This window comes from Molothrus ater, chromosome 2, assembly GCF_012460135.2.
Source record: "Molothrus ater isolate BHLD 08-10-18 breed brown headed cowbird chromosome 2, BPBGC_Mater_1.1, whole genome shotgun sequence".
NCBI classification, from domain to species: Eukaryota; Metazoa; Chordata; class Aves; order Passeriformes; family Icteridae; genus Molothrus; species Molothrus ater.
This window is the reverse complement of record NC_050479.2, coordinates 48,342,157-48,486,335: the sequence shown is the minus strand read 5'-3', so window position 1 is coordinate 48,486,335 and position 144,179 is coordinate 48,342,157. Positions and strand designations below refer to the sequence as shown.

Here is a 144,179-nt window from a genome sequence, read left to right as displayed (position 1 = left end):
ACCTTCTCTCAACAGTAAGCACAGCTTAGTTAGCTAAGGGTATAGCACCTTAGCCGTGATTGAATGTACATAACCTGTGCACCATGGGAAAGTGGAGGTGTCATAAATGCATTTGTAACTCTGTGATAATTTGCATTTCTGTTCATACCCTCAAAATTGTAGCAAGGTCAAGGTAAGAATATTAAATGCAGGGGAAAAAAAAAAAGCTTGAATTCTTCTATCTACTGCTGCTTCCTCTGAGGAAGATCAGTTGGTCTAGAGAGAATGGAATTGGAGAGTCCAGGTACTACATCAAGGCTGTGCAGAAGGACATGATGAGAAATTAGTGTTTAAGGTACCATATCTCTCATTATTGCTGTGATTCTCAGAGAATAAAGAATTTTATGCCAACAAAATATTTTTCCTAATTTTCAGACCATATAAAATTGATCTTAAGCATATTGTATAGACTTGAAAGGAGCTGCAAAATATTTTACAAAAAACCCAAGAAATCTGACTCTTCACACTACTGTATTTTTTAATTATTTTGTTGGGAAATGCAATGTAAAGTTGTACAATCTTGGTGACCAAATAATGCCAGTGTGATTTTCCTACCTGAAAAAACAAATTTGTAAAAAAGGTCTTATTTAATTATATCTATGTAATGTTACATTAAATCCTTGTTCTTGTTGCACTCTGGTGTCCAGCAGAATCATGAGAGGTAACTTTCACTATCCTTTGGTTTAGGTAGGAAAAACATCTTTTGTTTTGAAAAAATTTTTGTGTGATGAAAACTGATTCAGCTCTGTGAAGTGTTTACTTGTTTGAAAAAATGACCTGAGCCCTTCTCTCTTGTATAACTTATACCTTATATTTTCCTTTGAATTTTTATGCTTTTTCCTTTGTTTTCTCTTGAAAACATTCTCTTATTCTTTTATTACTCTTTTTTTTCAATCCAGGCAGAGAGTCTGTCTCCAGACAACTTTGTTTTTCCTTGTGCTTTTTGCCTCTTTATGCCTTAGCAAACTGTGAGCAGTCTCATTAGTAAGCCAAACCTTATGCTCCACAGTAGTTTACAATAAAAATTGCAGATGCAGTTTTCTATAGTCTCTCAGAAAATGCAGCCACATCTATGAAGCTATGAAGCGCTCTCTTTCAGAGGGTAATTTAAGTGAACAAATGGAGGGTAAATTTAGGCTGGTGAAAATAAACCACTTTTAATTTCTGGAAGCATGAAAGAAACTGCTCAGTTGTTATTCATTGCTGGTTTTATATTGTGAGCCTTGAAACACTTTACCATGACCTAAGGGCAAACAAAACAAGTTGGCTGATTCTTTTCCATCATGGAGTTAGAACAACAAAAAATTGTTTACTGTTTCTAGTAACAGTGCTAAAATTCATCGTCTCCTTTTTTGTTCAGTGTTATCATAAATGCCATTTGAAAAACCAAATTGCCTTCAGAGGATATATAAAGAAGGTTTATTATCTCTTACCTTATCTGATCTGGAAAATCTCAAAAATCTTGGGAACAAATGAACATCTGATCCAGAGTTATGATCACAGTGATCTTCTGAACACACACTCTGGTAAGACAAGTGCCATGCTGGTGATAAACACAGTGATTGCTGCAAGATTTAAGAGCACTGGATACACTTTCAGGTTATTTGGGAATCAAGTAGTATTCGAGTTTCCCGCACTGCACAGGATCAGCAGAAATGAAATATTAGAAGCACAGTCCTACAAACTTTATTCTCTAAAAAAATCCTAATCACAATAAATTTCTATACAGAGCAGGCAAGCTCATGCCCTAATGTGACTTGTTTACTTATGGAAATGTTATAATATCAGAGCCTCTTCAGCCACATATAAAATACAAATATGAAAGGACTAGAGGGGGTAAGGTACATAGATGTCCTTGCAGAGTGACCATATGTGCCCACAGAAAAAGCACAGCTGAGTGAAAAGCTTTGAGCAAACAGCTTTATCTCAGTTGGTAACTTTATCTTCTCAGTAATTGTGAGCTAGTTCATCTGTCCCCAACAGCTCAAAGAGAGCTGAAACAGGAGAAGTAAAAACTTTATTCTTTTTCCTATTTCTTGAAACACCAGAGGCCTTGACTTCACGTTGATCTAGTTATGTTCCAGAAAAAATAAAGTTAACAGTCACAACTTTAGCCCAGCTTTTCTCCGCCCACAGGAGGGCCAAGAGCCCAGATGGGCATCACATAGTCTTGGCAAAGACATTTATTAATGTGGGTAAGAACTGAATTGGGGAACACATCTGAGTTTAGATCCAAGATCTAAAATTAAATTCTTAGCCTCATTGCCTGCTCCCTGTAAAACAACTTTCTATTGTATTTTCTAGTAAATGGAGATTGCGCTGTGAAAATACAGATATGAGAAAAGACAGCATGGGAGAAATATAACATTTACTGGCTACCAGCTACTTTCCTTCAAATACAAAAGCCTCATAAAATAAAAGAGAGCTTCTCCTGCTAGGTTTTGTATGAGCTGGCATGTCCTTGTCTTACTGTGTATTTTATCTCATAGGAGACAAATGTTTAGATCTTTGCTGAAGTAAAAAGGCTGGATAGAGCTGAGCTCTGGGTCACTTTGATGTGCATTATTCTAGTTTAACACACTTATATTTGCAGGTAACAGAAAAACTAGTTGCAACAATAATATGTGCACAATCATTTGATCATTTCCTTCATGTTACTCCTCTTTCCACCATTTGTATGAGGGGGGTTCAAAATGACTAAAGCGGAATCAATTGTTATAAGAAAAAAGATTAGATTTACGTTCCTTCAAATCATTTATTACACACTGAAAATGCAAGGTCTAACATTTCATTAAGGTTAAAAGGCAAAGAGATTAAATCCTCAAATTCTATTACATTTCTTGTATTTTTTTTTCACTTGTGTAAAATTACTGCTAAACTAGATCCTCTTGAGACTCTTTTGAGAGTTGTTTCTGAGTACTTCTACTGAAATCAATCTAAAAATATTTAGCATTGTGTAAATCCTGTAATAGGCGCATGCATCTTTGTTAGTTCTTGCCAATATGAAAGAGATTTACAAAAATCCAATGTGTTTGGTGTAGTATATTCCTTACACTATTATGATGATTACTAAATTATTTTCAGATCACAAAATTAATCTATCCATCAAATAAAATTATATCAGTTTCAACAAATATTTATGATTGCAGCTGGATTTCTAAGGATACATTAAAAAGTATAATTGTTTAGAAAGCTGTGCATCTGTTTGTATGTGTCTATGTTCATATTTATATGTATATAAATATATTTAAAAACTGAAACTAAATTGCTTCCTTCCCCTCAAAAAAAGCTCTTTTTTTAGATATTTCAGAAATGGTTGCTTTAACACATTTCCAATGCATTTTCATTAATATTTTATTCCACCATCTTATGAACCCATTTCAAGTCACAAACAATAACAAGCACAGTTAGAATGCCGACAAATGTAGCCTCTTTCAGTGACTTCCAAATACATGGGGATTTAGTTCAATAAGGCAATGCACCTGAATGACAAAGGAACTCAAGTGAACCAAAGTGAAAAGCACAACAGCTGTAGGCTTCTGAGCAGGCAATGTGCCTGTGTATTCTGGCACTGGGCTGTGCTCCACCAAAAGCAACACTTTGCATTCAACTTTTCTTTCACAAAAGTAGGACGCTGAACTTTTCTTGATTGCATATTTTATTTGAGATTTAACAAGCATTAGTTCTAACTGGCCTGACCGTCTCTCTGACTCATTTTCACTCCTTACTATTTTATGGTGCATGCCTTTTCATCTCTTGCATCTTTTTCTCTTACCACTGCTACTCTCCAGCTAATTTGGGCTCCACATATGAGCCTAGTTCAAGTTCTTATTCAGGAATGTCAGGTATCTTTGGGTTCTAACAGAATATTCTATTATTTTTCAGAGATATTTTTTACTACAACACACAATGTACATGGCTTTGGCCAGTAATTAATTGGTGAAAATACCCTGACTTGCAATGCAAGAAAATTTAGGGGTTCTTTTGCAAACAAGTAGTCTTTTCATTTTAGTCCATAGTTTTAGTCAAAGTTGCAGGTCCTTATTAGATCTAACACAGCCATAAAAAATAAATATTTGAGTTATTTTGACTGAGTTTTCCCTTTTCAAATCTGCCACAGCATAAAAAAAACTCTAAAGCAAAGTATGCTTCAAAGTACATATGTATTAGCATGTAAGTGCATATCAAGGTTCATTCACAAGTATATATATTTATATATATATATATATATACACACACCAAAAAAAAGGGCGTTTTTCTTTCTTTTGCAATGTTAAAATTTAAATTTAAAAAGATAGCCTTTAATCCTGTTCTTTGGTGTGTCTCTGGACACACTGCCTAGAATGGGGTTCAGAGCAGCAGAGCTCATGATGACTGGCATGCCAAGGGAGGCCAATTAGACACAAGAGAAAAATACAGTCTCAAAATCGGAGTGTGTGATGACATACTGAAGATTCAGTGAGAGATTTCTGCTTGTGAAACTGAGCTCCAAACCCTGATCTCCTCTACACTGACAGGTCCTTTCTATGAAGATCCCAAAATTTGAGCAGTCACCCGAAACAGGATGACCAAAATTCTCCTATTTCTGAGGTCTTTAGTCCCGTAAATCACCTCCACTATCAGAAACATACTCTAGTAACAAGCCTGGAGTGGAGAAAGAGAGAAGCTGAAGTACATTTGTTGTTCAGAAATGTAATATTCATGGATCCAGAATGGAAGAGAAAAAGAAATTATGATGCAATATTTTTTGATTATAGCATCAATTCTTTGAGAGCCTGTGGAGGAGTTCAAACCTAAAAGAGAATGAATATGCTTCATCTCCAAGAAACTGGGCAACTCCAATGCTTTTTATTTATAATATTCTACAACAACTTCACAAGTGGACATCAATAAAATTAAAAGGTCATTGAACTGTTGACAATTGTTTTATTTCTGGTCTAGGCCAGTTACGAGGTACTCTGCATGAGGTACTTCAGTTTCAAAGATACTGAAGATCAAGAATCATGATTCTTGTCTAGAAATACAACTTGCAATATAATGTTGAAGATAGTATGGCAGAATGGAGCTGAACAGCTCTAGACTTATCCCCAGACTGAAAAATTCATTGAGGAGGATATATGCTAATTTCTTCAACAGCCACCTATTTCCCTTTAATCAATAGTTTATCAAATGCAGTCTAGTATTTAGAAATAAAGATGGGAATGGTACATGTGTGATATACTGCTTTATGGCAAAGGCCATAGACTTTGCTTTCCACATCCTGGCAGACAAAGTCTGGAGGAGTCTGGGCATCTAACCTGAAGTCAGTAGTTTTCAAAATGGGTAGAAGCTGCACTCAACCTATAGCATAAAACATGGAAAAAGGAAACTCCATCATTCTGTTTGTGCATTTCAAAGTTAGGACACATTTCTGTCTTGATTTGTGTGAGATGAGACAGGGCAGTGTGAGAGACTTTGGGAGGGGATCTTATCAGAAATGCTCTTGCAATCTGTAGGATTGTAACAATAAAAACCAGCAACTTTATGAATTGGAAATATTTTTGAAGGTAGGAGGGATTTGCATTCATGCTGACAGCTTCTGTATCAAGTTTAGCCCAGTGGGAATTGAAACCGCTGAGATATTAAACCTTGAAAAGAGGGATTTATAATGGAAAGGCTGACAGAACTTTAATTATAGCCAGTAGCACTTTAAGCATACTTAAATGTATTATGTTTTTATAAGGACATTATAAAAACCAAAGGGATAGAGGTCACAGATTAGATTGTGCTGGAGTAACCACTGGAACATCTAAGCCTTTAGGCCACTTTTGGCTCATGTTGACTGACTGGGAGATAAAAAGTCAAGTACCTAGGAATCTAGGCAATATTAGACAACAAAATCTCTTGGTTTTAAAATTATTTCCCTAACAATATTCATATTATATATATATACATATATATGTATGTATTCCCATTATTATATAATTGGTAGTCTTTTGCCTTATACAAATAGAAAAAACCAGGAAGATAAGGAAAAATAATCCTTTCCATATTCAGACATTTTTATGCCCAACCCACCTAGTACATTATAATCCTAGCAGGAATATACCATGCCACTAAGAATTTGCTACACTGTAAATTTGTGATTTGTTCATCCCCATGGCTCACATATTTTGGGGCTCTCATTGTTAAATATTGTACTATATTTAAGAAAACCCTGCCTATAAACATCTGCTATTTAAAGAAAAAAATCTAACATTAGAGAAAGAGGTGAGACACCCTGGTAAATGAACTTGATTGGTTTTGTATGGAGCAGCACTATCCCAAACATCTCAGCCACAGTAGTGCATTTAGGACACAGACCTAAAATCTAAAGCCAGCAAATTTTTTCCTGAAGAGGTCACAGTGATCAAAGTCTCATTAGAAATGATTAATTTCACATCTCAAATGACTGAGTTACCTTCTGGTCATGAAGGAACAAAAGACTGTAAAAATTAGTTTACATCAATCAGCAAATGTCAACAAATCCATGTTTCCCAAGTAAGCACCAACAAGGAGACTTGTAAATGAACATTTATATTATGTGTTGTATTAAAAAGGTTAAGATAATGTAATGCAAGTGATGATTGTTGATAGGTTCAGCTCTTCCACTTTAGCAAAGGATATCACAGGACAGCTGTTGACTGGGATCATGTAGTCTTTGAGAAATCAGTTTATGGGAAACTGATGTGAGACAGAAGAAGAATCTGTTTAGGCTTCACCCTGAGTATTCTGAAGTTCAAGGTTAAAAAATGTTTATCAATAATATCAAGATGTAGCATACCCAGCACAACACAAGAAGACTCATTATGAAGCACAGGTCTGCTCTTTCACAGTCTTGGCTTCTGTTTCCAGCCAGGACCAAACCAAGGGTAAGTGACTTCCTGGCTGCCTCATTTCTAAAACAAAGGGAAGATGACTGAGTAGTTCATAAAAAGGCTTAGTTATAAAAGTAGCATAGTTAACAAAAGGCATTTTACAAAAGGGAGGGTGTTCAAGCTGTTTGATACTCTAATCTCTGCTTATAAATATCTTCAATAAGTAAAATGCATATTGGAGAGGAGAATATGTTCCATTTTCTCACAGTGTCTATAATGTCTCTTTCTGGAGATACTTTACAGATAAATGTAACAGGAAAACATAAGCTGAATTTTGTTTTTCTAGAATTAAATGTATTTCTAAAAGTATTTCTAAAAATATTTCTCGAAATAAATGTTTAAAAAATTATACAGAATGAAATCTAGATCTGTTCACAAACATTTGTGAAAGCATGTAAGACAAAAAAATCCTCTGTAATCCAACGACCTTAAACCAAGACAAGCAAAATCACCATGTAAATCCTTGCTTAGACAAATGCAGATTAAGGATCTCCTGTGATCTAAATAAAAAATTTACCATTGTCCTTAGTAGTGACTGACAGTGTGAGCTATAGTTCATATCGTTAGTATTTGCTAGCCTGCAAGAGCTAAGCTGCTGCAAGGTCTCAAGCTCCACCTTGGTTCCCTTCCGAAAAAAGCCACGTCGCAGTCATTGTTCATAAGAAGAGTTTCGACTTCAAAAAAATAGCCACATAAAAATCAGTGCTTATAAATAAATAAAGTATTCCATGCTAAGCAGTTTTAATGACTCAGCTTCAAAAAGCAGGAATGTTAATTTGCAATACTGAGGTATTCATCAGTTCAGTTTGGACTTAGGTTGTGTCTACTGTTGTTTCTAACTGTTGTGTCTACTGTTGTTTCTAATTTAGAGATGCCAACTAGATAACATAAAAAGCATAGGAATAGTCTGGAAACAAGGGATCTAATCAACAATGCATCAAGGACCGATTCTTATCTCTTTATTTATTTGTTTATCCATTATTATTACCTTGGAATGGTTGTAAGACTAATTTTTCAACTCTCCTTATTGCCAGTTAAGTTTGAGTCTTTGGAATTTGTTTGCTGTTAGAAGCACAGAGAACAGAAAATGGATCTTTGATTTTGACTGCAACTCCCAACTACCATTTCCAACACTAACCAACCTCTCTCTTTCACTGAGCATTGCAGATCACTCCTGCTGTCTCTAGACCATACCAGGAAAACACATGCATAGATGTATTGCATTTTGTAAAAAGTGTGAGCTGAAACATGCAGGATTTTATGCAGGGCAGTGTTCAAAGACAGGGGAAATGCTAATTGTTTGTAAAAGACTGCAGAATGGAAGAAGGGGTGTATAGTCATGGACAGGCTCTACCAGTGGAACCAAAGATCGACAGGAACATTCCGCATACAAAAATCCCTAAAGGAGTATGTAGATGTTCCATTCCAGGTGTACCTATAGGAATCACAGAATTTAACCTTCACAGAGAAGGTGAAGTTGGCCCTATTGCTTAGGGTAGAAGCCAGTCACTGACCATATCTGCAGAAGCATGGCAGTGAAGAGATTTACTGCGTGCTCCTGCTGCACAGCTACAGCCAGTTCATATTCTCCAACCCCAATATCATCTGAAAACTGTGCTGCTTTTAAAATAGTGACAAATAGTCTCTCTCTTATCTTTTTTTTCTCTTAAAAATACCAATTAACTCACTTTGCAGATATCAAATAACTGTGGCCCACTGTCGTGCTGATGTAGATACAGGAAAAGCAGTAAGCATAATGTATAGACCATGCAGAGTGATTTATTGAACTGGTTGTTTGGTGAAAAACTAAGCAAGGGGCTGATCTGATTTATGGTTCTAATTTTGTTTGGTCACAGGTATTACTTGCCTTTTTTTGTAGTATGAAAAGATTACTATGAACGATAAACTTCAAAGAATCATTACCTCTGGCACTTGTAAGTGTGCTCAAATTGAGTACTTAATTACAAAATCTCAAATGCATGTTTTTTACAACTTTCACCTTATTAGGGAAGAGCTGTTAGAATATCTGCCTCATAGAAATGAGCACAATATTCTAAGGCAGCAAGCAAAAATACAAAATCAATTTTTTCTTTAAAAAATAATTAAAATTATTTGTTAAGCACTTTTTACGCTTGCAAAATGTGATGATTCTAGCATATAAAAAATGTGTATTCTGCTCATAACAAATAAAACTCATTGGGAGTTCACTTAAATAAGATAAATATTAATTTATTTTTCTGCAAAATTCAATTATATCAATTGGTGCCACCAAAATCTATTAAGATTTTTTGGTTTCAAAGCATTTATAATGCCAGTACTCTTAGGGAGGGACTGAGACAAAACCCACAATGCTATTATAAATGCAGATATTGAGATTCAATTACATGATTGACTGAAATTGCAAGGAAGAAGCAATAGATTTCATATTTCAGTTGTACTCATTTTGTATTTAAAATATGTTGGATATATCTGTGAGTATCCCATTAAGCAGCATTAGACCTGCTATACTAAGCTTCTTGCAGCAAATAGATCCTAAGAAAACTTCTGTCTCTGGGTAGTTAATTATTGCAGTACAAATATCAACTTAATTACTTATTTCTTTTTACTTTCAGTAATTTTGAATCACAATAAACAAGATTACCTGGTATGAGATTAATACTTTTCACCCACAGATTTAAAATATCTTTCTTTGCAATAAGTAGTCAAACACTGCAAGGCCACCCCTTTGTTTCTGGAATTGTTTGTATAAGTAGAGCAGCTAGACGGAAGGGAGCAAAGGTTTGTTCTCTGCCATAACTGATCCCACACCTATTGAAAGATTCCAGCTGCCCCCAGTGGACTTAAAGCCAGGCACAAAGTGGTCCTTGGAGAAACTTTGTGTTCCTCCCACAGATCACTGGGGAGCTCTGTCTGTCTTAAGCCAGTGGGATATTTCACTGATTTGCATCCTGATCAATTGCTCTACATGTAACAATAAATGCCACTCTTAAACAACAGTCTGCCATATGTAAGAAATGAGTAGGGATGTCAGCTGTCAAGGACCATTATCCTGGTGGAAAAAGAAGTTGCACTCTACTTTGTGAATTCAGCCTTGCCTGCGGGAAAATATTTTGCTTGTTTTTTCCTGTGCCAGCCTCATATAATTGACCAAAGAGTGTAAAGTAGAGGACCAGAAATTCAAGAAGGAGAGGTAATATGTGTATTAAAAGCAGATGAGAAGATAAGGAGAAGGGCATAAAATAAGAAGATAAGGGCGGGAGGCTGAAGGATTAAGCAGGAATAGAGCAAAAAACTTTACAAGTATTTATGAGAGTCTGGAACCAGCAAGCAGCTGGTTGGCATTAGGCCTAGAATATTGCAAGTATCAAATAATATTGAATGAATGGGCTTTGAATAAATGTGCTAGTCACCAATGCTGAGAAACCAGCTTTGGCATCATGCCCCATTCTTTCGGAAGGCTTGTAAAACATATGTTCACTACAGTGACCCCTTTTAAGTCAGAACTGCATGAGCAGCTGAAAAAATACTACTGCTTATGCCATAACTCATAGCAAGTGCAGAAGAAGAGCAAATAGATTGCCTCTGGAAATTCTGTGCCTATGAGAGAAATCAGGAAGCAAAGCTGCACCTTCAGTGATTTCCTGGTAAGAAGGCTAAAATTTTTAGGAAATTTATCGACTGAGAAGCAGAATTATCAATCTTGTCAACAAGTCAGCACATTGATTACACTGAAAATAAAGAAGTCCTTGAGCTACAGAAAAATGCTACTCTTTCTAGAAAGAAAAAGTGATGATGTTGCCTTCTAGACACTGCATTTCCAGTTTCCTGGGTTGGTGCATTTCAAAACAACTTTTAGCTGTTACTGAACTACAAGGACAGCAGCTTGCCTTCAAGCACAACCTCTGTGGCCTTTGATGCCACGCGCTACCTGTTGCTGGCCACCCTGCAGAGATCTAGTGTGGGAGGCTCACAGGCCCACCGCCTGCTTTCGTAAAGGAAATGGATCTTGTAGGCATCATATGTAGCAGGCCTGTTGCATGGCATTTGTGTTCTCTTTCAGATGTGCCACAGCAAAGTGAGGAACTGACTTATCACAGAAACACAGAATGAGTAAGGTTCAAAAGGACCACAGTGGGGCATTTGGTCCAACCTCTCTGCTCAAGGAGGGCCACCCTAGAGCACAAGTCACAGGACTGTGTTCAGAGGGTTCTTGAATAACCCTAACCACTCTAGGCAATGTTTTCCAGAGCAGGTTCAACTGCACCATAAAGTTCCTCCTCACATTCAGGTGGGATTTCCTGTGTTCCAGTTTCTCCCTGTTGCTTGTCCTATTGCTTGGCAGCACTGGGAAGAGCCTGGATCCGTTGTCTTAGCACCTTCCCTTCAGATACTTGCATAAATTGATGAGGTCCTCTCTCAGTCATCTCTTCTTGGGGCTGAACAGGCCCAGTTCCCTCAGCCTTTCCTCCTAAAAGAGACGCTCCCATCCCTTAATCAACTTTGTACCTTTATTGGAGCTCCATATCTGGCTCATACAGTCTCACAAAGTTACAATTTTAAAAGCTAATTACAAGTCCTGCAATAAATGATGTGTGTTATAGGTTTGTGTGATCATGCAGCAGATTAAATCAAGCGCAGCTTTTGATGTGCTATTGATCATCCTCCTCAGTGTTTTGTGGAAGATGAAAGTGTTCTGTACAGTTGATCGAAACAGTTGGGCCGGTCTTTTCATTTTCATAGAATCATAGACTCATTAAATTTGTAAAAGTCCTTTAAGATCATAGGATCTGACCATTAACCTAACACTGACAGGTCTGCCATGAAGCCGTGGTACATCCGCACACCTTTTGAAAATTTCCAGGGATTGTGATTTCACCACTTCTCTGCACAGCTTGTTCCAGTGCTTGACCACCATTTCAGTGAAGAATTTCTTCCTAATATTCAGTCTAAATGCCCTCTGGTGCAAGATGGGGTCAGTTCTTCTTGTCCTATACCTTGTTACCCAGGAGAAAAGACCAGTCCTCACCTCACTATAGCCTCTTTTCAGGTAGTAAAGAGCAATAAGGTCTCCCCTGAGCCTCCTTTTCTCCAGGATAAGCAATCCCAGCTCCCTCAGCCACTCATCATAAGACCTCCTGTCATAAGACTTGTGCTCTGTTTTTACTTGCAAAACCCAGGAAAGATGTTCACAAACTCCATTGGTTTAAAATTTATGGTGTCTGGGATGCCCTTGGAGAAGACACCACTCATTTTAGCCATCAGGAGAGGAAGCAGTGAGTGGGAAGGCAAACAACAAAAAGACAAAGGTTGAAGGGAATCAAAAAGCCAAAGCAAAAGGATGGTAGATAGGATCATAAGAGGCAAGGTAGATTGAGGACATACAGAAAAGTTCCACAACCCTTTCTGAAAAGATGATGCGCTGGAACTGAAAAGGAAACTGAAGGATGCAGCAAACTTTGCTGATAAAAACAAAACTCATTATAGTTCTTGCTCATGGCATCAGCAATTCTGTCCCTGATGTTGTATCAACTAACATTCTCCTTTTACATCCATCCTCATTAAAATGGAAACTAGTTTCCCATTTTTCAAGGCAGGGCACTAGGATAAATGGTGACTATCTCAGCTGGTATTTTACTCATGTGCTGTAAGTTACCTTGGCCAAAAAATCCCTTACCTAATAATTGTGCCTAGCTTTTTTCCACTGAACAGTAGCATACTGTTTGACTTAAAGGATTGCTCTCTGGAAACTTGTGAGCAAGTAGGCTATGTTTAGAGCTAGTGTCCTTCCCCTTTAGAAGTCCTCTGTGGAGCTTGAATGCTAAAGGCTTCTTTAACATGATGCACATTTTCTCATTTTTAAAAATTTAAATATGCAATTTACAATTCTGTTTTTATGTTCCAATATATATCATAAAATTAATTATTCCACAATCCTTTTTGAATTCTTCTAGTTTGCATATCAAGTGTTTCTCCTACTGGAAAAAAAAATCCTTGAATTTTGTTCCAATAAAAACAAAGGAATCCTTAATATTGACTGCTCATACCTTTGCACATTTCAAAGTAGCACCTTCCTTTGCAGTGCCTGAACAGCCTTCCTTTAGGATTTTGCTTTTTAAAATGTTAATGACTTCCTCCTCCTAGGAGATGACTGTTTCTGGGCAAGTTTGTCAATCAGCATTATATTTGTATAGATACAGTATTAAACATTATACATTTACATGGCAAATACAAGCCATATCAATCAGTCAGTCTAGAGACTTCTCAGCAATCTGTGTCTGTACTTTTCATGGCCCAAGGGAATAATATGAAAGAGATCTGAGAATATTCATTCAAATGCAAATCTGAATTCCACATCACCCTTTCTCATGACCCATTTGTTTTTGCTTTCCTTGAACGTTAAAGCACTCAAGCAAATACATGTGAAATTGTATCCACCAAAGACCAGGCAGACATGTCTGACCCAATCCAGCAGTGACCATAATCCCATTTCAAGCAGGGATCTGGCCCAGATCGTCTCCCAACCACCACTTTTATGGTTGCATGATTCTGTGGTTCTGCAGCTGATTTCCACACAAGAAAGTATGCAAATCCACATCCACAAAACCCAGCACTGATCTCTGTGTTACATTCCAGTCAATGATCAAAGCCAACAGCAGGGGAATATGCATAGCTAAATTTCTCAGAACATCACACTTAGTTTGACCACTAGCAAGTCACTCTGAGCTGACAAGCTACCTACACAAGCTGTCCCATCAGAACAATATTTTTCCATTATTTTGGCAATTGAAGAAGTTGCCATGTTTGAGAGAAAAGCAATACAAATTCTTGCATTTTAAGAGGTAAATATGTCACTGAGTAGCTATTTATTTTTGTACTATGTTCATTACTAGGGGAAAAAATTGACAAAAGAGTACCTTTTCACAGAAAACAAACAGTATGTATTTGATAAAATACTGACAAGTCTAGGATTGTGCTACAAGGACTTTTACTGGAATAGAAGGGCAATCTTTCTAGGCTTTCCCAAAATTTTGAGACCAAACTTATTTAATTTTATAATGTCTGAGTTAGGCAAAAGATTTACTTGCATTAGGAAGACATTTGCTGGTGACATGAAGTTGCATCACACATCAATAAAAAGAAATGTTGAAATATTTTCTAGAAATGGGTAAATTATTCTGGACATTTTAATAAAGGAAATTGATTAAAAATTAATTTTACAAAGTGCAAAGTGATGCACTGAGAGGTGAAGAGGAACTGCTCTAAGACTTATAAATTTGGTAGCTAGAAATGGCAGAAGTGAGACACCTGTATGTAGCAACTGCCCACATTGTGACTATATCACTCTATTGCCTACCAATATCAAGTGTACTATTTCAAATTAACCTCAGTTTACTTTTTAATGAAGTTTTAGAGTTTCATTTCACATGAAAAAGGAATGACTGTTTGAGATTAGGTAAGCAGCCAAAAGAATAATTTAGAAACTGCAAATATTAATAACAAATCAGTTTCTTCTGACAATAGAGGTATTTACCATAAAATACAATATTACCACAGAAAAATGAATAAAATAAATTTTTAAATTGAATAAATCAAATATGCACTGTATTGGAAAAATTTTAATATAGATCTCTAGTTTTAATTTCCCTCAAGAAGATGATCTCATCCTCCTAAAGAAACACTATGCCAAATCTGTGGACAAAAATACAGGCAGGAGATGATATTCATATTCTAGACTAGGAGTTTGTGATGTGCCAGCTCTCCCTTGCATAGACGAGTTCTAAAGTCACACAATACTGAAATACTTACTTTTTCTTAACATACATTTTGGTCTTGATGGGAAGTCATCTGTTGGAAAATACACAGAAAGAAAAGGACCTGAAGGCAGAAGTTTGATATTTGTTGTGAATACTTTCCCCAGAATATTTCACTTTCTCACGTTTTCCATCTGGCAATAAATATTCACTAACTTTCCCAGAATTAGGAAAATTTTGAATGGCTGGGTTTGGAGCAAAGCAGGATGTGACAGAACAAATGACAAAATGTATTATCCTTGTTTCCACAGTGTGCTGCACTGTCTGTGACCATTGCCTAACACAGGTCTCAGTTCATTCCAGCCTCTCACATGTCTACTTTCAGGTGAACTGAATGTCTCTCTGGGCTCCACTGGCTCTATTGTGTCAAGGTGGGATTGAGCACCTTCATTTACTCTGTACCACGTGTGATCTCTATACCACGTGTACTAGCTGACAGAACAGGTGTCCTGGAGGCCAGGTAGGTGCTCAGGATGTCCAAAAATGGCACAATATTTAGGTCATCTATTTCCACTGACTTTAGTGCAATATAAATAACAAGCTTACACAATATACACAGATGTGTATATTTATGTTTATATATTGAAGGGCCTGGATGCTCACTAGCAGCTGGAGCAGACAAGGTACATGTCTGGAGCTCATCTTTCAGACATGTTTCAATCTGAAAAGAGATCTAATTCATGCACAATCATTTCTGTGATTACATTTTCATTTTTTGTGATGGAAACAGAAGTATAGAAAGCAGGGGGCTGCAGCAAGCTTTGATTTGGTAGGATGCTCCTACTAAAATGCTACTCATGTTATGTATCTCAAGCTCCAAAAAATATCTACTTGCAGCAGCCAAAGGCTTTCTGTCTTCTAATTTGTCCCTTCCCTCCAGAGGTAAAAAAGGGTGAAAATTAAAAGAAAGATCTTGTTCTTACTATGTTGAATTAATAAAAATGAGGGTTTTCGCTAAAAGAATGCATTGTCAGTGCAACTTTATTTTTCTAGGGGGAAAAACATATCTTAAACCAGTTTTAGCTATTTGCTATATTGCCCTTCTCTGCAGCACTGGAACTGAATTGTTCCCGGTAGCACAGCCCTGAACTTCCATAGGGCAATAGTCCAATCCTCTCTGATAAATGCTCTTCTCCACTGTGGTATATAGCTAAATTCTCCCTGCTCTTAATTAGCTGCACATATCTCATTAATGAGCTTTAAATCAAAGCCAGTCAGAAAGTGGCTACTATCTCCACTTGCAGGAGGGAATATTTCCTCCCTGTTACCCTTAGAGAATCACTAAACAATCAGCAAAGGAGATTTCAGAATAATGTGTCTCCTTGTCCCCTAAAGCTATGCAAATGATCTTTTTTTATAACACTTTTCAATCTAATTGACACTTGTAATAAAATTCTGCCTGTACTGATCAATCTTACCTTAGAGTCATCCCACACCATCTCTTTAAGTAGTGCCCTTCAATTAAAACTTCCACAAGGCTGTGAAGACTGTAATAATCCACTTGTAGGGAGAGGGAGTTACTTGTTGCTCTAAGGATTTCATTATAGAGGTTTAAGACTACACATTTTAGGGCAATGGCTTTGTGAAGGGAGCTTTGTGAGCTTATGAATTCCACATGTTGTTTAATTATGTCCAGGAGTCCATTGCGAGACCTCAATGAAAACCATCCCATGGTTTCAAAAGAATACAGATCTTTTCCTGTTGTCTGTAAGGCAGCTTCAGCTGTATTTATTTGGAGCATTCTGCACTACAGATCAAAATAACAACAGAAACCACACACCGTCAAGAAGTGAAATACTATTTTAAGCAAATAATTCCAATCACATCATTCTAGATTGATCACTTGAAGATGCCAATTAATTATCCCCTGCAAGATGAATCACCACCAGTCACATATATTTTCAAGAAAACCAGTGAAGTCCTCTATAGAGCATTACAAAGCTCTTCATATAGCCAAAATAAAATTTGCAAGGGAGATAAACAATTTGTTTTTAGCAAAAAGCTACAGCAGTTCTCCAGAGCTGTGGCACAGCTGTCTGTATCATAGAGCATTTTGTATATCAAATAAGAAGCCCTACACACTGCCAGCCTTGATCTATGCAGTCTCTTCCCACCGGGAAACTAGGGCAGGTAAAGTTTTTGCCACTTTTGCTGGTACTGAGGGCAGAATGGAAGAAAAATGAACACTGTTGTTCACCTTATATTTAAGATAGTCTTAAAATTTTTTACATATTGTTGGAAAAGGTTGTTGTGCATGCTCACTTATGCCTGCAGTTGGGAAGAGGGAAACTTCAGTTTACAGGAGGGTTTGATTCATTCAGTGTAATTAGATTCTGTGAAAATGAGTGAAATAGTACTGTGATCTCAAAAAGCATAACCAGTGCTATGGTTCACTTTTTATTCCTGTCCAGGGGACTTTTTCAGCCCTTCTCTCTGCATACCAGGACTATACCTCACTCACCAAGCTGCATAAAACTGCAGGACAAGATGAATGTCACCTTAAAAGGATGCATCTTCATTCTTCATTCTGATTCTGATGTGCAGAATGGCATATGGGATTTACAAAGGTAGGTGAGAAGAGCAAAAACAGAGAGACTATAGCTTGATAAGCAAGCAAATTCCTCAAAGAGCACTGTGCTGGCCACTGCTTCTAGATTCAAAACCTGAAGCAGGAAAAACAAGCCTATTTTCTGTGAATGAACTTTATGTGGAGGAAGGAACCTTTTCTCTCTGCATCTCCATCAACTTTCTGCATCCCAGCAGGTGAGGATGCCTCTGTGAGAAGCATCCAGATTGGTCTTTGATCTGCTCATGCCTGAAAGTAACATCCAGGCTGTTCCAGACTCAATCTCCTGACACTGAGTCCCTCTTGCAGAGGTGCTTTACATCCCTCTGTGGCTGATGCAAAGGAGTAGAGTTCTGGCTTTCTGCCCCTTAACTAGTTTTCAGAAACATTAGCTCCCTCTTTTAACCCTGTAAGCTACCTAGACTTTTCATTCAGAAGGTCTTAATCAGTACAAAGACCAAAAATCCACTCTTGATGTCTGTAATGCAATGCATATGTTTCTACATAGGCCACTGAAGATGTCCCTATGCCTCCAACCCAAGGAGTTGTTGGATTTTTTTTAAAACCTTGGCACTAATTAGGCATAACTAGCCTAATTGACAGGAGTAGTCAACAAATTAGAATTATCACAGCTTACTGCTATTTTATGGGTGATGAAAGGCAGTAGAAAATGAAGCCCCAAGTCTGCACATTTCCACAGACCCCAACTTTCAGTGAGCCTGATGTATTTCAAACAAAAGCTGACTATGAGAGTAAACTGCTCTCCTTAGAAGCTCCTGTTCTTCAATTCCTAATGAGAAGACAGAGCAATCAGGAAATTTCTGAGATGTTTAGTGACTGAATGTCCCAAAGAAGACACCAAACATTGCACTCATTTATTTCAGCCTAATTTTAGCTCAGAAGTAGCTGAGATGTTGCATCCTGAACAGTTCCTTGCCATTTTCACCACCTATATTAGTGACATTTCCTAAAACATCTCGTTGCTAGCTAACACCAGTTCAGGTCTCCTGGGGCTAGCAATAATTTAAAATATATTTATCTGCTTAAGAAGAGACAGATCAAAGAGCAGCTGGATTGGGGGTTGGGCTGGGGGGATTAAAGCAACAGCCAAAACTTGAGGGGATTCTTAGGTTTCAAAATAGAAAAGGTTGCTTTTATACTTTTTTGTTTTATATTAAACATTTTTCTAACATCTCCACAAATATGCTGATAGAACAAATGAATGCATTCTGTGTGAAAAAAAAAAAAATCTGTGACAGTTTGAAGGACAAAGGATTCTTCTGTTCTAAGAGCTCTCTGTGGACACTGCCCAGAAGTGATGGGAATTCCTAGACTCCAAGTGCATACCACTTACATTAATTATTGAAATAAACTTCATATCAGGTTCAGCATTTTAAAATTTATTTATTTGCACAGAAGAAGAAAGAAGTAGGATGCCTCCAATGCTTCTGCCATCTGCTCCTTTGAAAAGAAGACTTGTCTCCTTGTCTCTTGGCATAGATAATTTCTTATTTACAGAGCTGAAAAAGCAACTCCAAAAGCATGTGTTAAGCTGAGGCCTTTAGTATCTTAAAACAACATCTCTCAGTTTTATTTGCCATTTTAGAGTTCAGAAATCCTCATCATGTGTGTTCACTCTCGAAGAGCTGTGTCACAAACAAGATAAAGCTGACATTGAAAACTCATCCTCCTGGCTTCCCTTCTCTGCTCACCTAACACTCTGTCTAAGGCAGATGAGATCTCAAAGTATTTAAAACATAGTTATTAAATTAAATTAAAATCAAGTTAAAAGCTAAAAACCACTCTTTCTGATGTTCCAGATCCTCCCCATCCACCACACCAGGCTTTCATATTCCTTGTTTTTGCACAGTGTTCTTTAGTATGCACTTTCTATACAGTTCACCTCTGAAGAGTGGTTATGTGCCTGGGATTCAGGTGTCATTCCCACAAGTAGGAAACTGACTTATTCCATACTTACAGATTTTTCTGCCATGGTTAAATCAGATGCTGGCATCTTAATAGCCAAAAGGAATAAAGGTCCAAAAATATATTCTTTCCATAAGCTTGTACTCAAAACCATTTTGCAAGGAAGTATTGTGAGTTTTGCCATGTTCAGCCAGAAACCATTAGCAGTGAGCTACCATCCACCAAACCCTCAAAACCAGAATACTGAGGCAGCTGGCCTTTCCCTGAAGAGCTCATTGATTTTCCTCTAAAAACTCTAAGATATGAGAGATATGCCAATACCAGGAATATTTTCATGGCAGAGCTCATAGCAACCTTCCCAAAACCAAAAACAAAGAACGGAATTTGCATGATGGTGGTTTGGATGAGGTGGCAGGAATGCTGAGTACCCCCACCTGCAATACAAATTCCCAAAAGCTAGTCACTTACATGTCCTTTATACACATGCCAGCCTTTTTCCCTTTGTCCTTTGATTGCTAAAGTTCAGTCTTTCCAGGGTCTTCCATAATGCTTCTGTCCTCTCACTGATAGTTTGGGACTTACTGTACTGAAGACTATGATTGATTGTGTTCAGCCTTCATTTCAAAATCCCTTTTCATTCCCTTTCTTATCAAATTGACCATTCAAATCAATTTCCTTGCTCCCTGCTAAAAGCCCACATGGTTTTAGAGAGGTATCAGTGAAGCAGGACATTCCCCCTTCTGCAACTGAATCTATATTGCTCGTTCTGCCTGGTTTTGCTCTCTGCTGTCACTATGTGATTAGCAGTTTGCCTCAACACTTCCAGCACCTGGCAATATCTTAGGTCTGTTCAAAATACTACTTCTCACCTAAAACTGGCAGCAATGTTTGTGAATAACATGAATTGATTGTGAATCAACTTGGGAGTAACTGTGAACTAATTAGTACAGAGTATTTTAACATAAATTGGATGGATGAAAAAACCTATTCAATTAAACACCTGTTTGTTGAATGAGGTTTGTCCTACTTGATTAATGAGCCTGAAAAGTTAAATAACCACCCAGGTAAATGTTCTTTTATCTACTAAACTCTTCATCTCTGTCTATTGAGATTCAAAGCAGATGTAGAAATTCACACTTTTTAAGAAGTGATTTTGCATTAAACAGAGGAAATAGCTGTACATTAAATGTTTGGCAACACCTTTCTGGGGTCACTTTCATTTATAATTGAGTGATGGACACACAGCTAAGGAGGGAACGTTGTGGTCTGGACTCACCTGCTGATACGGACTGCACTGCTGGACTTCTTTTGGTGAAACTGAGGCAAAATCAGCCTGAGACTAAAGACTGAGAGGTCTTTCTTTGCTACTGAAAATTAAACTGCACACCTTCAAAATTGAAAAAAAGACTATTATAACCATGAAATGGAATTTGGATTAATACAGGCTTGAGTGCTTTACTCATTAAACTCTATGAAGAGTAGATTACTCCTGTGGGGGATAGCACATCCCTAATAAAGACATCCAGCTCTGATTTTTAAAACAGGCAGAAAGATGCTAGAAGAAAATTCTCTGTCTTGCTGCTGACCTCTGCTTGGAAAGTGATCTTTTAAAATCTAGAGTAATGGTACATTTAATCAGCAGAAGACAGATAAACAAAGTGGCTGGGGAGTTACTTGTGACAGGTATTCATGAACCAAAACAAAGGAAAAGACAACTGAAATCAAATATCTATTGTCAGCACAAGACCAATACCAATAAAAACAAACTGAACGTTTAGTTTGAAATCAATTCTGCTGAGCCAGAACTAACAATGGCTGCAGTGCAAGATTCCCTAAAACAATGAATTTTAAGACTGCATATATTTTGTTTGTTTGATTTTATTTCTGAGGAATCCAAAAGTTACGTAAAAGCCATGTGGTCATTGGTGATATTTTCTTTCCAAAACTAGCCTAAGAGATTCTGATTCTTGTTTCCCTGCAAAACACTATTCAAAACACTATTCACTATAAAAGATGCTGGATCAACAAAATATTTCTAGGATGTAGTAATAACATGTTCTAAAAAAATTCTGCCATGGTTATTGCAGTGGGACCTGACATGCTAGGGTAAAGTTATGACCACTGGTGACACGTTTCGCAGTGGAAAGAATTTAAAACTCTGAAAAATTTCTTTAAGCATTTAAAGATAAATGGATAAGAAGTCTGTGGGGAATCACTCTGAGGTAAAAATCATTGTGGACTTGACATGCTTGCTGAGCAGTTATTTCTTTGTAGGGGGATAGACTATAAGAAAATAAAGATAGTATAGAAAGTAATCTTCACCCCTAAGGAGTTGCAGCTGGGCCAATTATCAAAGATTAGGAACAGGCCTGACTTTAACAGGCCACAGCTGTAACCAATGAGAAGAAGAGTGCTATAAAAGTGTGGGGTGGCTGGTTGAGAAGGGAACAGGAGTCAGTTGGCTGCTTTGTGAAGAGGAAAGAGGTAGTACATGGAGGAACAGCCCATGAAAAAACACCAGGAAGGTATGAAACTTTTGTGATAAGGAGACAATACTATGGAACCCCCTGCAATAAGATGATGACATTTCTGATACCATATAATTTTGTTATAAACTAGTTTGGTAGTTTTTTAGCTTTAAAAATGTAATAGTCTTAGCTCTCTTTCCCTCTTTTGTTTCCAGCCCTGACTATTGTAAATTGAGAATATAAATTTTTTAACACTAGAAATTATTGGCATGTACAAAGGGCCATATCTTAATCTTACTCATACTAAAATCAGTTTACTTGTAGAGATGAAAGTGCATAAAAAATTTCAAGAGACTTCTAGAAACATCCAATTTTCTTAAATTTCCCCAGAAATTACGGCCTGGTCTAGAAATGTGCTAGCAAGACTTTGAACTTGAAGTTTCAGGAAAAAAATTGAGGATGATCTGTACCTCTTCTCAATGAAGTGGCACAAAAGTCCTCTTCAGTACTGCAACAGAGGCAAAGCAAATTACTTTGTCTTTCATTTAATCTAATTAAGAAGTAGCATGAGAAATGATCAATGACGTTGTGCTGGCAGTCCAAGTTTTTCAAGTAAGCAGATAAAACTGTAAAACAGGCATACAGATTGTAAGGGTTTTCCCACCAAAAACAAAAGTGTCTTTTGTTTCCTTCATGGCTTTTTAACTTTCAGACTTGGTTCTTCAAACTTTTCTTTCCAAGCATAGTCAGTCAATTAATTTTTAAACTTAATAATAATAAGAAAAAATAACCATCTTTTCTATGGGGACTCCTTAAAAAGAAATCCAGGCTTGCTACTAAATGGAGCAGTAGATTTGAATTCAGGTATTTTGCAAAATATAACATCATTTTAAAGTTTTCTCTTTGTTGGCTGGTCAGGACATCTCTTCTCTGTGGGGTGCCAAAGGTATTCAGTAAGTCATAAGATCAACCTTGACTCTTCCTCTCTGGGCTACTTTGGTTTGGAAAGCCTTTGCTATGCACAAAGAAAAACTGATTTTGCCCTTGGCTGGCTTTACAACCTTTTATAAGGTTGTAAAACCAAGTGCATGTGATACAGCTGAGCAGTATGAGTGATGGGAGAGGGGGCATGAAGATGCTAGATGTTGGCAGTTGTGAGGTTGGAAGCTCTGGGGTACAATCAAGGTTATGACACTCTCTCAGTGAGAAATGTTAGACAATGGATCCATCTGCTCTTTCATGAATCACCTGACTCAAGGAATGATGATTAGCTGCCTCAAAAGTATAACATAATGTGTAAGTGGTGTTTGAATAGTATTTTAATTGGGTTGTAAAGGCAACATTTTTCGAAAGAAATTTAATTTAGAATGCTAGACTGGGATTTCTGCTTAACTGGAGAAACAGGCCTTGGAAGGCTATCCTCAAATCAAAGAAGAATCAGCAGGTTGCCAGCACAGATGACATTTGGGTTGGCAGTCAATCCTGGTAAGGTCTCCTGCTTTTTACTGCACTTGGCAGTGACAGGTCCCAGAGCGTTTCATACGTGCTGCAAGAGGCAAAGCCCTTGGCGTGGGCTCCCTGGATGAACTGGGATCCCTGATTTGCATCTCAGTTGTCCTCACTCAGAGAAGCAGGACTTCAGAGATGCAGGAGTTCCATATCTAGTCCATGCAAGAATGCAACTGAAAGTTCCACAAAGAGAATTAACCTTTACTGCCCAAGTTAGATGTGTATTCATCTAGAAAGCCTCAAATCTCCTGCTTTTGGGGTGACAACAGCACTGTGCATCTTAGCAGCATCTGATGTACAGAACACAGAACCACAGAATAGTTTGGTTTTGGAGTGACCTTAAAGATCATCTAGATCAACTCCCTTGACATGGGCAGAAAGACCTTTACTAGACCAGGTAAGTCAGAGATCCATCCAGCCTGGCCTTTGAACACCTTGGGGGATGACGAATCCACAACTTCTCCAGAGAACCTGTGCCAGTGTCTCACCACCCTCACAGTAAAGAGTTTCCTCCTAATCTAAACCTACTTTTAATTTGAATCCATTGTCCTTTGTCCTGTCATTCTTGTAAAAAGTGTCTGTCTTCCTGTGGGCTCTCTTCAGTTACTGGAAGGCTGCAGTTATGTCTCCCTGAAGCCTTCTGTTTTCCAGGCTGAACAATCACAATTCTCTCAGTCTTATGATAAGTACTCCATCCCTCTAATCATCTTGATGGTCCTTCTCTGGACTTGGTCCAATGTGGAGGGATAGAATGTAAGAAAATAAAGATATGCAGAAGGTAGTCTCACACCTGAGAAGTTGCAGCTGCACTAATCACCAAAGATTAGGAACAGCCCTGCCCTTAATAGGCCACAGCTGTGTCCAATAAGATGAGTGCTACAAAAGAGTGGGTTAGCTGGGTAAGGAGAGAGTTGGAGTTTGTTGGCTGTGCTGTGAAGAAGGAGCCAGTGCTGTGAGGAGATGCCCATGAGAAATTACTGAGAAAGGTATGGAACTTTTACAATAAGATGGCAACACTCCAACCGGTCTGTGTCTTTCTTGTGCTGAAGACCCAGAGCTGGGCACACAAGGTGTAGCCAAGGTGATCACTTCTTCCCTGTAACAATGAGGAGAATCTTTCTACATCTGTCCCCTTGGTCTAACAGGGGTTTGATAACAGGCAGCACTATACTTCCTCTTATCAAATCCCTGTACAGTTAAAGCTCTACACTTCTCCCTTCTGGGAACCTACAGCCAACTCAAAGAAGATTACTTGAACTTCTCAGGCTGCAAGAACATGTCTTCTGTATAATGTCATTGATGATTTCCTTGTGTGATTGCATTTTTAACACAAAAATCTTATCATGCTTTCAGAGTTTGGGGGGGAAATTTCTGAACAAAGTCCTTCATTTCAAAGAGGCCAAACTTATTTTGGGGATGCACAGTTTAGGCTTTATGGAAACCATTAGCTTTTAATCTGTAGATCCTAGGGGAAAGGTGGGATTAGATGGTGGTGTAACAGACTTTTGCTGCATAGACTTCCAGAAGCTATAGAAAGAAGACTCTGGTTTGTCAGACCTTGCCAGAGGAGAACAACTGTGAAAAGTTGGCTGCTTGCAGACAACTCTACATTTTTGTCTGTATAAATCAATCATCTTCCTACAGACCATATTAAACAGATAATAAGATTCCTTTATATTATCACATTAGTCACTACACAGCATCTTCAATTGCACAAAATTTTACTAGGCAAATTAAACAGTACATATTAGCTTTAACTGCAGCAAACTCCCACTATGTGCTCCAAGCAGTTTTACATCTGGTAGTGTATGTATTGAAGGTACAACTTGGTGTTTGCAGTTACTAAAATGGTTTTCTTTACATCATAGAGAGACGGGTTTCTTTTTCTCTTAAAAAGACTGCAACCATGTAAAATTAAATACAGTGTTTCAGCAAACAATAAGTTTTATAGAAAGTGCCTTGTAGTGTTAGTTTAAGTGACAGGGATATACTTATTTTTCTTGATTTCTTTCCTAAAATTTTTAAGTATATGTTCATATGAAAACTGTAAGTTTTAATGTGGTGGGGTTTTATTTGCCATTACCACAACCTCACAGGCAGCACCACTGAATGCTTATCCTATACTGTTCACTGATCTAAATTCCACCTATGTATTTCTATATTCTCCATGCATGTCCTATTGAAAGGCATTGAAAAAATTCCATTAACCTTTTTTACTTACACAGTCTAAGGCTTCTGGAGTTTCTTTTGGGGTTGCCTGCAGAGAAATGTCTGCTTGTTACTGTGGGAGCTGTAGTTTTGTCATCATTCTTATGTGTGGCTTTCTGTCTCACATCTGTTGCTTTGTCATTAGGCTGACAGTAAGCTTTTCATAGCACCAATTGTTTTTGTGAGATTTTTAAGAGGATTTGTTAGATGTTGCCTTCACAACAGGTCCTGTTACAGACCTGAAGACTTCTGAGGCATAAATGTTGAGAAGCTGGTGAGTGACAAGGGGAGCTACTCAGGTATCAGAGGGTTGCTTTTCTAGCATGTTTCTCACAAGGACCCTCAGCCAAAATCCTGACATTGTCACCCACAAATTCTGCTAGAGGGTCAAAAGGCACAGGCTGCCCCTGCAGCACAGGGCAGAGTGAAGAAGTCCTTAAAGTACTTCACATTTTGCTGCTTGGAGTTGAACAAGGGCTTTCAGAGCCTTTTGTGGTGATAACAGACCTGTGTGGAGAGAGGGTGCCCTCTCTGGCACAATGCCTCAAGTTTGTTGAGGGTTTGGCTTCTTCTGCCTATCCAGCTGAGGACCCTGCATTTCCTCCAGCAGTAAGCTGAAAGCTATTACATATAGGTTAATTTTTAAAACATGAGCTGAGCAAAATCATCTCTGTGTGCTATCTTCCTGTTGCTCAGGAAGAGCATGTGATGGTGCCTTGTGTGAGAGTTGCAGTCCCTGTGATTGGAATTCACCACAGAAGTCCTCCTCTGACGTTTGGCTGTGCTAGAAGCATGCCAAGACCTGATGTGGCTTTGCCTTAATATCTCTGCTGGCTACCCTGGGCCTGAAAAGGCTGGATGCTTTTGCTGGTGTGAGAATTGAGGAAGAGCGCAAAGACTTTGGACCCTTTCACCCTTCACTTCAAACAAAAGGTGTGTTGAAAGAAAGAACTTGGGAAAGAACTCATGCTTGAGCTTGGGAAACCTCTCGTGCCTTGCTGCACTACTCATGTGAAGTTCCCAAAAAGGAAAGCGCCTTAGGAAAGTGCTTGATTCTATAAGCAGAGAAGCAAAAAGGCATTGTGTTCTTCCCAAGTGATCCTCTGCTCTGTGGAGATTATCACATTTATCTGAGAATAATACATCTCCTGTCACACCCAGTAGTGGGAAGACTCCCTGTCTGAGCCATGTGTGCTACAATTTCTTCGATGTCATCCAAAAACCACCATTATTAGTGGAAAGGAAGACAGAAGTGAAAGGATTCTGTAAATTTAGGAGGCACCAAACAGCTTTCACATACTTACAGGACTGGACGTTGCAACTGCCCTATACAGGAAAAGGTCATACTGAAACCCATGGCACAGCAATTTTCTGCAGACACTGAGGGATTTCTTTACAAATTTAAGTGAAGGGTGGGGAAGCAGTGCAGGCCTTTCTCTTTCAAGCGACCTATTTGGTGCTAGTAATTTAAATGATAAGCTTTGGGTGCAAACTCCAAGTGCCTGAAAGCCTCACTCAGCATGAAACAGTCCTTTAATCTCAGGACAAAGATGATCCTTTGGTTGCCTCCAGCCATTAATCAGAAGTTTGGAAATTTTGCTTCTTACGCATCTCTATCCCAAGAGCAAAATTAACTTACACCTCTTTCTCACAGAGATAAAACAGCAGAAAATGTAAAAGGCGAGTTGATGCTGTGCTAGGGGAATAAGGCAAAGGAAATGTTAAAAACTGATAGCTTATTCCCAAAGAAACAGTATGAGCTCAGCCAAGCAGAAAAATGTGCAAATACTACTCTTAATTCTCTTAATTCACTCAGACTATTTGTCGTTTATAATATTTTCTTTAGAGTCTGTGAAATCACAAACTCGGGGGGTAAACTGCTGCTATTCCTCTTGTTTAGTTGCTTGCCCGGGGAGAAGAATGGGAACATGGGCAGGGGGCTGTAATGAGCTAATTAAAAACTATCTGGAACCCTAAAAGTTAACATTGATGTACTAATCGTAGCATTTTCTTCTCATTTGTATATTTAATTTCCTTTTAAAGCTCATATATATGATAGGTAAATCTCAAAAATTTCTTCTAATTTCTTTTTCCCCATAATGTTGTTTTAATATTAATACCTTTATAATAAATTCAGTATAGAGAAATCTGTACACACGTGTATGTATAGGAGTTTGGAGGGCAATTTACTAAAATGATGAAGTGACATAGACTCTTTAAGTCTTATTGACTTTCGGGGAAGCTATATTTTAAGCTATTTTTTCCAAGGAAATTGATGGATAAAGGGTTTTTTTGGGAGGTAATGAAAGCTGTGCACATTAGAGCTAACAAATATACGGCCAGAAATTTAGGAATAAGTTACCTTAATTGTGGCTTTGTAAAACACCAACAAAAGATGTAGTTCAATAGACAGTATAGCGTGGTTGAGAATTTGACAAACAGGCTGTGATGTAAATAAACAGAAAAGTGATGCAGTCAGTAAATAAATTATCAAGTGAGAAGTTTTCATTTCAGTGGTTTTTAGGATGAAATATTTTGGCTTCTTAATTTGAATCTTTTTAGTGAAAAATCTTTTCAAGTCTACTTGTAAGGAAATGTCTTGGTTTTATTTTTCAACCTGAAGAAAAATAAGAGGTTTTAAGCTCTTTTTTTCCCCTCCCCACTTTGGCATACTAAAACCCTGTCATTCACACTTATTCCATTAATTTTGCTATGATTTTATTTTCTAAATTACTTCTCTATTTCCCAATATTTGTACATCCAATGTTGAAACTATAATCACTGCAGCAACATAGTTATTCCAAGTAATTATGTGAGTCTGTTTCCTCATGAAAAATGACCCCTCAGGCATGTAAAAGTTAACTGTGGACCCTTAAGTTTCATTATGTACTTCTTGTCTTACTGTCAATTTGGAGGTAAAATTAAGAGCTGAATCAGATCTCCTAAATCCTAACTACAATACCAAATTCCTTTCCATAAGCAAAATATTTGGTCACCCCTCTGAGTCTTAATCAAGTAGATATAAATATGGCCTGATAAGCTGAGACTATTTTTTAAATTATTGCTTCACTGCATTTGAAGATGAGTTTGACTCCTAAATCATGTAGGTATTTTGGCAAAATTGTCCAATTATTGCAAAACAATCCAACATATTTTTGTGGATAATTTTTAATGGAAGAAAGAAGTCCACAAAAAAAAGTGCTACAGTTCCAGATCATACTTTTAATGGAATTAGTTACATTAGAGTTCTGATGTTCTGTTTATTTCAGTGTTTTCAGTCCTCCACTGAGATATTAGAAGTTAAAAAAGAATCATCCTTTAGGGAATCCCCAAAGATTAATTAGTAAAAAGTTAAGGTTTTTTTCAAAATATTCTTCTGTCTTGTTTTGATTCCAGTTGTCATAGAGATCAACATGAGTTGAGCACCTTTTGCCCATACCTACTCAATGCAAGGTTTCAGCCTTAATAATTCTGGCTTGAGTTGTTTCTTTCCTTTATGTCTAGGTCTGGAAGACATCCATTCATGGACTTGGCAGAAGCCAGGTGGCTGTGCAGGGATAGGCATCTGCCAGGATGAGCCCTTTGTCACACAGGGTTTTCAGTGTCTTGGTTGCTTCAAGCTACCCGCATGCTTTGCTCAAGGCTTTCTGGGTGTTATTAAAAGAAAAATCTAGGCCTTTGTCACTGATCTGTCCTTCTCTGCATGTGTTACCTAATGTCTTACTGTTCTAATAGATGGAAAAAAATTCATTTTTCAGGGAAGCCTTTTATCCATCTGTTATCCAAGGACAATGGTTTTATCCATTAGGGGCCAAGACATAATCTGATATGCATTTTAGAACAAAGTGGAAAAGAATCTCATCCAAAATACCACTTTAAGCTTCTTGTCAGCAGACTTTTCCTGGTCACTTTTGACCAGTGGGTACAGGTACCCACTGGAAGCGGCTCAATGCAATATTAAACCCTAATATTCACAGTCTGTCTCTCAGGGACTAATACAATAAAAAGTAGATAGGAAAAGGTCTGAGACTTTATCTTGTCCACTGCATTGTTGCAGTACAGGATCAGCTCTGTTCACATCAATCCTGACCACTTTTTCTCTCATATGCTCTGCAATGAGAAATAATCCACAACAGATGCACACAGACTATCCCAGTGCTTCAAAATCCCTTTCTGGAAAATATATGAGAATAAAATTTACATTCTTGGGAATTCCTACCATGTCCCTACTTGAATTTCTGTTCTTTAGACTGAACAATCCCAATTATAGAAGTCAAAAAGCTCTCTAAATCTCCTTTAATTCTTGACACTCGCTGTACTTCTTGCCTTAGCCCACATCTGCCTTGCAATACAGTGCCTGGAAGGAGAAAAAGTTTACAGTAGAGGTGTTTTCAAGGCTGTTGAGACCAGAAGGATGTGCTGATGTGTCTTGAAAGCTGTGTTCCTATTGATATATCACATTGTGAGCTTTGTCTCTCTGAAAGATACTTTCAATCACATTTAGTTTGTGATCTATTACAAATCTTAGTTTCTCTGTAGTTTTTTAGATCTTATGCAGAATGTTGCTCGTATTCATCAAAATAATTCTGATTCCTTACTCATTCTTGAAAGGCTCTTTCTGCAGTAGAGTCACAGGCAAGGTCTCATATATCAGGATACAATTTTTCATGTCCCTTGACAAGTGCAACTGCAGCGTGAGGAGTCCATGCAGTCATGTTAAGCCTTCACAACGCTGTCTTCTTGCTGCTCTAACTGCTCCCTTTGATGCCTGGATTGTGAGGAGCTCAGCTTGATGGCACATCACTCTCTGCTTTCAAACATGTTTTCAAAGGGGCTGTTCCTGCTGTACCATCCTGAAGAGACACTCTTTAGAGCTGTTGCAAAGGCTCGTTGTAAGTGTGGTCACTGTGAGAAAAGCCGCACTGTTGCCTAATGTGAGTTGTGTTGTAAGGGAGTGCTGGATGAGCAAGGCTGCTGCTGAGCTTGTCTCTGTTCTCTCCACCTTCGATCTAAGAAACACCAACTAAACCTCACTGTTAATCTGGAAAATAGTGAACATACACTTCACCCTGCTTCAGAGAGCAATAAACAAGGAATGGCAGACTCTGCCTGTGCTGCGCTTCATGTCAGCTGGAACAGGGATGATGTAGGTTCGGGGAAGCAGCTGCAGCATAGAAAACATATTAGCTTCCCCATTGCTTTTCTTTCAGTTTCATCTCTGCATCATGGAGGTGAAAAGTGGCTTCTGGTAATGGCAGAGAAGAAAAAGGAAATAAATCCAGATAAATACAGATTTGGGGTTTGACACAGTTTTAAAAACTACAGTGCTGGACTTGCTTTAGGACAAGGTAAGAGAGAATTGCTTTTTGACTATTCCAGATAGTCAAAAAGTTGAGAAAATGTAAAGTTCAGTTAGAAAGTCAATGTTTCATTTCTGAACATTTTACAACTTTAAAGTTAAAATAAAAGTCAATTTTAGGGAGAAGATTGTTTCAAGTGCACGGAACTGAACATTTAAGCTTTTAGAGACCAAGGAGGATTCCTCTCAAATTAAATCATTTTTTGAAAATGAGGCACATTGCAAACAATTTTAGTACCTTAAAATTGTCCTTCATCTCCCTCACCCAAATTGCCCATCATAAAACTTCACTTGTATCTTACAAAGAAGATAGTAAGTATAAGGAGTTAAACACAATAAAAAGCAAAAAATCTTTAGCAAATGGAAAGAAGAGTGGTGTTTCAACTTTTACACCCCAAATAAGGCAGGATGTAGAGTCCTTTGGGAAAATGACTAATGTAGAAGGAGCAAAAGACTCTCTTTCCTGGAATAACAAAAATACACATATATTTTAATCTCTCTTCTTGCTTTCATAATGCAACTCTACATGCTTTTGACTCTGTGGTGCTGTCAGCAAAAATTAATTTTAAAAGTAGTACACATGAGTGACTTCAGCCTTTGCCTTAATTTAGTTTCTCACTAAGAGCCGAGATAAGACACAGGCGCACAGAAGCAGGATGGACGGCTGTACACTATATTGTAGGAGACGATAGTGCTAAATTAATCATGTTCTAGCTGGAATTTGCAATTCTTTCAGAGATGCTCAAGACAATATAAAAAATTTAGTGGTAACAGTGAAAGTAGGCAGGAGGTTGTGAGGCAGAAAGCTTCAGAGGGCACTTTAAATGTGAAAGATGCATTACAGTTTCTCACACATGAACAAGATAGCATGCCTCACTAAAAATATAATAAATATGGAGTGTATTCTGCCAGATGCAGCTGTGAAGGGAGTGCTCTCCCAGTCAGATGTACCGAGTGTGATTGACACCCCCCTAGCTTTGCTGTGATATGACTAAATATGAAAACGAACAGCCTCAGAATGATGTTTGCATTAGGAACAACATACATTCTGTTCCTCTCAGAAGCCCAGCAAATATATCAGAAGTTTTGGTACACATACTAGAGGAGTCAGTCTGTTCCTCAGTCAGGATTTCACTTTCCATTTGCTTTTCTGCTTCCCCCACTTCTTTTCTTTATTGTTGCATTGTCTCAATGCTTTCTCCTGCTACAAACGTCAGGGGAATGAAGGGAGACGTAAATTACTCCATTAGTGGCTCACTGCTGATCGTCTGCTGTAATTTGAATAAATCAGCACACGCCTGGCTGCAGCAGCAACAGGAGGAAGAGGCAGACGTGCAGGTTCCCCCTCCATCCTTGCCAGGCTTTTCAACTCAAACACAAGCCTGCACAGCTCACTACTACAACAAGAGCACTCACCTTGCAGAAAATAAAATGGAAAAGGAAAACTTCCCTTTAAGTTTGGGAATAAATAACCAGTGAATTTTCTTTTCCTTGCAAACCTATCCACTGCAGTCAGTGGATCACAATCAGGTGTTGAAAGCTGCTGTGGGAGTTTCCAGAGCAATCAAAAATGCTTCTGAGGAAGAAAAGGTTATGACCCACCTGATCAAAATTAGTGAACAAAGTTCCGTCCTTCCTACCTGAATGCATTAGTGATGGTTTTGAGCCAGGGTGTCTGGTGAGACTTCTGAATGGAATGAAGGACTTCTCTCTCTCTTTCACATTGTGGGTTCAGAGATGTGAGGGAAATGACAACTTTTCACCAGGGAAACCCTGCACATAACTTATAATTTTGATTCTAAAGTGAGCTGTGGTTATATAGGCAAATCTAAGAACTATGGGAAAAGCAGCCAAAAATATATGTGAGGGAAACTCCTAGAGAACTTTTCCTGAACATAGAGGATGAGTATACAGTTAATGCAAAGGAGCACTGTGAAATAGTGACAGTGTGAGTGAGACACACCATACAGTGTTAAGGAAGCAATTTCTGAAATCATTGCCTCATGTTTGGGAAATTACTGAATGTCCAGCAGCATCTTCCTATTTCTAGTTGCAAGACCTTCTTTTGTAATTAATTTTTTCTGAGAGATAACAAAATAAAAATTGTCACCTCACACTTTAGCTTGAGAGCCAGCGGCCTGGGAATCAAGCAGTGCCTTAAAGGATTCTTTTGGATCTCAAATATCATTAACAAGCCTGGAGTATATTGGCCAATCAAAAAGCACCTGTGACACTGCATTGCTGCACTCTGCCAAAAAAAGTAATACCTCTAGGCTCACTTTTCACTGTACTATTTTTTCTGCGAGACAATGTTCCAAAGTCAAGTACTCTTAGAAATAGGAGTCTGAAAACACACTAACTTTTTCACATTGACCACTTTTGGCTCTTTCTCTTTTCACCCACCTGCGCTATTTCCTGGGAAAAAACAACCTGAGAGTCCACAGGTGCCCTAAATGTGTCTTTAAATGCCAGTAGCCCTGTAAGCAGATCATTTAAAGAGCAGAAAGAGGGGAGAAAATGAAACTACTGGGCGAACAAGTTGAGTCTGTCTGACTGAGTTTAGTAAAATACTTCTATCTATGTTAACTACAAGGGAAGACAATATTTTATTGTGTTACTGCTCACGTCTCAAAGATTCATTTTTGAGTTACCTGAATCTGGTGATTGTAACCATTAGTAGAGTGGGTATTACTAACTGTTTCATTATAATTGGCTCATAATTTTTCAAATTCAATTTATGTATGAAATTTCATTTAACTAATGGAATTCATTTAATTATAGATTATGTGAGGCATATATGTTATTCTAAAAAATCGAATAATTTTTAACAAAGATTGATAAGATTCAAAAGATCTCACTGGATTCATTTTCATTATAGTGTTCACAAAGTAACTAATAAATCATGAAAATTCTTTCAAATTCTTTCTTTTCTTGGAGTATGCATACTGTTAAGTATTGCAAAGTCAATCTTATCTATAAGGTTTTTCCCATTCCAAAAGGGACCTATTTCTGTGGAAAAACAAGCATATTCTCAGCTTCTGACTCTTATTTGTGTCTCAGTAGTTTTCAACTCCTTTCCATGCTTAAAAATATTAATCTGTGTTGGAGTGTATTAGTATTGCTTTATAAGTTCTCAGTTTTTAATAGACAAAATGGATCTCAACCTGGCAAATTCATGATGTAGCCTGGGTGGTGGTAGTTTCTCAAAGCAAGTTTTACCATCTCATTTTAAATGTCCTGCACGTTATTATTTCCTAATTTCATACTATTGTTACTAAGGATATACACTGGGGAGGATTTTTCTGGGTTTGGAATTTTTTTTTATTTTGTAGATAGTTCACCTTGACACATGAACTGATCCCTTTGGTTTTCATGAACTGCAGAAGCAATTTTTTAAGCTGGATTCCTTAGGTCTCTCCTTGTGCAGTAAGAGAAGGTGTGATGGCAGCATGAACAAGCAGCTGCTGTTTATTACAGCTTTTACCTGGTTAGTGTAGACATATTAAAAGAAGGAAGCAAAGCTTTGTGCAAATTCTCATATAAAATGATGTTAAAAGGGTGAGGTGACCTCCAAAGCCAGGCAGTTATGACAGGTTGTTCTTGAAAATGCTCCATTTGAAAATAACTTTCAATATTGCTAATGCTTATAATGAACAGAGGAAAAGTTATCTTTATCCACTGGGGTGGCTTGGAAGGTAGAAGTCTTAGGTCTTACTGAGTAGACAATAATTTGGTGTTTTACTGTGATGGCTGATTTATGCGTGTGTATATGAGAGAGAGCTGTTTCATATTTTAAAATAATTGCAAAATAAAATATTCTGATGCAGGATCAAATCTTCTGAAGAGCCATTTAAAGTAAAATGTTCTAACTCATAAGTATTTCAATATTTCTTTGTAAGTTGCCAGATTTTTTCTTCACACAGCTAAATACCCTTTTATAGGTGGTTCCATTGTTTTCTAATCAATTCAGTATTTTGAGGTTCCTTGGAAATCAATCAGTAGTTGAATTCATTTCTTTAGATGAACAATCAAGTACCCCCTGGAGGTCCTTCTATAAATTAGGGCCTTCTTCCCACCATTAGGGTGAGAATATTTTAAATTAAATGCTGCAAAGCATGTACATGTCATCTAGGCTACAAAAGGGTATCAGTGTTGATGGATATTAGTGCATTTTCAGAAACAGAGAGTAAGCATTTCCATCAATTGCTCTTAATAGAATTTTGCTTACTGGGTGATACTAGCTCTCTTCTATGACTAGGATCCAAGTGGGGAAACAAATTCTTAGTGCTCTTTTCTTCTATGTGAAGCAATGCAAATCCATGACTGGTCACCACAAGTTAAATTATTTTAACTCTAGTAGAATATATGTTTGTATTTATAAAATACATTATTTGTTTGGGACAAGATCTTAGCTTCTCTGGTCTTGGAGTACACTGAGATAAATTGGCCATATTCCAGAAAGCTTTTATCTGCTAGCATGTGAAAATGACAAGCTCTCTTTTTTATCTTTATTAGGATTTTACATAATTCTAATTACAATATGGTTGCTAAGTGGAAGTAAAAAGTCGGAGTTTGTGTTGATCCACATTAAAACTGAGATTCTTTATCTTTTCTTGCATGAGAGAAACTGTAAGGGCTCAAACAGATCCACTACATTTTCTGTCCTCCCACTGAAACACCTTTCTGAGGAAACAATCCATATATATGTCCCTAAAAAACTATATTGAGCAAAAATTATGTTAACTCTTCAGTTTGACTGTTGCTCACATATTATATCAACTTACATTGCAAATTAAACTTTATATAATTTGGAATTAATGCCAAAATATCTTCAGACATAGGTGAATACATTTTAAGCCTTCAAAACCTGGACAAGGGTAAAAAAAGGCCCCAAATACCTTTCTTGCCAATTTCAGTATTGGTGATATGCAGGGTTTCTACTACTGGGTTGGACTGTGTAGATACTGGTAACAAAGTGGATGATGAAGAAGCCACTTGGTCCTTAAAGACACTAGCAGAGTTTTACTCAGAATGGGGAAAAGATTTCAGCTGGGGCTGGTGTAGTCAAATCTGTGAGAGTCTGAAAATTCTGTTTCCTCTCCATCACAAAGACAATAAACAGATCTTTGAAACTGTGTTGGACTGTGACATCTTCCTCTCAACAGCTTATATCTCAAACAACTAGTTAGAGATGAATCTCTAATGGTGGTTGTACAGTAAGAGTGATTTCTATTAAAGATATCTTCTTGTTACCACTCACTTGCTTTGGCATTTCAAAAAATTTCAGATTTTCTATAAGACTGGGGTTCCACCATCCATATTGTAATTATCACTTTGTCTTTGCAGAGATTACTATCCAGTAAAGATGGGTGACATGCTCAAGGGCACACTTTGTGGAAAATTTCTTTAGCTGAATACCTGAAAACATAAAGCAATGGAACAGCAAATAAGGAAATCACCCAGAGAGGATCACTAATCTAACAGTTATACATGCATACAGAAAATCTAACATGATAATGGCAAAGTTATTTTGGTGGCAGTTCTGCCTCTTTTACTCTTGCCCAGGACTCTTTCCAACTGTTTTTGGCAGATACTATTTGTGCTTGATTTTGGCTTAAAGAGTAAGTGGTTTTTTATTAAAGTGGAACAGCCATGTTGTCAAAGGGACATATGCCAGCCTGGGAGCAGAGTTTACTTGAGAAGAGTATTCAGCTGAGGCTGTAGAACTCCTCAAAGGATGCCTTGGTCCAGTGACAGTGACAGCAATCCTTCTGTCAGTTCCTGTTAGCCAATGGCAGAGAAACATTCCTCTTACTGTGAGTGGCAGAGGATAGAAACTGTACTTTTTAATTAGGAAATATCATACATGCAGACACAAGTCTGGGCAGGAGCTCTGTTCACAGCTGCTTCATTTATGATGCTGCCCCTCATTTTCCATTCTGTTTGTGTCTACTCTCTCGTCTTGAGTTGACCCTGATTTGAGGTATGGGGGAAGGTGAGGTTCTTTGTGGTGGCAAGAATAAAAATTTAAATTAAACTAAGCTTGAAGTTTAATTTAAGTTTTCCATTAAAGAATAGTGTAAGAACTCGATTTTATGTTGAATACAATAAAATACCTTGATTTTAGGAGCTTAGGAGAAAAACAAGGACATGAAAAGATACACTTGCAGAGAAAGAATCTGTACTTTTTTGTGGTAACCTATTGATTAGGGCATGCATCCAGAGTGTGAGAGATCTGGACACCAGCTCCTTCTTCCATTAATATTTAATAATTATACAGAAAAAAAGAAGCAGCTAAAGAGAAATTAAGAACCTGGCACGATTGCAGAGGCAAGACAGACCCTGGGGCAATGGGAGACTGACAGTCAAATATTGCCACACAGAAGAGTGAATTGAACCTAGGGCTCTTATACCCTGACAGGTCCTAAATGTCAGGTTACTGAGTAAAGGAGGGACATCTTTTCTGCTGACATATCCCACCAAAGTTTACCAACTCTCTTTCTTCACCCTTGTTTACTGCAAGCTAAAAGGTCAGGAGAATGGTTGAAGAATGAGACCTACACATCTGACAAAGAATTAATGAAAAATAATATACAAGGTTTACAACATTACCTCTGCCATTGCTCAGTACTGCTAGGGAGAGTTTTCAGAGGTGTGTAGACATATAACAAAAATAACACCATTGAGATTCAAATTAGTACTGTATGTTTCATGGAAAATTAGTTGAAAATAGTTGGAAAGATCTCAGCTAAATTTAATTAAATCTCTTTAAAAAACTCAATTAGACAGAATACAGGCAAAATAACTAAAAGCATTATTAATTTAGAATTTAGGAATGATAAGCATTCATCCAGTCTTCTGTATAAATATGTGTACCTGTATGTATATATTTCTATGTATTTTATGGCCCATATATGCTTTCAGCTATGGTTATTTTTCTTTTTCTGTTAAGTTTTTCACCAGTAGAAAATATTTTTAGTTTTAGAATGTCTTTCTCTTATATGCAGCATACTCTGTTCTGTATTATCAAGCAGGATTGTAATGAACAAAAAAATTAATGTACATATTTAGACTTAAAAACAGACGTGATCAATTGGTTTGAGTGTACCCACAGCAGTCCTCCTACTTGCTACCTCCCTAAACTATATTTGACTCCTTTGTCTCAGACACCGAGACTTCAAAACCCAACAGAAGCAAACTGCTCAGAACCTCACTCAGATCCTGAGGCAGAAATCACCTAGCCTTGACTTAATAGTAAGGTGCAGAGAAAGAAGTTCCCTTAAGTTAGGCAGCTGTTCCCAGCCTGTTGGAGGAGTTGGGTGCACTGTTTCCTCAGTGGAAAGCAGTGGGTGTATTGCAAGGTCTCAAAAAGAAGATTATGCCCAAATCTGGGTAAATTTAAGGTTCTTTCCTTTGGGATCCTTTGAAAACATCTCCACTGACATTACTGAGAAATGAAGCTGCTGTGGCTGTAGGATTAAGCTGCTCACACTATGGTTTCAGGAAAAGTTAAGTGTCTATGTTAAGCAGATTCTTTTTAATGCTTTGTCTCTACAGCTTCTGCAGGTAGAGTCTAGGATACAAATATACACAGTTTTACCACATAATTACTTTTGATTTTGCGGACTGACAGCTGGAGTCAAAGCTGTCTGCATTTTGCTATCACAATACTTTTAGAGGAGACTATAAATATGCATGAAGATGGCATGAAAATTATCTTCTTTAGGTCAAACATTCATCCAAATTACTTGATTTTGAGATTTTTTTTCTCAGAAATCCACCACACTTTTTGTTTATACAACTAAGGATGTTTATGCAAAAGAAAATATATGTTTTGTGTATTTAAATTTTAGGTATGAGCTGCCATTCTTTATGGGACTTTGCAACAGTGCTTCTACAAACTGGCAGCCTCCCCTACCTCCTCAATGAGTAGACATTTAAAGAAAGCTTGGGCAAACAGCAATAAAAGTGAAATTCTTCAGGAAGTACTGCTTTACATGCAGAAAACCAATACACATTAAGGGGTTTCTGATAGCTGTAGTTTGGATTTTGCCCAAACATTGGCCAAGAGGAAGTGCACTGGAAAGCATCCCAAAATTTGGGAGCATGGAGTACAGGATGTAACTCTTTCAGAAATACCTTCTGTATTTGGAACTACAGCTCAGAGGAGGGAATGCCTCTCTTATGCTGGTTGAACTCCTAATTTACAAATCTGTACAAATTTGGATCCTGCAAATACTTGTGCTCTTGCCTGCTTGATTTTAAGCACCAGCAGCGCAGCTGAAATCAGGCTACCAGCACGCCTGGGGCTCAGGTGACAGAAGTCTTCTGCAGAGCTGGGCACACTTGCTGGCTGTGCCTTTTAAGTGAGCCAGTATATAATGGTGGTGTCAAGGGGGAGGACGTGGGGCACTGGCAGCAGCAAAGGCTGCAAGTAATAAAAAGTGCTTTTCTAATTGGCTGCAATAATGTTTAAATTTTCTAATAAATAACATCCACACACGTCACAAATAAGCCCTAGGTGAATGTTCCAATGGAGGTATTTATTTGGAGCACTGAACAGATAACATTTACAGAGTTATACTGCACAGCAGGGAAATCACTCTACATGGAGTGACAGGGCAATGGCCTTATAGCAGTCCCCTTCACAGCAAAGCACTTAGGCACGTGAGGATCGATTTCAGTGTCGCAGCTCAAGCTTAGTATTATGGATGTCTATGGCTGAATTGGGTTGTGGAGAGGAGCAGAAACCAAGCAACCTTTAGGAAAATATTTATAGGATCCAGGTGGGGTGTGATAAGCCCAAGTTCAAGAGAAAGAGGAAGACTGATTCCTTTCTTCCTTAATTTTATGCCCTTGCATTACAAGTATAACTGTCCAAATAACTGAGTTTATTTTTTAATGCGTTAACAATTGCATTCTACAGAAGAGAAAATGTGCTTTGTCAGGAGAAATATACTCACAACAATTAATTCATTTTTTAATTAAGAGATGTTATACTATTTTGCACCTTAAGCCATGCAGCTGCTAGTGTTTACTGCATCTCCCAGTGTACGTGTGTTTGGCCCTTCCATCAAAATGTTCTCCTTTGAGTATTTCTTTTTTTCCTGTTCTGAGCTGGGGTGCATGAGGGAACAAGATGAAACCTGACTAATATTGTTTGGTAATATGGTTGTTTGCAGTTTATTTGTTCTCTGGTGGATTTTATTATAGCTGCTGAATTTTTACTCATTAGTTTAATGGTGGTTATTTTGCAGATTTCTTTTATTCTGTATTTTTTATTGAAACCTTATTCACAATACCATAGTGATTTGACTATGCTCTTCATGATGCAAAATTTAATTAGATACTAACTAAGTAAGTGGTCCATTAAAATATTATTCAGATTGTTCAGGGAAATATTTTGGTAAACATTTTCTTTGGAAGTTGACTTTTTGGTAAGGGAAATGGAAACAGACAAATGAATGCTGCTGTTTATTTTGTCTCTCAGCATGCAAAGGGTGAGATATGTGCATCTGAATTACATCTCCATTTGCAGTGGGAAAAAGGACCTTGCCATTAGAGGAATCATAGCAGCCATTTATTATGCAGTTCAGGTCTAGACCACCTATACTGCAGTCCATCAAAAAGTATTTTAGGGGAAAGATGCTCATAATGAAGCAGGGAGCTCCACTGTTTGAATGATGATGATGATGATGCACTGCAGTTGCCAAAGCCACATAATACGCATTGCTGGAAAATGTCCCATAAAAAATTTGAGCTGGAAATAAAGATATACATTGTGTGTATTTAAGTATGGCTCCGTTTCACTAACAAGAGAGGCTTTAATTATACATGGGTTTTCACAAACAAGTTAGTTCAGAGAGTGTTCAATTCACAAAGGTCTCTTTCTCTATACTCTGGGCTCTCTGTTCTAAGCAGTTTTGCAGCTATTGAAACAGCTGCACAATTTTTGATTTGGTCATGGATGCTTTTAATGTGCACATAAAATGGAGAGGAGAGGGAGGGAACATTTCTTTGCCAGCTCTATGCAGAAGAGTGAGCCAGCTTGGTATCTGAAGAATATTGAAGGGGTCTGTGCTGACCTAATGGAGCCAAAAATCAGACCTCCCTATGTCACACGCACAGCTTTGATGTCAAGCAGTTTGCCAAGTGGCAGTACATCCTTCGATGGCAAAAGAGAGGGAGAGAGACTTGTTAAATAGGGAGGTGAATGGGAAAAGGTCAACTGATGGAAGGTGAGGACAGCATGTGAAGTAAAGGAATTGGTAGAAATGTCAGAAATACAAGCGTAGAAAATTTCTCTCTCTAGACAGTGTGCTGAAACATTTCAGACAGAGATCTGTGGTCAGCACTGTCCCTCACCCCCCAAATAAACTATTTATTTCAGTACCATGAATCTCCTTTCTGCTCTCAAGGACTCCCTAGTCTGAAGCACCAGCTGCTTTCTGCTGAGATGTGGCCACAGAAAAATACAGTCAATGTTGTGGTGCTCATGCAAATGCACAGTGTGGGAATATTGCTACAGAGCAGGCAGTGCTTCAGATAAAACCAATGCTACAGATAAAGGGGAACCAAAGTAGAAGGCAGAGCTACAGCATAGAACTCCACCAGGAACTAATATTCTTTGATGCTACCGTTTGGCAAATGAATAACCCTGTCCCTTAAGAAGTCCATCTGGGGTTGAACTGGGATAAGGGACAGGGTCTTAGGGGAATATAGAAGGAGTGATCCCTTCAGCATTGCTAATGGGATCTTTTTGTCCTATGTTAAAGGATGTGTTACTAGCTCTAAAAGGAAGCCAAACCCAAGTGCCATTCAGGGTTCTGGATGGAAAAGATGGCCAGGTTCAGGAAAGACAAAATTGTCTTAAGATACTTTATAGCAGGGACTTGCTTCTCAAAGAAGTTATCAATTGGTTTTCTTGTCATTCTAAAACCAGCAGAGTAGATGATATCTCATTTTTTAAGAATTTACATCTACAGGCTCAACTCCTGTGAGAATTACCTGTAGTGTCAGTACTTGCATTGCAGCCTTTCAGTCCTCTGGGGAAGGAATAGAACTCCTGCAGATTTCTATAACCACTTTCTACAACACTTGTAAAACAATAGCAACTTATCAAATACCATCAAAATTGGGTAACATATTTGTAAACTATTATCATGAAGAGTGCAGATAGCTATGCATGCATACCTATCTGACAATGTCAACATACATAAATGATAGAGCACAATCCTGTGAGTTTCATATCCTTGGGAAACCAGATGAATTATAGTATTTCATTCCAAAGAAAATAATTATGTTTGTTGTTTGGAAAGCCTGAGAGTTCTAGCTGTTTGAAAAGTAACAATAATGTTGTAATAAATGAAGAATTTTGGAAATTAACTAGATATTTTAATATATTCAGACTTTCTTTTTCCCCAAAGTATTTGCAAGACTACCTTAGTATTGCCAACTTTGTATTCTCAGCCCATTCCAAAACTCCAGTGTAAAAATTAAATGTAAATCTGAAAAAAAACACACACCCCAAACCATCCCTACTGAAAAAAAAAGAAAAAAAAAGAAAAGGAACCTTATCTATGGATGCAGGTTTCTAGACAATATTTTCTCTCTCCCATTCCAGTCTATGGCACTTAGAGTCTCTGGGAGATCAGGATACCTTTCTGTCAGAGAGGTGGAACAGATGATGCAGCCTTCCAATGTCCTCTCAATTAGATGGACAAGGCAGCATCATTTCTGGAGAAAGGATTTTCCCCATTTCCCTTCCCTGAAGTGAGCGTGGAGACAAACAGCATCTGTGGGAATTTGTGCCTGATAGCTGTGGGAGCTGCTGAAACTGTTACTCAGATCCTAGAACGCATTCCTCCTGTGAGAGCTAGATTGGACAGAGAAAGACAAAAAAGTATTGCAGGAGATGGGGGTGGAATAGGTGACTATGAAGCCCCTGTTATACATGTCAGGGTCATTTCCTCCCTCCCTGTCTCCTCCATGGAAGCATGTTTAGTCAAGTGTCACTTTCACTTGCAAAGAGAGAGCATCCGTTTTCTCTGTTTTTTCTCTGTTTTAGGTTTCAGCAGTCCTTGGGTTGTGTTGTTTTTAAATGTTTATATTTCATTCGCAAAGCTTAATTGGGAGTTTTTCCTATCTTATTGAACCTATGGATAGGAAAGTTGAAAGATGCTAGCAAATTGACACTAAAGAAGTAATTTTTAAATTACCAGAAATTGTCTTTTAAGAATCAGCAGTCAAGGACCATGATGCATGGATAATGATATTGTGTTTTCATTTCACTCATCATAACAGTGTCAGAGATAAGGGACATCTGACCTCACCTCACTCTCTTTTGATGGAGTTAAAGTAGGTAATATCAATCCTTTTATGCTTTTAAGAGAAACTGAGTAATTGATGACACTAGAGACGGCGTCTATGTGTTTTGGACAGGTCTATCCCAGCACAGATCTTTGTAAAGCATGTGTGATGCTGAGGTGACACACTGGAGATTCCTGCTCATGGTTCATCAATGGCTCAGACAAAATTGTGGGATCCCAATTCCTTCCTTCTCCTTTCTTCTTTCCTCTTCTTTGCTGCCTAGCAAAATTCCTTGTTGAAGACACTTTATCCACTGTTTCTGGTATCTAATGCTGCAGATGGGCATTACTCTGTCAAACTTTCATTCACTAAACTGTATAACAAAAGTGTCTTTCCTTTGAGCTATGGCTCAAAGCAAAGAAGTTCAAGAAAGGATGTAGCAGTAATGATCAAATGAGAAATTGTGGAAAACTCAAGGATGTTTCAATTAGAACTGGGCTCCTTTCTTAATAGAGGGTCAGGTACCTTTCAGAAAAAAAAAAAAATCCAAATCCATAATGTGTGACTTGGCTTGTATCTATCCCAGTACACTTCACCAGTGAAACACTGGCTGTATGCTAACATGTTGTCTTCAGAGTCTTGGGGAGATGGTTTCTACCACAGGTTGGCTCAAGACTCTTCCACAGATGCCACAGCTACACAGACTATGTTGGTCCCTGCTGAGTCTGCCTGGCTCATCCTACCTGAGTAGCTTGGGATGTTATCATAAAATACGCTCCCAGTGAAGTCAGTATGAGTTACAGTAACTTCCAAGTAATTTTGCTGCTTCTACTGTTTCAGTACTTCCCAGTAACACCTCTTCCAAACATTCCTGTGAAAGGAAAGAAAGAAGCATGAATTCATTTGCAAAGTCACTGTGCTTCACAGCCAGTTTATTTCTACATACTTTTGATCTCAAGAGGTGGAGACATGGGAAACTTTTTTCTTACATCAATAGGTCAGTACTTTTGTGTGGAGTCAGGGAAAGTCGACACTGGCATGTAACCATTTTGGGTTGTGGAGCTTTGCAAGCACACACTTGTGGTGTGCCCGTGGATCTCCTTTAAAACAGTGCCACTCAGTGATAGGGATGCAGCATGGCGAGGGAGAGGAACCCAGACTCCATGAAAGGGCAGACATCTGCCATAAACCAGCTCTTTATTTTCACTCTGCTGGGGGCGGGAGCACAGGGATTTGTTTTGGTTTCAGCTGGATTTGGTTTGGTTTTTAACACAGATAGTTTGGAAATAACTTTTTGCTTCCAGTCATCAGAGTTTATAAGGTTATTACTGGTTGAAGTCAACATGCCTCTAAGGTTAGAGCCTTTCACTTGTATATTTACACATCCTCTTCAACGTTTCAGACATCTCTCTCTCATGTTTTGCCTGCAGCCTATTTTGTGTTTAAAGTTGGACCTGAGATGTAGCTTGTTGAATCTGATCTAATAAAATGAAAATTAGCCTCAGAACTAGGGCACAAGAACTGGGCTCCTAAATTTCTCTTGATTGTATCAAGTCCCAAGATACATTCTCTAAATTTTACATTTGTGAGCTTTCCAAGAGCATGAATATCCCTTGTAGGAGGCACCGCTAGTGATAAGGTTTCCCTTGCATAATATTCCCTGACTGTAGGTTTTATTTTCATTACAAAAATTTAGAACTCCAATTCAATATTACTGATGAGACGGGTAGAATATATTGTCTCTGTCATGAATTTGACATACTCTACATTAAAACTGTTCCTTCAGGGCCTGTGTCCCCATTTTTCATGTGGGAAAGCTTTCTTATTGTTGCTGTAATCAATAGAACAAACTATTGTCATCTGTCATGTATGTTTATTATGAGAAAAACTTATTTTATGACATGGCTGAAACTCTCTGATTTCCCCATAAGTGGCCTGATAGGCTTCTGGACCTTGCTTTACTGCCTTAATTTCCATTCTAAATATAGGCTTAGACTGTCTAATTGTCTCTTATGACAGAAAAATTATATTATCACTTAGAAGAAGATTAATATGGAAAGTTATCTAAACTAATACTACAAGTTACATTTATGTTGTCTCGCTAGTGAATATAATGAAATTAACGATCAAGTTTTTGGGTAAGTTCTATCTTTTTTAATAGTTTTAGAAATGATAGTAGTTAAAAGATCTCTTCTACTGGTGATTGCTTTGTACTTTCCCACCATTTGCAGTAATAATTGCAAAAGCAAGTGATGGAATGTGAGGTTTTAACCCATATTTTATGGGTCACAAATGGGCTCTAAACCCACTGCAGTCTTGCAATTTCATCTAGAGATAATTATTAGATAATGCCAGCAGTAAATTATTTGCTGCTCATATACTTCCTAATAGTCACTACCCACAGGTAATTATTTCACCATTTTAAAGAGAGAGTACATTTGAAACGATTAGCTATCACTTTTAGGAGCTGTACACACAATGAGCCAGCCATTGTCTCAGCATTGCAATCCAGAAGAATCCTTACCTGCATGGCATTGCTTCCTCATCCATGATGAACTCATTGCAATTGCTCTGGGTTCACACAGGTGTAAGAGAGGCCAGAATTTTTGTCCTAAATGCCTCTATGTCTCCATCAAACACCTGTGAGGCTTTTGGTTCATAAAACCTGTTTTGGTGCAGCTGACTTCTTCAGTCAGACTGATTCTCTTAATTAATATGGTAAGAACTCCCACAAGATTAAATTTCTGTCTTAGGTAGAACTCAAAGGTTGAAAGACAGGTCATGAAGCCATTTTGATGCCATAAGTATAAAGAGTTTAAACACCCTACTTTTTGGAAGATATTGTAAAAATAAGGAGGATTGTCAACTTCCCTTTTTAGAAAAACTTAACTCACCTGGTGATGGCTGGTGTTAATAATTTTAATGGAGGATAACCAACCATGTCATCTCCGGTAACTTACATGCAGAGTAGACTGCACTTTACTTCTAATCAAATCCATATTCTATTTGCTTTTCCACTCCAGAGACCTCAAATCCACCTTTTCACTTTCAAATTATAGTCAATACAGGCAACTCAAATTGTTTCCACACTACCACAGATCTGTCTGCCACACACAGAGCTGTTCTTTTATGGTCAAGTAATTTAAATGGCATATTTAACTGTAAATTAAATTAATCCAAAACACTCTATTTACCTCCATGAAAGCAAGACTGGAAAGAAAAATACCAGGACAGCAATTTCACTGTTTATGTGTTGTGCTGAAAGCTATTTATGAAGTTGTTTTTGTCTCTGACAAAAGCATTTAGAAGTAAACAATATAATTTCAAGGGTGGCCTTGACTGAAGCATTCAATATCTCTTTGAGCAAAGGTCTTCTGCGGAATATTTTACAATTTCTTACCACATTTAGTAATGTCATCCAAAGGAGGGCTACAGAGGTGGTGAAAGGCCTAGAGGGGAAGCCATATGAGGAGTTGCTGAGGTTACTTGATCTGTTCAGCCAGGAGAAAATGAGACTCAGGGGAGACCTCATTGAAGTTACAACTTCCTTGGGAGGAGAAGAGGGGGAGCAGGCACTGATCTCCTCTCTGTGGCGAGCAGTGACAGGACACAAAGGAATGGCCTGAAGTTGTGTCAGGAGAGGTTTAGGCTGGCTATCAGGAAAAGACTCTTTACCCAGAGTGGTTGGGTTCTAGAACAGCTTCACAGGAAAGTGGTCAGAGCATGAACCTGACAGAGTTCCAGAAGTGTTTGGACAATGTTTTCAGGCACATGGTGTGATTCTTGGGGTGGTCATTTGGAGGGCTGGGAGCTGGACTTAGTGATCCTTATAGATACCTTTTTACTCAGGATGTCCTATGATTCTATGATCCAGACATCTCTTCTAAGCAAAATTCCTTTCTGTAGATACATCCTACAGTATGATGCCTCTTATATTTTTGTGTTAGGATCTGGAATCCCTCAAAAATAAAATAAAAAATCCTCTAAAAAGTCTGTGGCATGTGTAAATCATAAAAAAAACCCACAAAAAAACCCAAAAAACAAACAACCTCAACCCAATGAAACAACACTTGTTTCAATTCTGATTACCAGTAACATTGCCTGAGTCACATTAATAAAACTATACTAATTTCTCAAAACTGATGCTTAAGGGGTTCCCCTCTGCTGAAACCACCAAAGCCACTTCTCTGTTAAGTGGTTTTGGGAGTGTACTTACTTTCCATTGCTGGAGACACGAAACAAGTCCCAAATCCAGAGAACTCTGTATCAGTATCACCTCTTTGGTTTTGAATTCTCCCTTATTCAAGAAGATTCACTGCTCAATCAGATACCCCTTACTAAAACAGCTGCTGGAGATGGAGGGGACTTGTCAGAGCACCGCCTGGAAGCTCACAAGGCACCCTGGCATGGTATCTGTGTTAGCATCTCTTTTATGAGTTCTTGAGTCATCCCAAATTTTTAAAAGACTTGTCATTGTTTCTCAAGTAGATTAAAGCATCATTACATTTCAGGCTACCAATGCTGCCTTGTTCATGAGTTAGGGGATGTTAAACACCACTAAAAATTGATAACAAATCAAATCACTGCCTAATTTACAAAATACAGTCAACTGACACCACATTAAAAGGCTGATCAGCCTTCAAAATTATTGCAGTGTGTTTATTTTTTAGATCATTTTTAGTCTTTGAAATGTCAAACATAGTGATCTCTCTGAGCTGCAGTTGTGGATGAACATACACAGCACTGTCATGCACTTGGAGAAGAGTTGAAAGCAATTGCACATGGATTCACTACAGAATTTATACCTGTTCTGCATAAAATTCATAAAGAACAATGTAACCAACCAGCCCCAGTTCTGCTACTTAACTGGTTTAACTTTTGAGAAGAATACACACTTTTTAGCTAACATTCATTCAGGTGTGCAGTAAAGCCAGGGTCATCGTACCTGCCCCCTCCTGACCCTTTTGTTGCTGAAACTTTTGAGCATACAGCCCATATCTCACATTTAGAATCATAGAATCATAAAAAGTTTTGAGTTGGAAGGGGCTCTAAAGGTCATCTAGTTCAATTCCCTTGACATAGGCAGGGACACCTTCCACTAGACCAGACTGCTCCAAGCCTCATCCAACCTAGCTTTGAACACCTCCAGGGATGGGGTATCCACAGCTTCTCTGGAAAACTAGTTTTAGTATCTCACCACCCTCACAGTAAAGAATTTCTTCCCAATATCTAATCTAAACCTGCTCTCTTTCACTTTCCATTCCCTCTTGTTCTGACACTTACATGCCCGTGTGAAAAGACCCTCTCGGGCCTTCTTGTAAGTCACATTCAGGTACTGGAATGTGCTCCATCTCTCCCTGGAGACTTCTCTTCTCCAGACTGAAAAACCCCAAGTCTCTCAGCCTGTCTTCATAGGTGAAGTGCTCCAGCCCTGTGATCAACTTAGCAGCTTTTTCTGGACTCATTTCAGCAGGTCAATCTTTTTGTTACATTTCTAATACAGCTCTGAAACTTCGTATGGTAATACATTTTTAAAGCAGGGGCCTAAACTGAGTTTCCTAGAGCCACATTTGAGTCCCCTAAAAGAGCTGAGCTTCTGCAGCCAGAGAACCTTACAAATGAGACAAGTATGCTCACCAGTTCTGTGTACACAAGTGCTGGGAAACTAATGAACTCTGGAAAAAGGCAGCCCAGCATATGGGCTCTGTAGAAACTGTTACTTCTAAATGGAATTTTTGAATGACTGATTGTTACTGGTTTTCTTGCCTCGGCTTAGGCTGTACAGAATCCATGGTTCAGAGTTGCAAGAAGGAAGCAAGCTTGTTATACATGAAGCAGTGGGTGTTTGTGTTTTGTGTGCTCAGTTCTGAGAATCCTTTTCTTGCTACAGCTGCCCCAGCCAAACTTGCTTCCTTCCTGCAATGCTGTCAGGAGCAATATCAGGAGCAATAGACATACAAAATGTTTAATGCTGTTAAACTAGAAAAAGGAGATTTTCCTGAGTTATGGAAATAGAAGAGGCACTCACACAGAAGCTTCCTCATAGCTCAGTTGAAAGTCAATCAACCATGTGACACAGTTCTATTGGAAACTAAGCTTCATTAGTTCTGGTACTTATGGTACTACTTGTTTTTAATTAAATTACTAAATAAGGGATTACGTGCAGAGACTGCACTGATACTGTAATTGCTTCCAGTGATGAAATTCAAATTTCAAGCCATAAGCTTCTGTATACAAATGGATTCTTTATCTAGCCAGAATGTAGAGCTGCAGCCAGTTACAAATAAGGCAATATCTTTATTCACTGCAAAAGGGCTGTTCAGGCATTAGTGCTATGATTATTGTGTGACCTTTTCAAATAAACATGCATTTAAGCATGCACTCATATCAATGCATGAGTAATAGCGAAACTAGAGCTAAACTTGTATAGTAATAACAGCCATCAGTTTTCTTCAGTTATTATTTCAGTACAAGACATAAGTATCTATTTTAAAAAATTCAGAGTTTGCAAACCTAGTAAGGAGTGGCATGAGCATATCTATTCTGACCTCTATATTAACATGAGCTGTAGAATTTCAGTCAGTAGTTTCTGCATTATGTATAGTAATTTATGGTTGAATTAGAGCACAGCACTTAGGAAAGAGTTGCAGAAAGAGGATGTATCCTGCTCTTTTATGTTCTCAATGCAAAACAGGCAGTGAGGCAGGTTGTTCCAAAGCTGCAGGCTCAGGAGCTGAAAATGTGCAAGAGAGAAGCAGGGACGCAGACATTCACTGGACAGAGAACTGGCTCAGCCTTGTTCTTAAGAAGACATCAAATCTTAATTTAAGAATGCCATAAAACAGTGAATTATTGTCTAAATTATCCTTGTTAAAATTTACTACAATAGTTTGAAGGACTTTCTGTTTATGTAGAATATGTTAAATCACCACCTCATCTTTTTTTAAAAACTAAAGTAAGAACTACTTACATATGTCTATTAGGATATATTCTTCAGTTTTATGTTTATTTTGGCAGTATATTATATATATACTTTATATGTATTATTATAATATTTATTATTATATATGCATATATATTATACACATATATACATATTTTATATATGGATGATACTGAAGATGAAGAAGAACCTGCCTCCAAATTTTGACAATTACATTTCTTCTGCAACAGAGAATAAAAAATAATGAAATACCACTAATATTGGAGGAAGAGTATAGATCAAGAAGGCATCTATTCCATTACACCTCAGTAAAGGGAAAAATATATTAATAACTTTCTGATTGCAACTACATTTTAAGATGGTTTTAAGAGAATTCTTGATCCTTTGTCCCCTTTTCTTTTTTTTGGGAAGGACACCATTTTTACCTGCAAGTCATGTCTCTATCTCTGCCTGCTTCCTTAAAAATATCTGTTCAAATTCCTTAAGTATATGGCTCATCAAGGTACTAGTCTGTGCTAGGTTATGTAATAAAAATCTCATCTGTACAGGCACAAAGGTGCACAAATGAGCAATGGTAAGCAGGGGTAACCAAACTAAAGCCCTGCATAGCAACCTCCAGCCCCATCACAGAAGAGATGTCAGCCCCAGGGATGAAGACCATCACAACCAGTCAAGGGAAGCAGATCTCCAGAACACCTTTTGGACTGAGGGACATCACTTCCTAGGGACATGGCGTGTCTTATGGGATGCAAAGGAAGAGTGGTTTGGGATTTCTCAGGACCTGCTGTGGGATAGTCAGGGTAGGAACTAGCTTGTGAGTAGGCAGAGTGGCCCAGGAGCCAGGGGGTATCTAAGGATAAGACCATGGGAAAAGCTAGAAGCACTACAAGAGTCCTATCCAACTGCTGGACAGATCTTGTAGGTTGGCTGAGAGTGTGGGTGTACATGAGACACCTGGAGAAAACAGGATCCAGGGGCAATTTACTGGCATGTCCAAGCCCAGCTACTGGAGATACACATCTGTAATTTTCCCACAAGCAAGCCTTCATCTTGATCAGACAGAAAACAGGATGAAGTCACAAATGCCATTTGTATTTATGTGTGTCTGCCTGTGTTGATCTGTGTGGTAGGACAGATATGTTTATTTATACACATGTATTGTACACACACATTTGTGCACCTGCCTACTGGGAATACATTGCAGCCTCATCACTGATCAGAGCTGGGCTCCTGAAGCTGTGTCTCTTTGGGAACCTCAGATCTGGCAACCTCTATGAACCTCTACTGACATTTTTACATGTGTTTTACAAATATTGAAGACTTCTGGACTAACTTTGATTTAAAGATACTACACACACAGAAGCATACCAGCAACTATTGTTTTGTTCATGTTGAAAGGCTCCTTTTCATTTATCCCTTTACTAATGCATGCCCTTCTGCCATAACTATGTATTTTACTTCGAAAAGGCATCTGTCAACTTACTCTTTAAGAATAGAAGAACTTATTTCTCGATGTTGGTAAAGCTGATCCAAGTTCAGAGTTATCTTCTGCCAGATAGGTAAGAAATTCTGCTGTCACTGCTGGTGTCTGTCTCTTTGCAGCACAGTGGTGGCACTGCACGTGGAAGGAAAGCTGTTGAAATCAGCTGCGTACTACATACACAGATCCCACCTATTTTATTATTCATATTAAGCTCAGTTCATTTTAATTTTATGTGAGAGTTTTGATTCAGGTATAAAGCAATTTTTTATTATATAATATGTTTTATTGTTATTCTTCTACCTTACACCCTGAAAGGTCCCAGAGGCCTCCATTTCTACCATTTGACTATTTGCAGTGTTTCAAAGTAACCATGGGGTGCCTGTCCTTTTTAGCATCTAATTACACTTTGTAAGGGCTTGATTACCAAAATGCATTAAACAATAATTAGATAAGGATAATTTACATCCAAACAATAAAGTTGAAAAGAACAATATAACTGGTAATTGGCCTTGACCAAGGTAAATAATGTCCTCTTTTTTTATTTACATTTGGTTTTCCCCATAAACTGCCTACTGGGTTGTACAGAAGTAAGAGGCTAGCAAAAATCTGAATCCCCATCCATCAGTATTAATCTCACACTTTACTGAGGCCCCATCCATTTATCTTTCCGACACAAATTAGAAATTCAAGAGTTTTAACAAATGAGCCTGCAAATGTAAACTTATTAGGCCATATATTTTTACTACACACTGTGCAGTGCCCTCCACAAAGCTGTCCCTTCAGAGAGTGTTTTCCTATTTTGTGTTATTGATGGCAGCTAACTAATCACATTTTTAATGTTGTCTTTGGGGAGGGCTGTTTGAGTGAATGTGCAAACTAAACTACCCAGAATAAATCTACCTTATTAAATGCTTGAAATTATGTGTCTTTTACGATAAAGAAACTCTCGAGCATTGTTACATTTGCTAACCTTCTTTTTTGTAGAAATCAAAAGACTGGGATTAATTAAAATAATACATCAAAACAGGGGTTTGTACAGAATGTGTCTGCGTGTGAGAAAGGCCAAGAAAAATTGGTTAATTGGTCTCTTCATCCCTTCTCTCTTTCCCTCCATTGAAATATATTTTAAAATTGCTTTTAAACTAACCTTTGTTAGCTAAATGATGTCATTATTTATGCTTTTGGAGAATTTACTAGTGAACAGATCAAAATGCAAACCTTGAGACACAGCCTTTCTGCAGTTGTCACAAGAGTTTTTCAAAGCTCCTGCATAGCAAGGAGACTCCCTGAACAAAGCATTTCAGATGTTACTAAATCTGGTTATTTTACTAATATTTTACTGATTATTTTACTGCATTTCTGGAGGTTTCTGTTAAGTGATACATTTAGTAATCTATCTAGTTTTCTAAGGCATACTTGTTTGCATGCCTTTAAATTTGTATAATTTTAGAGAAGACTGGGAGAGGAACGGTCTGATCTGAATGGCACAGGCTTTTCTAGAAGATAATGTTTAAAATCCTTTAATACACACAGATAAATATCCTTGACCAATGGCATTCAAGCTGTTTTATCTCGTCATTCTTAACATTTAACAAAAAGATATAATTACTTTGAGAGCCTTTACTACTTTGCTAAAAGATTGGTTAAATAATTTTAACCAATGACCAGTAGGAATGCTAATTGCTCTTTCATTACTCTCTTCCAGCAGCAAATACAAGTCTGCTTGATATCTGGATTCTTAACTTTAAAAATAAGGCCTATGTCTGATTCAAAGATTTGAGAAATGAAGCTGGTTTGGTTTGTTGAGGACTTCTAGAACTGCTCAGTGTAGTACATTTCATTACTGACTCCTACAGAAAAGGCAGAGAACATTTTCTAACTTTTCACGTAGATAGGAAATGAAACTGAGAGCTAACAATAGTTTTACAAAGCAAGGCAGAGAATTTAATTCAGTTTTCTTTACATATATAACAGTCCAGTGCCTACTTCTGCCCTACTCACCATTTAAAATCAGATTTCATTTGTAACAGACATTTTATAGAAGGGGTTCCATAAAAATTAAAATTATACACCACAGTTCTTGATATCAATCCAAAGAGAAAAGATCTTCAACACAAGACAAGAGAAGCCTTGTGAAAGCTATACAGATTTAGGCTTAGTTATCTCTATTTTTGTTAAAATACTCCTGTTGGTGCAATGGACCAGTTGGAAATTATTTTTCTTTTCTTAATGTTGGCCCTCAGATTCTACAGTACTTGGCAATTAATAAATTATTTAGATTCCTTATATCAACTTTGTTTTTACATTAATATATGGTTTTGCAGTTGATGTCACAAGCAGTTTGCTTATTGGGTGAGGTGACATTTTTAGCAAATTCCTTGAAATTTTGTATGATTTTTTTTTGTTATTAATATGTACCAACAGAGAACCCTGTAGATAACACTACAGTAGGAAAATTATCCAGCAGAATTTCAGAGCAATGAATATTCTGCCATATCAATACAATATATGTCCTATAAATAGCACTCTAATGGATATGAAGTTACAAATACTGTTATGTTGTCGAAACCCTATGGCTTGTGCTATAGAGGAGGTCAGGCAAGATGATCATAATGGTCCCATTTGGCCTTACGATCTATGAATTTCCAAGAGTTATAGGTCTAGTTTAAGTGCACCCTCAGCATGAGTTGCCTTATTATTTAGCAGAAAGGGGGAAAAAGTAACCTTGTTCGTGCTTATTCTGTAATGCAGTAGGTCAACACACATTTTACCCATAGGGTAAATAAGTTTACTTTTTTATATAAAAATAACAGGCAATTTAATATATGTCTTTCCTTGTATGTGCCCCAGACCACAGAGATGTGTAACCTGCTAATCATGTCTGTCTGTGCTTATTCTTTTGCATTTAGCTATGGTCAAGAGCTGAGCTCAGGGGAAGGAGATCATCCTTGTATAATAAAATATATACAGAAAGATGGACCAGTTGTCTCTCTTACATGCTGATGAAGTTACTTGCAATCTAAAGCAAAACAAAAAGCAAGTTAATGGAAGTCTGTTTATTCTAACATCCAACCTAAGAGACTGAGCCAAGGAGAAACCTTTATTTACCCAAGCAGACCTGGGAAAATGAGAAAATACCCATGAATTACACAAAGGTACTTAGAGAAGCAGGGAAGACTGTTTTTAATCAAGTATCAATAGATATCTAGCAGAAGGATAAATGACAAGTGCACATTTTATTACAGCTGAGGGAATATGGCAAAACATCTTTCACTAGTACTTGTTCAAAATTTTAAACACATTTATTTCCCTCACTCTTTCACATTTCTCTCACTTGCCTAGCAAAACATTTTATGGATAAGGATATTGATGGATATAGAACTTAAAGAAAATCTGTAAATTAGTTTCTGAAATGATAAATCAGACATATACACCAAGAACCAAGTTCGAAGACCTGCATACTACCATTTACTTAGGAGACAGATTAACATAATGAAGGAAGTTCAGAACCTAATTTCCCTTTTCAGAAACTGCCTTTAAGCCCTACTGTCATAGATATTTTGACTGTAAAACTCACCCTCAGAGGTGATATTTTGTTTTCTGGCTGTTTCATTTGCTCCCTTCCATTCTCTGTTTCTCACACTACTTCAGAATAAATATAATAAAACACATAACTAAGTTCAGAGAAAGGCAGAGGACGTAAAACAAGGGATGAGGATTATTTTTTTTAATGAACACAAAAATTCCAGGATTTAGCAATAAAATTTCCATGCCTCAAGAAGTTCCATCGGAAACAAAGCAAGACATATTTTGTGTTATTTTCTGGTTAAAAACTGAGAAAGGAATCTTATCCCTATGCATAGTTTTTTATACTTAATTCAGTTCTACCAGGTTTAACATATCTATGGGATTTTCAGATCAAGTCATTGCATGGTAAGATGAGATAACAGTTTAGCAATAAACCTTAGCCCTGCTGCTGAGGAATAGGGGAACAAAATTTTTTATTCTTCTCTTTATATGAAGAAAATTTACTTTAAAAACACAACCTATTCCCTTGAGTAGATAAATTTTCTTCTGCCTCTTTGGTCGCAAAGATATCTCATGATATTTCAGCTATTGGAATGTATTTTGTAAATGGGAGGAAGCTGGGAGGGAATATTAGGCTCACTCTGGAATATCTTGTTGAAGGTTACTCAGAGTAACTTAAAAGATGCAACAACATTCTGGAAATTTGCCAGCGATCTTTTTGTTCTGGACCAGGAGCTGCTACTTCATTGATTTTCAGAATCAAACCTGTTGGCAGCATAGCTGCAGTTTTTCAAGTACAGAATGAAGTTTTTTGTTAATTAACTTAAATTAATTGCTTGAATTTTTGCTGTTTCTGAGTTAGATGCTGTGGGTTTGATATGCTAATAAATAGCCTCTTCCAAACATCTGTATCCCTCTTTTCCAAAAATTTTAATTTGCAAATATGATTTATGCATTTAGTGTAACTCATTGGCAAACGAGAAAAAGGGCAGGAAAGGAGGTCAACTGTAAAAAGCTGTTAACAAGGAAGGGGATAAAGTAGAATGATGTGGAGGAAGGATGAGAAAAGGAAACTGATAGTATTCCAGTGATCACACGCCAAATGTAGGAGCACAGAGTACAGCACAAGTAATTTCTGCAGGTACATTTTTAATTACAATAGAATTCAGTCTCAAAAATGAGGAGAGGGACAGTGTTCTCCAACACACTGATTTGTGAATGCTACAATCTGATATTGCTGCAGTTAAATACACCGAGCCTTGCCAAAGGTCTTTAAGAGTTCAGTCCATTTAGCCTTGTGAAATGAAGGCTGTGACAATGTGACAGCTTTGGATGAACATATCAAGGAAGTAAACATCAGGAAGGGAGAAAAGCCATTTAAAACAAACAACACCTAACTACAGATAACCTGGATGAAAGTCAGTTTAGGTACAAACTCACCAGAGAAACAGTTGGGAATATCTTACAGTTTTAAGATATATCCTTGATCAGTTATAGATTACATCCTACTACTACAACTGTTTTCAGTGAAATTCACTTGACATGAAAGACACTATAGGGACTCCTACCCTTTCACAGTCACAATAAAATGAAAATAAAAAGGATTTTAAGCAAAATAATTTGAATTTTATTTTCTTCAACAGTATTTCAGCCATAGCTGCTGATAAATATTTTTTTCAATTGAAAACAATTATTTTGATATTTTAGAACTTTTAGAAAAAGATAGATTTTTGTTATACATCTAAATACCAGTTTTTCTTACTAAGTTGTTTTTAGAAGCCTTCAATGGTCCTGATAGATTTATATTCACTATGCCCATGTTATCATCCACCTTCTTAAATGATGACAGTTATGGGCATTCAGAGTACAACCAACCAATGACAGTACCAAAGGGATGGATGATTTGGTTTTGTAGATGATTCTGGTTTTTTAATGGAGAATTGTTTGGCTCTCCCCTCACAAAAAAGCAACATGATATTCAACTGTTTTAATTGGTGATCTCTTGGTATAAATCATAAGAAGCGCTTACAGCTAAATAAAGAGAAAGTATTCTGAATTAGAAATACAACAGCAGTTGTAAGTACATTTGGAAAGCAAAGTCAAACCCCAGAATTTTGAAAAATCATAATAATTTGAACAATACTTCATCCATGATCTTTCAATGGGAGTTCAAAAATGAGTCTTAATTTCAAATGAATACAGAACCTCTGTAATAAGCTGCCATAAAGTACCCAGAAATAAGATTGTGGGGTTTTTTACTATTTCAATTTCAGGAGAAAATATTAGCTTTCATTTTGAAATAATATATGTCCCTCCTCTATACAATCAAAAGAAAAGACATTTTCCAGGTTTACAGAACGACAAGATAAAAACGGCAAAATGCAAAGGCATATACCAGTAATAGACTGCAAAATCAATTTAAGAAGTGCAACTGCAGTTGTCTTTCCCAGGTTTTTAATTATGTGTTTGTTTGCCATGGTGGCCTAATTTAGTCAAGGAGATGAGCCAACATTAAAAGCTGGTAGGAGAGGTAAGTAATCCCCAGGGTGGGCTGCTTGTGTAGAGAGTTTAAAAGCTACATGTACAGAAGCAGAAGCCAAGGCAAATTTGAGAAGGGGGTCCACATGATAAACAGTGAAAAGCCAGCAAATCAAATTTTTCACAATTAGTTGAACAACAACTGTGACAGGTTCAGCGCTTAGCATTTTCATTTGTGTGCTCAAATTTGGTTATCCGTCCTCTTTTATGCAAATGTGATGTGACAGGAGAAGCTGGGAGCACTCAAGCAGGCCGATCACTCACAACAGGAGCTGGGTCTGTACAGCTGAGAGGTCTGGATTAAATGGACTGAACGCTGATGGATAAATGACATAACCTAGGCTGAAAGCCTCATGAAGTGATTTAGAACTTCCACAGGATGATGCCCAGAATATAAATTGCATTTTATTCTCAAATGTAAAAATAGAGGAGATAAAAACATCAGCTTCTGCTAGTAAATAACCATACTTATAATCTAGCTAAATCCAACATGCTTGTTGCCTACCACAATAAGGAACTTGGGAAAACTCTAATAGGTATCTCTAATAATTGCTTATACACCAACCTTGTAACTCTACAACTCACAGTGATGTTTTTGTGCTTGCATGGGAGACTTGGAAAGCTGATTAGGCAATTAAATAATTCAATCTACTTTGACAGATGGGAGCATGGCTGATGAAATACATGCATAGACACAGAAAATATTTTTACAATGTACTTGCAAGTAATTTGGCAGCAGAAATTATCAGGTCAGAGAATTCCATCCTACTGCAGAAGGTATAATACTTAAGGTGATGTATTGTGCCAAAAGCATACTTACACATGAAGGGCTAAAGGAAGAATTATCTGTGTAGAGCTCCCCCTCTGCCAGTATATAGGAAACTGAAATTCTAGAGGAAGGTGTGCCAGAAAAGTATTGCAGCTTGCCCCTTTGACTACACCACTGCATTATTATTAGGTTAATTTTCAAGGCTGTTGGTAATACTCAGAGATTGTTCAAGAGACCTTCAAACCTTACTAATGACAGGAAAGTTTGAATAAAATCACCTACATGAATTTCAGCTTGAAGATTATTATTAATTTTCTTTAATAAGGTTTTTTCTAATTTTGTATCTCACAAGACCGCCATTTTATACCTTCCATTAAATCCAGTAGTTATGGTCTACAAAATTTTAATTGTTAATTGCATTTGTCCATTAGCTAAAGTACTAGGATTTTTATTTTTTTTAGTACCCATTCCCTGTTTCAGTTAGTGACATTTATCTCTGGAGAGGATGGATTCCTTGAAGAACATTGTTAAAAATTGTCACTGCTTTTGAAAATAACAGATTTTCCTTAAGGCTCCTTCATCTACCAGTGGAAACAAATCATATTACCTACTGTTAGACTAAGCCTTGCAACTCAATCACACATCTGAATCTTGACATATTTAGTGAAACAAATAGGTCCAGCATACATCATAGGCACCAGGAACCCTGTTGTGGGATCCACATCTATTATGTTATTAGGCCATAGCACCTCAGAGACCCAGATTAGCTATCCCAAGTCAGACCTTTTCTAGCAGAGAACATGGATATGGTTGTCCTGTTTTGAAACCTAATAGTGTGTGTGAGACTTGTTCCATGCCAGTTGGCCTCAGTGTCAGAGAATGGTCCCAGCCATGTTTAATTTACTAGTATTTATGTAGACCAGGAGGCTGAGTACCAGCATTCCGACAGGGAACAAGACACTGAAATAACCTATGTCTCTAGTGAGTTCTACTAAAAGCAAAAGCTATGAAAACATACTGAAATGTGATAGTGCTGGATATGCAGCAACTAAACCACAGCATTATTCCATGACATGAAATTATTTGGAAGCCACCACAGTCTACCACCTTGCAAGATCTTTAGGCAAGCTACTATAGGCAGAAGTTGGTGTTGCAAGTACATTCATGGGCTTTTCTCACCATTCATGTGGTTGTTGGGGTGGAAGAAAAATTCAGAAAGTCCCACATCAATCTAAAATACCATTTAAAATTCATGCAGAGATTCCTAATACATTGTTCCCATAACCACTAACCAATACTAAACAGAGTGGTTAGAGAAGACTATTCATTCTTTGTTCAGACATTTGGAGGAAAACAAACAAAATACTGAGTTCTTCAAAAGCCAATGTGTACTTTTGCAAGTAATAGTATATATACAGTATTTGGGGATATTTTAGAGATTTGAATGTGGATCCATGGAGATAAAAGCAGATAATTACTTTTCACTGTGGTTTTGGACTCCGATTATGACTGAAAATTACAGTCTACCTTTCCTTTCACATAAATATTTTAATTTTGAATGGTTTTGATTATCTGATTTTAGAAAGCAGACTTCACAGCACACACAACCTCTCTCAGATAAGACAGTACTCTAGGGATGGCTCCTAACAGTTTTAAGGTTCAGAACAGTTACAAAGCAGTTCAGAGAAAGATGGTCATGACAAGACCATTTGTTCTTTGTGCAACTGGAGAGATATCTGAAAGGAGTTAGGTACTGAAATTCTTTGCACTGCAAGAGTGTCCACTTTGAAGGCTGAATTGACAAGTTTCTGTTAATGTAACCACAAGAGCTTAGACCAGTACCTTTCATCTTACTCTGCAGCCAGGATAATGAAAGAGGATTCCCTTGTTCCATGACAATAACTCAACATCGTACCATTTGTTCACTCAGCCAACAAGTTAAACAGCTTAACAAACAGGAAAGTTCCATTAACTGACTTGTTGATGTTATCCTACCTAACTTGGATGAACAGGTTTGAACACACAAACACCCATTGACTGGATAAGTAGTCTTTCAAAAGAGTAACTGACTGTTGACACAACATACTCCACAGGGACTCATAACAAGGAACACTAAATTCTGCAATCACTCTGCCATGCAGAGGTAATCACTAAAGTGAGGCTTCTCTTTACTTCTAGGAATCTTGGATGATACTCTAAAGTGCCAAATGAAAGCTTCTTTGAAAGTACTAGTCAGAATCAGTATTTCCTGGCTCTATTGTCCGGATTTAGCAGTATTTGCCAAATCTTTCATAGCATGGCTTGTCTGCAACAAACTAGGCTACCCACAGGTCTGGCAGAGAGCGGGTAGATTACAGGAAAGGAAACCTGCAGTAAACAATTCTTTGGCCAAGAACTTGAAACCTCAGCTTCCATCTGCCTCAGCACTGTGGGAAATCACAAAATTAGAGGGTTTTAAGAAAGCTGCAAAACACAGGCCCCAAAGACATCAGAACTGCAATTAGAGCTAAGCAGCAGCCATGAGATAGGTCAGCAAAAAAATTATTTTAACTGTAGAAAAGCAAGGACAAATAGAACAATGATCTGTGTATTAACGCTTGTCTAGAATAGCTCTCTAAGCTACAGAAAAGTTTATCTAGCAAGATATTAGGAAGGTTAAAGTTTAATAATGGAGCTCTGTGCGTTGTGTTTTAAGGCTTACAAGTAGGTATTGTATTCGAAATAAGCAAGCATTGTTTAACCAAAGGTACGTGTGCTTATGGTGATTGGCTAGAACTACTGTCAATATGCTTTTGCTTTGTGTGATTGGTTAAGAAACTTATAAAGTAAGTTGTAGCATTAAGTTCTTTGTCTGCTGCCTAGAATGTGAGCTGCTGGCATCTTGCCATTGTCATAATCATGTAATGAGACTGATGCTGAAAAATAAAACAGCTCAAGGCATGTTCCACAGCAGTCCCATCCCGTTTGTGGTCTGTAAATAGCCCCCCTGCTGGCGATAAGCACCTCCTTCTAGAATGTTAATACTGGTAGTTTATTTCATCAACACCCAACAAACTTAAACAAAGCCAGCCTTTCTACCATCTAACCTAATTTCAAGTCCTACAGTGCATGGTACAGGCCTACAATTAGTTTTCTTCTCACCTTCTAGGTTCCCTGACTAAGGTCCCCTAATTGCTGTCAGAATTGCCTTTGTTCCCTCCCAATCACTTAGCTTTTCTACACAGATCCATTCGAGAAAATGATCTCTTCCTGCTCCAACCTAGCCTCAAGGCTGCTCCACCCAGCTGGCAAAGCTGAGTTCTAGGAAGTGCAAGTGCAAGCACATTGGTTCTGCTGCACTATGGTGAGTAGAGGAGGAAACACTGCTGCTGCTGGATTAGCACTAACATAGAGCCACACAGCCTTTTACACAAAGCTACCATACTCACAATAGCTAAATGAAGGTCCTAAAAATCAGACAAAAATCAAGGTTTCTCACATCTCTTTTGGAGGTGATCGTTGACTGATCTGAGACTGCCTTCCCCACATCAGAATCACTGAAGGATGTGCCAAAAGGAGTCAGAGCTCCTACAAAAAAGTCCCAGTTTGTAAGGCTATGAAGAACCAAATGGGTCCAGAGAGTCAGCTCAATTGCAGGGCTATGCAGCTTTCAATTTAGTGGGTCACGGCTGATGCACAGCATGTTCTGTGCTTGTCCTGAGTCCTGTGCAAAGTTCAAGTCTTCTGTTCTCAACTGCTCTTCTGATCTTCTGTGGAAGCACTTCAGCTTCCACATTCTGCTCACTAGAGGTTTTATTAAATGTTTTGTTCTGGCTCCTGTAAAGCAGGGGAAGAGAAGAGACAAACCAAGAGTTGAAGCCAAACACACACAACCAAGAAGAGCACAGTGGTGTGGGTTTTTCCAGTGAATGTAGCATGGCTTGAAACAGAATCATGGGATGAAGAGGTCTACTGACATCACCTCCTCACTCCTGTCCTAGCACCCCCCACCAGTAACATCTTTTCAGTCATTAGATAGACTTGGAAGGTAATTCATTTGTACTGTCCCATTTTAAATTGCTACATTATCACTTAAGTAACCTGCTGTGTCAAGCACAGAGCACGGGCAGGAGAGATCAGCCATGGTCCTCTCTGATCCTGGCGCAGAACAAGACTATTTATGAGAACATTTTTCACAACTTAGTCCTGGCCATCAAAAAGTTAATACTGCTTTACATAGAAAATTAATTCTTGAAAAACACTACAAAGTTCAACAGTGGGCAGAAATTATTTCACAGAAAGATTCAAATGCTAAAAACTAGCTCAGTATTTGTTAATTCAGGGTGACTCCAGAGAGTAATTCATAAGCTTCTAAATTAATATTTTTAAGGAGGTCATAAAATGTGAACTTTAGTAACTGCTACAGCCAATCAAGGTGCCATCAATCTTGCCTTAGACTACTAACACACTAGTAATTACCTACTCAAATTACTTTAAAAGTTTAACAAAAGCTTATCTACAGATAGTATTGTAGCATGATATACTGCCATCTTAAAAATGGTAGTGTACTGAATTCTCCTGGTTAATCTTATATTATTTCAGATTCAAATTTCTGTAACCTACTCTCCATTTATTCTGTGTTTTCCTGGTAAACTGTCTTCAAAAAATTCAATATATGGTAGAGTTGCAGAGAAGAGCCAGTAAAGAGCAAAGATCTCAGGTCTTTGCTCAGAGACTCAAAGACCTCAGTCCTTTTTAGTAGAGAAAGGATTACAGATAACAAGGATCGAAAAGAAATAGTACTTACTTTAAATTCACTTGAAAGGATGTTTGGAGACAGCTCAACACAGAAACTGAAGAAATAAATATATTTTAAATTATTTGAATATTCTAGTTATTAGAACATAAATTTAGTGAAGACATGCAAATAATATTGTGAGAATTCACCAGTACAAAACTGCATGTACAGAGAGAAATAACCTATTGAAACTTAACAAGATCTAATATGACTTACATTCCTTATTTTTCATTATATATTGACAGGAAAAAGTGCTCTATATCATTCTGTTGTACTGCCAACATCCTTACATTACTTCTAATAGAAAACTTATTTTGTAATTCAGGTCAGGCACCAAGTCTGCTGACCAGCACTTTGCTTATTCCACCATAAAGGCTACAGCTATTGCTTTTTGCTCTTTAATCTCACATTTTCAGAAACAGAATACTCCCACAGATAAATTTGGCTACATCACATTAATACATCTAAATACACAATACACAGGATGTTGCTTCTGGGAACAAAGAATTCCAAATCCTAAACAATAAAAGTTTTCTAAGGTAAATTATTATCACAGAGAAAGCAGATAGAAAAATATAATTTAAAACCGTATTAAAAATACTCTTTGATTTTCTATTTAATGGGTAGAAAGATCACACAGGGGATGTATGATTTTAAACATTACCTAATATCTCTCTCAGAGCAGCAGTGGATAAATGTTAATAATCTATCAGATCAGAAAGCAAAGAAATATTCATAATAAATAAAACCAAGTAATTTTTACAACCGGAATTCCTCTTCTCACAATCACTTCTGGTAAGTAAGGTTTCCTTCTTTAGGTGATTCAAAAACACTGACTCCTTGGAAGTCTTGCAGCATTTTGTGATGTTAATCCACAGGTGCTGATACAGCGGCCCCTTTCAAGAAAAAAGGAGAGAATATAATAATCTCCACATAGCTGATTTTGTGAGTTAGGAGGACTGTAAAAAAATCTGTGGTGCCTCAGCATTTTTGACATTGCACTAATGACTGAAAGGGAATAGAAAACAACACAGAATGAGTTACATACATGTCCTGCATGGTGTTGGCCTATATAAGATTTGTGTGCATGGGCATTGCACTCTGAGCTCCAAGTGCTCCACTGCACACTCAGTGTTCCAATGCATGGACTACCAGCAGCTTCCTGGTGCACCTAGGCAAGACTGCAGGAGACAGTGAATGGGTGTAGAAGGATCAGCAAGTATTCCACATCATAGCTGAAAACTTGTTTTGTGTAATTACAGTGCACCAGTTGGAGGAGCTACAGTAGTAATTATTTGATGTATTTGAGTCTACCATAAAGCAAATATAACTGGCTACAGGGGTGGAGTTTATTCAAACTATGTTAGGCTGGTGATTTCTTTTGTAGTTTGTATGAAAACTCAATGTTGTGTGCCATTTCTGTCCACCTCCACTTTCCAGCAATAAGTTTTAGCTTTCCCTATGCCAGAGCACAAACACATGTTTAAAAGATTAATTCTTACAAAAAGGTTTGACAAACAGGATGAAGCTACTCAAAGTTTTCTATAAGTTGAAGTGTAGTCTATCAAACCTAATTCAATTCCCAGAGCAGAAAAGGCAACAGATACATGCCTTTTGCAACACAGAAACATTCTTCTGCTTTATTCAGATTTAAACACCTGGAGTCATGTTTTATCATTGGTACCTAAATCCAGAGAGATACTTTGTTTCAGTTCACACACATAGGATTTCTGCTGACATAGTAGAGATGTATACAGGTTTTTGCAAGAAATGCAAATATTAGCATGAGAACTGAAACTGGAAAAATATCACTGAAGTGTTAAAATGGGAGCACTTCCCAGCTTTTGTTTCACTTGTGTAGCCATAGTGCCCTCTAGCAGCTGAAAGAGAAAATACAAGGCTTTACCTCGAGAAAAAAATCCAAAAAAAACAAAAAACCCACACACGAAATCAGAAGTGATTTTGATTTTTGATTTTTTTGGGTTTTTATCTTTTTGGGTTTTTTTTAAGCAGAAAAAGGACAGTTTGCAAATGAGAGGAAGAACATTGCTTCATGTAAAACCAGGTACTTTAATGGAAAGGACACTTATCTTGGCTTCTATATAGCAGAGCTCTGCAGAACTCAGAAGCTCTATAAAAACGAAGCTCTATAAAAATGAAGGGTTTTACCCTAAAGGCATTTCTGTGCCTCAGTAGATCTCAGCTACACTATACAAGCACTAGCAACATGCAACTGACTTTAGCAAAAGGATATAGATTCTTACCTGCATAGATCAACACACATTTTTGTGAAGTCTTTTTTTCTCTTTGGCTCAAATATCTTTATTACACAAAATTTTGTGCAAGACAAAGAATAAATTATGACCTTTAAAAGCTAAGAAACTTTTGTCATTTCCCTAGAGAGCAAATTATTGCTTAGAGAAGAGTTCATAGGTCTTGGAGCTGGGACATATCCTGTCTGGCTGTAGACTATCACAAAAACATTTTTGAGAAGCTAGTGTTTCTGTTCCTTTTAAACTAGGTTTAAGAAACAGAAGCCATTCTTCAGCAACTAGGAAAAGAACATCTGCACTGTTGAAGTTTTCAGGCCTGTAAACAACATTTCTGATTTCTAGTAATCTTCTGAGCTTGTCAGATTACTTTCTCCTGGGAGAGAAAGTACTTTTCTCCCTTTTCTTTGCAGATAAAGAGTGTACATTAGATGGTATCAGAAGATCTGACTTTTTAAAGAAAATTTTTACCCATCAAATTACTACCAAAAAATTTATGTACATCTGCAACACAGAAAAAATAAAATCGTGTAAAAGAGTAAAAAGGCTATTCTACCCTCTCTGTTTCCCAGAGGTCAAAATTAAACAAATAGGTCTACTGTAGATGTTTTTCAGAAAAATGAATTTTGAAGAGTATATGTCTCAAACTTTTTTCTTTTATTTGCTGATAAGAAAATACTAAAACCCAGTTCATCAACTAGACCAGACAGATTTGCTAAATGTGGTATTCCAGTCTTTGGCAGAGAGAGGTGAGAAACTGAATTAATCTGTTCTGCTAACAAAGCAAGAATAATATTGGAATTCAAGAATTAAAACTATAATATCAAAATTACTACACTATACCACAGGGTCAGATGAGATGATTTTCAAAGACATCAAGTGGTCTCAGGATTGATTACAAGCTTACTGCAAGAAGAAGAAAAAGATGTTAATCTTCACTCAAACCAAGAACAAAGAACAATCATTAAGTTTTAGCATTAACACATATAGAAGGATTTTAAAAATAATTATGTTAGGAAAAATAGATTGTATGGGTGGTATAGGTGGTATGTTCTTGAAATCCTTCTCATTAGAGTTCCTACTAGATCTCAACAGAATTCAAATAAAGATTGAAATCACAGAAGTCTATTTTTGTTGTATTTTTGATGTCCTCAGAGTAAAAACTATGCGGAGGCATATTTAAATAAAAAAAACTTATAAGACTGCAGTATTTAGAAACCTGTGTAACAAGCACACTAGTGCATTTAAAAAGGTTTACATTGACCTCTTTACAGAGTCCACAAAAACTAAAGGTTCATCTTCCCCAAGGATAAGTTTACAGCTATATTGGCTCATTAGAGAAAGATGAAGCTTTCTTCTTTTATCTTGATCAAGAACTTTTACTTTGTCTGACTTAACAAGTTCATTTGAAAGTAATCAAGTGCTGTAACACCAATACAGTAAGATACAGCTCCAGTCAGAACACTGTGATGAATAATAAAATTTTTTTCAAATTTCATTTGTTTTCCCAGAAACGCCTCAAATTTCTGTAATTTGTTCCGGTTGCTCTAAATTTAAATTTTTTCATTGTAACTTACTGTCTTTGTTGTAATAAAAGATAAGTAATACAGGATTAAATCTGACTATTTCTTCATTAGTTGCAACATAAAATTAAAAACAAATTTGAATTAGTCAATGAGGTGTTTCATTGAAGGTCTCTACCCCTTTATATTACTTCGTGTGTTTGTACAACTGTAGTGTATGACTGGTCTTAAGAGAAGGAAAAATATGAACAGTTCTGGCCATAAACATTGTTTCAAAGATTTATTCTTGTTAATCTACTGTTTTGTAGAGATTGTAATATAGTCTGAATTACTGATTCTCTTTACTTCAAATGTTTTGTAGTTCAACCAAATCTAGTTTTAAACAAAATTGCCACTGAACTGCATGTCAGCTCACATCTTACTCCAAGTCCTTTAGCATCCAAGTGGAAAATAACATACCTTCTTAAATGTTACCTTTTATTCCATGGAAATTTTGAAAAGCTGTATTGAGGAAAACCAAGCCAGCAGGATGTTTGGTTTGTTGACTGAAACAAGGATGCTGCTCCAGGTGACAAAAGATTTCACTGTAAGCTATGTTAATAAGGATCTGACTGAACTTAAGTGACAAGCATTGGCTAAGGTAGCAGCAAAAAGATGGAGAGAAGAGCAGGAAGACAGAGCAAGCCAACAAGAAATCAAATGGAGAAAATAATTTGACAATGACAGAAATCTGTATAGAATCAATTCAGACTGTAACTGGGACACTGTTTTCTTATACTGAATGACACACAGCCACAGATTGGTTTTTGACTGGAGTTGGTTTTAAAATGAGAATAAACCAAGCCATTCTGATCTAGGTGTTTTTCAACCATTCAGAATGTCACAAGGTAACAACAGGGAACAAAATACACACCAGTAGAAAGTTTGCAGAAGGAAGGTGATAAAAAGAATTTTAAAAGGTTTCCTCCTTTGCAGGGTGCAAAGTTTCAATGAAATGAATCTTGGATGGATATGCATTACCAGGTTGAATTCAAAACAAGCAGGCAAACTTGGAACCCAAGTTTTCGAATTATATAATACAGCAATTTCAGATGATTTGTAAGAAGCACACTGTATAATAAATACACTTATAGCTGGCGGTAGCTTGTGTTGAGTGACTGTAGTGAAAAGGGAGGTTTGAACAGCAAAGCATGCCACACAAACACTTTATGGAGCGTGGACAGTGTTTTACAGTGCTGTCCCTGTTCTGTAAGACAACACACAAAAAAATCTCCACATCGTGGATTGTCAATTTGGCAATCAACAAATATACTAAATTAATTAAATAAGTAGGAAAACTTGCACTTAATTCAGTGAATTAGAACAGCTCATTGAGCACTGGATAAAAAGGTTCTTAAAATATTTTATTTTGCCTGAAATTCAGTGTAAAAGGAAATCAATATCCCAAATACAATTCCTTATGGCAAAATTTAGAACTTAGTGTAACAAGCACGGCAGTCAATTGTGACATTTCAATGTGAAACTAGGACTGTACAAAAATTTAAGTGCATGTTTTTTGCAACAAGATATGCATACACATCAGGACAGAGGGGAAAATCAAACAAAAAGCTCAAAAAAAAAACAAAACAAAACAGGATCCAGTTCTTGAAATCCCTTCAAATAACTGAAAAGCACAAACAAAAATTCTACAGCTGGAGCTCTTCTCTCTAGAATGCTACTACTTCTACTTTCCTCCATTCCTACTTTGGAATTGAAAAAAAAACAAAACAGGGACATGACTTATACCCGTTCTCCCCCTCTTTCCAGCAAAAGACAAAAACATGGACTAAAGAAAACACTTAACTGAAGTACTACCACAAAATCACAGAATATTCCAAGTTGGAAGGGATTCACAAGTATCATCGAGTCCAACACTTAAGTGAATGGTGGTACAGGCTCATATCCATCTATTTGATAAGTAAGACAGTGGTTTTATGATGCACTCGTTAATGAATTAATGGGGGGAAAATACTAAATCAAAACAACACCGCACCCACTCCCTTCAGAAAAAAACAAAACCCAAGAATTTAATACTTAACATGGGTTTTCTTTTGAAACCAGTCCAGTAAAATGCCACTAAGTAGAAATAAAACCAAGTCCTTCTGAGAAGTCCTTCACTGCAAAAGAGCAGGCAGTTTCCCTTCCTAAGAAGCAATTTCAGGCCTCATATACCAGAAAGACCAGCTAGAAAAAGCCAATGAAGACTTTCTGTAGAGTACACTAACATTTCACCTATTTTTGAATGGTGAATATGTGCTATAGTGTGAACACAGGATTTTCCAAGTGTTTCATTTGAAATGAAAAAAAGTAATCATAAAAACACAAGAATATAAAAAAATGCATTAGTTGTGTACTCAAATGTTTAGACTATTACCTACTAAGTAATTCTCCTCACATATTTTTTCTAAATTATATTTCAGTACTGCATGTAATTTTTGTGGCATCAAACTTTCTTCTAGAGTTGCCCAGAGCAAGATATATAAAAAAAATTCCTTATTGTTGAGAGTATTATTCTATTTAAGGTTTGACTTGCATCACTTCAAATTCAGAACATCCAGAAGTTTTTATGAAGAGTACACCATGTGTTAATGTAGATAAAACACGATTGAGATTGGTTTCATATATTCAGTATTATTTTAGTTTAAGTGATAGTGATTCAAGCTCCTTTTGTGAACATGGGGGTGGGGGTTGCCATCTGGAATGGTCTTTTCTCTTTTTTTTCTTTTTTTTTTTTTTTTTTTTTCATCATGAAGGACCATTGCCTTAGCTTTTTTGGTTATTGCTTTTTTTTTTTCTTTTTCTTTTTTTTTTAAGACCATTCCATTTCTTTATTTTTTTAACATCTTAAAGTCATAAGGACTTATATGCAAAGCAGTCATACACTTTATCATTAAAACCCATAGGTAAAATACGTACACAAATCCAACAAAAGGCTAGTACATAGTAAAGCCTAAGCATACTACTATGCAATATTATGAATACATAACTTTAGAGACTTCAGTTTAGTACTGTTATCTATTCATTTCTGAAAACATTCACAAAGATTTTAAATGCAAATTTTCATTCCGTATCTGGAATAGAACAAAAATTATCTATGTTATAACAACTTTTGGTCATTTGTGTTTGACCAATTCAGTAAATTACAAAGAACCCAAAGAATTCTGTAACTTTCTGTAGAACTATGTAATAAAAACATTGCATATGTTCCTAGTATGATGTCTTTAGCAATCATTTACTGAAATGTAACTCAAACATCAATCTCTCAAAATGTATAACCGACCAGCTGCTTTTTAATCTATATCTGAATCCAACTTCATCACAAAACCCCTTTTAATACAAAGATGCAGAAGTACATTAGGTAATACTAATGCAACACAGGTGCAGCTCTAGCATTGTCGTTGATCAGTTGAATCATCTTCTCCATGAACGAGATTCATTCTCCTCTTCCTCTTCATCATCATCTTGAAGCAGTGAGTCATCCACCAAAGATTCTTCCTGAAACTTCAAGAGAAAAATGTGATAATCTTAACATTATATCAAAAAACGTTAAAAATCAAAAGGCAAAATACAAATCTCTGGCACTTGCAGAGTGCTTTAATACAGAAGAAAATTTGGTTGTGAATAGGTAAACATTAATGCTTTCAATAAAGTACACTGGATATATATGTCTTATATAGATATATTACTAAATGGCAAATGAAACTTTTTTTCAATAGACTTCCAAATCACCATGCCACATGAACCTCATCCTTAAACAGCTCTTCTGATTCTTCAGCATATCATTCATGCCCAAGCTGCTATATTCCCATGAAACTTAATATGCTATACTGAAAACTAATGTTTTTTTGCATGTTCACAGTATCTACATCTGTTTTCATCCTAGAGCTTAAATCCACATGTTCCACAATATCAAAAAGGCTGAATCTGGGATTTTTTGACTTTGACAGCTTAATCAAGATTGAAATCAATATAAAAATTTAAACTAGGCAGGGAGACAGGTATTTAGAGAAATTCAGACAAACTGTATTAGTATATTCTCAATTCTGTTCTGTAACATAGTAACTTGACAGAATTCAAAGCCATTGAATGTAAGTTGATTTAATTTCTATCTACATATAGACACAGAGGTGCATATAAACTAACCTATCTTGGAAATTTTTTGATGATCCCCCCTAACACAGCACTCTGCTATTGCTAAAGAAAGGAATAAAACACAAGGCTGTTTTTCCCTAGCAAAACTGCCCAGCTGTTAGATAGCTGCTGCGTTCTTATTTATTCTTTGTGTCTAAGGAATGGTAGGTTTTTTGCTACAGTATTTCCAAATTCAGCAAGAGGTGTGAAGGTTGATTTGCAAAATTATGAAGTCTTCTGAGAGAGAAACTACTATCTTCATTACTCTTGCATATGGAAAACACTGTTTCAAAAGGAGCTCTGTTGACATCTTACCTGTCTATCAATGTATGCCTGCATAGTCTGACCCTGACTAAAACACAGAAGCTTTCTGAGGACTTAAGATTCTTTCCTGGTATTCTCTGATGTTCAGTGAGCTAAAATACAACACAGTCAAAGAGAAGTAGTCCTGGGCAGTGCACAGCGCAGAACTCTACAGAGCACAAGACTGAGTGGTAGTACAGATGATCAAAAAGCCAGGCTTCCATAGAGGGGAACAACTACAGGGAGATAAATAACTGAGGGGAACTATGACAGTGTCCCTGCACATTAAGTATCTTAAAGAAAGTGAAGAGAGAACATGTGGGTACACATAGTTGAACACTAGCATTCCTTGATATAGGACATTACAGATGATACTCAGATTCTAAAGAAACCAGCTAAATTAATACAATAAACACATGTCAAGGCCTTTTAACTAAAGACATCATATCTCTGACTCAAGAGGTCCCTCAACTGCAAACCCCTGATGATTAAAAGCTTATCTCTACTTACACTTTATACTCTTAGGGATCAACTGTTGACTCAGCAGAGTCAACTTTTGTGTTAGGCATCCAGGTGTAGAACATAAGGCATCTAGGAATACCAGACGCTTTTATAATTAGCTGCCTACTCACCAGGGATTTTCTAAAGTGCTCAAGTCCAAAAGACTTTCCTCTTATTCACATAATGGAATGGGAAACCTGTTTCGTTATTAAGAATCTCACTCAGTTGAACTATATAGCTTTTTTTCTTTTTTTGATACAAAGTACTCACTTTTATTCAAGTCTTAAGCCTGCTACCTTCTCTAGCATGGTACTCAGCTGAACTAACATGGCATTATAGATATGGAATATTGAAGAAAAACTTTTTATGTACTTACAACTGCTGCTATAAAACAAATTAAGTAAGGAGCAGAGCAGACAAAACCCATGAAGAGCTAAGGGTTTTGATCCAAGTTCAACTCCTAGGTATTTTCCACAAGAATAATTAGCTAAGGCAGTTAAAAGACAGATCTCTCTGTAGTTCACATACCAATGAATCTGTACACTCCTTGCTTTACTCTGCTGAAATGATTGCCTATCCCATCATGCCCTTCCTTCACTACACAAAAAGTCTCAGTGAAGTGGTTACTAAAAGAGACCTCTCAAAAATGGAGACTCCTTGCATCAACACACTGCTGTTGATCTTCCACGGCAGTACTTCCCTGAAGGAGATGTGACAAAATACCTACAATGCTCTGAAGATTCCATAATATAGTCTCTTGTTCACTCACAGCTCATGACCATCTGACAATGCTTGAGGTTTGTGTACGTGAGGAAAGTAGCACTCAGTAAACTGGAATGCACAAATGTCTAATGTGAGAGGTACCTATCTTCAACTGGCACACAAAAAACAAATTGGCATTTTTGGAGACAGGAAGTCAGCAGACAAAGTGGCTTTCTTCGGGAAAAAAAACAGAAAATGAACACCACCAATGTAAGAAAACTAACCAAATTTGGTTGCATCAAAGCAAACCTGTGAAGCTGCTTCTATGGTAGATCCACCAGAAGGCCACAGTAAAAAGATGTGGACAAAATATTGTCATCAAGTAAGTCAAGGTGTGCTTCTACTTAAACTTTTCTATGCCAATTATGTGGATACAGTTAACTGACAGTAAATAAATTTGGAAAAAGATTGCTTGACTTTATACCCAGGTGACATTTACTTTTCCGAATTCACAAACATAGGTATTTTGAGTGTAATGAGTTAGATTGCATCAATACATATTGCCCCACTATTCCTACATTACTCAATTAGGATTATTTGGAAAAGGCTTTAGTGTCTCTTATGGACCATGATGAAGATGAACATTCAGCAAAGGTACTTAAGATCACTTTCAGTGAAGTCAGAAAATGCTCTGAATTACTCCTTCACCTCTGAGCCATATCCATAAAGTAAAATTCGAGTCCAAAATATGATCCTCTAAGAAATTAGTGCCAAAAGCAGATGGCACAAACCCATGTTTTGGACAAAATAATCAATCTCATATAAGTTCAAACCTGTGCCTTCCAATTTCTAGCTATATCCTCTAAAGTTTTTTGTTATGTAAGAAATGAAATATTTCTGCAAGCAAAAGCAAAGTATCTAGACTTCCAACACCCTAAACCCCAAGAAATATACAGAAATCTATTTTCAGATATCAAAATGTGAGTTAGATTAAAAAATACAATTATGAATCCACAGATAAATTTTCTTTTTGAAAAAGTTGTATTATTTCATCTTAAAAAAGAAAAATTAAAATAGAAAATAAAGAAAAAGCAAGCTTACTTCTTCTTCATCAGGTTCAGCTTCTTCTGTTTCAACAGCTGACATACTAGCAACAGGCTTGTTCCATGCCAACTTCAGCTCTTGTCCTTTGAAACGAGATCCATGAATTGCAGCCTAAAACAAGTTCAACTATCTTAGTTACAGGTGACTACAAAAGAAAGTCTAAGTTGCAATATGTTCATACTGAAGTACTGTTACTAGGTTAAATGAAACAACTTGATTCACTGCACATGCAATTCATACATCCTTTGAGGAAAATGATGAAAATACATTCAGAAGAAAATAAGCTTTGAAAACCATAAATCATTCCATAATGTGGGTAACATACTGAACCAACACCTTCCTGGTTTTCAAGTATTATTTTGCTGGGTTCCTCACCTTTCAAAGACAGACACAAAACTGTTAATGCATAATTTACTGGAAGAAGTAAGACATCCCTACAAATGATTTAACGTATTTTTAAAAACCCAACAACCAAACAACTGAAAAAAAGCCCCTTTGTGATTACAATTTAATCTACTGGAAAACGTTCCACTTCCTGTAAAGCTGTTGTAATTTAAATGTAAAAATTTTTAACTTATGGGATATTCATGTCTTTCTAAGTACCAGCTGCATTAAGTGTCTGCTTTAGAAATAGTATGTTCAAATTAAAGTAACATGAATGAGCATAAATCAGTGTTAGCAACATTCCGAAATAACCGTCATGGTCACAAAAGATTTATAGTACAATCTGAAAGTACAGCATAATGTGAAATGTAGAAACAATTACATGTTCAATGACATCTGAACATGAATTGTGTGATATTAAAGTCCCCAGGTATAAATTTTAAATCTGTACATATAAATTTATGATAAATTTAAAAGATTCTATGCTTATTAAAATGCAGCTCAGGAGTTTTTTGTCCATGGTCTCATCACAATGTCACACAACTGGAATTTTTAGAAGTACTTATAAGTGACATTTAGGTCCAGAAATAACTTGTAATCTTTGCAAGAAATTACTACTACATAAAAATGCAATGTTTTACAACAGAGAATCTTCTTCTTCCTTCTAGGCTAGAACATACATGATCATAAAGTCTAGGTCTATTTTCATTTAAGAAGGTAAAACATTAGGTGCATTTACTTCACAATTTGCCTCAGCAGATGTTTTTAATGATTACCTTCTACAACTTCCCAAACTACCAGCCTAGATTTGATTGAATCCAGTTTTCATAAAATCTTCCTTTAAAAATGAAGGTGAAATTAGACACAAAGTCTAATCAAACACAAAGTTGACAGTTAAATGTTTTAATGCTCACTAAAACATGGAGATCTCAAACACTGATCATGAATCCTGATCCTGATCCTTGCACTGAATCATACTCCATCTGGGAGAAGTAAAGACTTTATTTGGATAGTCCACAAAAACAGATTATTGTTCTAGGTGACCTATTTTTATTTTCAGGGAAGCAGAACTTTCTCTCCACACTTAAAAGTATTTCTTATGTAAACTACAATGTCAAAGAATATGAAACTGCAAAAGGAAGTACCCAATACCAGGAAGCACCAGAACTAAAATCCCAAGTTTATTTCCATTAATTTATGAATATACTAATTACAGCAGCTTTTATCTTTGAACAGAACTTTTGTTCACTGTTGAACTGTGTTCCTACAATACAGCTGTGCAATACTAGCTTTCCACTATCAGTTAGTATCCACCATGTACCATTAATTTTACCTGCTTTTTTACAGAATAAATACTATCTCCATACAGTTAGTGCTCATCATTCCTATAGCTAAGAGTTTCACAAACAAAACTAACTCTGTGTTTTCTAAAACATCTTTGGCACATGGATATCAAAATTTCTAACCATAAATGATACTCTGAGTGTTCAAAGCTATTGTCCCCCGTGGTTAATGTGCATTGTAAATAGCAGTTTTTTCTGTCAATCACCTCACTGGTGTCTCAAGATGAAAAGAGAATAGTCTGGCCAGGTATGAAAACTGTGTTCAGGTAAACGCCACAAGATAAAATTTGTGCAAAATATAAAAATATACTGAAACCTTTTCATACAGCAATACTGCAAATATGAATCCACTCTTTCTGTAGTCCCTACTATTTTCAGGATTACTCCATCCCAACAGTGACACAAGGATTTTGAAGGAAAAAAAGCTTTTGTAGAACAACTATGTTCATTAATTTGTTCAGGATTACATAATATACCTATATTATATGCCTACACCATGGACCAAGTAAGGCAGGAGGCCTGCTGAGCCAAATGTATTAAGTTCTGATGATCCATATGTAATGATAGCAAATTATAATCTAAGTCAACTCTAGATTTTAGCTTCTAAAAGTTACTTCTGCAACTCTATGCTTCTGTAAGTCCATATATTTCTAAAAATATGCTAAAAGGGGGGAAAAAATATCAGTTCAAATCCCATTTACAGCACCAGAGGTTTTCAGACAAAGGTAAACCAAACTGATCCCCAAATAAATATATAGGTTGACTCTGCAGGATGTCAGTGAAAATTACAGGTAGACTATGAGGGTACCAAGTCTTCAGGTGAAAAAACCTGGCAATTAAATGAAGATAAACCAAGACATCTAAATATAAATTTCTAAGTGTTTCTCTTAATTTTCCTCTTACATCCTGCACCTCGCTTTGCTATAAATTAAATTTCTTAAGTACTTCAGTGCCATACAGTCCAGACATTTGTGTTTAATTTACATTTTTGTGTCAATAGTTTTAAAATAGTTAACAGCATTACATTTAATCAAATACAGAAATGTAACATAAACAGAAAGTATCTGAATGCTGCAGTGTATTATCAAGAAAGACTATACTCACAGCTTCAGCTTCTGCTCTTGTTTTAAAAGTAATCACCGCATGGAGAGAAGAGTCATCTATCTGGCAATCTTCAATTTCACCATATTGCTTTTGATAAATAAACAACAACAAAAAAAAGTTTAGTAAAATAGTTCTCCCACCCCTAAAAATGCAGTCCTAAATAAAACATCATTAAAAAAAAAAGTAGAAAACTAGAACAGTGTATACTTCAGTCTAAATGCCAGAGTACTAGTCCTAGCCAGGAATACAGTTACTCATGCTTGCACTTCTAAACCATCAAATGGCTCTCGTCTCTGGATTTCCCAATTCCTATAGGTACGAGGTAAAAATATTATAGAAACAGGCTGCTCTCTGCTTCAGTATTTCTCTTCTGATTAGAAAGATGGGATCTTGAAAAGATTACATTAGTCTATTATGAAACTCTTCCACAGAAATATTTCTACAGGAGCCGCAGAAAAAGTTTGAAAACTTTACTGTATTTCAGCATCTTAATAACATGAGTTAGCTATTAAAGCAAAAAACCACATCTGTGCAGATGGACTGCACTGCTGATGTGCAGAGGACTGTGGTATCACATCACAAAACCAGCAATACAGCTCAGAGCATTTCCAATGGAATTTGAAGCAAGTTTAAAACATCAAACTTGCAACCTGCAAAATTGAATAATAATTTTTTTTCTCAGTTATCCTACTAACACTGTGAATGGATTTGTCTTTGTTCATGTTACTAAGATTCTTTTTGATTAACATTTTTGCTTGTTAAAGATAGTCAGTTTCCTATACAAAGAGAGACAGGTCCTTGTTTGATTTTTTTTTTAAAGCTTCTTGCATGACTGCCTGACAAGAAATATTAAGTACACTGACTGGAGTAGAATTTAGTGGACGAACTGGCTCCTAGACTTCTCCCTTCAGAAAGGACCACTGCAACTGAATGCTGGGGAAAAAACCCCAAACAAATAAAGAGGGTTGCACAGATGGAGATTCACATTATATTCTTAGCATTTATTCCACAAAATAAACAAATTTGCTTTTATTGTACTCTTTTTTTTTTAATTGGAGGATAAGTGGTTTTATAAATTTATGTTGATTGTTCACTATTACATTTGCAAACAAAAATTTGCTAAAAATTATGTATGTCATTTTATCATTTTTTAGACTGAAAATAGAAAAAAAAAAGTAGGAAAATATCTGAATTCTTAAGCTCAAGTATATGATTAGACAGAAATGTTTGGATGCCTTTTCAAGATGTACACAATTTTTACTCTGACTCTTAAATTCAGAAAGTTGGGCAAAAGCATGGAAAATGTTTGAAGAAAATTTCCAGTAAGCACCCATTAAGGTACTTCAACAAAGACAGACTGACTTCAGGTACTGAAAGTTTGGCAATAAATCTTTGTTCTCACCATCCCTTCAATTATTTTATCTTTTTGTACCTAAAAAAATATAAAAAATTTGTCTTGAGCAAATAAATATTACAAGCCGTTTGTCTTTGTAGGAAAAAAAAAAGCCTTGTAAATGCTATGTGATTAGAGCTATAACTAGTTGAAGCAATAGTCTATTACCTGTTTTACCTTCTCCTACTGCTTCCTCTGCATATCATGCTAAAGATTCATTCCTAGACAATATTTCCAGATGAACTGAATTCGGTGAAAATAAGTGATTCAATGGAAAGATGTTATCCAAAGGAAAAAAAAAAGAGCGCAATTATGACATACCGCAAAATGCGGCAGAAGATCTTCCCTGTCGCTCTCAGTGAAGGCGGAGATCTCCAGCGCCCTGGGCCGATGATCCACCACGGCGTGCACAGGAACTCCTCTGCCTCTGCCCCGGCCCCGGATCCCTCTGCCTCTGCTGCGCGCTGCGCCCCGGCCCCTGGCGTGAACCCCTCTGCCGCGCACCGAAGAGAGAATCCCCCGCTTGGCAGCCTACGATGTTTACACGTAACAATTGATAGGTTAAAATTCACAGTCTACACGTTTAGATAGAATTAACAAACACATATACTGATGTTTTCTAAAAACACATCCCTAAGAAAGCCCCAGAAAGAACAGTTTGCAGGTCTTAAAATAACAGAAGGTGAACATTTAAGTAACATTCAAAAGCTAATTATCTAAAGGTCAATTATTACCAGACCAATAATAGGATAGAAATAGGAAACAAGAACCAAGTAGCAAAAGAGCCCTTATCTGTGAAGATTAACTCCTCACAGGAAAAAACAACTGCTGTATAACTGAAATTTCATTATCAAAATTTCTTGATATGGTGTCTAACTACTAAATTAGTCTCTTTACTTATGCATTTGTCTCTGAAGTTTAGGCAGGACCTTTATTCTGACCAGAATTATTTTGCTCACAGAATTTTGAGATACAAAACAAAGGCTTCTAAAGGAGCACCTCCAAGGACAAAGTATCCAATGAACACTTGGCTCTAGGTACTCAAAAATTTCCATTTCCACAGTACCTGTGTACCCCTTCTAAAGAACTAGCATATGCTCTTCAAGAACTATAAAAAAGGCCAATGACAGGGACAGTCATTTAAAAAATAATTTCAAAAAGTTACTTTAAGCTTTGAAAGACCACTTTCAGGTATCTAATTTCAATGTTTACAGGAAGAAAATACACCTTTTTGAACCCAAATACATCTGCCATAGGACTCAAATGTTAAATGAAATCATCACACTTTTAATAAATCCTACAGTGTTTACAAACTCAAGCAGTGATGGCACTACTTTAATCCATGTCAGTGATGCCACCCATGAGGAGATAATTTTCTTATGGCTTTATTCATTAAATTATTCAGATAATTTTATAATAGTATATAGTTTGCTTTTTATTTTTTTATAAACATAATCCTGAGGCGTTTGGGTTTTTTCAGTTTTGTTCTTTGTTTGGGGTTTTTTAAGCACTTTAAAATGTTTAAGTGAGTAATTCAGGGCATGCTGACTCAACAAACAAGCTGTAAACTACTTGGATTTTCTTTCAGTAAAGTCAGGGTCACCTGGAACAGAGAAACAGGTTATGAGTCAAAGAAAAAACACATTAAATATTGTGGGAGTCAAAGCCACAAGCACAATGTGTAAATAAAAGTTTTTAGAAGAATTTTTAAGAATACTGAAGAATCAAACAAACATCAAGGGAAAAAAACCTCATATGCCTCTTGTAATCTGGGCAAGGGATATATTTCATGCTGTTCCCTGAAACATAAGTGTGCATTACTGATGACCCTGTTTTTCTCCATCTACTTCTGCTGGTATTTGCTAAAGGCTTCAGAAAATTCATTTAAATATTACTTTCCTGAAAGAGCTCTTTTTTACCTAAATTAAAATACAAACAGACTTAGAGATGGAGTAGGAATAGTGCACTCAGCTATGATGCAACTTTATCTTAAATGTGCACCTACTTTTCCTATTTTACATGTCACTTATACATGTCACATTTTACAATTCACTTGTTTTATGAGATGCAGAATTTATATACAAGCTTTCAGTACACTTAGACAGTACTACTCACCATCAGAAAATATACTGTTAACATAAGCTTTTGTATCATCTCTATTCAATTGGCTTGATCTATTAGCAAAACTATTTTCACAATTACCAAAGCTGCACAACTTAGTTTTAAAGTAAGGATTTAATGCAACTTGGCCACATGTATGTGCACTGTATTTGTGTGCAGTTATACATAAGACATGACTAAACTTCACTAAGACAAGAGCGATTTAAGTGACACAGCAGCCCTGCTTAACAGTAAAAAAATAAGATTATCAAGTGATTCAAGAATATATTGCAAGAAAGTGCAATGTAACACAGAATAACACTCACAGTATTCATAGTTTCTCAAAACTAGACACACATATGAAGAATTTTGTACAGCCATCTCAATTTTTTTTCAAATTAAATACTTGAAGAAAAAATTGTGTGTTTACACATGGAATACTTCTTCAAACACTCTATTTGCTTCTGTTAAGTTCTCCTCTTGAAACCAACACTGTAATAATATTACTTTTGGCATCTCAGGCTTTTTGATAATCTCATTAAAAGGATGCTAACACTTAGGAACAAAAGATTAGGCACTATTTCTTAACTTGTCTGGGTCAAACACAAAACAATCTTCAGGCAACAAGGTTATTTGTTAAACGTCAATTTAAAAACACTCCACATTCTCAAGAAAGCATTGATACCCACAAATCTATAAAATATCATGTCATCTAAATAGTTACAGAATTTAAACAGATCAGCAATTGCAATTAGAGACAATACTATTTCTCAATTCCACTGCAATAAAGTGTTTTTTTAAAACATTATTGCTAAATGTCTCCATCTACAGGCAACTTAATAGTGCACTCTGGATAAAAGAGTTCATGATACGATATGCAAGCTAATAAACATCAAGGAAAATATTTGATTAAAAGTTAATTGCTACAAAAGAAACACAAACGTACTTCCAGCTGCAGCTCTGTATATTTTCGTCGTAATTCAGTAACTTCCTCCCCAGCTTGCATCTTCTTGTATAAATCCAGTTCAGTATCTAGTAACTCCTTCTGCATCTAAGAAATTGTTATGGTAAATTATTAGCTCACAGTTCACATTCTGTACTAAGGTAACAATTGTTCAGTAAAAAACTGTAACTTTGCAGGTATACTGCTTATTACACTGAGTTGCCACCTCCAAAAACAAACAAAGCACAAGCTTAGGAGCCTTCATGGCAAGGTAAAACTTAATCTGAGCTTTGTGATGTCAAACCTTTTAGACTACCAAGCAAAGCCAAAGCTAATGGAATTTTTTCTAAAGATACATACAATAAAAATTCAAGATGTTATGGTGATGAGATGAACTAAAAAAAGCTGAGGGAAAAGTACTTCTCACAGGTAAAATCTAAATATGGGCATCTAGATCAAAGGAAAATTGAGCAGTATAATCTTTAATCTTTAAATATTACCATATTAACAAATTTCCGTGACACAAAGAGTCACAGGAAATTACATACCAGTAGTTTGTTTTGTGTATAAAGCCTGACCAGAGGATATTTGTGCTGCCTAACTATACTATGCTCCTTTGATAAGAAGGCAAAATAAACCTCACTTCAAAGAGGACCTAAAAACTAAACCAGTTTGGGTTTTAAAAACTGCTGATGGGACTACTTAGTTTTATTCTTCTGAAACAAACATGTGAATTCGTCTATTGAAAAGCTGACCAAAACTTGAGTACCTGAGTTTTAGTTTTCATGCTTTTTAAAGGAGTCCCTCCTCCTGGTGATACACCTTTTAATTCATCCTTTAACTTGGTAATGCTATTAGTCAAAATTTCCAGTGTTTTCATTATTTCTGCCTTGTCTTCTGACTTCATGGCTTTATTCTTCTCCAGCTTTGAAATCAGCATCTGTCCAGTTCAGAAAAAAAAAAAGTCTTTTTACTCAGCAACTACTAATACAGACTTGTTTTCCAGTGGTAATTATAACTAATGGAAAAAACAAATACTGCATTTCTTTTGCTTGGACCTACAAATCAATGCATAGTACCTTTAACAGTTTGTATAAATGAAAATCTTTGTCCGAATCTCTGATTCATTTCCAAATGAACATCTGATATTTCCAATTCACTTGGACAGATTTGCTTCACTTAACACTTGAATTATTTCAAAATTTTATTCAACTTAAATGACACTTTGGCTTTTTTTCTCTTCCTAAGCCTAAGTGCAGTCATGCATCATTTTCTACGTCATTCCCTCCCGCTCTTGTTGAACAGAACTTAGGCTTTCCCTTCTCCCAAACATATACATGTTGCTCCCAAATTAGGCAATATCAATTAAATTTGACATAAAATTGAATGAGCTTATAGGGTTTTATTTCAGCGAACTAATAGGACAAGTTAGATTAAAACTATAAACTTGAAATATTACGATAATGCCATTCTAAGAGAATGCTTATTTTATAGACTTTTTTTTGTTCATTCTTACAAATCCTGAAATATTTTAAACTGAAATGAGATTTTGTAACTGAATTGGTGACTGTCTTTAATACCAGTATTTTACCTTCTGTGTTTCAATGTGCTTCTCCAAGATTTCTTGCTTCTTTTTCCTCACATCTTGTTGAAGTCGCAGTGCTTCCTAGAAGCATAAAAAGATTACAGAAAGTTTCTAGACTTTGAAGCATTAATGCCAGAATAATATACTATGACTGACAACTATACAGTAGTAACTTACAATAACAGGGGAAAAAATAGTAACAGGAAATGCAAGGTACTGATAATTCCAACTATGTTTTAGAATATAACACATCACCAAATTAAAGAAAGATCTAATTATCTTTTTTAGTTAGATCTGTGCTGGGAAGACTTTTATTATTGCTCACATATAAAGTAACACTTTACATAACTCCACTGAAAGCTGAAAGGCAACATATTACACTACCTCAAGAGGTACAGCATGCAAGTTTTAAATGCGTGAGCACAATTATTTTGAAAGCAACTGTAAATCAAGCCCATCAATTAAAACACAGGGTCCAGAACTTTTACAAGTAAAAAAAACCCTTTTTTTTTTCCCCTAAACATGAAGCGTCACCCAAGGAAAAGCACCTCTTGTGTATGAGCACTCTAACTGGGAACCAACAGTACAGCTACTCCATCTGCCAACAACAGAACCTTGACCAGGCAATGGGCAAATCAAAATGAACTGAAACGGATCAGTAAGTGACAACACTGCACTCCAAATGAGAAGCAGGATGAGATGCCACCCCTGCCATGCTACTATGGTGCTTGTAAGAAAGCTGCTGCTTCTTGTTCTCAGATACAGAAGCCCTAGACAGTAGAAAACCCTTAAGAGCTTTGATATCAACGTATTTCATGGAGTAGGAGAGGAGAGGCAGAAGATGATCAACTGGGATCAATTGCAAGTGGAATATCTTATACAAAGATTGTAAATCCACAGCAGCCATAGAAAAATAAATAGCAGTCAAGTTTCTGTATGTCTTCCCAAATACTGACAAATTCTGCTGCATGAAATGTTTGTTTTTCAATACAGTGTGCAATCACTTTTCTGAAGGGAAAGGGAAGGTAAGATAATGGGATGAATGTGAAAAAAAGCTAGGGAGACAGGAGGAAAAGAAGGGAGTCAGTCCCACAAATAATGTTTTTCCACAAGTACTGGTATATTGTAACAGAAATCTCTGAAGGCAGGAAGGAGCACAAGATCACATGAAAAAGGAGCCAATCACTTAGGCACAACTTCATTGTCTTCTCTCAAAAAACCCTCTACAGCTGTTATGATGAGTCAAAAATTTTATTACAAGTTTTTTGCCATTTTACAGGCATTTAGCATCTTAACTTGAAAAGTAAAGGCTCTAATTCTAAAAACATGTGTTAGGGGACAAACATTAAATGAAATCTCAAAATCAGAACTGCTTTCTATAAATTCTGGACCAGTGGCAAAATTCACGTGCAGCTACAAACTGCTAGTTCAAATGACATTAGACATAAATTACAGAAATTTAGCAAAATTTTACTTGACCAAAATCTTTAACAATTATACTGATTTCAACACTTACGTTTGGATGTAATCTTAGTATTGTAACTCGTAATTTGTGGTTAAAAAACAGTAAGGCAAACAATGTCCTGTATTCAGTTTCTCTAAATGATAAGAATAAACCTGAAGAAGGAGCTTTGCTGTGCTCTCCTGAAAATTATAAGCAAGCTAAACTATAACTGACTTATTAAGTCCAAATACATTTTTATTGCATTTCCCTTCTAACATATATAAAAAAGAGAAAGCCTAGCACTATGTAAAAATAAAAGTGGGTGCAGAAGAACTATAGCTTAGAAACAACAAAATGCAGTCATAAAATTCTCAGTTCTCTTGAAGAAACCATTTTGGTCACACGTACAAAATGCACTGATAATAGAGGCCAGCTCCAGAATAGTTTAAGAGAGAAGAACAGTGACTATACTATACTCCCTTTCACTCACAACAGACAATTCATACCTCAACGTGTAGATTCTGATTCCAGGAAAAAGTGTTTCACATTTTGAATTTCTACAGTTTTAAACCTGCTTACACTGCCTGAACATACACTGAAAAATAACAAAACAATGCTGAATTTTCTTGTAATATGTGAGGGGGGGGGAAAAAAACATTATAGTGAATTTAATCTTGCAACAAGTTTCATCTACGTTCTTGAGATGAATATACATAGTGCTCTATCTCTAGGCCACAAGTTCCCAACCTAGGTCCATTTTAAAAAGAAGCATATTTAATTTACCTGTTTTTTCTTCTGTGCTTCATTAGAGTCTAGCACGGAAGTGGAAACAACAGGCAAAGATTTCTGTGCTGCCTTCAAAGCAGCAGGGTTGTACACAGTTTTTGTCAAGCCAGTAGAAGTAGATAAAACCTATAGGAGGAAATCATTTTATTTTTTTGCCAGTGAATTTCAATCTTTTAAAAAACCCGCATGAGTGCTTAAAAATATATAAGCGTATTTTCTTTTGTCTCCTTTGATGATATGGAATCTAAAAATTTGGTGGAGCTATTATATTTGGAGTTGTTGAAGTTAAACAATTTCTGAAGAGGCAGCACTACATCAGATATGTAAGCTATCAACATCAGCTTATAAATCCTCTCCACTGAGATTTCGTATGCACTTCCAAGTTTCAAATACATAAATATTATGTATTTGAGCATAACTAAGGAAACAGAAGATTGAGATTTTTGCAAGAGTAACTGTTGCTTTTGTGTTTTGAAGTCTAAAATACAGTATTTCATGGCTGCATGAATTTTCCAAACAAAAGTTCAACATAATTTTAGAGACTAAGGCCCAACATTGAGACAACAGTTTCTTTTCATATGCAGTTGGTGCAAAGTAGAGCTTGCACAATCAGCAAGAAGTAACTCAAGAACAAGGAAGTCTTCAACATTATACAGCACAGGAAGAGACTCCTGTGTTCTCTTTCCTACATTTGTAATGAGGTATGAAATTTCTCCATGACTTACTGAGAACACTGAGAACTGCTTTACAATCTCCCTAAAACATACTATGCATTTCTCCACAATATCTGAAGATTTGAACTGTTTTCTGAGCCTGTTCCTTAAAGAGTGTTTTTGGCATGCTACTATTGAAAAATACACAGCTAAGTCATTGAGATAATATAGGTAATATGATCTTGTCCACCTTGTTAGAAAATAGAAAAATTTCTGTAATCAGTATGATTTCCAGGAGTTTAAAAATACTTTCTATCTATGTGGAAAATTAAAAGATGCATGCAGATTCTATTAGTCACCATGCACTCCATAAAATAGCAAAATGCCCACCAACAGGAAGGGGAGAAAAAAGAGACAGACAAGAAACAGAAAGGAAGAAAAGACCAATAGCTCAGAAGAATTCACAACAGGAACAGTTCATATAAACCCTTTGCACTTCAGTGTGATATTATATTATTTCTTCCCACAGTAAAGTGTTTTCAAGAGTACACAGTGCACAGAAAACAACAGCAAAAAGAAACCAACACATGTTATGAGCTACTACAGAAGGTGGTACAAAATGCTCTAAGCAGGCCATTACAAAGATGAAGGATTTTTTTATAAATCTATTAAAGAACATTTAAGTATGCATATGTGAATCATACAGTTTCTATTACAAAGTAGCTTTAGGACAGGCTACAAGACAAACAAACAGAGGATCAAGCAAAGACAAAAATATTGACACATTCCTCTAGGCCTGAACTGTCTTCAGGGCAGAGTGAACTACATCTCCTCATCTCTTTTATGTAGGAGATGTAAGGAAAGAAGCCACAGCACCAACACAGACAAGTCAAATGCAACACTAAGGTCTTCTAAATCGCTTAATACTATTCAAGAGAAGCAATAGTGTGAATAGCGTGCATCTCTTCACAAGTCCACAAGTTATAAGTCCCTATACAGATCCTGCAAAGTCTCACAATGACTGTTTCAGCAGCTTTTCTTCCTGCTCTTTGGGAAGAAGAGCCACCTCTTCTCTCATTGTAAAGTTCTTGTCAAACTGTGCACTCCATCAGGCACAAAAAAAATCATCTACAACATGACACCTCTATTTTTTGACAGCTGTCAATAATTTTATCTCTAATGGTTATAGAATACAATGACTACAAACAAGGAAGGTATTTCTTTGTAAAGAGGCAGTAGTAGGTAAAAATAAGTCAAATCAGGTTCTAGAATCCTACTAAAAATGTCAAAGGAAACTGCTGTTTCACAACACATCCAGTGAACAGCCGCTCAGCAAAATCACATCTGTGCTATAAGACAACAGAACAGAAAAACATTCTAGCATAAAATTTACTCTTTGTAGAAAAGTGTTTCAGGATAATTCAATTCTTAAACAATAAGGAAAAGTATTTCCATTCAAGCTGCAAGATTGAAGCAGACTTCCTATTTATAAAGTAACCATGTACTATGTATGTAAAATGTAGAGCAGGAATATACAGCAAGGTATTTATCTGCAACTAATTTAGAGTACCAAGAATGGAACTAATCAAACTAACAACAAAATACAGGCAAGAAGCCTAGATCCATGCATTTAGAAGGACTGCTTGGCTTGAAATGAATCAAAGACACATTCTCTAATATGACAACTAATATTATCAACTTCAAGTATTGTTGCCTTTCTATGTTAAGTATCACTCTATGTAAGTGAATTTTACCTGTTAGGTGCCACTTAATCCATCAACTGCCATACTGAAAAGGGGTGGGAGGGGATGTGTGTGGGGAAATATAGTGGATGCTTCATTTATTTCAGGTCAAGCTAACTCCCAATAGAAAAGACAGATACCTAGACAGAGGAATCCTGTTACGAGGTAAAACTTTCTGTGTTTCTACTACAAGTTTTCTCAAATCAATGTTAAGAACATTGGGGAAGCCTATCCCCTGAAGTGCTAAATAGATCTGGAAACATGCATTACAAACTTTGCTACTATAGTAAACACATCAACCACTTTGTATTCTGAAAATTGGAAACACTGGCCAAAATACATAGCTCATAACCACAATTCAGATGCACCTTTCCCCCCTTACCTTCGTCCTTTCTATACTGATTAATTTCCACCTTTATCTTTTCACAAGTACTGCAAATTGTAAAACCAAATAAAACGGTAAATGTTTACAGCATCATCTTTTAAAGGTCACAGAAGACCAGAAACATTTTATAGAACTGTGTTCTACAGTGTCATATGTAATGTCAAAAATCTATTTATTTTTTAATTTTTTTTGTATACTTCTAAACAAGTCAGGATTATGAAACATATCCAGTTCTTTGTATGACTGAATAAAAGGAACCTGATAGATTAAACAAAATCCACAAAATAGCAGCTTTTGTCCTTCTTATAATCATTCAGCCATCTGCTGAGATTTGACTTATTATACTTCCTAATACTAATCCTTCACAAATTGTTTTATTCATAGTTATGAAACAATATTGACACAAGGGGTTTGATAAAAAAATTAATTCTACGGAAAATAAATATGAGAGAATATGAAACATTTTCTTACCTTTTCAGTTGTTGGAGTAACTGGCTTTGACACAAAACCCAGTCTATCCTTCACAGATAATTTAGTCACATTCTAAGAAAACAAAGCATAATTATAGTTCAAATGTACACTACAGGCACTAGCAATTTAGAAAAAAATATTTAATAAAATCATAACTTTTAAGCAACAGTAGAAGAAAAATATTCAAACAATAAAATTCATTTTAGATATTTGATTTTTCAGTTAATATAAGTCTATAATTGGGTAAGACAAATACAAAGCCAATTTGGAATCAAAGATTATCCTACATATTTTTTGCAAGAAGTTCCAGACATGCTATCTGGCAGAGGATTATCTGCACAGGCCCTTTAAATACACTACAGCTCTTGTGCTCTGTAATCTGCTATTTGCAGATTACATCTGTATCAAATGCAGAAAGTTGCTTGAATTTAAATTACAAATGTGTTCTGATTTGTGCCGGTCTTCCTTTCCAGAAGTAAAACCAAAGCAGTGGCATAATGCTAATAAGGAAATGTTGCAAATATAATAAAACATTAAAGACTATTTCTAATGGGAGTAACACACCAGATTCTGTCATTATTCACACTGGTACTGTGGTTACATTCTTCCTTTTATTAGGGGAGAGGAACAAATTCTAAAAACTCTTCTAGATACAGAGCTTCATTCTCTAATGGTTTTAGGTGTTTAACAGATAAAATACAAATATAAAGAAAAAAATTAGCTTTTAGTTCTTTGGATAGAGATTCACTTTATTTTGAAATCTGACACCAGCAATATAACACAACAATCCTGAAACAGTCTGAAAGCCTTTCAGTTTTTCTTTTTGAACTATGTAAAAAGCTACAATACTAAAAAATTAAGTACCAGGCTCAGGTAAAAAAGCCAAATATCATTGCACTGAGGAAAACTTTAATAGGAAAACACCACTAACAATGTAAGCAGAAGCACTTTGAAGTAGTAAATGTGTACTTGCACCACAGAACTAACTGGTACATTCATACACTACTTCAGAAAGAACAGGCAACTGAATTCCTCACTAGGATACAAACCTGAGCGACTTCTGCGTTGGCACCCTGTGCTTCTGCAGGTTCAATAGTGCTCGCAGGTACCGGGCCGAGCCGCTCCTTCACCGACTGCTTCACTACAGGCAACGTGGGCTGCTGCACTAAGGGCTGGATCACCTGCAACACCGCCCCAGCCCCCAAAAGGCACAGCACAAGATTAACAACAGAAGGCTGCTACACGTGTCATTCAGTTAGTACACAATGAAATTACAATGGAATTTATGTTTACACTTCTTCCCTTCTACCATTCATCTGACGGGATAAACAAGCACTTCATGAAATTTATTATGTTATACTGAATATCTGTGTAGCGTGAGTTGTAATAACATTCATTCTACACTTACAACTTAGAGAAGAGACCAAACAACTGATTTACTTCTATTATTTACATTTAATAGAATTTAATAGAATACATTTAACTTAAATTCTACCTGTTAGAACAAAATAAAATGTAATAAAGAGGTCTTCTGATTCCTCTCACAACTCTTTCACCATCAACTATTTAGTTACGAAAAAAACAGAATACAAACTTGTATCACAAAGACTCTCACTTTTTACAGTGATAGGTCACACTTTTCATCTCCTCTCTGTTTAACTTGGAGAAAATAGAAAAAAAAGAAACATGCAGTCATGGGACTGAAGAATAAGAAAAGAGAGCAGATAATCTGTGAATCTACAATGGATATACCCTGACAAGCTAACACCTTTCCTTTTTTTTTCTTCGGCAAAAACATTCAATGGTTAAGACCAAAAAATATGCTTCCAAGCAAGCTTACTGTCATATTTATAGCTCTCAGAAGGTCACCTAATCCATTTCTCTCCACTGCAGGGCAAAGTCAGTTTTGCCATTACTGACAGTATCTATCTATCTCGTTCTTACAAATTTCAGATGAAACAGGTCCTGTCACCTCTCTAAGCAGAAGTGCTTCAGGATACTTTGGCATTAGAAAATGTTTTTTTAATATTTAACCTAAGTCTCTTTGTGCTGCCTTTTAGGCCTAGAACTTCCTGTTTTATCTGCCTCAGATGTGGAAAGCATATTATTTTCTGCTTCTTGGCAGAAGCCTTTTATTTGATGATTTATTATACTTGACTCCCACCATCATTACTTAAGTACTTCCACCTCTCTCGAAATTCTACAGCAAAGAATTTCCAAAGTAATCTTGCTGATAAAATAGCAATGGTTAAGCAATTGTGCTGGACCACATATTACTGAAGGGACAATTTAAAAGTCAACTGACTTTACACTGAACAAAATTCAAAAGCCTGTCTTGGTGCCTGATAGACAAAACCTGGTTGGAAGCCATTACAAATACAGGTGAAATTAATTAACCCATAATTAATTAATGTAACAGAAATCTTGACAAAAATATAAGTATTTATAGTATATGAAGAAGTATAAAGCTTCCATACTACTCACAGATATGATACCAAATATTAATTTCAACAAAAAGAGAAGTAAATATTCATGCTCCTGAAATACTTATGAACAAAAAACACGTGTTTACTGACTCAATAATTTGTTAGATGTTATATCTTGGAGTAGAAGAACATAGAAGCGTTGTACTTAAAATTTTAATTTTCTGTTAAAAGTTCTTCTTGTTACTGTGTGCCTTCTGTTGCTGATAACAGACTTCAAAATGCAGTCTGCTGACATGTGCTAAATGGCTGTTCTGGGTGAGGCAGGAACATCTAATACTGTCCCCAGGACTAAGGGGAATTCATTCTCAAACCAGCAAAGTTAACTTGCTAAAGGTGGTGTGATTGGAAGCTGTTAACACTACTAAAAATTATGGGACTACTACAAATAAGACCTATATAGATTGAATGCTTGTTTGGAAATATAGAGTTAATACTCCAATAATACTCTGAACAGCATAATCAGCAAATAAGCTGATAGCATAGTCCAAGCTATCCTTTGAGTAAGAGGGAATGTCTACAGGAATGCAAATGCCGTACTCCACTGCCCTCTTCTGGCTGAGACGAAAATCAAACTTAGAAAATAAATACCCTTTTTGAGCAGCACTACTTTAGACAAAGTATTAAAGATACTGATAAAATCTAAAGGATAATAACAGGGAAGACAGTGAGATAGATGTCATTTAAAACCGAATTTTGAAGATAAAAATCAGGGCATTTCTTACAAAGAAGGTGGGAAAGAAAACTGCTAAAATGCTGTACAGCAGGATTGCCATGGAAAATCAGGTCACTGATTCTAAATGATGATGACACGCACCATCAAGAGGAAGTAGGAATTCTCAACTCAGAGCAGCAACTGAAAGAATCCCCTAAATAAAGTCATTCACATATCAGATCAGCATATATAATTAAGTGACCATTTCTTCTACAGAGCCTGTCTCGTATTTTTGAAGTGCAGAATGTGCTGCTCCACACTGATGGCAAATCCAATAGAGCAGGATACACAGATATTTTGAAGGACTTGTTACACCAGCTGCTAACTGAGAAGACTCAACTCAATAACCCAGAGAGCCATGGCAAACCCAAGGTTCCTCTTCTGCTTGAGAACAGCCACTGCTGTACTGCTGACAAGTCTGATTTGGCCTGACATAGGTTACAAATCTACCCTTCACAACAGTAATTGCTGTTTTATTGTTTTTAATGTTGCCAATGCTGCTACGAACATGACAACTTCCAAAGGTGTCTCTGCAATTCAATAAAAAAATGTAGATCAGAGTATTTCAGTTGTAAGGGACCTGCAACAATCATCTAGTCCAACTGTCTGGTCAGGGCTGACCAAAAGTTCAGGGTTGACCAGAAGTTTAAAGCACATTGTTAAGGATTCTGTCCAAATACCTCTTAAAAAGAGTGACAGGCTTGGGGCCATCAGCCACCCCTCTAGAAAACTGGTTTCATTGTCTGACCACTCTCTCAGCAAAGAAACGCTTCATGCCCACTCTGGACCTCTTGTGATACACCTGCAATCCATTCCCAGACATTCTATCCCTGGATATCATAGAGATCATCAACTACCTCCCTACTTAAAAACATCCCTGATACCTTCCTAGAAAATCAGTCTCTGTAATGCAGTTCTTTTCCACTGCTGTTTGCAAGTCCTCAGATCTATGTGTGTATACACAGAGACACCTATGTGTAAACCAAATTCTTCTGTTACTTTGTACAACAATACGCATGCTCAACAGGAAGGGAAAGGGAAAGACCAGAGTCTAATGGAAGAAAATGGAGATCATCTTTCATGAAAAGAAATATAGCTCTGCTGCCTTTCTTATCCTTACCAAAAAAAAATCAAAAAGCCTATATTAATTAAAGCAAAATAGACATTATTCAGCAGAGAGCTTCATCAAATCTTGCTTGACATGATAACAGAGTAGAATACACGGAAAGTCACAGAAGAGCTTTCCTTAAATAACTTCAGTCTCATCTTGCTAATCAACTGCTGAACGTTGCATATCAGGTCAAAGAATTTACAACTGAAGAGTGACTTTGGAAATTAATTACATGAAGTAGTCATTATTTCAAAAGGACTTAGTTTACTTGATATAAACAGTCTATTAAAAATGTTTTGAAGATTCTTTTTTACATAATATGTTAAAACAGACTTAGATCCTCTACCTTCTGTGTGGTAGTCTGGATTTGCGGTGCGCTGCCTTCTCGATGCCAATAAACTTTAATAAAACGATTATTTAATACTGCTTCTGTACTTGATATAGCTTTCTTTGCTTCCTCATGGGTGGCAAACTGAATAAGGGCACCTTCTGGATCACCCTGATATGCAACCTAAGATTTAAAACAGAAGAACAAAACTTACCACACAGAGGATTCTCATTTGTGTCTAAATTATCATTAAATCATTAGCTTTTAGGCTTAGAAGCTCACAATTTACACCCAAATCCCAATACGTGTCATTAGATAAATACTTCCCATTCATGAGCCCGTTTGAAAGGCCTGGTGTCAAAATCAACCTTGAGTTTATGCTAATAAACTTTAAGAATAGTTTAAAAAACCTCAAACTAACAAAGTAAAGCAAAACCCCCAGTCAACCAGTATTTCTGTTTGCAAATATGAGCAGTTGTTTGAAAGACAAAAGGAAGCATCAGCAAAGTAAAGAAAATTACTATGAAAAATGCAGGGGTCAGATAGTAAATGTCCTATCTAATATTAGAGCTAGACAGCAAAGTTCATGTTGATTTCCCTCCTTTGAGCATTAACACATCATTTTAGCTTCCAAAGCCAAGATTTTATTCTGCAAGAAGAGCATAGCTTGCAATCTCCATATACATACCTGTCTCTCCATACACATCCATGTTTTACTTGCCTTAATGAATAATATTGCCTGCTAATACACCATATTCTTAGGTAAACTACAGAAAAGCTTAAGAAATATTTAATAGCAATTAAGAGAGATTTAAAATCCCTCCAGTGTTCAGACAGGCACAGAGTGTTTATCCTGTACTGTATCAGTATGTACAAAAATATTGCTGCACTTCTTCATTCCAGCCCTCAGTACAAACAAGAAAGGGCTTAGAAAAATGCATGGTAGCACCTGAAACTTGTTGTTAATGAAGCACAGTGAAAGGTCACACTGAGTAGCTCAGAGACTGGGTATGAAATATTGACATTACACGTGCAGCCTGCAATATATATGTAACATCAGCCTAAGTCAGGCCCTAGTTCTTTCACTGCTTTCCTCTCTCTTCAATTGCTTATTGGGTGACTCCAATAAATCACAAAGTAATTTTAAGGGACAAACCGTCATTACCATGGAAAGCAATTATGTCACAGGGATTGCCTTCTGGATGAGAAATGCAGGTTTTCTGTATTTACAATTTATCTCTGAATATACAGTGTTTATGAGAGCATAGCCAAACTTGATAAAATGTGTGAGAAAAACCCACGTGCAATCAATTTTCAATGTTTTAAACGATATCTCTTAAAAGTCTTATCTCTGAGGAACAAATTTGTTAAAAATCTAAAAGATTACTAGAACATTTTATTTCTGCTTCTTCAATGGCAATATCATTAAAACCAATGAGATCTTGTTTAAGAAACAAGTTAGGAAAATAATTAAGGGTTTCAGGGAACCAGGAAAAAAAATGGCATTCTTCTTTCAGCAACTACCACTACCTTTACATCAAAATGTATTGCTTTCTCTTTGTTGACTCTTACCTGCAAGTTGACTAAGTTTCCAAACTTACTGAAGTGCTCATTAAGTTTGCTGATGTTGTTAAGTTCTGGTGGAACTTTTCTCAATTCAAGTTTTGTATTTTCATTTCCAAACTGCACTTTCTTCTGGAAACCTGGACTATTTGTTCTGTTAAAATTTTGCCTGCAACAAATAAAAAATCAAGCCAGAAATCCATAGCAAACTAGCAAACACAATGTTAAATTCTATATGCTTACACAGAAGCATGTGTGTATGAGACACAAAGATCTGCAGACTTAAAAAATAATGCAATTTTAGAAGAGTGAAGGAGAGTACAGCACACACACCATACAACTGCTATTTTCCCCACTGATATTCTCAGCACACCTCAGCACATAAATCTGTGAAATAATTCATATTTATTTTCTCATGTCAGTGTAATTCCTGACTTTTACATTGCTTCTTTCCAAAAACTATTTCTTAGTTATTCCATGAAACTTTCCCACTACTGTTTCAAATAACTATTACTTCAAGGCTTTCCTCACTCCCAGCAATCTCTTAAAATCCCTTCCAACCTTGCACACTCTATTTTTTTCTCAGTAACATACCTGGCAACTCAAATCAAAATAGCAGTGATAAAATTCACATTTCATAACTAAAATCAGTCATCTCTAACAACCATCACACTGCAGCTTCCCTGTTTCTTATATTGCGCCAACTTTCAAGGAACAGATCTTAGTATCATCCAAAGAAACTTCACCTATCTGTATACTACCTTTGATAGAAGACAGTCAAATAAATACAGCTCACACTATAGTATGACTTACTTTAGTACCACCAGTGTACTCAGTTTCACTTGCTTGCAATTTAAATATATACATATATACATGTTTCAGATTTCAGTAAAGCAGTTAATGAAATTCCAGCTCTTAAGCCAACACTGTGTTAACAGTCACTCACTTGTCAAACCAAGTCTTCTTTGTAGGAACTCCACCATCCCCTGCACCAATTGTTCTTTTCCTGGATTCAGCATCTACCACTATTCTCATACTACTTTTATTAGGAGGTTTTTCTGTAAATAGATGAGAAGATTTTACTTTTTTATAATTTATTTTCTGTGCATTTGATTGTAAAAAAATATTCTGCTCACATTGAATTTGCACTGAAAAGCACAATTGTTTATTTTGAAATTACTATGATTATTGTTCTGACTGAATCAAACCTTGGTCACAGACTTCTTAACTATCAACAGATGTTGTGACAGATCAAAATAGCTAATAGCACTCATTTTGTCACAGTAACATCACACATACAGAAAACAAAAGAGGTGTGACAGAAGGCATCTGCCTCGAGATGACTGTGCTCTGATTCACAATGATTCACAATGTCCCATGCAATACTCTGAGGCTCACACCACTCCAGCTAACACCTCCATTCTACTATTAGATGGCACACACAAAAATGGTCATGATAGGAAATGCACATTACTCCAGGGCAATAGCACCTAGGAGCAAGATTTATGGATGGACTGGGAAAGGAGTCACTTTTGCTGAAGAACAGGAATCACACTGGGGGACTCCTCACTGAAAATACACCAACAGAAACATAGTAAGATTAAATAGAAATACATACAAGTGCAAATAAAAACCACATTAAAAATGGTTTTATCCCTCTTCCATTCTTATTTTGTGTGCTGCTGCTTCTTCTCAGGACCACAGGAACTGTGATGTTAAGATTATTCATGCATAAAACTGCTACCAGATAAAAATGACTCCCTCCTCTATAAGCAAAAATCATCCTGAGATTCTACTACAGAAACATTAACATTTTTCTGTACAAAAGATATACAAAGTGACCAGTTACTACAGCTAAACTGCAATACTCTAGCAAGAGATTTCATTCTACCTGTAAAAATGCACAAAGCAATTATAGACATAGTTTCCTATTCAACTAAACATCTCTTAATTCCAGAAGATTTTAGGAAAATGCTGTATTTTCCAGTATTCTCTGCCAAGTTCCTCAACCTGCATTAATGTAAAAAAATCAGCTAAACTAAGTATAGCTTTGAGAGCATACCTCTGGGTGGTAGATCCATATCACCTGATGTGAGTCCTATCAAATTTGGTCTTTGGGCATGTACTCTATGTCTATACATAGGTCTTGAAGTATTTGTTATACTTGGAGCTTCTGGATTATAGCCATCTGTGTCATACGTTTCTGGTAACAAAGAAATTGTCTAATTAAAATAAATTGCAGTTAAAACCCTTAAGCTTTCAGATATAATATTTAATTTAATTACAATATAGAGTTACAATAAAAGACTTGTATAACCACTATCATAAAAAACCATCATGCCAAGTTTTCTGCTTTAACACAATGAAAATATTACTCTCCAGTCAAAATTCACACTTTATAGGCAAATTTTACTTTACATCTTGAATTAAGTCTGAAAAGAAGAAAGTTAATTTACTGTCACAATCTATACGATACAAATTTATTCTCCCAAACTATGACATTATAATCTCTATAAAGTACAGTATAATATGAATCAATGTTATTCTATTTAGCAAACCTTGTGGGCAAAGCCTCAGTACTACACCTGCTGTAAAAAGAGAGGGTGGAGCAGGAGGCGGCTGGTGATGAATACCCGTGGTAACAACAGTAGGAACTGAGCTGGTTGCTGAGTTTGGGGGGGCATCCATGCCAGCAGGCTGCAATGGTGGAAGGGGAGGGGGTGGTCCTGTAAAAAACAAAGGAAAACGCTGCATTCATTTATTATCCACTACACTTTCATTACACTCCCCTCATAAGGAAACTGATCTGAAATGCTTTTAAGGTTATTTAAGAAAAAAGGGGCTGAGAGGGCACATCTGTAGACTTGATGCTGTACCACAAATTCACATGAAACCACCCCCAACAGCAAATGACTCAGAACTTGGATTAGACAGAAAAGCATTTGAATCATTTAACATTTCTCCAAACACCTTCTTTCTACAAGTAAAATTTAATTGCTAGACCAGTATTCATCTTTACCAAATGAAGCATTTTAAAATGCTCAATAAAAGCTGATCAAAGAAACAAATTATATTTTTGAAGTAAAAAAGTATTTTCTAATATTACAAAAATATGCCATGATGACAATAACTAACTTGACTGAAATTATTTTTCCAAACAATCAAGAAGAAACCTTCAACTCTAATGGAACTCTTCTTAAAATTGAGGGAGTTTTTTTGTTTGGTTGGTTTGACTTTTTTTAAAACAGGTAATGTGACTCCTTCAAAGCTAAGCAGTCAAGCCTGATCTTCAGTTTAATCATTGACAAGAGTAGGTTTTGGGAAAAGTTATAAAGTGATATATCTGAACTTGGGAACCAGATCTGAAAATAGCATGTAAGGCAGAACTGCCCAAACCAGAGGAAGTTACATTCTATATTAACTGAAATAAATACATTCATTCATATCTTTCTTAAATATACTATCAACAGGAAATTAGAACAGTTAAAGAAACCTCTAAACAATATCAAATATCAATTACTCCTGAATAATTTTAGGAAGTGGGACACACCCAAGTTAGGAAAAAAATAGAGAAAGGAATAATCACATAAAACTAACATAACAGCTTTTAAACCACACAAGGCAACTGAGTACGAAACTTTAACTACTTTATAAATGACAGCCAGGCACATAAGTTTTCATGTAATTCTTACTGCTTCAGCTGAAGTACTTTCCAGTGAAACAGTAAACAAAGCTGAGACTTTTTCTTAGTAACAAGTTTAGTTTTAAAATTAATCTCAAATGGTATTTTCAGGTATAAATTTGATGTGGTGATGAATTATCTTTACTTCTATTACTGTGAATGAAACAGTAAGGATTAGTTGTTTCCAGGATTTTCACTTTGATCGTAGTCAATTTTGGACAACTTCTCCTATAATACTCAAGGAACTGAATTTTGCCATGTCATGCTTTTGCTTAAATACAATGAAAATATTATTCCATATTAAAGAGTAGTCATATTTAGCATGGAGCATTTTACAATAACCAACTCTGCAATCATTATCATCAGACAGAATAATTTTGAGGTAAGCTATGCCATAGCAGAGCACAGTTCAACTTTACATAATACAGCTGGGATTCTTCAAAACAGCTTTTTGCACTGCATACAATTCAAGTAAGATCCAGGCTTTCCTAAAAAAAACCCCTGGGTCTAATCTTTTGTAATTACCTGTTACAGGTGGAAGGCTAGGTGGTAAGGGGCCTGGTGGTGGTACTGGAGGTCTAAGGTTAACAGGAGGAGGACTGAGAATTGGTGGAGGGGGAGGAAGTCCAGGAGGAGGTGGTCCTTCGACAACAGGGGGTTGTGCTGGAAAAGGCAGAATGCCAGGAAGATTCACATCTTCTACCACTACTGGATCGCTTCCATGATCAAAAGGGCACATGTCTCCTCTCATACAGAAACCCTTCTCTGAAAGATCAAAAAGAACTGATGTTAGTATTCAGGTGTAGCTCGATTCAGGGTAGATACAAGACATTCAATGTGTAATGTGGCAGTTTGTAAATTAAGAGCTCCACATACCAGCAGAAGCTTAGATTAGAAAATGAAATTTTTAACTTTATTCTAAACAGTCAGCACACAAAGACATTGCAGAAACTTGCTAGGACAAAAGTGTTTTAATTTATTGTTAAAGAACTAATTCTGCACTGTATTATAACAAATGGTGAAAGCAAAGAATGAACTCTAGATGTCATCACATTAACAAAATCAATTTGTTTCTAAGCAAAAAGTGCAGATGCTAGGATTGAGAAACCCCAATTAAAAGTTAGAAGTTAATATTATGAAATTCCAACATGAGCAAATTCACTCACTTTTTTCCTCTTTTGCAATTATTTCAGGAAACATTATAAACATTTGCCATAGTTCAATGTGGTTACATAAGAACAAAATTTGTTATTTACAAATAACATATGTATTTGTAAATATTAAATATACATAAATAAAAATGAATACACATTCACTTTTTTTTTACATACAAGTCAAACATAGAAGGAGGTCAGAGGAGGGCCACAAAAACTACCAAAAGCCTGAAGCACCTCTCTTATGAGGAAGGGCTGAGAGTTGGAGCTGTTCAGACTGGAGAAAAGAAGGCTCAGAGCAGCGAATTTAAGTACTCACTGCAGCCTTTATACTTCAAACTTTCTAGTGGGACATGAAGTGATAGGACCAGGGGTCACAGTTTTAAACTAAAAAATGGTAGATTCAAAGCAAATATAAGAAAAAGAAATTATTATAATGAGGGTGGTTAAACAGTGGAAGAGGTTGCCCAGAAAAGCGGTGGATGCCCCATCCCTGGAAACATTCAAGGTCATACTGGAGTGGGCTCTGAGCAACAAGATCTCGTTGAAGATGACCTTGCCTACTGTAGGGATGCCAGACTAGATGACTTTAAAGGGCCTTTCTAGCCCAGACTCTTCTATTATTATCTGTTTAGCAACACTGTTCACAGAAACAACACCAAAATACCAGTCAATGCAATACAGGGAAAAGGCTGAAACACCTTCTGGTAAATAGGAAGAAAGAGGAGTGCTCACTTCCTCAAAACATGATATGGGGAAGCAGTATGTATTACCTCATCTTCAAGAAGAGTTATAGAGCACATTAAATTGAACAAAACCAGAATTTCAGCAGAGGGTAAAGTTGAAAATTTGCAAGTGCAAATAGGAAGAACTGTATGATGGAAACATGTAGCCACTGAAGATAGAAAACTTCAAAACGAAATGACACATTCACAATTCCACTTGTTCCATATCGCTGTGATGTACACTGGCAAAGCTATTCTTTGTCAGTACAACTCTGCCAACACTTGAAAGCTCAGTTTCCCTTTGTTTTTACTTTAAAAAAAAATCTAATCAGAATTCTGAATGTAAACTGGCCTAGAACTTAAACTTCTCATTGTGGTATGCAATAAAACAACAACAAAATCCATCAGAAACAACTTTACAGGAAGATTTCAACTGTCCTGAGTTCACAGGTTGACGGGTTGAGTTTAGTTAAGGCACTGCCACCTGCAGCAGCCTCTTGTGTGTATTTTGGCACAAGACATTTAAAATGAAAGCTTAAGACAGAGATAAGTGAAAACCTAGCCAGTTTTAAGAAACACCTACACAGAAAGAAATGAGCTTGGGAAGTTTCAGCTCTAGACCTTTCTAGTTAAAAACTGTCTGTTAGTTAGGATAGAATGAAATAGGATGAGACCAGTAAGGTGCCAACCATTGTCAAAACCACCACACACAGAATTTGGTTGGAACATGACCTAAGACAGAAAGCCTGGGTAAAAATGGATTTTTTTAATATACTCTTTCTAATTTATACAAAATAGTCTTAGCAAGTAAAAAAATAGACAAACACTAAAAGAGCAAGGTGTCTGAAGTCAGTAAGAAGTGGTAACATGGTAAAATTTGCAATCAGGAAGTGTGCAATAGAAAAACCCCACTATACTAGAGAAGATCAGAAAAAGAAGGGTGAATTACCTCAATCTTTTCATAAAGGGGACAATCATAGCTGCAGGAAGCAATTAAAAAATTAAAATGTACTTACCATCATAATCTCTACAGCGTTTCTTTGGCAGCGGAGGTCTTCCATAGGAGTTGTGGTCCAGCTGCTCTTCATGGAACTCCGACCAACTTTCAGTAGTGTTATTTCCATGATGAGCAGGAGCAATAACAGTAATAGTACTGCTCAGTGTAGGGACAGGGTAGTGGCCAGATGAAATATTTGTCACAGAAGAAACTGGAGTATAATTGTTCTCTAATGGATCTGTTCTATCCATGTCATATTTTGGCTTTCCTAAATCCCTTTCTGTAACAAAAAAATAAAAATAAAAATTATACTGAGTAATTCCTTAGCCACCTTTTTACCAGAAGCAGCCACTACTCTCTAAGTATCTTTACTCCACATCAACTCAATACATATACACAATAATTGAAATGTTTTACAGGTTGCCCAAAGTGCCTGTTGAGTCTCCACCCTTGGAGTTATTTATAACCCAGTTGGTCCTAAGCAATCTGCTCCAGTTTATTTGTTTTGATAAAGGGTGTTAGACTACACCACCTTCAAAGGTCTCCCACTAACCTCAGCTATTCCATGATTCTACATTCCAAAGGTTTAATCAGAAAAATAATAATCTCTGAAGTACATAGTCAGTCCCTGGGCAATTTTAATAACAGATATAGCCACAGTAGAGCAGATATCCAATTTAACTTCAGGCAGAGCACATCTTCTTTAGTGATGGATGTAAGAACTTCAGATGTAAAATTTTTTTTGAATAAAGGGAAGCAATGGCAACAAAAAGGTAACCACAGCTTGAAAATACTATAAAAGTTACAAATCTTTAATGTTTCAAGACAATGTTATTGTTGTGTCTTCATTTTGTTGATCTTCATTTTCTGTTGCACTCAAATGCATGTATTTATTGCATGCAAAGCTTTGCCTTAATAGGTGAAATGATAATGCTTGACAGGTGTGGAACACTCCTGGGCAGATAGAGCAAGTAAAATGACCTTTCATTCTGAATACATACAAACTATTCTCTTCATTTTCTAGTATTACCACCAAATAAAAAGTAAGTACCCCATTTAAGACAGACTAATTATGTCATGACATAAGTTAACAGACTTAAATAACTCCACATTAAAGGAACATTATGAAATGTCTTAAAGATGGCTCATCAGTGTGGGTAAAACAGGCTTTTCTTCATGTTCTAAGAAACAAAGCTTTCACTATAAAATATTATCCATAAGGTACTGTCATTTCAGTTTGTGTAAATAATCTTTAAATTAAGATTTAATCATGTTGTTATCTTTTAGTTAAACTGCTGCATGTCATTTAATTTGCTTGTTAATAAGTTGTCTGGAAAATATCTGCTCTCATATTTTCCAGAAATCTGCATTTCTAGTTTTAAGGCTGAGTTACCAAGGCCTGTTTTACAGAAAAAAAAAAAAATAACACCAAGGAGAGTTCTACCACACTGTTTTTTATCAGTACATTGTCAAAGACATGACAAAGATATAAAATTACTTTCACTTTTCAATTACTTTGGTATTTTCCAATTTTCCATTCAAAACTATTGAGGGAAAAAAACACTCTTTTCAGCTGAACAAGTAGTCCCCTTTTCAAAGAAGTTTAATTCTACAAACTACTGTACTGAAGTCTTAAGTCTTATGGATATGTGCACAAATGCAAGTATTTATTGTAACAATTTCAGCCCTTCACCTATGACACTAAAGAGGGGACAAGACCAAAAGAACTGAGCTGTACTGTTCTGTTTGACAAGTCATTTACTGCTAAACAGGCAACTTCTCTGCCAGTTCCACCTTTATAAATCAATAATAATTTCTCTATCTCCCTAAACCAGATTCTGAGTTTCCTAAAACTTAATGAAATGGAAATAACTTGCATTTTTCTGCCTCTCGTGCAACAATGCTTAAAAGTGGCCAGCACAGCCACCTCAATACAAAGATATTAAAGAAGAACAGAGGGTAAGGGAGGAAAACAAGCATTGAGAACACAATCACAAAAGCCTCATTTCCACAGAAAACAAAGCTAAATCAGAATAAAGGAACAAGGACAAAACTAAAATCTGAATAAAAAAAGCCTCATTTCCACAGAAAACAAAGCTAAATCTGAATAAAGGAACAAGAACAATAGAGGAAACTCTAGTACATTTTGAACACAGTTTTCAAGTTTAGTTTCTAAATTTTGTAGAAAACATTCACCGTATTTTAGAGACCAACTGTTGGTACCTCTGCTTCGCGTTCTGCTCCGGCTTCTGCTCCGGTCTCGATCACGGTCCCGCAATCTCTCTTTGCTCCAACTCCTACTTCGACTCCTGCTGTAGCTCCGACTCCTCCCTCTCCGTCTGTTGTATCGATCCCTGTAGGAATCTCTTCTGGGAGGATTTCGGTCATAATCCCTCTTCCGAGAACGTTCATCTTTTTTCCTTTCATCACGGCTTCTAAACATGAAATATTAGAGGTTAATTACAAGACTTACGAAGCCATAATTTGAAATCTTAACTACTTAAAAACTTTAAGAAATCTCATTGGAAAACTAGAGAAGAGCTACAAATTGTATGGAACTTATGGCTACTCCTTTCTTCTCAGAAGGATTTTAAAATTAATTTTGCTTATTTGTTTTATTTTTACCATACTTAAGATTTTAAAACATATATTAATTTCTGTTTCTGTCCAGTACTGCATATTCCCCAAGTTGGAAACACCAAGACTTATTGAAGGGAACGCTTCTAAATCAAAATTCAAACTCAATATCAAGCAGAATAAATACTGCAATATAAACCACAAATCTAACACCAGAATTACTCCTAAAACTCCAAGGATAATAGCTGTGCACAACTCGAGACACAGGTTACACTGATATACACTCGCCACTTAACTACATATGCGTAAAAGCAATAGAAGCCTTCTTTTCAGGCTTATTGATGACAATAAAGAAACAAAGTATTTAATTCAGTAAAATTAATTTTACTGAATTTATTTTACTGATTACTGATATAATACAAGGGGTTAAACAAAATTTTTTACCTGGTGTCTCTGTAGCGAGAACTTGACTGAGGAGGGCTGTGATTTAATCTTCTCGAGAACTTTTTCTCTCGCTCTTCCTCTTTAACGATCTGCATTCAAAGCACATATATAAGATCAAAATATGAGTACACTAAAATGCAGACTTCTGCATAACCAAATAAAAACCAAAAACTCTGAACACTGAGCAATCAGCAGTAACACTGAAATTAAATATTTTAGTCTCTGACATAATAAGACAATCTTTGTAACATGCTTATTTCTATTTCTAGGAATATCCAAATCCCTGTTTGAGATGAAATAAAATAATCTTTATAGTGCTGCACTGAAAATACAGCTGCTTTTACTGTAGGTAGACAAAAAACCATATTAAGGCTTTGGGAAGATTTGAGAAAGCATGGATATTCAACAACCAACACCAAAGTCTTTCTTTCATCAGCAGCTTATCTAGTTCAGTTCACACTTAAAACACTTTCACAGAGGCAAACTTGGGCTGCTATTGAAAAGCAAAAACTTACTCTTCTGGCTCAATGAACAACATAAACACATGTGACAAAAGGATATTATCTGCATCAAGCAGCTGAAGGAATGGGAATTGCAATTTAGAATGGCAGCCTGAATTTACGGAGAATTAATGTGCAGCACAACTACAACAGCAATTTTGACCAGAGAACTAATGCAGGTTATACTGCAGCTCCTACACTACTAAATAATCTCATTTACCTTTGCCTCAGCAAAACCACGTTGGTTTACATTTGAAACATCCACTTGTGTTAGAAAAATCATGCAGCAGTGCTCAATGAGCCAAGAACAAATCTTCTGACTTATTTTAATACTGTCATGTAATTATTAATAATATGATTAATAAACATAAATTATTACTGATATGAACTATAATAAATTGCTAGTAACTATTACTAATAAACACTATGAAGTTGAACACATAAGCAAATTACATGAATGAGGAAAAAGATGCACATGTAAATAAATTAAAATCAATGCCCACCTCCTCCTTTTTTGTCTCCTTTTCTTGGTGCTGAAAAAATTCTACTTTCAGGCTTCCTGATGATGGCTGTTCTGGTGGAGGTAGGTAGCTTTTTGTATTCACAGCATCAAACAGTTTTTCCACAAATATCTGAGTTTCTAAAAGTAAGCAGTGTACAAATATCCATTATACAAAACCATGGTAAACATTTGCTTTAAAAATTAATAAATAAATAAACCCAAAAAACCCAGACAAGCCACCAACACCTACATTCAGCAAAAAAAAACAAAGAGTATTTTCTTTAAATATTGTGTCCCTAATTTATATTTTAAAAGGACATTTACAGAATCAAAAAACTTGTCAATAATGAAGAATGTTTCACAAAAGTTTTCAATTCTTCAATTATTTAATGTCTCTTAATAAAGCATCTGGAAAAATATTTCTGGCATATATATATATATACAGAGGTTCAGTACTTGCCCAAAAGTTGTGGATGCCCCAACCCTGGAAGCATGCAAGACAAGGTCAGACCATGCCCTGATAAACCTGGTCTAGTGTGAGATGTCCCTGCCCAGGACAGGGGGCTGGAACTACAGGATCTTTATGGTCCCTTTCAATCCAAACTATTCTATGATTCTGGGCCTCTGTGAGTACTAACAAAACATATACCTAATATATGCGTGCTAACCTATACACCTGGGCTTTTTAAAATTACTTTATGAAAAATGAATTACATTCTACCAAGTAACAAAGCTAATAAAGAGATCAAAGCCCAACTCTGTGGTAAACGATTGCTTGAATAAATTGAACAAGACAGAATTTTCACTCAATCTTAATTGTTATGACAAAGCCCATACCTTTCTGAAGAAATACATCCAGCTGATCAACACACAATGCCTTCAGTTCCTTTTCACTTTTGTCCTTCTTTACCAAAGCCAGAACATATTTAGCTAGGGCAGATGGATCTGCATCACATCTGCAAATAGATTAGTTAGGAAAAAAAAAAGCAAATTAATTACAGAAATTAATGTCTGAAACTGGTATGACCAATACGTACATAGGGCAAAATAATTTCCTACCAAAGCAATTGAAAAATACTCAGGTGTATTTTTCAAAACAGAGTCCAGATAGACAGCAGTTCTAAGTATCACTTTTCCTTTCAAGAGAACAATTGCCTAGAATATTTCCTAACAATACTGCACAGAGAACATCAGAGCTAACTAGAACAGTTTCATAAGAAACAGTTTCAACTGCCTAACTGTTTTGTATTAAAAACAAAGACAATGAATACTTCCCTAACTTCCCAAAGATGGAGTCAATAATTCTGAATGCAACACTGAGTAACTGTTATCTGGAAAAAGTCAGTCTATCCAATTATAAATTAATATAGTGATACAGTAGAAGTGATCTATGCTACAAAAAAAAAAAAAAAGGTCAGACCCCTGAGTATTCTATTAAATACACTTTCGAACATTCTTATTACTACTTACATATGAACACCATGAAAACTGAAACTGATTTTTTCAGTTTTAAACGCCTAAATTCATATATTGTAACAGACACTTCTATAAGAGGTACACTGAAAATGGAGAGAAATTTAGGGGATCATTATCCATTTGGCATCTGAATTCAGAATTCAACCTACAATTAAATACAGAGCACCTCGATGTAGAAGCTGATGGTCTTATGCATATCTACATAGAACTCAGAATGAAGAAAGCCATGTATCCACATTCAGTAGACCATTATTTAATATAAGTGGCAGATTTTTTTACAATGTTTCACAAATAGCAATCTACAATGAACTTTGTGGTGGTGTTGTAAAGCCCGCCAAAGCAAGTGAGACTACTGCACAAAACCACTCATGTTTCAAAAAGAGTAACTAATGAAATAGTGAGACATTGGTCTTGAACAACTTAATCTCCTTATTTAGCATATACCAAAGAAGACTTCAGGCCCCACAAAACAATGCAAGATTGCATGGATGCATACCGGTCATGTGATACAGACAACTTATTTGGGTGGTCATCAAAGTTTGTACTAATGTTTTAAAGAATAACAACAAGAAAAAAAAAACTGCACTGATGCATCCTGACTGTACATGCTTTCTAGCAAAAATAACCAGTAAGAAAAATTAATGGTCAGGGAGTTGCACTGAATATGAACATTACACAAATACTGCTCTAGCATAGAGGTCCAACAGTCATCTAAAGGAATAAGAAGTTTGAAATCCCTTCCACAATAAGTAAGATATAAATACTGGAGCTTAATTATTAATCTAAATGTTGATCATTGAAATGACATTATTTTGGACACTGGGCAAAAGAACCCAAATCCCTAAGCAAACATATCACACAACCTAATTTCTCTCACCAGAGAAACTTATCTCCTGCACAGCAAGCAACATCCCCCATGCAAACACATCTGCTAAGCAAAGGAAGCCAATCTGTCAGCATTACTTATGGACAGCCTGGGCCCAGCACAGAGAGCCCTGAAGTTAAAGGTCAGAGCTTCAGACGTAGCCCAGCATCCTTTAGAAAGGAGGCAATACTAGAATTTCATGCTGAAAAAGCAACTCGGGCTGCTAGTGGATGTACCACTGTATTCCATGTTAGTCTGCATTATTTATAGATACAGGAAATGGGAGTTCATAATCATTGCAAAAGAACCCATGGACACTAAATGAACAAAATATATACTGCTAATCTAAAACCAGACTGTACACCAACTAAAAAGTCTTCAGAAATTTTTCAAATCTAGTTTGCCCCATTCAGATCTAACAATTCTTTATCCAGAAGAAAATACAGTCCAAGCACCAAGTCAATGCACAACCTGACACAACCTCCTCCTAGTAAGACTCTAACACTGCAAGCACCCGAGCACATCAGCCAAGCAAATTATCTGAAAGCCCAGTGTCAAACAGCATTCATCACAGTCTGTAACGATGGCTCTCTCTAAGCCTTCAGCAGGCACTAAGACCAGCATTTCATAACGTCAATCCTTGAATTTGAAAAGTTATTAACTTTTATTACTGTTTCTTCACACAACTTCAATGGCACTTCAGATTTTCAATACTTTCCCAGTTTCAAGCTCAATTGTGCAATGGAAAATTAATGTGCTGTTTTCATCACTATAGGTGGGGAGGGGAGCAGACAATTTTCACATGATTATCCTCAGTTTCCCTTTTTTAATTTCAATTTCCATAAATTTGGTTCTCATTCAATAATATGAACAGTCAGCTGTCATTCAAAATCCACTACAACTTACTTAAATGACATGCGCACACAAAATTTAGTGGGGGGGGGGGGAACCCAAGTCAGTCTAGAAGGTAAAAATCTACTGCTATGAACTACTACAATGTGTTTTAATTCTCCAGCTCCTACAGCACTGACTATACAACAACCTCATATTCAGTTTAAAGCAATTCCCCTTTCATGAGCAGGATAAAAACCAGAAAATCTTCTCTGGAAAGCCACCTAGACCATAACAAAATAAACAAACCATAAATTATCCCCCAAAAAACAAACCAAAAAACCCACAAAACCACACAAAACCAACAAACAAAACCCCAAAACCCAAACAAACAGATGATGTTTAAAAATAATGAACAGTTAACACTTCTATCCTCCCTGCAATGATGACTTTGAAAATCTTAGCAATCCTGTCCACCCCAGGACTTGAAGTCATCCACCCAGATCCAAGATATGCTTATGGAAATATTCTCAATGAAAATGTACTTTTAATTTGCAAAACACAGGATCACTTTCTGCTATGCACTCATGCACATGTTTCAACATTTGTCACCCTGTACAGCCACATATAAACAAAATAAAACGATTGCACTGAATTCTACTATTATTATCATTCAGTGTGTACAGGGGAATTTCTACTACAATAAGAATTTACATGCTTTCAATTTTGGCTACTTAACAAATACTATTTTTTTTAAATACTAACAGGCAAATTATTTCAAATTGACACTAATTAAGCAATAATGAATACAGTGAGTTTTGTGGCAGAGTGAGATGAAGATGCTTTTACAAACCAGCACTAGGATTTTCTGTGCTTTCTTTTAATTTCTTAAAATGAAACTGCAAATGATCTCTACACAGATAGGGGCTGACATCCTTTTTTAGCTACTGCCTTGAAACACAAGTCTCCTCTGTATCTGTTCTTCAAAGCTTAAAAAAACCCCACAATTAATCTGTTTTCCCCACACTAGGGCAAAGACTGTTTCTCTAGATAGTATCTTAAATAAATCTGTCAAGTCTATAATATGATCTTATACGGCATTCAAACTCTTGCAATGCCTTTTTTTAAGATGATGCTAAAATTAAATTGCTAGCAACCTCAAGTGGTGGAAGAGAGGACTAATTGGTCTTACAAAGTAAAAAAAAAATTTAAGTTTACAAAACTGTGGATAAAGGAAGTCTGTCTGAAAATTTCTTTACAGCTATCAAGACTTCTAGACATAATCTTTAATAATTTTGTTTGGGGGGAACTTTTTTAAAAAGGAATTCCTTTCCATTTTTTCACTCAAACTTAATTCTGAAATGTTCTGTATAAATTCTCCATCCACTGGTTTAGTCAAAATCCACTGGTTTGGATTATGGGGCCTTGAGTTTTTCTGATAAACAAGATCTTATGTTCTCTAGTTTAACAGTATTTTCTTAGAGAATAGCAGCCTTTGTGTGTGAATAATACGCAATATGCCTGCTCTGTTGTGCATACATGGATTTTTCACTGATTTTCAGCTAGCTTTGTCAGTTTTTCTAAACCTCTTTGTCTTGCATTTTATGCTCTTATAATCGACTTTGTTTTGTTAACAAGTAATGTGAGAATAAAGAAAACAGTAAAGGCATCCATGCTGATGGCAGCAAATATACAGTGTAGCACAAGGATTTGGCATACAATGTATGTATCATGCTATGTTCTTGCAGATTGAAAGATAACAAAGATCCTTAACTGGTATCTCAGAAAAATGAGAATACCACCAACACATTTCAAATACTCTTAAGTTGCTCTAAAAATGAACAAAAAGTTTGTAATTTGATTCTACTGCTCATTGAATGATAGACATTTTCAGTCATTAAATACAGGTTTGAATTTAATAAACTTGAATATAGTGTGGTACATCGGTCCTCACCATAAACACAATTTATGCATTACAAGTGTGACAGAACTTTATATATAACTTCATTCTTATAACACAAGGCTACTAGAAAAATGGTCACATTCATTGAAGCATGCAGAAAAACATTTCTCAACTCTGATTTCCCTAGCTTCATCCCCTCAACATACCGCAGCCATGCGCTGCAAGCACTAATACACATCTGTAATGACAAATTTCTCCTCCTGTTTTCACTTGTGTTTTCTTTAACAAACAAACAAGCACCAGCTGGCACAAGTAATCCGAATTCATTTCCACTGCAGCAAGTACATCCCAGTGTGTGCTACTATTAAATACCATAGCATGTCTTGTTACACCCAGTTTCTGAATATAGATCATATACTCAGAAATATACATGCATCATTGTTCCTAGCAACGTTAAATGTTTTTACCTCTAGTAATACTTTTTTGCAGTCTCTGCTAAGTCAGAAAATACACAGTGCCTACTCCTCTCTCTTAAACAAGGGAGACTGCTCAAGTAATCCTGCTTTAATAAACAGTATTGGATATGCAGGTATAGATGAAGAATTCTCTTGCTAGATCTCTATATGTTCTTCAGAGAATTATACGGATACCTCCAATTGCTATGCAACAGATAGAAGCTTGAAAAAGGAAAGCAATTCCCAATCAAATATTTTGCTCAATCACAGAAGGAACAGTTCAATAAAGCTCACAGGAAAGTTCAAAAACTAATGTTTCTGACCTCATGTTGTTTTGCAGTCATTACTTGAAATTACTATTTCAAATAAAGATAAACCAGAAAAGATGAAACTGTCAGGGTAAATTTAAGTCCTATTTTTTTTGTTGCAAATAATATTTGAAAAAGGAAAAGTAATTTGGCTGAGTCACCTCTCAATACAGTATTTACTTCTTATTTGAATACTCTGCAATTCATTAAACACTTTTTAACCTGTTTCCAATACTCACATTTTTTTAAATATAAAATATGTTCTGAGAACCCACTCTGACTTTTTAATCACCAGGCAACTACAGACTTTAGCATTAAGTGAGAAATGCAGCATATGTGGAAGAGATATAAAAGGTGTTAGCAAGAATACGTTAGTCGTGTAGCTGTACATTCAAAAGCCCTTATTAACACATAGTTTACGCTGTATGCACACACTACTTTTTTAAGATGTAAAGGAACTAACCAAGGGGATTTTTTCTTCAGTTTTAAAATTAATGTACAAACCAAAAAGATGCTGCAAATCCTGACACTAGTTCCCTGACAAATTTGAACTACCACAACACAGTGAAACCTCAGAAGCATGTCTGTAGTCCTCCAGGCAACAAATGGTGCTGCTGTAGAGGAAATGACATGTAGGTGCATGCTATTTGCCATGCTCCAATCCTGTGTTAATAACCTAAATTTCAGAGTCTAGTTTTGTTGCCTGAAGACTGCTAAAATACTGCTAAAATACTGCTCAGTTCTTGACATTAACCAAGGTGGACATGGCTGTGTTTGAAGGCAGAGAGAAATGCTTTCTACTTGCAGGGCCGAGTGGGTGCAGAAATATGTACATGGCCTGCTGGGCAGTGCAGCCAGCTTAATTCAGGCAGTTGCACCACTCTGTTGTTACTAAAAAAAAATCTATAAAAAGCTATGATGTAAAGTAATATGGTGCAAACTTACTTCAGTAAGTAAAATGAATTACAAACTCATTCAGCAAGATCCAACTTTTATCCTGAGACACCAGTGTGGCTAAGGAGGACTACTCTTATGATCCTCACTTTAATTACCTCTCTAACAGTACTTAAAGCAATAGAAACACATCGAGGAATGCTGCAGCCTCCAAAGCTGCTATTCAAGCTAATGATGCCATTAAATCAGTTCTAAATTATTCTGATACCCAGATCTGACATGTTCATACAGCTGCAACCAGTAATTGGCAGCCTAGAATACCACCCCTAGATTCAAGACAGCTCTCATGAGGCAGAACAGCTGTCAGCTTGCTGGCTCTCCAACACCCATTCAATGCAGAAAGCAAAACTCATCACAGTGTCTCACATTGAGACACATGCAATGCAGTCAAAGGGGTTTCACTTCACTGCTGATATTCACTGCAAGAACAAAAAAGGTTTCTGTAACAGGAGTAATTTTCTCCTTTTTATTTTCTGCTTTCAACTATACCTAATAGTGCCAATTTTTTAATACTAATATAATATTTTTACTCAGAAGCTTAGCAGTATCAGCACCCTAAGCTAGGAACCTTGATTTCTCAAACACAGTAGCTCTCTGTGAGTCAGGTGAAAATTATCAAGTTTCATAGCAGATGTAGAAAAATAACTAGTGTTAAAAACTACATACCACTGACGTGCATTTGTGATTTGTCTTAGTTACAAAGAGCTTCACACGAGGTGTTAACAAAATTAAGTGAAATAAAGAGAAATGCTTATTGCCTCTGAACTTAGGAAGTTTCATGGAAAATCAGAGAAATCTCATGGTGGCCCAATAAGTGTTATTGGTAGGACATGCTTTCAATGTCCTGGCTTATTAGCATATTCCTTACAACACTGTTAAACCTTTTTTATTTGCTACCTTTTCTCAGTAACCTGTGAAGCCAAAAAAAAAGGGCTGGAAAGCCTGACAAACAAAGAACAGCGAGAGCATAACACCAGAGGACACAGATCACTGGCCAAAAAATATTCCAATGATAAATATACTCAAAATATTCTTTAAACAATTTTCATTTTATTCCATCTGATGAAAGTCATTACAACACCCCATTCACTTACAGAATTCACCAATGAAAAATACCTTTCCATTTAAATGAGGTACGCCTAAATAGTGCATAATGTTGTTGTAGGCATTGCATCTTTTTTCAAGTTTGATTTAGCACAGGAACAAACCTTCACAAAAATGTAAATACAGTGAAATGGAGAAAAATTAGATATGAGAGCCTTAATCAAATTGAAAGTAAAATTCAGCAGGCCACAAATATTTCAATTTAATTTATTTTACACAAAGTAATTAAAACCAAGGAAACTTTCCAGTGTAGAGAATTAGGGCAAGGGAGAGAATATTACAATGTCTTAAAAGCGAAATTGTGAGTGTAGCATTAGTACAAAAAGTTACTTTTTTTTCACAAGTAGAGATTCAAACAAATTCAAGAAAAAAAAAAATTAAGGAAATCCCTACTTGGAACTTTGCCAAGCCAGATCCTAATATTCCAGCAAGTACTATGTACAGTTTACAGAGTATCTGGAACAGACTTGCAGGAAAGCAACTCATCACAATTGACAGGCTCAGTGAGTGCCTTGTTAGTATAGAAATCAGAAATGACAGGCAGACGGTTATATTCCAAGTTTAACATTTTCCACCACTTGATAGAAACCATGCCACGAACAAGAAAGTGTGTAACACCAGAAACTTAGCTCGTTGCTGTTCGCAAGCAACGAGGATGACTGGTAACAAATGCCTTCTTTACAGAACTGACAGGAGTTGAATATACAAGATAATTCTAGCCAAACGCACAGTAGCCACAGCACAAAAAGCCTCTTGCCAGTTTATTTGTACTGGTACTACATTTACATGGCCGTGTCTGCAATGATTCTGAGCGTATATTTAGCAATTCTGCACAAAGAGTTACTTCCAAAATGACAAAAGCAGCCTCTTCTTGAAGAGCTGTAGAAAGCTCCTACAGACCTATTACCCCTAAACCGAGATGGACTTGCAAAGGCTCCAGCATGGCAGCATTTGCAATTTCTGCCTCACTGCAACAAGACAAAACTCACATAAGGCCTTTTTGTATGGATGATCACCAAGGCTTTGCCAAAGGCATTAGAGTAGTCCAAAACAAACAAACAAACCCAACAACCTACTACTAACAAAATTCCAAATCTTAAATCCTCCACCATCTCTCCCCTTCAAACATTCTTGTCTATGAACACTGTTTCCCAGAGACTCCATGTGAAAGCAGTCCAACAACCAAATCTTGTCCAGTCTATATAATTACATAACGCACTTGTTTCTTTATATTAGGAAATCAGCATTTTTAGAACTGTTTAAAGATGAAATGAGACAATTTTTGTGGCTATTGCGATATTTTAATTCTGAAACATTATGTTTTAGAAGTACATGCATTATGGCCTTTGGAACAAGTTATACATCCTGATTAAAAAAGGCTAGCTCCTTGAAAAGGCAACTTGGAAAGTGCAGCATGTTCTAACTATTCAGCTCTAGGTAACTAGCCCATAAATATAGATCTAGACATGTTTGTATAAAATTTATTCATGCTTCTTCTTAAATGCACTTCTCCCCTTGAAACCACCAAGACACCACCTCCATGATGACCTAATACAGTGGTGTCTTTCTTAGTGCAGTCAGGAGGTTAAGCCATGTATCTTGCAGCTAAAGGTTTCTGAAAGAGCCACTACACAACATTTGGCACTTTTGTTTCATTAACAGGAAAAGACAAGTCAAAAATCATTTCTGGGCTACAGCAACACCTTCAGAGGATCAGCAGTTAGCACCTCACTGTACTAGTGGTGCAACAGTTACTTCTTTAGAAGTAGCTGCACACTGAAATTTTCATACAGCCAGAAGCTACGGCCGTAGTCACACACTTCGGATAGCTGACACCAAAAGCACCTCCAGGAGTATCCGACTGCCCGGAAAGGGCAATACATCTCCGCCAATTCTAATATCTATTCAACAATGCAGTTACACAGGACACTGCAGAAAACTGAATGACAGTCACTGCTGGTTTGTTTTCTCCCAAAGCTAAAAATGCAGAGAACTCACCATCCTCCAGACCAGCATCTCCCTAGCTCTCCACAATTTTCAAAACACATTTGATCTGCTCACACACCACGTTTAATCTTACAGATACATGCTGGTCTTTTAAGTGGAAAAAGGCAGAAAATTGCACAGATAATGAAAGCTGAAAATCTCAATTTTACCCTTGTAACTGGTGACTATTGCTAACAGAGCTCATGGTTTAATATTCAAACAAAGAAACATGGTCCAACCTGCATCTGTTCTAAGCCTCTTAACCAGCACATTCTAAAATACTGGCATCAAACTCCTGATTGCCTTTAACAAAATATTCATACAAGAAAGTACCCAGAAACTAATAGTGAGCATTATGCAGCAGAGGACTAGAGAAGTCTATTACCCCAGAACACAACATATTGCATTATACCAACCCAAGATAAAAAGTAATTCACCTTTCCCAAACTACAGCTTTACAAGATTATGCCCTTTTTTCCCCCCCAAAATAAAAATCTTAAACGTCACACCTTTTATAACAAAGACACTCAGTGTAATTTTGTTGCAAGCCTAATTCAAAGACAACTGAAAGTAAACTCAGTTCATCTATTTTAGTGTGGTCTGGATTAGACCCTATGGAATAAAGGAGAACCACTACCTCCTCCCCACCACCTCAAAAAAAAGCCACAAACAAACAAAAGAACCACCCAAGAGTTCTCCTAAAAATGTCCTAGCATCTTACTACTTTTTCAAGTTATTACAGCATAAGCCCTACAAACTGTATCTGTACATACAAATAACTAATGGTTATGGAAGCAATAAAGAAAATTTTGCTCGCCCATCTGAGCTCGTCAAGAGTAAAAGCTACAGTGGGCAAACATCTCAGCACAAAAGTTAAGACCAGACTGAATTCAGGAGTTCTAGTTCATTTAACTCAAATCAAACTCCAGCAAATTTAATTCAGACATGTTAAAATAGTGGTCCAGAATGACAAAAAAAAGTGTATGCTTTTATCTGTAGACACCATACTTCCAGAATATACACCTTTAAAACTAAGTTCACGCTTCAGTTCCACTCAAATACCACTCAGAGAAGGAAGATGTATTTACAGAAGAGCCCCACTTACTCACACGAATGTTATCCTTAGAGGGCACGCACGTATTCACAAACAGGCAAATTATTCTCTGGGGCTCCTACTCCCAAGGCCTCTACTGATGCAATTTTTATTTGGGGGAAGGGAAGCCAGAGAGCGTCAAACACTCCAAATAACCAAGAATGATGTGCGACGAGTCTGCAGGGAAGATCCCAGGATCCCGCTGGACGTCCCAGCGGCACCTGAGCTCTCTCGGAGAAGGTCCCCGCACAGGGCGGCGGGCCGTGCTCATTACCGCGGCCTCTCCGGGGGCTGAGCGCGGGGCACGGCGAGCTGCACACGCACACACAGCGGCTCCCGCTCTCCCTGGGCTACAAAGGGAGGAGGAACGCGGTCGCTAGGGGGGGAAGCTGCATCCTCTGGAGGGAGATGGTCCTACCTCCCGGCCGAGGACGGCGACGGGAGAGCGGGAGAGCGCAAGAAGGACGCAGCCCCTCACACACGGCGGCCGGGGAAGAAGGGTGCTGAGAGGGCATCTCCCGGGATGCCCTCCCGGGACTCGCCGGCACCACGTTTCCCGCCCCTGCGGATCCCCATCTTCTACAAGGGGAAGGTTTATTTCGAGGGGGCGAGAGGGCGAGGAAGGGTCGCGGTTACTCACATGGGCTCCAAGGTTTTGCTGAGCCAGGATTTCAGCGCCTCGAAGTTTTCTATGATCATTTTAACCACCATCCAGAGCGGCCCGGGCCCCCCGCCTCCCCACCAGCAGCAACAGCAGCAGCAGCAGCCCCGGCGGCGGGGTCCGCGCCGCCCGCCGGCCGGCCGGCACCCCGGCTCCCGCCGCGCCTCCCCGCACTCTCCGCCGCCTCCCGGTTGAGCAGAAGCCGCCCGGCAGGGGCCGGAGGCCCAGCGACACGGAGGGGGCGGAACCAGCCGAGCAGCGGCTGCTTTCCGCGGGCCCCGCTCTCGCCGCTCCTCTGCCGGGGAGCGCGTCCCGGGCGCAGCGCGGGTCCCCCCCGCCGGAGGGCGGCGCGGCCGAGTGTGGCGGCGGAGCGGAGCGGGACGGGCGGTGCGGTGCGGAGCGGGACGGGACGGGCGGCCCCCCCGCCGCCCTGAGCCGCAGCGCCCGACACAGCGAGCGCCCGAGCGAGCGGGTAAGATGGCGGCGCCCCGCTGTCGCGAGAGCCCAGAGTCTCGCGAGGCCGGGCGGCGCGCGGGGGCTGCCGGGAGGCGGGGCCGGGCTGGGACCGCGCTGCGGGGGCAGAGGGCGGTCTGAGCGGTCGGGGACCCTTCAGAGCCCGCAGGCGTGAGGGTGCCCGTGGCTGGGCGGAATAGTGCTCTAGGGGCAAAAGAAATACCATTGTGTATTCCTGACTGGTGTTTGAAATGCGCATTGTTTTCTTTCTTGGAAACGCTGATGGCCTTACCTAATATGATCACAGAACGGGAGAGTTGGAAAGGACAACATCGGGTCACCTGGCCCAGCCTCCCTGCGCTGGCAGGGTCATCCTAGAACACATTCAACAGGCTTCCTTCCAGATCGTTCTCGAATAACTCCTTTGAGGAACACAACCTCTCTGGACAATCTGTTCGTGTGCAGGGTCACCTGCACAGTCAAGAAGTTCTTCCTCAGATTCTGGTGGAACTTCCTGTGCAGCAGTTTCTGCCCATTGCCTGTTGTGCTATTGCTCAGCGCCACTGAACAGAGCCTGGCTCCATGCTCTTGGCACCCTCCCTTCAGATAATTATTGATGAGAGATCCCCTCTCAGTTGTGTCTTTTCTTGAGGTTGAACAGGCCCAGCTCCCTTAGCCTTTCCTTGTAAGAGAAATGCCCCAGTCCCTTACTCCACAGCATCTGGATCTGCTAGGGGAGCTCCACGTCTGTCCTCTACTGGGGAGTCCAGAACTGGACACAGCACTTCAGATTTGGCCTCACCAGGCCTGAGCAGAAGGGCAGAATCATCTCCCACAGCCTACTGGCAATGCTTTTCCTGATGCACCCCAGGATACCATTGGCCTTCCTGGCCACCAGGGCACACTGCTGGCCCATGGAAAACTTGTTGTCCATCAGGAACCCCAGGTCTTCCTCAGCAGAGCCGCTTTCCAGCAGGTCACCCTCAATCTGTACTGGTGCTTGGGTTATTCCTTGTAATAAGCCACAAGGTGGACACAATTGCTGCTCTGGGGTTCAGCAGAGAGCAGCCCCCCAGTCTCCTGGGCAGCCGGGAGTTTCTGTAATAAGGAACCGCACCCTGGACAAGCAGGAAGGGAGGCACAGCCTGTACTCCCTCGGCTTCCCACGTGCAAATTCCCATAAATGTTTGGAACTGACAGGAATAGGAAAAACATTCAAATTTTTTTTTACTTTTTTTTTTAAAAGAAGATGTAGGACCACAATAAAAGTGCTTGAAAACATGCTAGTTGGCAGCAAAGCTCCGTGTCTTCCTGACATGGGGGGGGGGGGGGGGGGGGGGGGGGGTCCCAGCTCATCAGGGTGCACCTGGCAAGAGCCCAGCCCACACTGCTGCTCTGACCTCCATGGACAGCGGCAGTGGGAGAATGTAGGACGGCTCCCTGCACACCTTGGCCACCAGTGTGGCACCTTCCTGTGGAAAGTTATGTATGTGCTGCTTTCTCTGGTACCTGGGGTTAACCCAGCACTGAAAGAAAATGTTCCCGCTTGATGTCCCTCAGTCAGGTTGATCTGTGCTTTCCCAAGATCTGCATCCCACCTGAGCTCCAGAGCCAGGCGTTCTGCACAGGCAGCACACAAAGGCAAGTGTTTCATGGAAATCATTCACTCTGCCTTTCTTGGGGTGACTCCTGAGCTGCCTGCCTGGCATTCTCAGAGGGAGAGGAACTTCAGGTAATTCACTGTCACCAAGACAGCTAAATGAAAGCTGGAGGCTAAGGACGCCTGCACACAATTATTTGTGACGTGATTATCATCTTTGAAAGTTTGTTGAAGACTGGAGAGCATGGCAAGTCAACCAAACAAGCTGCCAGCTTAGTAGGTACTTTGGTGAGGATCTCCTAATTACAAGATACACTTCAGTTTTTCTGCATAGTGGAGAATGAACAGCACATCCTGTCAGTAGACAGAAAAATCACCAGAGCCTGAAATTTCCTGGAGACTGTTCTATAAACATGTAAAAAGTCCTCGACTCACAGTCACTGACTTGTAGGTTTAGTTCCCGTGAACATGTAAAAAGGGTCAATAACCTTGGGATTCTGATGGGTCTCTGAAGGGACAGGCACATAGAGATTAGACATTGTGATAAGAACCTTAATTTGGTTTTGGATCTGTCCCCTCAATCCTTTGCAAAAGCGAGTGTCTAGTGAAAATAATTTAGACAAGCACTGCATTCAGACAAGCACTGCAACTACCTTTGATCCTTGGATATACAGCAGCCAGCAAAAAAAACAGACACTCTAAGGCTTCCCCACATAAATGTATGGATATAATCACAGTAGCAACTTTCCTGATATTTAATTTTCTAAACTGCTTTTTCAGCCATTTGGGAGCACAATGCAGTAAAAGTAAATTAAATTAGTGATCACAAAAAGGTTTTCACAAATACATTTTATGCACTTCTGCAAGGATAAGTCTTGTCTGTATATGGTAGTTTCTGAACATTTCTGTGTTTATAGAAATGTGCTGTTGTCACACTTCTGTAGTAATATTCAGAGTAACTGTAATAGATAAATGCTGACATTCCCAGTTCTAGAGTTTGCAGACTTAAAATCTCAAAAGCCTTATAAATATTTACAGCCCACCTCTTCAGAAGTGACTGCAATGTTTTGTAGCATCTTTTGGGCAATGATCATTTCATTTCACAGCTGGAATTACAAGAACACAAAATTATTTAATAGATCTGAGGAAATAATTTTCTCTGAAATATAAAGTGTCTATATATAAGGTGGCTACTATTTAAGATAGAAATACCTTTATGTTCTTAATAATATTTAAAGCACACAAAAAAGGACTAATTTTTACCTGACTTAAACTTTATTCATGTGTGAAATCAGTACTTTAACTAAAACAAAAATCATAAAGATCATGTTTCATTTAAGGCAGCATAAGAATCTGTACAAAGGGTCAAAGTAATAATTAACTTCTACAGTGTCATAATTCTGTAAGACAAATAAGTTTTTATTTCTCCTGCTGCTGTTCAATATAAAATTCACAAACTGTTAAAGGGAAAAAAAGACCATAACCTAAATTTCATCCCTACCTGTATAAAAAAAAGCCCTGAAGGGGGTAAGAAGGAAAAGAGAACAGGCTGAACAGCTATCCTTAGATTTCAACAATTTAATGCTTCATTTAAGAAATCAGTTACAGTTGATACATGATAGTGACATCATATATGGGTACCAAACATTTATTAGGAACTAAATAACTACCTAATAATTTCAAATCTTTGAAAATTAATATATACTGTGGATTAATATAAATGTTACATTTTAACATCAATAAACCCAAAATACAAATAAACTGTTATGAAAATAAAGTAATACAAGCCTAATTCTCTTAATTCATGCATCATAGACTCCTAACAGCCCTTTTGGCTTATGAAAACTCTGTTAAGTTCTTCAGAGTAGTATTGATGCTTTCATGTGTAATAACTCCCCAAGTTCATAGGTTTGGTGTGCACTTAGATTGAAATAACCTTATCTAACTCAAGTGGTGACCTTTGATGTCTAAAAACAATGGGTTGTATTTATTCACATTTTTATTGGATCACCTGCTAACATGAGAGCTGAATAAGGCCAGTGAAGTTAAGAGAGATCGATCCTTCCTGACATTTCTTGAGATTTTTTTTTTTCACTGACTCCTCTCCAAAGCCATTGAACTTTTACCCATAAGCAATCTTTGTCAATGTGTAAAGCTGCAATTTTTAAGTGTTAAAGATTTTTATTTGAAAGGTGAAATTTTTGTAACTTTCCATAGATGTCTTTTTAACCCAGATTTGTCCCTCTTTTTTTAAATACAAAAAGCAGCTGTAGAAGAGAATAACTTTCAGGCACATCATCCAACTTTTTGCCAAACCTATACTGCCTTCATTAATCCCTATTTCTGCCATACAGGAAAAAAAAAAGGTTAATTCTTCTTTTTTATTTGTTTCTCTATTGTTTGATTGGTTTGGGTTTTTCTTTATTGAGTTTAATTTTCTTTTGAAGACAAGCCAGACTGGTCTATGTTACTAAAAAAATTCTTCAATCTATGCTTCTAACACTTCACCTTTTTATTTAGGAAAATGCAATTGCATTTAAACATTCATCTCTGACTGGAGGTTTACTTCTAGTGTTAAACGTGATTCTGGTTTTGTGTAGTGAGTATAACGCACTAGACTCGGGGCTCCTTGTGTCTGTGTTCTCCCAGAAAGAGTATTTCTGTGAGAAGACAGGGGCTCCTGTTTTCTCCCAGAAAAAGCATTTCGGTATTATAGACCTCAGGTGTATCAGACCTGTTATCAAGGGTTCCTTGTCCCTGAAATTTATCACAAGCCCCAGCATCAACACACAGGCTAAAAAGCAGGGCTGCTGAAACTGGCCAGCATCAAGATGGGTCAATGAGCTAAACCATTTTGTATGTAGCTCAGATTTTTAGTTTGTATTGTCATTGAGTGTTGGGGCTTGCCATTGTTTGCTATCTAGACAAATATCTGTACATGCACTGCCTTTACTCCCTGTAAAAGGATCAAATGATATTTCTCCTTATGCTCCTTGTCTATGGTAAGTTTCATTTCTGGAGGTGTCAATATGAGTTTTGAGAATCATTTCACAGAAGTGATCCAGACCTGAAGACTGCCCCTTCCATCCTTCACAAACAGAAAATGTTTATCAGTTCTTGAGCATCTGAAAGCTGAGGCACTGTTGCCTTTCTCCATGAATACACCTACTAGTGCTTCCAGAGGTATAACAATTCCACAGGTATAACAAAGCAGGTCAGCTTCGTAATACTTTCACTTGATTGTGGTTCAAAAAGATCAATGTTCATAGGAATGTTTAGTCCTTTGCTTTTTTACTATTGACTCTTAAATAGTGAATTTAACCAAATAGTACAATTGCTACTTAAAAAGCAGGGTCTGTAGAAACTCACAGAGCAGATGGTCTGTAAGATGTAAATGTCCTCCTCTAACCTTGAAACCAAAATTTTATTATTAAATAAGCTCTGGACATTAGACAACTTCCTTGTCCATAGTCTTTTCTATACAACAGCCCTAAACTTTGGGATTATATATCTCTCCAGCTTTCTCTCGCTACAGGAAGCGCATAGGTGACATTGCTGGAGAAAAGGGATCTACATGGCCCTGCTGAGCAGGGTAGGACTCCAGAGGTGCCTTGCAACCTAAACCACCCTACAATTCTAGGAAAGGCTTTGTGCAGAGTGTCCCAAAGCCACAAGTGTTTGAAGTATTCATAGCTGGTGCATGTAGCATTTAGCTTGAGATTGCAAGTCATTGAATAAGCATTGCTTTTTTGAAATGACCTAGCAGTTGTTTGACAGGTTTTCTTGAAAGCCAAGGTTGCAACAAATTGCTACTGTCAGAAGCCAAACCTACAAATTTTGTGGGTTTAATTATTGTTTAAATACAGAGACCAGAAGTGAGATATTTAGTTGATATTTAGCAGAATACATCACACTTCTATAGTCACACTATTCTAAGTGTGTATTGTATAACTCTAAACGTCTTTGTGCTTTGAAAAGTAGGAAGTGTTGGTTTTGTAAGTCAAGATACTGGTTTTTTAGAATCTCATCATGTTGTATTAATGCAGGGATAGCTTATTGTGGACTTGCTCATTCTGCCTCAGCACAGAGGCAGGATTGCTCCACTTTGCCAATGGCAGCAAAATTAACCTTAGCCCCTGCTTGTACCTATGGGGAAGGATGACTGAAAAAAGGGCCAGGGTGTAATTAATACCTCTTTCCTTTTCTTTCCAAGTTGCAGAGTAGCAGGAAAGGAAATACATAGCTCATAACTCTGCCCCTATGACACCAACCAGCAGAACAACTTCTTCTGGAAACCTTAATGGAGTCTCAAGCTACTGTGTCATTCTGGTTTGCACGAGCAAATGATTACGGGGCAGAGCCACACCTGAATTGATGCCTGCATGTGGAGTAAGAGGCTGCCCACATTCCCCAATTCCCTTGGGCATACCTCTGTGAAGGAGGGGTTGAGGCTGGAGGCAACTGTGATGCTGTTGATGGTGCTATGGTTTCAGCTGTCATGTCATGGAAAACATATGCTGTGGTTGGGAGTTACTGCTAGGGAAGAGAGGCTGCCTCCCTAGTAATTAACTTGGTCCATCCCAAATGTTATTTTCTAAGTCCTGTCTGCAGTGTGTCTTAGACACCATCTAATGTTCTGCCCCAGTTTTTGGTCACACTACACAGTATGTGGACAGTTGTTTCCTGGAGTGGCAGATATTTGCTTAGGGCTATCTAGTATATTTTTCTTCCCAAATCTCATAAAAAAAAAAAACAAGTATCTTTTCCATTTCAGATGTTAATAACACAAAAAATGTAGGAGGAAGAAAGCAGGATCTTTATTTTGCCCTTCCTGCTACCCCTCATGCCCAGCTCACCTCCCCATTAAATTGAACAAAAGGGGTGTTATCATCTTATTGCAAAGTTCCATACCTTCTTGGTGATGTCTCATGAGCAGCTCCTCACAGCACTACCTCCTTCTTCCCAGTACAGCCAACAAACTCCATCACTCTCCTCACCCAGCTAACCCACTCTTTTGTAGCACTCGTCTTATTATTGGACACAGCTGTGGCCTATTAAGGGCAGGGCTGTTCCTAATCTTTGGTGATTAGCACAGCTGCAACTCCTCAGGGGTGAGATTGCCTTCTACACTATTCTCTTACATTCTATCCCTCCACAGAGGAGAGGAAAATTGTTTTTCCTAGTTTTTGTTTAGGGTATACCACACTAGAGAGAAGACCTTCCTGAGTCATGGTATGAACCTTATTGCCTCTGAGATGCCTCAGCTATCTAAGAGCATAATAAAATTGTAATGAATGAAAAAGAAATCTCAAGTGCCAGAATGTACTTTATCCATTTATTGTGAAACCACTAATTTATTTTTAATTATAAATGAATATATTTTCTTAGTTAAGACTGAAATAACCAGCCATTATTAAAGGCTGCTGAGAAGACACATGACTAATCTAGCAAGGATGGCTTTATCCTACAGATGAAAGAGCTCTGTGTTGAATGTAGCAGAACCACTCCAAAGAATTTTAAAGGATACCTTCTGTCATATTTGAGGTAGAAGTTGTATTATTCGCACCACCTGTTCTTCTTCATAGTAGACTATACATAGTCATGTATGGTGATGCAATAAGGTGTTGGTCCTATGAGTTCTCTCTATAGAAATAAATTGCACCTGAGAGGATGAAGCTGTCTTCTTTTTATTTCTGGTACTGTTTGGTTCTGGGGAGCTACTGGGTTTACAATAACACAATGAAAAAGGATCTAATTTTAGCATTAAAAAGGTTATTTAAATCTTCTTTGTGAACAATTTATTAGATAAACTATTATTTAAATATATTGCCCACCATGGAGGTCAGGATATCTGTAACTAACTATTCTTAAAAATTACCTGCAGTATTACAAACTGAGAAAACTGCTGTTGTCCCTTGTTCAAGGCATTTTTATATTTTTTAATTGTCAGATATTGGGGAAAACTTTCAAGAAGCTCGAAAATATTTAAAAATAATTTTAGTTTCCATTTGAAGCAACTTCTGTTTTTCTCATTGAGGAAGCTGAAACAGTGCAGTGCTTCACATTTTTGTTCTTTCTGTTGTGCACAGGCTTCAGCCCTGATATTATCCTGGTTAGTATTTGCCCAGGTCAATGTTGCTGCAGAGCCAGGAGAGGGAGCACAGACATTGCCGCTTCTTGGTAATGCTTTTAGAGGTAATTTGGATTATTTCCAGAGGAAAATCACTAAACTTAAGAGGAGGCATTGTGGAATCCTCTTTTTATACTCTTTTTCCTCCCAAGTTTTTGAATAATATTTAATTAGGGGAAATTAAAAACCCCTGCAATTTTTATGAATGGCTGATATAGTATTTTAACATTTTAGAAACTTTAAGGGGTATTTTTGCATTTTATTCTGTAGACACTGAGGAAGGTGAAGTTTACGAGAATCCAAATATAGGAGAAAAACTTGATTCACTGCAGTCTAACGTTAGAAAGTGTCTTTCAGTGTGTTTTCATAGTTTTAGCCTAACTTCAGATTATATGTAAACTCAGTAATTTTCAGGTATTAAAAAGATTATTTTAAAGACACAAAGGGTACATAAATTCTTTCCAACTTTTTAATAGCAATTCTTAGAATTTCCTATATCTCACTTCTGTTATAATTTCCTCAATTTCTCAGTTACAATTTCTCATACCACTTAGATATTCCTGACTTTAGAGACAAAACCATCCAAAAGTGCCTTGTTTCACCCTGATAATAATTTCTACTACTTAATCAATTGATATAGGAGGCTTGCACTGCTTTCCTGTAGCAGAACTTGGGTGAAGCTTTTGTAAGAATCCCTAAATAAAATAAAAATGTACAATCTGTGAGATGGCTTTGTAATACTGAAATAATATTCACTCATGTCTTTGGTTTGAGATCTGTGTCCAAAAAGCATTGACAGCATTACAAGGATGACATCTTGCAAGTCAGGCAATGCCCGAGTGAAGGCTGCCAGTTGTCCCGATGGTCAGCTCTGGCATTCAGGGCCACAAACTCTCTATCCCAGAGCCAGCCAGGTGCTCAGGGAGCAGGAGGCTGGCTTCTCCCTCAGAGACGTGAGGCAATATGTCAGGTCACTTCATAGCTCTGTGTGTCTTCCCATGGTTGCTTAAATACTCAGCAGATAAGACCTTATCACCTCTTATCTGTGTGTAGAGGACTCCTAGGAGAAGTGATGATAGGTGTAGTAACACAAATTATAATCTGGCCACACTGATCACGAAATGGTAGAGTTTAAAATTTGCAGTGTAATGAGAGAAAAGGTCAGTGAAGTCACTACCCTGGACTAGAAGAGAGCAAGCCTTTAGTTGCTGAGGGAGCCAGTTTACAGGGCCCTGCCTTTTGAAGATGCAGGTCTTTCTGTGAGAGCAGGTTGATTTTGAAGAACTGCCTTCTGCAAGCCCAGAGCAGGTAATGCCATGGAACTGTAAGTCAAACAAGTGGGACAGAGGACCATTTTAGCTGAACTGGGAACTCCTTTTGCCACTTGGGTGGAAGAAGAAAATTGTATGTTCTCTGGAAGCAAGGTCAGGCTTTGCAGGAGGATCATAGAGCTGTAGTTCTCATGGGTAGGGAGAAAACACTAAAGGCTAAGAGTTGAAATTGGTCAGTGTTGTGTCAAGACAATAAAAATGGCTTCTTAAAGTATGTTCATAGCAAGAAGAGGTTTAAGGAAAATACTGAACCAAAACCTGATGAAGCTGGGCACCTGACAAATGGTGATGAAGAAAAGGCAGAGGCATTGAATGCTTTTTTTGTGTCAGTCTTTAGTATTACTGGTAAGCCTTGGGGTGCTGAGTCACTGAGTCACAGGGCTGCAGGAACAGTGGTTCTCCATTTGTGGACACCAGAATTTTAAGGGACCAGCTCTATCAGCAGAGTGTTCACAAGTCCATGGGACCTGATGGGATTCATCCTAGAGTTCTCAAGGTGCCGGTGGATGTTATGGCAGGTGGATGTTATGGCAGGACCTCTCTTGACCATCTACCAAAGGCCTTGGATGTCTGGGGGGGGTCCCTACTGACTGGAAATTGGCCAGTGTTATTCTCATTCATAAATATATATATATAAAGGCTCCCAGCCTTTAGTTGCTAAGGGAGCCAGTTTACTCTGGGATGGGATGGGAGCAAGGGAAGATAGAGACATTTTATTCTACCCTCAATTTCTGTAAAAAACACTGTAGAAGATTATACTGGGTACTACTGAAAGGCATTTAAAGAATAATGTAATCATCAGTCACAATCTACATGGACTCACAAGGAGAAATTCCTATTTAACTATAATTTGATACTGTTCTATGACAAGGTCATCACCTCATGGACGAAGAGAATGCAGTGGATGTAGAGTTCTGCATTTTAGTAAGGCTTTGGATACCGTCCTACAGCAACATTCTGGAAAGGTTGTGCAATTGTGGGATGAGCAGTACATGGTGCACTGGGTCAAGAACTGCCTAAATGACAGGGCTCAAAGTATTGTAGTGAATAGGAGGTATAGCAACACAAAGTAAATGAAGGTTTCCCATTCTTAACAACTTTTCCAGAGTATGTTTACATTTTCTTCTGCAGCCTCTGAGGAAGGTAAAGCTTATCAAAACGGATGAAGCTTATCAAAATTGATGAATCACAGTGGATGAAGGGAAGACAGTTATGTTAAATGCTGATATAAGAACACAGAATTTTCTCAGGAGCTAATCTAAGAGTGGACTACTTCCTAGAATAATCAGTAAGTATACAAGGATTTTCTACCTGCTGTTTATGCAAAGTTCTGAAGGATTTTCAGATATATTTTTATATAAAAGATGCAGCACTTTTGATACAAGGAAACTAGTTTTGTATGGAGTTTTTTGTTGATTTTGTTCGGGTTTTTTTTTCCCTTTAGGAAAGGTGGAAGATGACAATCACTATTTATACAGTCAGTTTTTTATTTATAAAACACTCTGATCTGGTCCACAATGGTTTGTTTCCTGCATCCAACTTCTGATTCTTAGCTTAATGCCTTTTTTTCTTACCTTTTCCCAAATTGCAAAATCGACCAATCGTGTATATCTCCTGTTTGTGTCATGTGGTGTGACAGAAAAACACCCCTTCCAAAAACTCTCCTCTTTTCCCGCTAGAGGGAGGGCTCTCCCAAAATACTCATGGGAGACCGTTCCACTGACTCTTCTACTCTAAACAAACGTTTTTAGGAATATTTACGTCTAATCGTAAGGTCTACCCTGCAATGAAATGATATGTAATGAAATGTAAAGAAATGAAATTTCTGTCAGGTTTTTTGGGGAAAAAAAGAACTGGGTAATGGTATTTGCTCTTCTTTTTCTTTTTCTTTTTTTTTTTTTTTCTGTTATGTAGGTATGGATTTTCTGGGGTTTAATTTAAAGAAAATAAAAAACAACAATCCTATGCACATTCTGAGAAGTGATGCTGGCAGAATTTTAGATATATAATTCTTGTAAATGTAAGAATAAACAGAATTTGTACAAAAGTATTTGTGTCTTCATTATCAGCCATATTAATATGTGCACAAAATTCTTGGCTCAATAAACCTTGACTGTGTTACAAATCTGAAGCCAAGCACTTGTACCAGCACTAAGTAAATATGTTGTTCAACTAAAAATAGAAACTACTGTCACTGGCAAAGGGTATTCACGAGGGAATGACATATACTATAAATATACTAAGATACATGTGCATTGGTTTAATCTAATGAAGTGTATGTAAACAAACCAACGGAGAGCTTCCTTTGAATGGAGGAAGTAGGATGAAAAGAAAAGGAAGTTCAAGGGAAACTGCTAGATAAACTCCTTAATATTATGCCTTAATTAAAAACAAAAAAGCAACAAAAAAGTTTCTTGTAGGTTGTGCAACTATTACATTAAGAACTTGTACATGACTGTCCCTACATAAGTCAATCAATTTTAGGAAGAATTTGAACAGTAATGGGATTTCTTCTATATTTATCTTACATCTACAAATATCAGCCTGTGGTTTCAAGTATTTAAATTTTCCACCTGAAATACTTGAAAATGGAGAGATATTCAGAGGGTGATTGCTTAGTTTTCTAAACTTGGCATTTTATCTAAACCAGGCATATTTATAATTCAGGTGAGGTTCCCAAAAACCCATGCAAAATAATTGATGGCATTTTAAAATTTGGGCCATGAAGTTAGAGATATGAGAGCATTTTAAAAAGAATAATTTATTTCTTTTCTATATTCTTTTTATGTTTCCATGTTGATCTGTAATCAGGAAATCATGGTTAGAAATCACTTTGATATTCACGGTGAGGAATACACTCAGTGCCGGTAGGTCAGGATGCAGCTGCAGTTCGAGGTGCAGGCTGAGCTCTGGGTGTTGCATCCCCAGCCAAGAGGCTGTGAACTGCTGACCCTTTGCAGAACAAGGGACACAGGGGCCTGTGGCCCAGCCAGGTGACCCAGGTCCCTCCAGCTGAGGGACACTCAGCTGGAAGACCCCAGACTTTACCATGCACCAATTGTGAGGGTATGAAAGCCCAGGAGTCCTTTGGTCAGGGTCTGTCCTCAGAGGCACCAGCTTGGCCTGCTATTCTGTGATTGCACCATGATTGAATTATTTTAGGGATCCAGATGTCTGAGATTCTGTTGTGGAAATCCAAGGGTTGGGCCAGTATGGAAACCTGATCTGAGTGTGTGAGAGTGGGGTGTGTAGGGTGTCAAGACAGCTCCAACAGCTGTCAGCTCTCTGAAGCTGCCCACTGTGAAGGGACCTCCATCCCAGCAGTGACAGTCTCAGGTGGTGGGAATGTGACAGCCAGAGTGACTCCTAGATGGTCAGACAGAGAAGTTTCCTTAATTCTCAAAGAGCTTTGGCAAAACTCAAACATAAAATTCTATCAGAAGTTTTTAAAATATTGATAATAATGCAGTCACAGGCTACAACAGGACTTCTACAGAAATAATTCCTTTAAATTTATTTGCAATGAAACATAGACACAGACACACAGAAAGGGATATCTTTCAGCTCCAGAATCTGACTCCTGTCTACATTTGTTACAATCTTGTTGGTTTAAAAAACAGTGCTCCTCACTATTTATTCAAGAGGTTGTTGAAAGCCTGTGGGTAGATACCATGTCAAATTAGGAGAAAGTAAGAGGAAGACCCAGCTCTGCTGACTGAGGAGGGCTCAGCTAAGCCATGCGAGGAAAATACCAGCTGACTTTGAAGTCCAGCCAGATTTAAGTGGGTTAAATTAATTCATGTAAGACCCTATTAAAGTCAATTTTTATATGGAGTCAATGGGCAGTTTCAGCTAAATGCATGAAATGACTTTAGAAGTGATAATCTCATTTTTCTTTGGCAAAAGTTATAAAGTTAATAAATTTTAACTTAAGTGGGGTATAATTAATCTCCCCACACATACACACACACAAAAACTATTTTAATAAGTGAAATTAAACAAGTAACATTTTAGCATTAAAAAAAAGCTGCAGACATTTTCTATTGATTTTCTCAAGGTTATAGCCCAAGATTATTTGGGCTATATACAGACCAACATCTATGTGACCAAAATAATCCAATATATACTGGATGATTGTTCTACTACAGGATAATGAACAGGAAGAATGACAAAGGACTTTCATATAGTTAGACAATAAAAAAGTTGTTGGCCAGATAAACTGTCTATACTTGGCCTTTTTACACTGTAGTTCTGGCATCTTCTACAGGTAGAGGTAGAGGTCATATTTCTCTGTTATTTATTGATCCTCAAATGCATGTTTGTGTTTGTGCAAATACATAGAAAGTAGCTGTGTTCATGTCTAAACATTATCCAAAACATTAGCTACTGATACCTTGAGGCATACACAAAGCAGTGAAGTACAAGGCCGTCATGGGGGAAGAGAGACGGTGTTGTAAGGAGAGAGTTGGATGAGGAAGAAGGGTTATTTGGTTCATAACATTGCAAGCACTTCCATGAATATCATAGTACAACCTATAATAAAATTATCCATCTGCATCTCCTGGTGCTCAATCCACAGCTGTGTGTGCTGCCTGCTTTACAGCTAGGCTCTGTCGGGAAGCAGCAGCCCTGGGATACTCTACAATGCCAGTGGGGTGGCAGCAGGGAGGGATGGAGGGGCTGGTAGGACAGCAATTTCCATCACCCAGACAAGGGGAAAAGGGGAGAGGTGGTGATGGGAACCAGGTCAGCCAGCAATCCAGACAACTAGACATGTCCATGGGGATGAAGCAGGGGTCTGGGAAATCAAGAGAAGTGCATGGGGATCGTGTCTGTGACAAACTATTAAGGTCAGCTACCACCTAGTGATCTCCAGGCAAGCCTATAGTGGTGAGGAAAATCCAAGGTCATGGTTCTGGTATAATGGACAAGTGGATCAGAAAAGGATTCTTGCAACCATTCAAAATAATTATAAATGGTTGTTTTTTTGCTTTAGTCAGCATTTCATCTTGCGTACTGAAACACTGTTGTTGCCAGCAACATGGCAAAATGCTACGTTGCTGTTTTTCTATTTGACTGTTCCTATTTTTTGAAATACCTACAAGTCACAGCTGATGCTGAGAAGTCAGAATGTCAATGCTTAGTAAAAGATTGTCGTAGAAAAGTTCAAAAGCTGAACAGAAAATAGCAATATTAGCCCTATTTTCCAAGTGAGAAGAAGCACTCACCCAAAATTATGCAAGAAGACCTAAACTTTCGTTTCACAATTTCTGTGCAAGACAATTCTTCTGTCCATCATTTGGCTGATGAGTGGTCCAGGTTCCCTGGTTGTGAGTAGCAGTTGTATATTCCTGGAACATACAAGTGGAAGTGGCCATGACACAGACCTGGAGTCAGTACTAGGGGATTTCTTTTCTCTGACCAAACTGGGTGAACCATTTTCACTGCTTGAGCATTGTGTGATCACAAGAATAATGTTTGCATTATCAAACCCAGGAATATTTTCATATTTCTAAGGGAAGATGCACAGCCAGCTACAAGGCACAGGCAGATCGTGGCATCAATTTCTTATTCATTTGTGAGGGAAAGAAAGAGGTATTGAGACTAGACAAAAACCTGAGCCCCTTATTCATTTGTGAGGGAAAGAAAGAGGTACTGAGACTAGACAAAAACCTGAGCCCACATGCCTCCATGTCTGTTCTGTTGCATTCAAGACTGCACAGCATGGCCCCAGCAGGTCAGACAGACCAGACGTAGACAGAGAGACTTAACATGACTCTTTAGATCTTATCCTAAGCAGAAAAACTTTTTGATTTGATGTTTTTCCTGCCACCATTTACTCCTGAAGTCCCTAGTTTTAGCCTGTGTTTAGCCCCTTCCTGCTGCACACACTTATTGGTGGGCTACACAGAAAATTTATGATGCTTCATCCCCAGAAGAGTTCAAAGCCAGGCTTGATGGGGCTTTGAGCAACATGATCAGTGAAAGGTGTTCCTGCCCACAGCCAGGGGCTGCTCATGTTGATCCAGATGGTCTTTAAAGATCCCTTCCAACTCAAAACATTCAATGGTTTTGAAAGAACTGCATTCAGTTTTGGACTCTCTGGTACAGAAATTGAAGTGAGTTCAGTGGAAAACCATCAGTGTTTGGGGCCTGTGAAAAGATGCTGCAGACAAGAGCTTGTTCAGCCTGAAGAAATCATGGGTTTGGGGGCATCTAGTAGAAGCCCTCACCTAACAGTGCCAGGGGAGAGGTGAGCATGGAGTTGAAGCCTTGTTCTTCCCAGTGGTGCATGGTGACAAGAGATGACAAGCACAAAGTGAGACAGACTGGGCATAAGAAAGAATTTTTTCCACACGAGGAAAGTCAGGTAGGGAAGCAGGCTGTCCAGTGAGGCTTTTCCATCTCTGGCCTTGAAGGTGGTCAAGACTTGACTGGACACCCACTGAGCAGCCTGGTCTGGCTTCAGTGAGCAGGAGGTTGGTCTGGAGACTTATTGAAGTCCTTTACAGCATGAACTAACCCTGTGTCTCTGTTAGTCACCTTGGTCTCCCTTTATAATTAACAACATTTCTAGGAAATTATTACTTGGACCTATTTATTATGGGTATTTATTTTAACTGAGAGGAATGGTGCTATACAACTGTTTCTTCACCATGAAAACAGCACAGACAGCTAACTCAGATCTAATTATCAAGATGTTAAGTGTCCAAAAGTAGGTCAGGTGGATCCCATCTGGGTGTATGTGCTCCCTGAAGGGCCCAATTAGATTCCAGGGAGGGAAGGAAGGAGTTATTTCTGTACAGCCTCAGAGCAGTTGAAACACTTCCTCCAAGAGAAAGATATCTGAAATCTGGAATGCATTCCTCAAATCCTTATATTTTGATACCAAACTAATAAATGTGTAGAGCATGGAATTTTCCATCTCTGTTAATTCTGTCTGATTTTTTTCCCTTTTCCATCTCTGGCCCCTTACACCTTGCACAAGGCCATACTCTCTGTCCCTCTCTTCCATGGATGCATGGCTTCTTCCTGAACCAGCCACAGGGCCAGTTCTGTTGCTCAGGAAATGCTATGGCTGCTGCTAAAACTAGCTTCTGTTGGCACCAGAAAAATTATAAATAGCTGATTTAGCTACTTCTGCTGGGACTTTGATTTATGGCAAAGGGACACAATATGATTTTTAAATTGAATTATTTAAAAATATCTTTCTTCATGTAATTTGTCAATAGGCTAGAGAAATAACATCCATGCTACCACAGCATCTTGTCCTTTTTACCAGTCCTTTTAACTCAGCATGAACTCTTTAATATATTTTGTAGCTCTATATATAGACATAAAAACAGTGACATGTTTATTTATGTTGCTAATAATGTGTTGGCAACAAACAATTCAATTTAGTACATCAATAAATTATCATAAGGATAATACTGTTGATTTTTCCCCTGAAAACTCTATTCAGGTTATTTGTATGAAAAAGATTAGTAGTTTTCCATCCATTTCAATGTATGGATCTACTACACAGGAGAAAAATATCCCAAAGATAAGCTTGCTAGAAGTGCCCTTGCCATTCTTGCCTGTTTTTATTACAGAGTCCATAATTCCACGGAGTGTCAATGCCACTTTGATTTCTAGGCTTCTCAAAACCATGCCTTTAGCTTAATAATACTCATGGTTTTTCATGCCTTCTTAGTGTTCAGTGCTTCATGACCTTTGTTTTCATATGTATTCATTATACCAAGGCACTTTGTGTTGCTTTTCTTCTATCACTTAGCATGTTATTACCGTTTTCTTTTGTGATCCGAGCAACATCATCTCTGCTCAGAATAATTCAAAGCAAGAATGTGATCCTGCATTTGAAAATTTCCATCTTCCTAACACAACTCCTCCTTCTATGCGGTATATTTCGGTATATTTCGTCTTCAAACATTAGCACCCTGAGGCACATGTGTGACTGAACCTTGGGAATGTGTACTTCCTTTTGAACTTCGTTTGCATTGCTAATTCACAACAGGGTGCAAGTCAGGATTCCTGAGCACAGAAATGAGGACTGGCTACCGTTCTTTTATTTTGGCATCTCACTCACAGACATGTACGTTTTCTCCTGTAATTATTGCAGACTGTAGACTTCAGATATATTGATAGATTTATTTTGTACTAGTCTATTACAGAAAACTCTAACTTAACCTAATCTTTTTTATTGTTGTTACTTGACAACATAAATGCTGTTGCAAGGTCTTCATTGGAACATCTGCTGTACACAGGAATCTTTCTTTGCTAACATGCTTCAGTTATTTGCCTGAAGGCCACTGCAGAAGAGTCACATTTTCTCTTTGGGAACTGCAGTTTACTGAGTTTAGGAACTCAGTAAAATTAATTACCATTATGTCCCCAGAATTTTTCTTTCAAATATTGGCTCTTGACCATAAGTGGCCTAGGACAGATCTTACTGGCCTAGGTTTACTTTTTCAGGCTGGTGTTGTTATCATTATCTATTTAGGATTAAAAGACTTCTCTTTCTCCTTTGTATTTTTCTTGCAGCTGTGATAGGTAAAATTACTGAATGTATTTCCAATAGAAATTTGCAGAAAAAAGAGTCAAGACTTACATGTCAGCCTTCTGTTGTCTTTATTCATGATTTTTACTGAACTCCGTCCAATTATTTCATTTGAGCAGTCTCTAGATATGGAACTCTGCAGTTTCTCTTTCCATTAAATTGAACCAGCCAGTACTTTTTTGTTAATATATGCCAAACAACCTCCTACTTTAATGGCAGAAATTAAAATAAATGCTATTAAAATGTGCTTTCATACAAGCTTTCTATGTTTTTCATTAAAGGCCTGATTGTTAAAACTGATATTCATGTCTATTTATTAAAGAAGGTGTTGCTCAAATATGCAAGCAACTATGCCTATGCCTCACACATAAAAAATATGCTGTGATAAAATAGAAAGTGACCTTTGATTAAGGCACTCTCACTTGAATGCCTGTGACTATTTCAGAGAGAAAAGATGTTTAGAAACACAGATTTCAGACTTGATAAAGACTTGATAAACAGTAAGCTGGAGTAATTAGCTAGATTTTTTTGTGTGTCCATGAAGAATGAAAACCCCATCCTAGACTCTTGCTTGTTTCATTTTTTAGAAAAACAAATGTTAGTGACTGGGTTTGCCACTTAATTTTCCATTTAGACTCATCAGAACACAAACATTTTGTGTTCTGATGAGTCTAAATAAAAACATATTATGGTTATATGAGAATATGTAAGCATTTTATGCCCTATTTGTAATAATGCCTTTCTACTTTGCTAGGTGTTACTCTTTTTGTAATTATGCTACTGCTGTCAGTAACAGTAATATGGATTTTGAGTATTACATAATATTTCAAATGGAATTTGGAGTCTCAAAATCCATGTACAGTCCTTTGCACAGTCTGAACATGAAAGTGAAAAAATGAGAATCAGGATTTCTGTAGTTCTCATTTCATGAAGTATCTTCATTAGTCTGATTGATCACAGTATAACCTATAAGGAAGTTTTCAATATTATAAATGTAAATTATAAAACATATTCAAATTAGATTTTTATATTTTCTTTGGGAAAAATAATCTCTGGTTCAGTTCTGCTTATTTCACTGGCATAATGAAAGGATGAATTTTACCCTTCATGTCATTTCAGAGCAAAAAAAAAAAAAAAAGAAAAAGAAAAGAGAAAAAGAAAAGAAAAGAAAAAGAAAAGAAAAGAAAAGAAAAGAAAAGAAAAGAAAAGAAAAGGACCAAAAACTTCTCTGAAGAATGGAGAAAAATACAGTAAATATTTTCCAGTTCCTTTTCCATCTGTGTTTGTACAGCTGATGTATTGAGGCCGCTCAATTGGAGACATGAGCACAATAGGCAGCCACTCTAATAATTGTACCAGATGCTTAAAAGCTTCTCCTCAAAGTTCTGTTAAGAATTTTTTTTCTTTCTCTGAGAGATCCTAAGGCTTTCTCAATAGGAAGCAGTGCCTTTTTGCTTACTTATGGAGGAAATTGAAGCCTTAATCTTAGCTTTTGTTACTATTTAGCTGCTCTCTTTTACAGTAGAACCCAAAAACATTGGTTCAACATCTCATGTGTAGATAATTCTCTCCTCAAATCATACCAAAAGTAAACATTTTAGACAAAATACATTGTTTTTAATAGCAAACCAGGAGGAATAGCAGCTCCTTTTATGATTCCTTGTAGTTTTCATTCAAACAGAAGATCAGAAATCTCCTTAATTAAATTTTGATTTAAAATTATTTAATTCAGTTTGAATCAATTTTCAGATTATAGTTGTCAGCTATCACATAATTAGACTTATGTAAGGTAGACTTATGTAAGACCACTGTTCTCTTTCTCAAGCTTTCTAGATATTGAATAGAAGGAATCTCAAAGCAATCTGAGGTCTGAGAGAATATTGTTTTCTTAAAACGTGTCATTAGACTCTGATACAACTCTTTAAGGCCCACTGGATAATGGAATTTTCTTGTCTCTAAGTTTCCTTTCATGTAATCCTGATCGTAGTTCCTTTCTGATTAGTCCATCTGTCCTTCCATGACACAGCCCCATCAGTACATCTCACACCACTCACTTGTGCTGGGCAGTGCCTGGAGGTATTTGAGGAACTAAGGACATATTTCCGCTTAACAGCGAAACAGAGCAATTCACAAAGGTAACTTTGTAAGAGTTGTCTTTGAAAAATTCATTATGTTTTGCCTTTCAAACCAAATAACTATTTTTTTTTGCTAAAGCTTAAACAAGCATGAAGAGATGCAAATAGTTGTCTAATCTTTCTTCCTTTTAAAATAGCTTTGGTCTTACCATGAACATTTTAAACTTTTTACTTTTAAACCAGCATCACAATCTGTTTTTCCTTTTCTTTATTGATTTATTACCTTGTGAAATGCCCAAGTTTCAACTACTGTGTGACAGAGATCAGAAAAAAAATCACAAATTCATGGAAAATTAAGTGAGGATTGACTCCCAAGAACTACATATACCATTTTTTTACCATTGTGTTTTTTACCATTGTGATTTATTTCCAGCAGAGGTAATCACACTGGTGCCAGTGGACTACTCAGAGTGAGATACTTCTTAATACAGGCAAGAGGATCATAGTCTGCCTGCTTAAAAAATACAATGCAAGGAACAAGACTGAATCCACAAAGGATTGCGCAATCAAAGTCTGCTTTTCACAGGTTAATATTTTAATATCCTATCTGAGAAAGTGAGGTGCTGAAAAGCTGGAAAGAACATCCTAGTCTAGTGGGAAAGATATTGTGAGAAGGATATAGTGGGAAGGTCTTTTCTCACTGATATTAGTATGAATGAACCAAGTGGATTAGGCTAATCTTTAGCAAACAGGAACAGTGAAATAGTACAAAACCCAGCCAAATGAGAGGCTCTGTTTTTAGAAATCCTGAGCACCGAGGAGTGCTTACTAGCCATGACTGTGCTAGCAATTTCAGAAAACTGGAGAGAATCCTCAGGCACTTTAATTTAATGCTTTGTATCATTAAACTGCAACTATGATCCCTAGGAGAAGTGTGGGCTTTGCCCAGCTATCTAACATTTCCTAGGCATGGTATGGGGAACAGCATGGGTAAGGGACCTTTCCCAACAGGCAATTTAGGTCAGGACACCCTGCTCAGGACAGCCTCTCACATAGCTATGGGGGTGAGGGCTGCTCCATGCCAATTGCCTTCAGTGCCAGCAAGGAGTCCTTGGTACATTTGATTTCTTAATATAGCCCAGCAAGCTGATGTGGAAATTTCCAGGTGCCTGATAATTTAGAAAGTTTGATTGCTTAAGTTGAATGTATGGATTTAGGGCCTAATTATAGACCTGTTTTAAAAAATACCTTGGCCTGAATAACTGGATGAGTACAGGGCAAAGAGTTCTTCCTTAATGCGGGAGGAAACTTGATGTCTAGGAGACATGCCAGAGGCCACTTGCCAGCTGGATCACTCCTTCTGAGCACTGTATTGGCTTTCCCCTCCTCTGGCTGCTCAGTAAATGCCCAGAAATGCTCCCTCCATTGCCCATTTGTTATAATTTAGGCACACAGAAAGACTTAGGTTACTGTCAGCAAATTGTTGTGAATAAAACAGCAATGCTAATAACTTGACTTGATTTGCTTATCTTCCTTTATTGTCTTTGTTACAGCAATGCACCTTCCAACAAGTCATGCCTAAAAACTAATTGATAAACTAACAAGTTTCAGGCTGAAAATATGTAAAATATATCCTCATGTTAAATGCTCAGAGTTGGAAGAAAAAGACATTGCACAGACACTTCACTCTTTGAAGTGCACAGCTTCTTTTGGCTTCAATGAACCATGAAAATATCAAAGGGATAACTTACAACTCAGTATTTTGATGTTCATCAATCCTCAGATTGCTTTACTAGAGAAGAATAGTGGCATCAGTATTGTACAGCAATGTGTTACATGCTTCAACTTTCTTTTTTTCTGTTGGTATGACTGTCTCAATTAATTAATTCTGTTAAAGAACAGAATCTTCAGTGGTCCTTATGAGGTGATGATTCTTTAATAACTCGAAGCAGAAAATGTTTTAGGGAAAGTGAAAAAATCAGCTTATTTTCTATGAAAATGACATTTGAGTGTACTCTTCCTTTTGAACCTATTTATGCTTTCAAGGTGTTCTTGAAGAAGGGATTAAAGATTTAAAGGAAAATTATGTTCTATAAATTTACAAAAAAAATTAAATTCACTGACCCAAATATAAACTGGTACCTAATTTTATAATATATTGTGTGGAGGGATAGAATGTAAGAAAATAAAGATAGTGCAGAAGGCAATCTCACTCACCCCTGAGGAGTTGCAGCTGTGCTAATCACCAAAGATTAGGAACAGGCCTGCCCCTAACAGGCCACAGCTGTGTCCAGTGAAGATGAGTGCTACAAAAGAGTGGGTTAGGTGGTTGTGAGGAGGGAGTTGGAGTTTGTTGGTTGTGCTGTGAAGAAGAAGGAGTCAGTGCTCTGAGGAGCTGCATGTGAGAAATCACCCAGAAGGTATGGGAGCTTTGCAATGCAAAGATAACACTATTGAATTGTCTTTCTTATTCAAATGTTCTATCTGTAAAAGTAACAACAAAAAAACCCTTGTTAAAAATCTTGTATATGAGAAAACTTCAATAACAACAATTAATTGTGAAATGCTATCTGAAGAATAATTATAAGCATTCTGTTTTTGTCCCCCGGCCATCGTTTACTCTGTCCCCAAATTATTCTTAGTTAATGCTTGTAGTAATTTCAATTGCTTGAACTTACTAATATTTATGTTTACAGGCTGATGGCTAATGTAATTTGTCAGGTTACAATAATAAGTTTCTACTTGTTGCTGGTATTAATCTCAAATTATTTTGTCTAAATCAGTAACTTTTTTTTCCCCCTCACAATCTATGTATCTTATTTCATAACCAAATTATTAGCATATCTAAAAAGATGGTGGAACTCATCTGTAGTTGGGATATTCTAAAAATTTTATCTTGTTATTAAAAAAAATTTCAGTACTCATTTTGAAGAAGCCACTGTATAACCCAGAGTACTCCTAAATTGATATACTGAAGAGACTTCCTTCTTTATCTATATAGTACATTTTTCAGCTTCCAGCACATAATTTTATCATTCAAGTATTTTAAGATTACTAATTTTTCATCACAACCCAAGGCTATTTTACAAAATGTCACAATATACCTTCCCCCTTACCACCGATTTTATAAAATCAATGAATTTAACAGTATTTCCATGTTCTTCTTGAGTAGCTGACAAATATAAAACATTTGATCCCTTAGGAGTAGCTTTATTTTAAATCTCCTATTGATGTTGCCTTCTTCTTTCCTTTATTTTTTGGGACTGTGTAATGAAGATGGTATTAATGATAGAGATGCTAAGACAGTCTTTCAAATTAACCTAATCATACTTTCTCCGAAGTTGTTATGTCTAACTGTTCATCTGCTCCACTGAGATATCTTCTGGCTTCTAAGCTTAGCTTATTAAGTCCTTTTGTTTTGCATTTTATAATTAATCAAGAGATTTACCAGCCTGTCATTTTGCTGTTTCCAAGCAGTCTGATTTCCTTTTGCTAATTAAAAAAATATTTTTGCCATGTTAGTTTCCAGAAAAAGCTGTTTGCTTATGAGATAATTAAGAAGCTTATGCGAACATTCTCTCCATTTTTCTTGAACTGTATTCTTTGAAATAAAAAGATATCCATTTTCATTCTCCATCAGATCTTCTCCGCTTTAGTGATAGTGTCTGCCATATTTCCCTCTGTCCCATTTCATCTCCTTCAGAGCTATTTAGCCAGTGATTCTACCACCAGCTCTTCACTGATTTGGAGGTCTGAAAAGGAGAAGGAAGCAGTCTACATAAGTAGGATGAAGTGTATAGATAGAATTCAACTGCTGATTATTTTTTTGAAAAAAAAATAAATTAGTGGTATCAAATAAAGGTGGTGAGGGTCAGATTAAAAAAAAGAGGAAAAAAAAACCCAAACAGAAAAGGAAATACTTTTTCACACAATGTGGAAGTTTTGGCCATGCCACACTGGAATATTAAAATGTCACAAGAATTCAAAAAGCAATGAACAAATGTATTGAAGGAAATTCTGTGGGGACTGTTAGGCACAAAGACAGTGCATACACTTTGCAAGCTACAGGCTGGACAATTATTCTGTGATGTGTCACTATGTGCTTTTCTTGTTCTTACTTCCCTCTCTGAGCACCTGGCAGATTTTTGGGAGCCAGATCAAGGTAATCAACTTCCCTTATTAGTAGTCTGACTAAAAAAAGTTAAGTTGCCACCAGCTAACATCATATATTTTAAAGCATCTTATGAACTCATCATTTTGAATATGTAAAGCATATCCATAACTTTTACATAACTGATATAGGAAAAAAAAAGTCATGAGTAATGCAAGCTACAGATATCCCTCAAACATTAAATGCTTGTGAAGGTAGAGGCTATTAGGCCACCTTAATTGCTATCCATAGCTTTTATTTATCATCAATACTTAATTGCAACCCAGCCGGATTCCAGGAAGGAATATTATAGAACCAATTACAGGATTATTATACACCAAGTGCAAGGTGTTGCACCTGGATCAGGGCAACCTCTGGCATCAACACAGGCTGGGAATGAACAGATGGAGAGCAGCCCTGCTGAGAAGGGCTTGGGAGTGCTGGTGGGTGAGAGGCTGGGCATGACCCAGCCATGGGCACTCACAGCCCAGAGAGCCAAACGTGTCCTGGGCTGCATCCAAAGCAGCGTGGGCAGCAGGGACAGGGAGGGGACTCTGCCCCTCTGCTCTGCTCTGACCCCACCTGCAGGGCTGCATCAGCTCTGGGGTCCCAGCACAGGGAGGACACGGACCTGTTGGAGTGAGTCCAGAGGAGGGCCTTCAGCATAATTGTATATCCCATGAGGAAAGGCTGAGACAACTGGGATTGCTCAGCCTGGAGAAAAGAAGCCTCTGCAGGTACCTTATGGCAGCCTTACAGTGCCTAAAGGGGGTCTAAAAGAAGAGAGGGTCTTCTTACAAGAACATGCAGTGACAGGACAAGGGTGAACAGCTTCAAAATGAAAGAGGGAAGGTTTAGGTTAGGTATTTGGAAGCAATGGGTTACTGTGAGGGTGGAGAGACACTGGAACGTGTGCAGAGAAGCTGTGGGCACCCCATCTGTGGAAGTGTTCAATCTAGGCTGGATGGAGCTCTGAGCAATTTGATCTAGTGGAAGGTGTCCTTACCCAGGCCAAGTGGGCTGGAACTATGTTATGTTTAAGGTGTCTTCAACCAAAACCATTCTATGTTTCTATGATACTTTATTACCCAAAAAAATCCAGGAAAAATGCTATTTTCCAACAGAGTCAGATAACTGCTAGAAAAGAGACTCTGACAGCTCAAGTACTGGCTGTTCTCAGTATTCTTGATTGCTTGTTTTCTCTTCTCTAGAATTTACTGTTTGTTTCATTGGTAAAATATGTGTGGAAATTATGTTAAGGTTTTCGTGACAGTCCATCTAAGAATAGAAATTAGGCAAGACCTGTGGGGGAAAGACTTTAATTTAATAGATAACTGCTAGATCAGGGAAAAAGGCAGGCATAACTAGTTATTTTTCAGGATATTCTTTCTATCTACATGCTTTTCCTCCTTTAATAGCTGCATAATTTAAAATCCCCATTATTTTTCTGGGCATTTTTCTTATAATAATAGCACATTGTTAATGGATATAGTTGCAGATCTATACAGTATTTTACTCATCTGCTGTGCCTTTATTGTCATCATGTTTCTGTTTCACTTACTAATGACTTGTTTCTGTGAAAATTTAAACCAGTCTATCTGTTTATAAACTTTGAGAAGTTTAAAAAATATTTCAGAAAGATCATGTTATTGATTTTAAAAAAATGAATTGCTATTGTGAATATCTTAATTTCATATGAGGCTGCTGTGTGGGTTTACTGAGCAGAGTGGGCAGAAGGAACATAATCAGACAGAAAAAATGCGAAAGGTTTGTTCAGTTGCTTTAACTTTCAGTTGCTATTTCAAAGGCCCTCTGGTTTCTGAGGTAGATGACTTCAGACACCTCTAGAAGCTGAGGTATCTCCTAGGTTTGGCCAGCACTATAAGGATGTCTTGATTATCCCAGGGAATTTCAGATGAGTCTCACATAGAGCCTCAAATGATGGGAAAATGGTGGGAGTGGGAGTAGCTTGTTTTTTTCTTTGTTTGTCTGTTTTTAATCTAGCATTTCCAGTTGATTTGGTAACTTGTGTAGCACAACTAAGCAAAGGGAGACAATGAAAGGAAGTAATTGCAGTCATCCAGCCTTACTTTCCCAGGAATTGGGGCAAATCTAATCACTGCCACAAGTTATTTCACGGCTATGCTTTTTTAAAATCCAGTAGTCTGTGTTCTGTTCCATGGGAAATCAACTCTGTTCCAGAAAATAATATTTAAAAAAAAAAGTTTTGGAGCAATACAGCAGATTGATAACACGTGAGTTTATTTCTTTGGGATTTATGAATCATGTTTTTAAAGCTATTTCCTTATTTTGAGCATGTGAAAGCAGTTAAGGACATGCAAAGTATCTGGCCCTCATGTTCAAAGATGTTTAGTTTAGCCTTGCTTATTTTAAACATAGGAAGTTCTACTATTGCGGTACTAACTGTTAGTGCAAAAGGCAGTATTATTTTATTCTAGACTTATTTTAAAACAAATTGTAATGACTCACTGAATCAATTATTCATACTTTGCTGAAGTGACAACATAGGCTTTTTCTGTACTAATATACAGGAAAATATAAAATTGTATTTGTTCCTTAGCTTTGGACACAATGGCATTTTTAAAAAATCAAATACCAATGTGTACTTTGGCACAACATTGTCAGCATTTGTGCCTCCCTCTGACAAAGTGCAATGCAGGACCTTTCATCCAGCCTCTGTACAGACAAGGACACTGCTTCAGGGGAATGCCAGACAATGTAGTAGCTCTCTGAGGTAGCCAGTGAAAACATAGTTTCCCTTACAGTTAGCTGCTAGAATAACCTTGTTTTTATCACTTTTCCTTTATAAGTAGCCAGTTTTGCTCTCATTCAGGTGAATAAGTGTTTTTTTAGGAAATCTGCTTTTGTTCCATAGAAATTTACAGGAAGGAAGTGGTCCTTAAGGAAGAGTTCATTCCTGTGCATTTATGGGTTTTCTATAGCAAGGTTTACAGAAACAGCAATTTCACTACGTTTACCTGCAATTCAGAAATAACCTTAAACTCTCATTGTTGTCAACTACGTGTGTTTATTTGTCTTTAAATCATGACAGACATTTAAGGTCCTCCTACCTTAGTAAACTAACTCTATGTGTTTTCCCAAAACTACAAACAACTTAAATCTATGTGTTTTTGTATTCATTGCCACCCTCTTGAGGGGATAACTGGTGCTGAGGGGGCTGCACGTTAGATGCTGCTTCTATTTTGCTCTCATAATGGGAAATCGGTCAGTTTGTACCATTGACAATGTGTTACCATGAAAGAAAATTAGATTGCACCTTGGACTTTAAAATAAAAAGAGGAGGAAATTGTGGAAGATTTTTGCATCTACAATAGATTTTGGATCATATAGAAACTATTTGAAAGTCACAAGCAGTCATTACACTTGTTCTTGCATGCTTCATTTTGTGC

At 37.2% G+C, this 144,179-nt stretch overlaps 1 protein-coding gene across 3 annotated transcripts; it reads right to left on the bottom strand.

Moving 5' to 3' along the window:
- Positions 1–68,304: 68,304 nt before the first annotated feature.
- Positions 68,305–116,909, bottom strand: RBM26 (RNA binding motif protein 26). Of its 3 annotated transcripts, none has more exons than XM_036401903.2 (22): positions 116,432–116,909; positions 105,654–105,772; positions 104,818–104,954; positions 103,815–103,903; positions 103,017–103,228; positions 100,813–101,073; positions 98,443–98,682; positions 96,794–96,961; positions 96,298–96,438; positions 95,182–95,293; positions 94,245–94,404; positions 92,691–92,855; positions 89,085–89,216; positions 88,036–88,107; positions 84,782–84,910; positions 82,561–82,635; positions 81,739–81,909; positions 80,973–81,077; positions 78,248–78,457; positions 76,534–76,620; positions 73,700–73,813; positions 68,305–70,462 (listed from the first exon to the last, which is right to left on the bottom strand). In XM_036401903.2, the coding sequence occupies exons 1-22, from the start codon at positions 116,500–116,502 to the stop codon at positions 70,373–70,375; spliced, it is 3,060 nt and encodes a 1,019-aa protein (XP_036257796.1). In that variant the 5' UTR covers positions 116,503–116,909; the 3' UTR covers positions 68,305–70,372. The 3 variants fall into 3 exon arrangements, with proteins under 3 accessions (XP_036257796.1, XP_036257882.1, XP_036257968.1); XM_036401989.2 differs by having other exon boundaries at positions 96,821–96,961; XM_036402075.2 differs by lacking the exon at positions 84,782–84,910.
- Between the last annotated feature and the right edge of the window lie 27,270 nt (positions 116,910–144,179).

Bases quoted from the DNA above. Each gene is read 5' to 3' on its own strand.
- RBM26 (XM_036401903.2), bottom strand. From the start codon at position 116,502: ATGGTGGTTAAAATGATCATAGAAAACTTCGAGGCGCTGAAATCCTGG. The intron at 96,962-98,442 runs GTAATTACAAAA...TGTTTTTTACAG, and splicing joins TAGCCTTCCACCTGTAACAG to GACCACCCCCTCCCCTTCCA. The intron at 92,856-94,244 runs GTAAGAGTCAAC...TTTAAATCTTAG, and splicing joins GAAACTTAGTCAACTTGCAG to GTTGCATATCAGGGTGATCC.